Source organism: Gymnoscopelus braueri (assembly GCF_963280865.1).
Source record: "Gymnoscopelus braueri genome assembly, chromosome: 16".
Lineage (NCBI taxonomy): Eukaryota > Metazoa > Chordata > Actinopteri > Myctophiformes > Myctophidae > Gymnoscopelus > Gymnoscopelus braueri.
Genome location: NC_137616.1, coordinates 43016254 through 43141253, shown reverse-complemented (window position 1 = coordinate 43141253; position 125000 = coordinate 43016254). Strand labels below are relative to the sequence as shown.

At 40.4% G+C, this 125000-nt stretch overlaps 8 protein-coding genes across 9 annotated transcripts in view; 5 read left to right on the top strand and 3 right to left on the bottom strand.

Annotated features, from left to right (window-relative positions):
* Positions 1-10166: 10166 nt before the first annotated feature.
* LOC308102985 (tyrosinase-like) lies at positions 10167-15287 on the bottom strand (the record flags this gene model as incomplete). The annotated part of the gene is made up of 7 exons (XM_080452838.1): positions 10167-10290; positions 10889-11009; positions 11840-12034; positions 12349-12530; positions 13559-13706; positions 13996-14206; positions 14463-15287. 7 exons carry the CDS (start codon positions 15285-15287, stop codon positions 10167-10169), a joined length of 1806 nt encoding a protein of 601 aa, XP_080308964.1.
* A 7667-nt stretch (positions 15288-22954) lies between these two features.
* LOC308103614 (C-C motif chemokine 3-like) lies at positions 22955-25095 on the top strand. Its single transcript, XM_080453692.1, has 3 exons — positions 22955-23165; positions 23306-23420; positions 24366-25095. The coding sequence occupies exons 1-3, from the start codon at positions 23078-23080 to the stop codon at positions 24472-24474; spliced, it is 312 nt and encodes a 103-aa protein (XP_080309818.1). The 5' UTR covers positions 22955-23077; the 3' UTR covers positions 24475-25095.
* Positions 25096-26568: 1473 nt separating this feature from the next.
* Positions 26569-45492, bottom strand: LOC308103633 (plasma kallikrein-like). The gene is made up of 8 exons (XM_080453719.1): positions 45361-45492; positions 44039-44278; positions 42724-42886; positions 41673-41794; positions 40206-40338; positions 35993-36099; positions 29296-29455; positions 26569-27185 (listed from the first exon to the last, which is right to left on the bottom strand). The coding sequence occupies exons 1-8, from the start codon at positions 45419-45421 to the stop codon at positions 27080-27082; spliced, it is 1092 nt and encodes a 363-aa protein (XP_080309845.1). The 5' UTR covers positions 45422-45492; the 3' UTR covers positions 26569-27079.
* Positions 45493-45982: 490 nt separating this feature from the next.
* On the bottom strand, positions 45983-46810 carry LOC308103438 (carbonyl reductase [NADPH] 1-like; the record flags this gene model as incomplete). Its single annotated transcript, XM_080453403.1, has 1 exon — positions 45983-46810. One exon carries the CDS (start codon positions 46808-46810, stop codon positions 45983-45985), a length of 828 nt encoding a protein of 275 aa, XP_080309529.1.
* Positions 46811-64669: 17859 nt separating this feature from the next.
* On the top strand, positions 64670-76264 carry LOC308102984 (E3 ubiquitin-protein ligase pellino homolog 1-like; the record flags this gene model as incomplete). The annotated part of the gene is made up of 9 exons (XM_080452837.1): positions 64670-64752; positions 65759-65879; positions 68230-68334; positions 69175-69354; positions 70173-70364; positions 72890-73063; positions 73300-73333; positions 74389-74576; positions 76223-76264. The coding sequence occupies 9 exons, from the start codon at positions 64670-64672 to the stop codon at positions 76262-76264; spliced, it is 1119 nt and encodes a 372-aa protein (XP_080308963.1).
* Positions 76265-102386: 26122 nt separating this feature from the next.
* Positions 102387-104356, top strand: LOC308103613 (C-C motif chemokine 7-like). Its single transcript, XM_080453691.1, has 3 exons — positions 102387-102593; positions 102745-102862; positions 103920-104356. Exons 1-3 carry the CDS (start codon positions 102500-102502, stop codon positions 104041-104043), a joined length of 336 nt encoding a protein of 111 aa, XP_080309817.1. The 5' UTR covers positions 102387-102499; the 3' UTR covers positions 104044-104356.
* Positions 104357-106244: 1888 nt separating this feature from the next.
* Positions 106245-110100, top strand: LOC308103612 (C-C motif chemokine 4-like). The gene is made up of 3 exons (XM_080453690.1): positions 106245-106472; positions 107021-107138; positions 109831-110100. Exons 1-3 carry the CDS (start codon positions 106379-106381, stop codon positions 109967-109969), a joined length of 351 nt encoding a protein of 116 aa, XP_080309816.1. The 5' UTR covers positions 106245-106378; the 3' UTR covers positions 109970-110100.
* A 9728-nt stretch (positions 110101-119828) lies between these two features.
* Positions 119829-125000, top strand: part of stum (stum, mechanosensory transduction mediator homolog) — a 34162-nt gene continuing 28990 nt past the window's right edge. For both annotated transcript variants that reach the window (XM_080453398.1, XM_080453397.1), the window contains exon 1: positions 119829-121044. In XM_080453398.1, coding sequence (XP_080309524.1) covers positions 120825-121044 — 220 coding nt within the window. In that variant the 5' untranslated portion in view covers positions 119829-120824. The remainder of the gene's footprint in view (positions 121045-125000) is intronic.

Below are 125000 nucleotides of genomic sequence, written 5' to 3'. Positions count from 1 at the left end.
TTTTTCCACCACTGATTAGCAGTGATGTTCCTTGAGACATTACGATTTAAATGTGACTCTCTGTCTGTCTGTCTGTCTGTCTGTCTGTCTGCCTGTCTCTCCTCCTCTAGTCTTATGGAACGTTGGCTGAGGAAGCACCTGCCAACGTACGAGGACTACCCAGAGTCCAACGCTCCTATTGGCCACAACTACGGCTACCACATGGTTCCCTTCATGCCCATCTACAGGAACATCGAGTACTTGCTGTCCAAGAATCTGGGCTACGAATACGACTACCTGCAGGACCTCACCAGTCAGTCTAAGAAAAAACTGTTTAATACCCTGAGATATTGTAGTCTTAATCACTTAAACCATAATTTGTTGTACTGTACATAACTATGTTCAGCATTGAAGCATGAGCAGTTAAGAAGCCATGTTTGAATTGTGTTCAATATTTGCCTTTTCGAATAGACATCAAATCAATGCATTACAATGATATCACACTCAGTGTGTACAGTGTGTCAACCACATTTAGCAATTTCTCAGAATGTTCTTGTGTTTATTATATTATAGCACTAAACCCCATGTTTTGTCTCTACCTGTCTCTCTGCCTGTCTCTCTGTCTTTCTGTCCAGTGAATGACCACACGGTTGATGCAGTGTGGTCGGACTTTACGGCGTGGTCAGACTGCTCGCTTCCAGGCATTGACATCAGATGCAAAAAGATTTCAGGAACTCAGACCCGCACCCGTCGTTGTATTCGCAACGCCGCGGCTGAGGCAGGCTGTGTAGGAGCGGCGAAGGAAGAACGAGCCTGTTACAATATAAGGGATTGTTGTAATTGTAAGTCACGCGCACACACACATAATGCAAGCTTATAGATTGGCAATTTTTGGCAAATGTTCGCCTATTTTTGCTGGATCTATTATGACATGCCCAAACTTGACTTTGTGTGGCTAATAAGTAATTGTATTAAGACCTGGAACTGTGTCATTTTTAGATCTGAGCTAAAAAGCATTATTTTACACTTAAGGCTATTCAAAAATAGCAGATATACAAGCTCATAGCGCGGCACCGAGTGCCGCGCTACGAGCTTGTAGATCTGCTATTTTTTAAAAATCGTGAAAATGTGTGCAAATCTTTGAATAGATATATTTTTAAAGCGAACCGTTTTTAACTCAAATCTTTGCTTCTGGGGGTCCCTGGAACAAAATATTTTGATGGGGGTCCGCGGCCAAATACATACAATTTTGGGGGTCCTTGACATGAAAAAGATTGATCACCACTGATATAGAAACATACGTTTTTCAGAATACTGTTGAGATTTAGGAGACATGTAGAATCGGCTTCAGGTCTCAATGGGTTACCCATTGAGACCTGTTGCTACCTATACGTTGTTATACCTTTCAATCCGGATGCCACCTCTGTGTCTCATTAGTTGTTGCTATAATATAGTAACATCCTTTTTTATTTTTTATTTTTAGTAAGAATTTGAACGTTTTCAGAAAACTATGGTTAGGTTTTAGAAGGCGTTTTTAGAATCGGCCTCAGGTCTAAATGGGTTAATAGTTGTATCTTTGTGTCTGCAGTGAAGGGTAACTGGGGCGACTGGAGCGAGTGGTCCAAGTGTTTCCCTGCATGTGGCAGCAGCAACTCAAAGAAATTCAGAGAGAAGATCTGTACCCCTGACTACTCAACCTACAGGTAACTAAGTAACTGATGAAACCTATTACTCAATAGTCCATAGCGTGTTTTTGTTTTTGTTAAAGGGATGTTGTGCAGTGGTGTAAAGTAACTAAGTACATTTACTCAAGTACTTAAGTACTGGAGTATTTCCAATTGTCTATACTTTCACTTCTACTCCTCAGAGGCAAATATTGTACTTTTACTCCACAACAAGTATTTGAAAACTTGAGTTACTAGTTACTTTGCAGATATAAATTATTACACTATAAAACATACATTAACCACTTTATCCATATTTTATACCTGGGCTATTTGAAAATAGCCGATCTACAAGCTCACAACGCGTCGCGAGGTGACACGATGTGAGCTTGTAGATCTGCTATTTTCAAACATTTTAGTACTTTTACTTTTGGTACTTTAAGTACATTTTGATACCAATACTTTTGTACTTTTACTCAAGTGAATTTTGACTTCTGGACTTTTACTTGTAACAGAGTACTTCTACATTTGAGTTATTTTTCCACCACTGATGTTTGTGTGTGTGTGTGCGTGCTTGTGTGTGTGTTTATGTTTCCAGTGAGAAGATAACCTTCCATGGACGTCCATGTGCCGACTGCGGTGTCCTGCCAGAGGGAGAAGCCATGATTGAATCCCTCCCTTGTACGGTTCCGGAATGTCTGCAGGGTCGTCGCTTCGTATAAACGGCATAGACGGATGCATAGGGCGATGGATTTGAGGGCTAATCGATGATGCTACGAAAGCAGCAGATCAATCAGCTCACAGCGTGTGACATGACAATGTTTTTTTTTTACTATTTTATTTGATTGTATTGATTGTAGGATTGGCTAAACTTTAAAAGGCGTCTGTATTACATTTTGTATATTTTGTGATATATTGAGTCTTTTGGGGGGGTGTCTTATACCTAGAATTAGCCAAGGAGAAGTTGCGTGGTTGATTTGATCCCTGTTTGATAGATTTAATAAAGAGCAAAGCAAAGAAAAATACACGTGTGCAAACCTTTCTTTCTGTCTGTCTGAAAACAGTGTATACATGTCATTAAATGGCACTGAATACTTTACTACGCTACCTTTTTCCCGAGGGAAGGTCCTCTTTAACAGTGCCAAGGTCATTTTAATCAAGGATGAGTCATGAAAATAAACCGAATAGAAAGGGCTCTTTGTTCTTTTTACTTCTGCATTTTAGATACAAGTTTTTTTAAACCAAAATACACTAAACCAACCAGCATATAAAACATATAATAAGGGTAATAATAATAATAATAATAATAATGATAATAATAAGGGTAATAATAATAATAATAATAATAATAAGGGTAATAATAAGTGTAATAATAATAAGGGTAATAATAATAATAATAATAATAATAAACTTTATTTGTATAGCACCATTCATGACATGAAATGCAGCTCAAAGTGCTTTACAGAGCAAGAATACAATTACAATTACAGCTAGTTTAACAAAAAAGCAAAACAAGAAAAGCAAAAGCATAAAACAACATGAAAATAATAGCTAAAAGGCAGTGAATCAGGCAAAACAGTGAGGACATGAATAACAACACAGAGATTTAAAAAATCAACCAAAAAATCTACTAAAAGCAGAAGAAGTAGGTCTTGAGCTGTGCTTTAAAGCTATCCACACGGCTGCCTGTCTTAGGTGTAATGGGAGTTTATTCCACGCTGTCGGCCCGTAGAAGCAGAATGCTGCTTCACCGTGTTCTTTATGTCATTGTACCATGAGTACAATGACATAATACCATGAGTTAGGATGGCGTAACAGGAGGAGAAGGAGCACACCAGCATAGAATATGGGCATACTTTGTTATGCCGATCAGTCTCAAGAAGTCATGCCTTTGAACTCTTGTCCTCCTGGCAGGCGCGTATGGTGGGTTCTAACGTGGACCGGGCCAGATTCTCGCGCAACGATGGCTGATAAGTGACAGTCTATTGAGAATTACCATCAGCGTTAATGCAAGAGAGAGAAACGTGAATAAAACACAATATGCAAGTATAATCAATGTATGTTTTTTTATTCTCTTTGTATCCCAGGTATCTTTGTAGTCCTTCTTTATGTCCGTCATGTTCTTCATGTTGTAGAGTAGTAGACTAGTCACAAGTCACAACAATAATGAAATGTAGAGCTATTTCTGGACCCGCTTTATACTGTTTACCTGGCAAGAGAACCGGTTTGACGGGGAAACCGGTTTTTAATGGCCACCCATTAACAATTCGGCCGAATGCAAATAAGCCCGACTTGAAAACAAAGGCAAATTTCTGTGGTTGGCTACAAGAGAATAGGGTGAGGGGGTGCTAATGTTGTTATGTAGATTTTTTCCCCTGGGGGAGCAGAGTTTTCCAGACCGGGCCATGGCCCCATTGGCCTCTATGACGATACGCCCTTGCCTCCAGTGGTACGCCAGCCCTGCAAGGGGATCCCTGTTGCTGCCGCTTAAATGCACTGTCTCCATCTGGATGAATGCCACTTCTGCTCTTTCAATACACCCCACCCTTAGTTAAAATCAAGGAACACCTGGCTGATACTGCTCTAATAACAGGTCCACATATCTATCTATCTGTTAGGGATGTAGCAATGTTGTCGTGATACCGCAATAACAAAAATACCTCAATATCATCGTGGGCCTGTGATGTCATCTACCATGGATATTCCGGCTGTTATGTCATTTCTACAAAATGGTTATTCCATTTATACCAACCACTAGAAACATCTATCATGCTGTTTAACACTCTCTACTTACTTACTTATGCCTGACACCCTTTCCAGGGTATAGGCCGTCGACAAGGGACCTCCAGAGTTCTCGGTCACTGGCATTCTTTTCTATCTGCGACCAGGTGCCTCCCAGCCTCTTGGTGTCTGCCTGGAGATCCCTCCGCCAGGTGTTTTTGGGCCGACCTCTGTTTCTCTTCCCCTGGGGGTTCCATGTCAGAGCCTGTTTGGTCGTATTTGACACTGGCTTGCGTAGTGTGTGCCCGATCCATCTCCATCTTCTTCGTCCGATTTCATCTGCTGCTGGGAGTTGTTTGGTCTTCGTCCATAGGTCTATATTGCTGATCTTGTCTGGCCAGTGTATTTTCAGGATTCTTCTGAGACATTTATTGATGAAGGTTTGCACTTTATTTGTTGTGGCACTATATTTGCAGATACAATACAAATGACTATGACAATGCATAATAAACAGTCTTACATAATGTGACAGCCCCTACTGGGGCCTTTGCCATGGCTCTGCTGTGTAAGGCCGGACTCACACAGTCGCGTGCAGCATGCGACTGTGCTGCACGCCCCTCCACACCCATGGGGCGGAGGGGGAGGGGGAGAGGGGGAAATGAATGGGTGTGTACAGTATGTGTCAGTGGGCAGAAAAAACGTTATTTCCTTTATTTTCCTTTTTTTCTGTGATTATTATTTGCTGTGATATTTGGTGTGTTTTGATATTCTTTGCATTTATTATTTTTGTGCATGGCTTGTGTTTTCTAGTTAGTTAGTTAGGTAGGCATTTTATTATTGTATTTTGGCAATTTTAGATGCCACTGTATCAGGGTTAATTTAAATAAAAGTACAAGTGCTCACCTTTAAATGTTGCCTCCGTTTTAAGTTTTTGCCTTTAATCCAAAGTTGTCATACGAACCTGTGTTGCCTTTTAACGTTTTAACTGTGAGGACCAGACCTCCTAAAGGTGACGTAGTCGGCTTTGTTTGATCATTATTGGTTTTAGCTTTAAGCACCCTGCACTTTACCAACTAACTTATATTTTATTGTTTAATTTATAAGTGCACAAATTTAAGTAATTGGGTGTTTTTTACTGCCTCCCCACAGATAGAGACACAAGGACACAAGGGCGCCTACAATTTCACGCCCACAGTTGAGACAGTGACACCACTCGGTGTAAGGGAGAACGGTGTACTGCAGCTGTCAATGCAATCCATATGAGAGGCATCCTAAAATACCGTAATTTGTGTTCTAATAAAGTGACAGTTTGATTTGCTGTAATGTTTGGTTTGGTGATGGAATTCTGGACCAAAACTCTTCATAAAATGGGGGTCTGCGGTCAAATGTACATTACATTTGTATCTGTGAAATAAAATAAAGAAGTAAAAAAAAAAAAAAAAGGAATACATTTGTGTCTCTCATCGTTTTTATAGGATAATTATTTTGAAAAATTATCACATCTTTCTTCTTCCAAACGGTGTCTTACAAGTCTTATTTTGGATTAAAAACCTGGCGAATTCACTAGGTAGTTGAAAATGATATGTCACTCTTGGCCATTACATTTTAGCTGGGTTATTTTCAACTACATTCAGGCAAGTTAATAAAACCCACACGTATTAATTTCTCATGTACTGTCGGAGCTCCGCGGCAGGTTAGGTAATTAATATAAGCCTGTGACATGTTCAAAATATAGACATGAACAAAGTCAGTCGGGATGGTCGGGATGTAGACTTGACAATTCCCCTCTTCAAAGTCGGCGCTTTGTAAAGACAGTGATGTCACTGAAATGCGACTACTTGTCTGTCTGCCGTCTCCCCTCTGCTCTGTTAACATTATGGGTAACCCATTCAAGTGGCAAATTCAATGTGAAACACATCATCTATTGAGAAAACAAGACAATATGTTGACAAAGACACCCCATACATTTGGATACATATTGTCATTCAAATCAATATCGTCTCCAGTTCATGTAGGATTATTTCAAAAGTAGGCTAAACTAAAGTTGATTACAGTGGCTTTTATGGGCTGGCCTGCAGTACACGTTCTCCCCTACTCTGAGTAGTTGTGCTGTCTCAATTGTGGGTGTGAAATTGTAGGCACCCGTGTGTCTCTATAATCCACAAGTTTCCTGGGGAGTTTACTGGGGAAGAGGGGGTGTGTGGATTATGGGCAACACTTCCTGTTGTCAGTCATTCAATTAATTTGAGTGATCCATGTCAGTAAACAATAACGTGGGGACACAACCTGACAGAAATAAAAAAAGGGTCATATTAGTCTGCCTACTTACCCTACAACACTGGTTCTCAAACTTTTTCATGTCAAGGACCCCCACAATGATATGTATTTGGCCGCGGGCCCCCATCTCAAATGTTGTTATATCTGCTATTTTTTGAATAGCCAAAGTTTAAAATATGGATAAAAGGGGTTGAAAAGATTGCCCGGGGTCCCCGGACCCCACTTTGAGAACCAATGCCCTACAAGATCTCCCTCCACACTGCTGATTAATGATCAATGCGTTATTATACAACAGGTAGTTCCGACCAAGCAATCTGATTGGCTGAAATAGCTTTCTAGCCGTGCTTCAAACCAGCATCATAGCACGGGCCTAATCACATAAAATAAATCACTCCGCACTGCAGTCCGCACCTGATTAGACCATATATCGCACAGCTGTGCTGTGAAGTCACGCTGTCCCACGGTAGGAAAACAAACAGACAGTACCCACCGCCGCCACCGGGGAACAAACAGCTACGCAAAATGGACTATGTTGTTAATTTTGACTTATTTGGTGGACTTACGGTTGATCAATGGTTAGAAGAGAGCACACTAAATCGCCTAACATCCTATAATAAAAGGAATAACTGGAAAAAAGTGTGCTTTATTTCAATGGTAACATCCATACTGTATAAATATCCTCCTGTGTTAAAGTAAAATTACTCCCATTTCGTTAACAGTCCAGTGTATGTTATACTCTATCGTACGAAGGTATGGCACGGCAAAAATAGCCGATCTACAAGTTCACAACGCATCGCCATCTTGACGCGTTGTGAGCTTGTAGATCAGTTATTTTGGCCACGTAACACGATCGTACGACGGAGCATATAGCCTACTGGAATCAGCTGTGTTGATGAGACGATGACTCGGAGTGCTGCGCTGACAGGGACTATTTTGTCTCAGTCAAACAAACTCTTCTCTTTACAGGGACACGGATAAGCGAAATGTTTTTTATTATGAATTGCCCCACAATATGAATACATTTGGATGTGTTTTGTTGGTAACTGTTGTATAATCGCAATATTACACTCGAGGGTGTGCTTTACCTTACATTATTAGCACTTCTGTGATCGCGGCGGAACTCGGCTGACGCCTCGTTCCTGACCGCATCACAGGCGTGCTAATAATGACGGTAAAGCACACCCTCTCGTGTAATATTGCTTAATTATCAAGCGCTGAAATCACTTTACGATGTAATCCCCATGCAGAGCCAGAGATTCAGGCGTGACAGCAGCAACAGCAGCCAGTCAGAATGAAACACGGGACAGGAGTTTGGCTACTGCTAAGAGAAAGTGTCAAGAGCCATTGATTATTAATTTGAATCAGCTTTGTGGAGAGACAGATATTGCAGGGTAAGTAGGCAGACTAATGTGATGTGACCCTTTATGAATTCTGTCAGGTTGTGTTCCCACATTATTATTGATGGCTCACTCAAATGAATTGAATTGAATGACAACAGGAAATGATGTCCATAATTCACTCAAGGCCTCATGGGACACTGGAAACTCAATACTCCAGTCTCTTCATTCCTCCCTGGGCCATAGGAGCGGCCACAGAAGAGCATTTATGTTGTTTAGTTTATTTTCTGTAACAGTAATCCTTTGTTGAGTTGGCCGTTTGTTAGCCATGCCAAAATATGTTGGAAACAGCCTTTCTTGTTTAATTTGTTTTTCTTGATTAATAAAGTCACTCATTGTCTCCGCCAGGCCGAAAGGCATGGCGAGAGAGTATGTTTTGCCCCCTGTCCGTCCGTCCATGTGTCTGTCCGTCCGTCAGAACCTCCTGTTTTGCCCCCTGTCCGTCCGTCCATGTGTCTGTCCGTCCGTCAGAGCCACTGCAGAACCTCTGCCCCACATTTTTCAGATCAGCCTGTCATAGCGCCACCAAGAGGCCAACCTTTGCAAAACACATTTTTGGATATTACTTCTACAGATTTGGTCCAAACAAACGAATCGGTACACAGTATCTCTATCTGTCCGATCTGTCCGATTTTCCATATTCCATCCTGATTGGCTAAGATTGGCATCCAAAGTTTGCAGGATTGTTTCGTTAGAGCGTCACCAGGAGGCTGACTTTTACTCTTACTCCTTCAGATTCTGTCCAAAAAACACGCATATCGGTACACAGTATCTCTATAGTCATGTGATCAAGATGGATGTGTCCGATATTTCATATTCCATCCTACTTGCCTAACATTGCCTTACAAAGTTTGCAGGATAGGTCAGTTTTGAACAAAATTCCTCAAATCATGAACGCAGCGTGCGATTTCCGTGAAATTTTGTAAGCACATTCCCACTAAGCCAAGGAAGAAATGCCCCCCTTTTCACATTGGCCTGTTATAGCGCCACCAGCAGGTCTAATTTAGCAAACCACATTTTTGGAACAAAATCATGAATGCAGTGTCTGATTGCTGTGAAAAGCCTAAGAACAAATGGGAACCCTTTTCACATTGGCCTTTTATAGCGCCACCAGGAGGCCATAATAACCTACCTAACCTGGCGGAGACTTGTGCTCCGAGGAGCACTTTTTCTAGTTTCTTCTGCGTTAACCTCTGTGTTTCGTCGTTGCCTAGAGCCGGGCCATAACACACATGATTCCATTTTGACTATACAATTATGAATTTCACCACTCTACATCTACCCCGACCTCAGAATGTTTTACTTTATTTTTTATTAACATGTGGGCTCAATTTGTGATAATTCAGTGATACGGCTGGATCATTTTGTGTAGGACCATCAGGAGATGCAGTGTAGTGAGTGTCAACTGAAGAACAAATAGAAGATGGGTTTAGCTAGTTATAAAGTTAAAGAAAGTATATGAGAAAAGGATGGAATTCATAATTAATGAGACAGTGGAAGGAATGTAAATACCTAGGCTCATGCTTGAGCTACAGGAATTCAGATGCAGTGTCCTCTCGGATACTTAACACCAGAGATTTGTGAATTAAAGGAAAGAGAGAATGACCGTGTTTGTTTCCCCCTTTTCATGTAAAATTCTCTCTTTGCAGGTTTTAAAGTGAAATTACTTCTACACATCAAGGTGTAGTTCCAAGACTGCTGAGTATGAATGTAAACAAGTAAAACCTCATTGTATAGCTCTTATTCTCTGAATGTTCACCCTAAGATTAGGGACACTAGGGTTCATGTGGTACAAACAGACTGACAGACAGACAGGTCTTTTTCTTTGCTTTGCTCTTTATTTATTTATCAAACATTCAGAATAGGGATCAAATCAACCATGCGACTTCCTTGGCTAATCCTAGGCATAATATAAAGATACAAAAATGCAATATAGACGCCTTTTAAGTTAGCCAAAGTCTACAACAATGGAAATTACACACCCAATCACAATACAATCACAGAAAACAGCCTCAAAAGATCTGCTATTTTCGTGATTTTGGACATTTGTCGAGAATTTTGTCGTTGTTGTTGTTGTTGCAGAAAATAGTCATCAATATCCAACGTCCTATGTGGCCGTCCATGCCACTTAAACGAAGCGCCGGCCCTCCAGACAGTCGGGAACATCACAAGGCTCGGATTGGCTCTTGGTTTGGAACTCTGGGAGCTCGCCACAGTTAACGTCAGGCTTTCCGTAGAAAGTTAAGCTGTCACTGGAAACAGAAACGCACACATAAGCACGCGCACACACAAACAAACAAACAGTGTCCCCTTAACACATAGAAAAAGTGGATATAGGGCTATTAAAACCCATTGAGACCTGAAGCCGATTCTACCTAAATCTCAACAGTATTCTGAAAAACGTATGTTTCTATATCAGTGGTGCTCAATCTTTTTCATGTCAAGGACCCCCAAAATTATATGTTTTTGGCCGCGGACCCCCATCAAAATATTTTGTTCCAGGGACCCCCCAGAAGCAAAGATTTGAGTTAAAAATGTTCGCTTTACAACAATATATATTCAAAGATTTGCACACATTTTCACGATTTTTCAAAAATAGTAGATCTACAAGCTCGTAGCGCGGCACTCGGTGCGCTTGCTTGTATTGTATGAGCTTGTATATCTGCGATTTTTGAATAGCCAAAGTGTAAAATAATGCTTTTTAGCTCAAATCTAAAAATGACACAGTTCCAGGTCTTAATGGGTTAACACATAGAAAAAGTGGATATAGGGCTATTAAGTAAGTCCAAGTTAAGTTCTATTTTGTTGATTGTGAGTCAGTTTAGTTAGTTAGTGAGTGAGTTTCTTTACCTGTAGCCAGATGCTACGTAGTCAGCTTCACAGAATCTCTCCCTGAATCGTTTGGAGTTGAGGCTTCCACATGAAGGTCTACACTTGGACCAGTCTGACCATGAGCCCCATTTACCTTTCACTGCAGACACACAGATGCAACTATGAATAACATGACTTATTAACCCGCATTAATTCTAGTGTGGGACATACCATAACATGGTGAACATTCAGCAAACTTATATGCAAACATTTGGCAAAATAAATTGCCAAACTACGAGTTTGCAACGCGTTGCAACGTGACACGTTGTGAGCATGTAGCGTGGCTATTTTAGGTCGAAAAGATTTGACGCAGGGGGGAAAAGGAGCGGATCAAGTATAGAGCCCTGGTGGACCCCTGCCAATGACGTGTATAGAGTTTAACCACTTGAACACTTGCGTCCCTATTGTGGGGCTAACATGTGGTGAAAAGACAAGAGCAGATCTACATACGCTATGCTTTGTGAGCTTTCAGATTCGGTATAGATACTGAAGTGCGAACAGGAGGGAGCCTAGCATAGAGCCCTTGGGAATCCGGTCAACTAAGGGTTTAAGTGGTGAAGTAAACTATTGTCAATGTCCACATAAGAGCTGTTGCATAGCTGTACAGCTCAGTCATATCGTTGCAGACAGTGGAATTATTGTATTTGGAGCTTACTCAACATTAACAAAATGAATGATTAATACAAATCATAATTAAGGGGCTTTGTCACTGTCGGGGCTCTCACTTCCTCTCTGTAGGTGATGATGTAATCAGAAACTTTATGGAGTTTGAGCAGTTTATGTCCACACAGCCATGAGTAAACAGGGAAAAGGGTGTGTGTGTGTGTGTGTGCGTGTGCGTGTGCGTGTGCGTGTGTGTGTGTGTGTGTGTGTGTGTGTGTGTGTGTGTGTGCGTGCGTGCGTGTGTGTGTTTCTGTGTCTTACAATTACAACAGTTCTTAATATTGTAACAGGCTCGTGTTTCGGTGGTGTCTCCCACACAGGATCCATCATCCCCGTTGCGGATACAGCGGCGATCGCGACTCTGAGTTCCTGGAATTGGTTTGCACGTGATGTCCAGTCCTGGGAGCAGGCATTCTGACCATTCTGACCAGTCTGACCACACAGCGACATCAATCTCAGTGGCTGGACAGGTGGATAGACAGAGAAGTAGAGAGACAAAACGTAAACTTTAGTGTTGTTCATTGTAATATAATAAACACTAGAAAAGGCATTCATTGTCACAGATTGGTCCAAGACAGAGTAATGTTTCTGCAACATAATGACTCAACTTCTGGAGTAGCAAAAAGTGTGTTTTATAGACTACGTTTGGTACATTTAATTTGGGTTGGGAAAAACGTATGGACTATTTTTATTATTAGGTTTTTTTTTTATAGGTTGGTTAATCACTACAATATCTCAGGGTATTAAACTGTTTTGTTTAGTTTTGTTGTACTGACCGGTGAGGTCCTGCAGGTAGTCGTATTCGTATCCCAGATTCTTGGACAGCAAGTACTCGATGTTCCTGTAGATGGGCAGGAAGGGAACCATGTGGTAGCCGTAGTTGTGGCCAATGGGCGCGTTGGACTCGGGGTAGTCTTCGTAGATTGGCAGATGCTTCCTCAGCCAACGTTCCATGAGACTGGAGCAGGGATAGACGGAGAGAGAGAGCGAGAAAGACAGACAGTTTGTCAGAATAGGCTCTATGCACAGCAGCCATATTGTGAAGAAATTCACAGGTGTTGCCAATGATACTAATGAAGGCTCCGTTCCCTTCTGGTCAAACAGAGTCAGGGTGCTGATGTTGTGCACGTTGACTCACTGGAAACATTCTGCAACACCAGTGGGTCTAAAATTGGGGTTCAGGGACCCTCATAGTTCCTTGAGGGGGTTGTGTAACTCTGAGTGTACAAATGGATCCATTTGTACACTCTCAGAGTTATGGTGGTCGTGGAAATTAAAAAGTCTGAGAACCACTGTGCTACACTAAATGGAACAGAGCCTTCATTAGTATCATTGGTAACACCTGTGAAGGAAGTGATAATATGGCTGCTGGGCATAGAGCCTAAAGCAATATCCATAAACCATATTCACACGGCGGCCATGTTCCTATTAAGTCAATGAAGTGCCACCCCGTTTCCACGGCAACGGGGTGGCACTTTCAATGTTAAATTCCAATATGGCCGCCGTGTGAATATGGTCTATAGCATTGCGCGCGCGCGCGTGTGTGTGTGTGTGTGTGTGTGTGTGTGTGTGTGTGTGTGTGTGTGTGTGTGTGTGTGTGTGTGTGTGTGTGTGTGTGTGCATTTCTATGAATGTATATATGTATATATATTGTATATGTTTGTATATATATTGTGTACGTGTGTGTATCAATGTGAAGTGAATTAATTTTGTGGAAGAGAGTCAGCACGTTGGGGCATGAGTGTGTTTAATGCGTGTGCTACTGTATATGTGAATGTGTGCAGAGCCATGTGTTTGTGTGAAATACTCAAGATGCCATGCTTATGTGAGTGTGTACACACATGTAGTAAGTGCTTACTGTAAGTATTCATGTTGCTGTGGTGTGCAAATGTGTGTGTGTGTGTGTGTGTGTGTGTGTGTGTGTGTGTGTGTGTGTGTGTGTGTGTGTGTGTGTGTGTGTGTGTGTGTGTGTGTGCTATACGGCACCTGTCTATGAAGGCGTGGTGCAGGAAGAATAACGGGTCGTTGGCTGTGGCTTCGATGATCGACATGGTGCCGTTCAAGAAGTTGTGCACGAGGTTGTGCATGTAGCCTTGACCGTCGGCCACCTTGCCTGTCTTTGGACTGGTAAAACCTGCAGCAGAATGCAACAAACAGAGTTAGAGGAGATGTCAAGGGGAGAGATAGAGAGCGCGTTCAATGGAACTTACGTAATATATTATATAGTTTATTTTCTGCCAGTATCGCAATGAAAACTCGCTTTAAAGAAAAAGATACCATGATACCAAGTACATAATACATTTTAAAAAAGACATGAATGTCATATTATAATTCAAATCTTAGTGTTTTTCCAACTATTTGTGGGCCCACTTGCAATACCCTCACGGCCCACAGGGGGGCCCCAGCCCACAGGTTGACCGTACCCTCCAGCATGTTCCTGAAGCTCAGCTCAGAGGTGCGGTTGAAGGGAGCCGTGTCGTACTTGGTGAACGCCATCATGAGCTCCACCTCGGCCTCCGACGGCATCCGCTGGTACTTGTCATCGTTGCCCGGGTTACGCAGCAGGAGGCCCTCCCTTTTGCCGTCGCACAACCTCCGATCTTTGATGTAGGTTTCTGGGAGGGTGCAGACTCCCTGTACACACACACACACACACACACACACACACACGCGCACACACACAGATATACAGGGCTTAGGAGCTCATACAGCAGATAAAGAAAAGCACTACAGGATAGAGAGTTGTATTGGCATCAAAATGTACTTAAGGTACCAAAAGTAAAAGTACTAAAATGTTTGAAAATAGCAGATCTACGAGCTCACAACGCGTCGCGTAGTTCTATTAAGAATGGAAAGTACACTATTAGTACACTACTGCTAGTTGTCTTACCTTCCATTTGGAGAAGGGAGAAGCGGGACTGATGAGGTTGGGGTCCTCGGGGTCCTGTCCGCCCATGAGATCATCGGTGCACACGTCACATTCGGTCTTGCCTCTCCAGTCCCAGTAGGGGATGGCGAAGTCGGTATCGTTGGTCAACTTCTTCATCTCATTCTCGAAGAACAGCAGCTCCACGCGATGCCAGATTGGGAAGGCTGAAGCCATGTGGGCAAAGTCAATCTTCTCCCATATCTCCCCTCCCTCGAGGAAGGTGGGGTGGGTCACGTAGTAATGGATCCAGGCGAACAGGTCGATGGTGGTGACGTCGGCAAACATGGGGTTCTCGCCGTTCACGCCCATCTCCTCCCTCGTTCCTGTGGCGATGACATAGTCGGCGTTGACGGTGTTCTTCGCCAGGTCAAAGTAGTCGACCAACTTCTTTTTCTCGTCGGCATCCAGCTTCATGACGTTCTTGCGCATGTGGTTATTGTAAGTGGAGCAGGTAGGGCCATAGTAGCCGAATCTGCACTCGCCGCAGTCGAAGCCGCCAAAGCGTCCAAAACAGCTGCAGGTCCTGTTGAAGAACCCTAGTGGCCATTTCTCTCTGTCATCTTTGCCGCTGTAAGGGTACTGTTTCGAAACGGGCGACTCTGATACCCTCACGTCGGCACATTTGCCACGGCCGGATTTAATACCACAGACCGAGCCGTCGCCTTCCCACACTGGGCAGCACTCTTTGGTCCGCAGCCCCTCTGAGTTGGCACATGGCCGGGGGAACTGGCATAAGCCGGACCCTACTAAAAGCAGCAGGCTTACGGACACACACAGGCTCCTCATGATGAACCTGCAACGATTAGCGAGCTAGAAGCTAATGATCCTGTATCTGTCTCGCTTCCTTTTAAACTGCTCAGGCTCTGTCCCGCCCCATGGGCGGTGATATGAGGAAAAACGGTTCTATAATGATGTTGTGAAATGAGCAAACTGACCTTTTCCCACTACAGAAGTCTTGGTTATTACGGGTCCCCAATCAAAGCTCAACTTTGAGCCCCCCCCCTGCCCAGAGCCAATGAGATAGACAGAGTTGCATCAATGAGGGGTCAGAAACACCACAGTTCATGTGTTTCATCAAGTTATTCGTTTTTTTTAAAAGGTTTTTAGTAAAAGGTTTTTTTTTTTACAGTTATACAGTAGTGTTTTGAACTATACTGTAGTGTTTGGCAATTGGAACTATACAGTAGTGTTTTGAACTATACTGTAGTGTTTGGAAATATTGCTCACCTGGTGGCAAGCGTTACTTCTTGTTCTTGTTGTGCAGTCTGAGCACACAGTAACAGATTCCAAATCACCTGCAATTCTGTTCTGGTAATACATGACAGATTATTGAATATTATATGAATATTCTTTGATTACATGATCCACCATTGCTTTGAAATAATTGGCCCGATGGAGTGAACGGAGAAAAGGAATTAACAATCAGACATTGTGGATTACAGAGAAATTTGAAAGACAGAAATTTGTTCAGATGGTTGTTCGTATGTGAACATCCTGAATCAGTCCTTGGAGCCAAGTTTGAGAACCACTATTCAGATTTATTATCATGCCGAGTTTTAAGATTAATGTTACGATAAAAGCAGAATAAATACACCCTAGTTGACACACCTCCAATGTGTTGTCTTAAAAAAGACAACAGAGTGTATTTATTGCAGCATTAAAGATTTAATCAAATAAAAAACATAACAATAATATGCAATAGGCCTATTAAGCTCTCACATTCAAAACCGTGGGGAAAATAATATAAAGTCAGCATTACTGTGTTAGCATCAGCGAGCCCACAATAAACCATACATAGGCTATAGCAGCAGTTATTAAGAACATACAACACCAGTCATTTTAATCAAATTCCAACTCCTCCTCCTTTCATGACTGATATAACTGGAGATATCCCACTAGACAGTTACCCTGATTCTAACCAGTTCTGCACTATTTGCATGCATGCTACGCTGACACCAGCTACGCACCAAGTAGTTAGGCTCTGTCTGTCTGTCTGTCTGTCTGTCTGTCTGTCTGTCTGTCTGTCTGTCTGTCTGTCTGTCTGTCTGTCTGTCTGTCTGTCTGTCTGTCTGTCTGTCTGTCTGTCTGTCTGTCTCTCACACACACACACTCACTCACTCACTCACTCACTCACTCACTCACTCACTCACTCACTCACTCACTCACTCACTCACTCACTCACTCACTCACTCACTCACTCACTCACTCACTCACTCACTCACTCACTCACTCTCTCACTCTCTCTCTCTCTCTCTCTCTCTCTCTCTCTCTCTCTCTCTCTCTCTCTCTCTCTCAGGATGGTTGACTATTGGTATGGCTATACTTTGCTTTAGATTATTCCTTTCTTGTATTACATAATATTATTAGTAGTAGTACTAATATTTTACCTTTTTATCATATTTTCTCTGATCGTTTATTTTACACTGTCGATGAAGGTTGAAGCTCAATAATTTCACTGCTTACAGTATAATGCAGTTATATGTTTGTGTTAATAAACTCCTTGAACCTTGAAATGGTGCTGTAGGGTCTTTTTTGATCAGCACTTTTTTTTCCTTTTTTGCAAACATAACTGTTTGCAAAAGATTATGAAAGGAAAAGACAAACAGACCTTTAGCCACTCAAAGAAAAAAACAAGTACAAATCTTACTGTACACGAACACGAAGGACCTCAGTGATCCTTTCATGGAAGCTAGACTGTGTGTCTGTGTGTACAGAGAGTTCATGTGGTTTAAACATCATCCGTCCACGTGTGTCACGTAGACAGTAACATGTCCCTCCATGGCTGGGTTATCGGCAGTCAAATGGCTCTAAAAAGCCCTCTATGTTCTAAAGTTGGGGCCTTTTTTTTCTTCGTTCAAGGTTTCTTTAATTTATATTCTCACATACAGGCAGTGGTGGAAAAAGTACTCAAATGTTTTACTTAAGTAAAAGTATCAATACTGCAATGTAGTACTCTGTTACAAGTAAAAGTCCGGAATTCAAAACTTACTTGAGTAAAAGTACAAAAGTAATGGAATCAAAATGTACAAAAATGTTTGAAAATAGCGGAAAATAGCAGATCTACAAGCTCACAACGCGTCCCGATGCGACGCGTTGTGAGCTTGAAGATCGGCTATTTTCAAATAGCCTAGGTATAAAATAAGGCTAAAGTGGTTATGGTATGTAATGTATGTAATAATTTATGTGCAAAGTAACTAGTAACTAAAGTTTTCAAATAATTGTAGTGGAGTAAAAGTACAATATTTGCCTCTGAGTTGTAGTGGAGTAGAAGTAAAACATTTTTCCAAAAAAGTACAGTACTTGAGTAAATGTACTTAGATACTTTACACCACTGCATACAGGTCAATTACATAAAGCATACAAAAACAGTGTATGTTACCCCTCCCCCCCCCAAAGTTCCCGCTCCGAAAGAGCCACAACCCTGGTAACTTAATGTACCATTAACATAAAAGACAATACAAACAAATAAGACACAATTGCAATGAAAATGAAAACAAGGCAAATAATTTAAGTATACACGGTAGAATATATGTCATTAAAAGAAAAATTAAATGTAAATACACAAAAACATTATAATACAAAAACAAATACAGTGGGGTCAGTTTTATGGGTCATTAATGTCAGCAGCATTCATCCTCTCTATATATGCTAAAAAAAAAAGGTTGCCAGATCAAAGTAGGGGCCTTTTGACATGAAGTGCCATGTTTTTATTTTCTTGAGATATCAACATAAAATGTAATTACAGTATGACTCCTATCAAAAGAAAATATTTCCAAAAGATTTAGATTTCCCCATATACATACTCTTTTCTTCTTCTTTTATTAGACTAAGAGCTACAACCGTACCTCCCAGACTCCCTCTCCAGCCAGAGTTTGAATAAATGTAGAATTATGTGCAGGATGTAATTTACATACAGATGTGAGGTGGATATTGCTGATTTAACGTAATGTTTTTCCTTTTTTAGGATCATTTTCTTTTGTCCATGTGGTGAAATGAACGGTGACTAAAGACCCATGAAGGTGGGAGGGTATGGGGAGAATTGAGTGTTGTTTAAAACTGAACCAGCCTTGTACCTTAGTTGTGTGTTAAACGTTATGTTGGGTGTGAATTGTTTCGTATTGCACTGTTTGTCCCTGTATGTAAGAAAAAGAAAAAGGCATGAGTCTTACTGTATCTGCATTTGCTACAACTACCCTACTACTATCTATGCTGAATAACATATAACACATAAATACAAAAAAGATGTGAGGGGACTTACTTTAATTGATTTCATTTAATTTATATCTATGTTTTTAAAGAAGAATCCTCTCCCTCACACTTATGCCAGTGGGCCTGGGTGAAACAAGCGGTTGGGTGTTCATATCCCCCGACAGGTATGGTCTAGTTTATATAAACGTAATAAAATGTACAAACAGTAAATCAGTAGTGTGTGTAGTGTAGTGTATAGTCTTGTGAGAAAAGACCAAATATAAACAAAACCTTGATTATGCTCCCAGAAGTAAATTATTTGCTTTATTTTATGGCTAATTATAAGCTTTTACACAATGTAGATATGTCAAGCTCTGTTTCGGTCACTTTTTACACCTACAAGAGCAGCTGAGTACAAATAACAATGTACAGTCACAGTGGATTGTTCCATGGTCTATATTATTCTTCATGCAATAAATAACACATTAAAGTCTTTTTGTATGATGGAAATATGATCTATTAAATGTGTTTAATGTCTTGATAAAATATAAAATGAGGATAATAAATGTACTGTACGTTCATTGCCTGGTTATCGTCGGTGAAATGGCTTCTAACCTTTGTAGGGGGGAGGTGGAGTGGTTTAAAGTAACTAAGTACATTTACTCAAGTAGCCTACTGTACTTCAATATTGAGGTATTTTTTACTTTATTGGAGTATTTCCAATTTTCAGTACTTTTACTTCTACTCCACTACATCTCAGAGGCAAATATTGTACTTTTACTCCACTACAATCACTTGAAAACTTTAGTTACTGATTACTTTGTATGGATGATTATTACAAAACACACGTTAACCACTTCAGCCCTATATACATTTTGGCCATTTGAAAATAGCCGATCTACAAGCTCACAATGCGTTGCGATGCGACGCATGAGCTTGTATATCTGCCATTTTCCAAATATTTTTATTTAGGAAAACTTGTGAAATGGGACATTCTGCATAGTGATTACTTTTACTTTTGGTACTTTAAGTAAATTTGTATGCCAATACTTTTGTACTTTTACTCAAGCAAATTTTGAATTCCGGACTTTTACTTGTAACAGAGTATTTCTACATTGCAGCACTCATACATTTACTTAAGTACAATATTTGAGTACTTTTTCCACCACTGGGGAGGTGTGTGCTGCTTGATTTATTTATGTAACTGTGCTACAACCAATGCAATAAGGAACAGGCCCCACTATTGAACAGCGGACAGTTTTAACCTCATCTTGCATGTCCAATGAGTCCATTTGTCTAAAAGTATATTTGCCTAGCGAGATTTCAGTACAGACCATATCTTTATTTATTTTAGTTTTTTTTAATACATTTGTCTGTATTTGTAATATACGTTTGCGCATAAGCTATTGGTATTTGAGTATTTTTACTGCTATTTTCGCTTTAAAAAAAATATGTTTGAAAAATATTGTATAGAACATATCAATTCAATGTGCTTTTATATAAAACTAAAATTACAGTGCAGAAGAATAGAATAAAATAAGAAACTCAATGAAAGGCAGTGGCAAAAAGAAAGGTTTTTAGCTGTGATTTAGAGGAACTAATAGTGGCAGAAGACCTGCAGTTTTCTGGGAATTTGTTCCAGACATGATGGTGCATAAAACCTCAATGATGCTTCTCCACGACATGCCCAAAAACAGGGACAGCGGGCGGTGGTGTAAAGTAACTAAGTACATTTACTCAAGTACTGTACTTAGGCAAAGTACAATTTGAGGTACTTTTACTTTACTGGAGTATTTTCAATTGTCTGTACTTTTACTTCTACTCCACTACATCTCAGAGGCAAATATTGTACTTTTACTCCACTACAATTATTAGAAAACTTTAGTTAGCCTACTAGTTACTTTGTAGATTATTATTACAAAACATACATTAACCACTTCAGCCCTATATACATTTCTGCCATTTGAAAACAGAATCTACAAGCCATTTTGATGCCAATACTTTAATTGCAGTATTGATACTTTTACTTAAGTACAAAATGTGAGTAGGCCTACTTTTTCCACCACTGACAGCGGATTCAAAGTGGTTAATGAATGTATGTATGGTTGCAGAGAAGAAAACATGTGTCACATGTCACATGTAGATGGACGGCCGTGGATTGAGATGCACTCAACACTGATGTAAAATCTGGAAGAAAAAACTAAATGCGCAGAATATGTAAATATGTCAGGAATGAGTAGTGGGTGGGGCCAAAAAGCAGACGAGGTAGGCAGAAGTGTTCAAATCAAAGGATTAGTTCAATAAACTGAGGTTTCCAAAAGCAGGTAACAGTAGGCATCAAGGACTAAACATAAACTTAAGTATCACAGGTCTACGGTCTAGCAAGAAGGCAATGTAAACACAGGGGTTAAATAGACAGGGGAATATCAAGACACAGGTGAACTCAACAGACAATCAACACTAGGATAGGCTGGGGGACTAAGAGGACACAGGTGGAACCACAGACAAATCACAAGACTGGCTAGACAAGGCAGGTACAGAATTACAGGGACAGACAGGAAACAATTGGAACGATAATACATAATAAGAGTACAGAAAACCAAGACAAAAAGGCAACAGAGTAACAACAATACAAGACAAATACAGAACATAATGAACAACGGCCTAAACAGGCCTAAAGAACAGCCCTTAAGAGTCCAACACCATATATATGGGCATTCAATGTCCAAGGGCTGTGGGGCGGCGGAGTGTGACAAAATAAAGTCGGTGGCAATTCATGGGACCCCAAATGATGACCCTGATTGTGTTTCCACACGGCTGCTCCCACTGTAAGTCTATGAAGAAGGAGTGTTTCCATCTAATGACATTTAACTCAACCCCAAGAGCAAAGACGCCATCTGCTGGCCGTTCACTGACTACGACAGCAAAGTGAGAGACTTTAGGATTGTGCATCCACCTATGGCATTCACACACACACACACACACACACACACACACACACACACACACACACACACACACACACACACACACACACACACACACACACACACACACACACACACACACACACACACACACACACACACTTTAGATCTGCTTTATAACTCTATCATACATATAACATTATGTTCAGGCAAAGACAATCAATATCACAAGTCGTCTCAGCAAGGCCAGAAACACCTTATAAACAGCCTCTGGAAGGCACAAAAAGCCAAAAATATAACAAAACAAACATTATTAGAAGGTGATTGCATTGGTCTATTTTTGCTAAGACTAGAAACAAAATTGAAATACTGTGGCAGTAGATGGAGCAAGTAGCTGAGGGCAACTGCTATTTTAACATGCTTTAACAATATTATCTAGCCTTTTGGCACTCTAACATTTAAGTATTCCGTTAATTTAAAGGTGTTTAATATTTTCAATTCACTCTTTGGGGCTCTAAAGATCCAACCTGTGGTTGTGCAAACAAACAGAAAATGAAAGGAAAGAAAATATTATGAGGGAGGGGGAAAAAGACAGACTTTATGTTGAATGGTTTTGATTTAAAGGCCTTTTGAGGAGTTCGAGTAGGCCTATAGCTTGAGAGCTAAACATATAAGCTACCAATAGGCTACCCAAACACATTAGTGCTTGGGGCACATTAGTGTAATCAGGGCACCAATGCGCCCAAAGCACATTAGAGCCCAATGTGCTTTTACAGAGGGCATCTCCGTCCCATGCACGCGCACATGCGTACAAGTAATAGGTGTTGCAGTCTCTCTGCTTTCATTTCTGCTTGTGTTGCAGGGCTCGTGCACGAACGTGCACGGCATAAAATGCTGCACACTTATTTCCTATTATATTCCAATAATTAATCAAATATAACGATACACATAAGAATGACTATATAGCATTGAAACATTACAGCATGTGCATTGTGCAAGCAGCATGTGCAGTAATAGCTATAAGTAGATATTTGATAAAGTGCACGTCTATGCATCAGCTCTGCGCATTCTGAAAGCACACACAGTGTAATGACGTGGGTACTAACATCTAGACCTCTGAGCCTTCCGTTCTTGATATGAACATTGACCACAGTTTGTTTCCTTCACACACACGAACACAACCACACGCACACACACACGCACACACACACACGCACACACACACACACCCACACACACGCACACACGCACACTCACACGCACACGCACACGCACACGCACACGCACACACACACACACACACACACACACACACACACACACACACACACACACGTTTCCACCCGTCTAAGCAAATGAGGGCCAATAGAAGAGAGAGACCGTCAGAGATAGAGTGAAGCAGATAACTTTACAAGTTCAGACTGACAGACTACAACCATATTCATAACATTCATAATATTAATGATGACCATGAGGATGAAGAAGGTACCAGTTATTCTAGTGGTCTGCATGCTGCTGTTCTCAGCTCTGGATGTCCTGGCATTAGACAGTAAGACTATTGGCTCGTCCGGTTTTAATGATGATACGATGATCTTTTTGTTGTTATTTGTTTTTCTTGGTATTCCCAAAAACTGCCTGTTAAAACTGCCTGTCTCTGTGTCTCTGTCTCACTCTGTTTCTCTCTTCCAGACAACGCTGCTGGTCCAGCTGAGTGCTGCTTCCAGTATTACCCCCATCGCCTGCCTAAGAACAACGTGGTGACATTCCAGCGCACGCACGTTCACTGTGTTAAGGATGGCGTTGTGTGAGTGTTAAGCTTTTCTGACTATTATATTCTACCTATATTTATATATTGAACACATTGTAAAGGTGCAGTTAACAAAGACTCACACTCAGAGCACTGTTTACACACAAGAGTCAAGATACCAAGATGTCAAACACTGTCAAACTCTCAAGTCAGCTACGAGTTAATGTAGATGATAGGGGGCTTTTAGAGATATGGATTAAAAATGATGCAGATGGATTATATTGGCCATGGATTATTATTATTGATTTATTTTCATTAAAGCTACAGTAAATACGGAAAATTATGCTCCCAGGCTCCTCAACTGTTAAAAGTACATTGACAAATAGAAATATGTCACACACACACACACACACACACACACACACACACACACACACACACACACACACACACACACACACACACACACACACACACACACACACACACACACACACACACACACACACACAAATAAATATAAGCAAATAACTCACAACAGTGACCGTATATATTTTGTGAGTGTATCATAGCAATGGGGTTGTTTTGCACAGTTTGTAGATGATATCACTTTATTTAGAAATAAAGTCTGCACACTGGTCAGAAATGCTCTGCTGTGTTTCATAGCATTCTCAACGTTTTGATCAACAGATCTTCATCCTATATTAAAATTATGACTCAGACATAATTATATAGATTTTACACTGCAGCTAAACCAAATATAGTGTATGTCATGCTGACTGTGACAGCGTGACATCAGACCCCAAAAAAAATACATATCGTTATGACATCAGACTAAAAAATTATATCGTAAAATAGTCAGGTAAAGTTCCTGATGAAGATCTGTTGATCGAAACAACCCGGGCCTGGCAGAGATCTGCACTCCGAGGAGCACACTTTTGTAGTTGACCAAATGAAACACCTCAATGATGAAACTGTTCTCTCTATCTCCGTCTGTTCTAGGTTCACAATGCTGAACGGCCGCAAGATCTGTGCTGACCCAACTGAGGACTGGGTCCAGAAACTCATCACCCATGTGGAGTCCACTGCACCATTTGAGGGTTCTGGGTGAGCCTGGGCTGCCCAATACAAAAAGGCTCCAGACAACCAGTTGGTTTTGTGACAATGCTTTCTCATGCACACGAAGCTTTGCTCTATGACAAAAGGAACGGGTCACCCAGTTGACTTGTTATGGCTTGTGTCTATAATCTCTATAATCTCGCAGGTTTCTAGTTTTAATGTCCGTAACCACCGGGAGTGTGGCGAATAAATAATCTGAAAATGCATCGTGAATATTTCACATCAAACTATTAATTTGGTGATGTTGCATTCATGCTGGATGAAGCATCATCCAGGATGATGCTTTTATTTGAAAAAGAATAATCAACCTTGTAAAGAAAAAATATTACATCACTTTATCGCCACGTAATATTTGCGTTCTATCTGTACAGTACGTACACATAACATAAACAGCAGAATAAAATAATGTAACCACATGACCACATTTATAGTAGGCTACTATACATATAATAAATACAAATCTGTAACTACATGCCCTGAACAATGTGTTTTCAGTTTTCTTGCTGTAGTTTCTATCTAGTCATGCTCTGCAGTGTTTGTATATTGACTGGCTGTGTGTATAATCTCTAAGCATTGTTTCATTTTGAACACAGATTAAATGGTTTTGGGGTGATTGTTTGACTTTGACTGAACTCTCTGGGGTTTTGTGAGTGCAATTTAAAGTTCTGTTTAAAGTTTTGAGAAAGTGAGTTTGTTGCATTTATCATCAAACTACAGATGGGCTAAACCCAGATATACGTGTACCGTAGGCCTACATCATCCTTCCATTCTCTTCTGTCTCGGTGAGATCTCAGTGTTTACATTTTTATCTCGAGATCCAAAATATTTTGGACCCAATCTTGCAAAAATAAATTATGAATGAACCACCTAAAGCCCTATTAGTGGGACGCTGACGTATAAGCTCAGTTGTGAGCTTGTACATCTGCTATTTTCACAATTTCTAAAACATTTTTTTATTTTTTATTTATTGATTTGTTTTCTGAAATTTGTCCCAATGGGGGGGGGGGGATTATAATTTTTGTTGTTAAAAAAGGCATATTTACTCGTGACCCATAAAAAATGGGTCCGCGACCCATCGTTTGGGAAACTCTGCTCTAACTCTCATGTTCTTTCGAAAACAAAATGTGTGAAATATGACAGGAAGTTTATTGCTTCCTGTTCTGCTCTTTAGTCGTCGTGAGAGAGAGAGAGAGAGAGAGGGGCCTCTTCTACAGGGTCAGGTCCCTCTGCTTCACCAACGCAGGAAAGGCAAGTTTATGTTCAGGCCATTCAATGTGCTTTACATAAATACATTAAGCAACGGAAACACATTAGAGGACATTAGAGTACAATACAAAACAAAAGAAGTAAAAAATAAAACAGAAGAAACAAGATTCTTTGAAGAGAGAAATTAAATTAATTGAAATTACAGAGCAGAAGAATAATTCAAAAATCTTAATGAAAAGCAGCGACAAACGTAAAGGTTTTTTGCTGTAAGTTAAAGAACAGAGTTGCTGGCAGTTTGTTCCAGATATGTGGTGAGGAAAAACAAACAAATAAATGTTTCAAGGACATCCAGTTTCATATTATGCATTATGCCACAGAACACCCCTGTGTTATAGAATTTTGTTGAAAAATCTAAGAACAAATATTGGCTTGTAAAAGTCATACCCCCCAACAAAAACAACAAAAACGATTTAATTGGATTTTGTTGACAAGTATTCCAAACACAGCCTGAAGTGCCCCTGTTGTGCAAAGGTTTAATCATTCTTGTGTCTCCATCTAGAGGGAGTAAAGTGTAATCACAAGTCCTACAAAAGCATGGACATCCAAGATGTGTTATTTCTTTGTGTTCGATGTTTTCAAAGTTGTCTCATATGCCATGATGCTGTAGAGACTTTCAACAACTAAGGGACTATCTACTGACGTCTTTGTTGTTTTCTAAAAAGAAGAAAAATGCAGCCACTATGCTAAGTAACCAGACAAGTTATCTTGTCAATGTTATTTCCCCTTTGAATGTGGATGAAGCTGGAAGATGGCAGTTAGGACACCAACAGGGTTATCCTAAAGTTATCCTGCCAGTGATATAAACAAATTATGACCCAGCATTTGTCATTGTTCTCACATCCAACCCCTGGCACAGGCAAATCTCACATATAATCACACGCAAATAATTTAAGAGGAACACATATTTAATATTGACATCTTTGCCTGATTAAACCCATACAGCAAACCTTTAATAACTAAGTCTGACCACATAATCCTACACCCTCGTGCACGTGTGTGTGTGTGTGTGTGTGTGTGTGTGTGTGTGTGTGTGTGTGTGTGTGTGCGCGTGTGTGTGCGTGACGTGTGCGCGTGTGTGTGTGTCAAAGGAGGAAGTCTGTTCTTATAAATGGATAAAATATAAATAAAATTGACATAATGCATCCTGATCGTTTTTCCTGTCTCTCCTTTGTACATAGGCCTATAGTGTTTTGTATTTGTTGTATTATTGTGTAGATTTCTTATGCTGTTGATGTTGATGAATGAATTTTTATTTTTTGTTATCCTTTTAGCCTTTATGTCCTAACTGTACCGGCAGTTTTACATTTCTGACTAAAAAAGTATTCAATCAATCAAAAGAGACAGCTGTGCAGGCTGAAGCCAGACACCACGTGATGCAGCTGGGTCACTTTGGAAGGAGCAGGAGAAGAGATGCAACGTTTCAGGTAGCAGCGACACCTGCTGGACGAAAACAAAATCACATGACAGAACAACATGTACAGCTCAACAGGAATGACTCAATATTTATTAGTACAATTGTGTGTGTGTGTGTGTGTGTGTGTGTGTGTGTGTGTGTGTGTGTGTGTGTGTGTGTGTGTGTGTGTGTGTGTGTGTGTGTGTTTACTGTACTCGTCTTGAATGCCAAAATGGCATTCAAGAAAGTATAGTAGGCTAATAGCCTACAAATGCGTGTGTGCGTGCGTGCGTGCGCATGTGCGTGCGTGCGTGCGTGTGCATAATGTGTGCAGTATGTTGTCGTCTCTTTCCCTTTGTCCGTTACAAGTAAAAGTCCTTTATTCAAGATTTTACTTGAGTAAACGTACAAAAGCATAGCCATCAACATATTTACAGTAATAAAGTAAAAGCACTTTTTAAAAAAACGATTCAATGTTTTTATATATAATAATCTAACTCTGCAACATATCTTTTATTTTCAAATAATGGTAGTGGAGTAAAAAAGTACAATATTGCATAAAATCATAAAACAATGAAAAGTAAAGTAAGAGTACCTCAAACTTAGTACTTAAAGCTGCACTATGTAACTTTTTTTTAATGAATACAATCTAATTTTGTCCAATTTGTATAGTAGAGGATTTTAATACTTTTACAATTGGGGTGGTTGTATTTTGTCTCCCTGCTCGTCTATTGAGACATTTAGATCGTGTCAAAGGTCATGTCTCAGGATCTGACAAGCATTTTGACCTGGCTAACTTCACAGCTAAATTGCCATGGTAACTAAGGTAGGATTGCTTCAATTCTCTTTCGTGAAATCTAGTCATGGATAAACTTAGCCAGGGTGAACTGGCTAAACTAATCTGGCAAGATAATTCAGCTTTCATGAAACCGATTCATCCCTAATCCTGGCTAAATTAAGCCAGGATAGGTGTTAAAGCCAGGCTTAAGCCCTAATTCACCTTTCGTGAAATAGGGCCCTGATGGTCAAAATTCAATTTATCCCCTGAACAAGCAGACAGGCTCCATTAGCTCAATGGTATAAATGTCAGCACAGAAACTGGGTTCAAATCTGGGGTAGAAGAGGAATGTTACATAGTGCAGCTTTAAGCACAGTAATGTACGTAGGGGAGAACGGGATAAGATGAACCACTTTTTACTTATGTTGACCTCTAGGCAAGGAAAAATGAGAAGGAAGTAAAATCTAAACATCTACTAAAACTTCAAGATGTCTTCTATCAATTGAAATAATGAGTGTGCATCTATGACAAATGGTTGTAAAAATATGGGTTCTCAAAAAAATAGTGGTCATGTGGTTCAACTTGCCCCAGGTAAGGGGTAAGTTGATCCTAGTCAAGGGGTAAATTTACCCATATATTTTGCATTTTCAAGTTTAAACTTGAACAAATAATGTATTCACGTATCAACAATAATTTAATAACACATTTCCCTTTTGCAAATAGTCTTATTTATTTTCTTAATGGTATTTAAACAATATAAAACCAATTAAATAATGTTTGTTATTCAGAACCTTTTAATATTTGCAATTGTTAATACAATATTGAAAACTTCTCTTAAATGAGTGTATTCATCCAAATGAAAGGTCATACAGCATAATTTGTGAAGAAAATACATAATAAAAATATGAATGGTGATTAATATTAGGATAATTGGTTCAATTTACCCCAAGGCATTTGGTTCATCTTGCCCCATGGCCACCAATTTAACCTAACCTGGCTAGCTTAATGCTTCTGGTTAATCTTTAGCTAAATGATTCACATGGTTTTACATTGGAATATCACCAACATGCATGATATATAAGTTTCAACCTGGGTACATTTGCTTTAAAATAAAAAGTATTATACCTGAAAAGTAAAAAATTAACTTTGACCAGCAAAAAAAACTTTTTTTGTGTAGAAATATGCTTATCACTTTGCCCATGTGTCTCTCAACTTCACAGCCAGGTGGAAATGATGGATGTGTCCTGATTTTAAGGTCACATGACAACTCATGTGTATAGTTTTAAAGATACAGGGGGTGGTTCAACTTACCCAGAGGTTCATCTTACCCCGTTCTCCCCTAGTTACTTTGCACCACTGTGTCTGTGAAAGCATACCGTTGTACAGGGTCATGGAAGACACTGTAGAAGTAGGTGTAGAACTGACAGTTGGGATCATCAGAGCAGGCTTTCTGGCAGCTCTCCGGGTCTTTCAGCACCACAGAGCGGATGTCAGAACCTCTGAAATGGACCCCTTCATGGACCTGCCTCACCCAGCCTGGAAGAGGAAGAATCACAACGTGTTGTATTTTGTCACATCACAGGTTTGCAGGTTTTGCAGATAAGCTCGATCATTTTTTGCAGTATTCAGTGAGAAGAGAGAGGATAGGGGTGAAGTGAGAGCAAAGGGAAAATTGCTAGAAAAATGGTAGGACAAATAGAGATATAGCCTACAAACAGTATACTGAAAACAAGATGATAATAATAATAATAATAATAATAATAATAATAATAATAATAATAATAATAATAACTAGAAGGTACTGTTCCTGAAGAAACAGTGTGGGATCGCTAAGAATGTTGATGGTATTGAGTATTGATAGTGTTAGTAGAGTTAAAGGTTTGAAAGGTTTAAAGGTTTTAAAGGTTTTAAAGGTTCTAAAGTTTTGAAAGGTTCTAAAGTTTTGAAAGGTTCTAAAGGTTTGAAAGGTTTAAGAGGTTTGAAAGGTTTGAAAGGTTTAAGAGGTTCTAAAGGTTTGAAAGGTTCTAAAGGTTCTAAAGCTTTGAATGGTTCTAAAGGTTTGAAAGGTTTGAAAGGTTTGAAAGGTTTGAAAGGTTTGAAAGGTTTAAGAGGTTCTAAAGGTTTGAAAGGTTTAAGAGGTTCTAAAGGTTTGAAAGGTTTAAGAGGTTCTAAAGGTTTGAAAGGTTCTAAAGGTTTGAAAGGTTTGAAAGGTTTAAGAGGTTCTAAAGGTTTGAAAGGTTCTAAAGGGTATTTACTTTAAATTATTTTTAGTCACTTTATTTACTTTAAAGTATTTTTTACTAATTTTTACAACTTTTAAGTATTTTTACTATTTTTTTCAACTTTTAAGTATTTTTTACTCATTTTGAGTACTTTTAAGTATTTTTACTCAGTATAAGTACTCTTAAGTATTTTTAATCAAGGTACTTACTTTAAAGTATTTTAGTCACTTTATTTACTTTAAAGTAGCTTTTACTAATTTTTACAACTTTTAAGTATTTTTACTCTTTTTATCAACTTTTAAGTATTTTTACTATTTTTTTCAACTTTTAAGTATTTTTACTCATTTTGAGTACTTTTAAGTATTTTTACTCAATATAAGTACTCTTAAGTATTTTTACTCAAGGTATTTACTTTAAAGTATTTTTAGTCACTTTATTTACTTTAAAGTAGCTTTTACAAATTTTTACAACTTTTAAGTATTTTTACTCTTTTTATCAACTTTTAAGTATTTTTACTATTTAAAAAGTGAAATATCTCTAAAAGTACAAATTATTTCAAAAAATTCTAATGGTAGCCAATATGTCCTAAGTAGGCTGAACGTTATAGAGTTGGAACGGAGTTTCTATCTAAAAGTATGAATTTCTCCATTGAAATGAATGGGAGTTTTTTAGAAATAAAAAGTGAAATATCTCTAAAAGTACAAATTATTTCAAAAATTCAAATGGTAGCCGACATGTCCTGAGTAGGCCGAACGTTGAAGAGTTGGAACGGAGTTTGTAGCTAAAAGTATGAAGGACTAGTTAGGGGCCAAAAAACGGTGTTGACAATAACAGTAGTGTGATCGCTTTAGCGATCCCACAATTTAGCGATCCCACAATAATAATAACAATAATAATAATAACTAGAAGGTACTGTTCCTGAAGAAACAGTGTGGGATCGCTAAGAATGTTGCTGGTATTGAGTATTGATAGTGTTAGTAGTGTTATAGGTTTGAAAGGTTTGAAAGGTTTGAACGGTTTGAAGGGTTGAAAGGTTCGAAAGGTTTGAAAGGTTTGAAAGGTTCTAAAGGTTCTAAAGGTTTGAATGGTTTGAAAGGTTCTAAAGGTTCTAAAGGTTTGAAAGGTTCTAAAAGTTCTAAAGGTTTGAAAGGTTCTAAAGTTTCTAAAGGTTTGAATGGTTTGAAAGGTTTGAAAGGTTCTAAAGGTTTGAAAGGTTCTAAAGGTTCTAAAGGTTTGAAAGGTTCTAAAGGTTCTAAAGGTTCTAAAGGTTCTAAAGGTTCTAAAGGTTCTAAAGGTTTGAAGGATTGAAAGGTTTGAAAGGTTTGAAAGGTGTTAAAGTATTTGTATTGTTATTTTGAGTACTTTTAAGTATTTTTACTCAATATAAGTACTCTTAAGTATTTTTACTCAATGTATTTACTTTAAATTATTTTTAGTCACTTTATTTACTTTAAAGTATTTTTTTACTAATTTTTACAACTTTTAAGTATTTTTACTCTTTTTATCAACTTTTAAGTATTTTTACTATTTTTTTCAACTTTTAAGTATTTTTACTCATTTTGAGTACTTTTAAGTATTTTTACTCAATATAAGTACTCTTAAGTATTTTTACTCAAGGTATTTACTTTAAAGTATTTTTAGTCACTTTATTTACTTTAAAGTAGCTTTTACTAATTTTTACAACTTTTAAGTATTTTTACTCTTTTTATCAACTTTTAAGTATTTTTACTATTTAAAAAGTGAAATATCTCTAAAAGTACAAATTATTTCAAAAATTCTAATGGTAGCCAATATGTCCTAAGTAGGCTGAACGTTATAGAGTTGGAACGGAGTTTCTAGCTAAAAGTATGAATTTCTCCATTGAAATGAATGGGAGTTTTTTAGAAGTAAAAAGTGAAATATCTCTAAAAGTACAAATGATTTCAAAAATTCAAATGGTAGCCGATATGTCCTGAGTAGGCCGAACGTTGAAGAGTTGGAACGGAGTTTGTAGCTAAAAGTATGAAGGACTAGTTAGCCGTCAAAAAACGGGCGGAATATAGTATATAAATAGTGGCAATAACATTAGTGTGATCGCTTTAGCGATCCCACAATAATAATAATAACTAGAAGGTACTGTTCCTGAAGAAACAGTGTGGGATCGCTAAGAATGTTGCTGGTGTTGAGTATTGATAGTGTTAGTAGTGTTATAGGTTTGAAAGGTTTGAAAGGTTTGAAGGGTTTGAAGGGTTTGAAAGGTTCGAAAGGTTTAAGGTTTGAAAGGTTTGAAAGGTTTGAAAGGTTTGAAAGGTTCTAAAGGTTTGAAAGGTTCTAAAAGTTCTAAAGGTTCTAAAGGTTCTAAAGGTTTGAAAGGTTCTAAAGGTTTGAAAGGTTCTAAAGGTTCTAAAGGTTCTAAAGGTTCTAAAGGTTCTAAAGGTTCTAAAGGTTTGAAAGGTTCTAAAGGTTCTAAAGGTTTGAAAGGTTCTAAAGGTTCTAAAGGTTTGAAAGGTTGTAAAGGTTCTAAAAGTTCTAAAGGTTTGAAAGGTTCTAAAGGTTCTAAAGGTTTGAAAGGTTTGAAAGGTTTGAAAGGTTTGAAAGGTTTAAGAGGTTCTAAAGGTTTGAAAGGTTTAAGAGGTTCTAAAGGTTTGAAAGGTTCTAAAGGTTTGAAAGGTTTGAAAAGTTTGAAAGGTTTAAGAGGTTCTAAAGGTTTAAGAGGTTCTAAAGGTTTGAAAGGTTCTAAAGGGTATTTACTTTAAATTATTTTTAGTCACTTTATTTACTTTAAAGTATTTTTTACTAATTTTTACAACTTTTAAGTATTTTTACTATTTTTTTCAACTTTTAAGTATTTTTACTCATGTTGAGTACTTTTAAGTATTTTTACTCAGTATAAGTACTCTTAAGTATTTTTAATCAAGGTACTTACTTTAAAGTATTTTTAGTCACTTTATTTACTTTAAAGTAGCTTTTACTAATTTTTACAACTTTTAAGTATTTTTACTCTTTTTATCAACTTTTAAGTATTTTTACTATTTTTTTCAACTTTTAAGTATTTTTACTCATTTTGAGTACTTTTAAGTATTTTTACTCAATATAAGTACTCTTAAGTATTTTTACTCAAGGTATTTACTTTAAAGTATTTTTAGTCACTTTATTTACTTTAAAGTAGCTTTTACTAATTTTTACAACTTTTAAGTATTTTTACTCTTTTTATCAACTTTTAAGTATTTTTACTATTTAAAAAGTGAAATATCTCTAAAAGTAGAAATTATTTCAAAAAAATCTAATGGTAGCCAATATGTCCTAAGTAGGCTGAACGTTATAGAGTTGGAACGGAGTTTCTATCTAAAAGTATGAATTTCTCCATTGAAATGAATGGGAGTTTTTTAGAAGTAAAAAGTGAAATATCTCTAAAAGTACAAATTATTTCAAAAATTCAAATGGTAGCCGACATGTCCTGAGTAGGCCGAACGTTGAAGAGTTGGAACGGAGTTTGTAGCTAAAAGTATGAAGGACTAGTTAGGGGTCAAAAAACGGTGTTGACAATAACAGTAGTGTGATCGCTTTAGCGATCCCACAATAATAATAATAATGGATTTTATTTATAATGCACTTTACATTTGTGAAAATCTCAAAGTGCTACAATAGGCAATTGCATAAAAAAGAATCATCACACCATTAAAAAAATCTAAGAAACTAAAATGATGTTTAGAAAGTTAGCATCATATACAGGTGTGTACAATTATGTTTTTTTTTTTAAACATTAGCATCATATGCGGGTGAAAAAACTAAAGTAGCAGTAGTTGCAATGTTCCTTAAGGCTTAAGGTGCCGTTTCAAAGACCAGTTTGAGCATGGAAAGTAAAAAAAAAAACCTTTCACATAAAACCACCTCATCATGTTCGTGCCTTAAATAGAAGGCGGTGTTCACACCTTGTTCAGGAGTCTGATGTAGTCTTTTTTAGAAGATTCCCTGTTCCGGTTCATGTTTCCATCTCGGCAGCATGGGTTTCATTTGAAATGGAAACCCGAGCCAATCAAACAAATCTATGGGAAAATGAACCGGAACAGGAAAACGGGTATGTCAACCCTTCTGAAAACCTGGGACTAAAGTTAGGCACAGATTCTATTGACACATGTCCATAATCTATTGTACAGAGGTATATACAGTATGCTATTCACAGCCTCATCACAGCACCTTGTTGTGCTGCAGCTTTATTTTTATTGACCTCTGTTTTCATTCTTATCTCATTTCGTTGTCGTTGCTGTCGGGCAGAAACCTTTTATTTGAACTTTTTGTGTTTTTTCGTTGAAAACATACTATTACAGCGTCACACAAAAGCATCAAAAGGTGTTCTGCTACTTATTTGAATCCTGAAAAGTAACAGTTTTGATTGAATGCCTGTTTGTTTTTTTCATGTTGTCAGAGGCGTCGCTAGGTCTCTACTAGGTTGGGGGCTTAGCCCCCCAGGCAACGGACATGTGTCCCCTCCCCCGCGCACGGATTTTGGCGGGTTTGGGTACTTTTTTCCCCGTTTTTTGTTACTTTATTTCGGTTTTAGGGTTAGGGGTAGGGTTAGGTTAGGGTTATATATATATATATATATATATATATATATATATATATATATATATATATATATATATATATATATATATATATTTTTTTTTTTTGGCTTTGGATAAAACATTGGTGGCTATAGCCACCGAAGCGTCCGCGTAACAACGCCTTCAAACCCTTCAAAGGCTGCATGTGAAGGATTAGAGTAAAACCTTCCCTCAGAAGGGAGAACATACAGTAATATCAACATGGGCGAGACTGCCGTGAAACATGATTGCTAAACAATCATAAAATAATTAGTTAATTGCCCTGCTTAGTTGTCTTGTGCTTTTCAAAGCTCCTCACATTATTCTCTGTAGCCACATGCATCTTGACAAAACAATGAAGCCTAAGCTTTATTTATACAGTACATCATACGACAGCGTTATTTTCTTAATAAAGTTGTTTTTATTTGTTTTGTAAAGCAACAGAGTATCTAGAAAAGCTCTATATAAATTGCTTGTTGTATTATTATTATTACATGTTGGTTGCCGAGAAGAACTGATCTCCAAGCCAACACATTCTTAAAAGAGTATAGAGTATACTGTCGTACTATCAACATGGGCGAGACTGCCGTGAAGCGTGATTGTTAAACAATCATAAAATAATGTGTTAATTGCTCTGCTTAGTTGTCCTGTGCATGAGTGGACGCCACTCTGTAAACATTTGCAGAGTGAACTGTACCTGCATTCAGTTTGGCTGGTGGTTCAGTTTGAGGGAGACTATATTGAAAGCGGCATTAATTGAATGCATTTTGTGTTTTTGAGCAATATCACATATAATTAGCCGTTTTGTCCACGTACTGTAGTGTAGACTGCTGTTGTTCTAAGCACGTAAAGGGTTTTGAAGACGTGTGCTCAGCGTTATGTAACCATTTTTAAAAAAAGAAAAAAAACATAACTCTGAGAGCCCTTTTCTCAGCCAGTATCATGTGTACAGCAGAGAAAGGGTTCCCAAACATTTCAGGCCATTACCCCCCCAAAATAATCATATTTGAACTGTGAACCCCCACCCTGACAAGCACTTGGTATTGTAAGCATTTGCAATTTTTTTGACTCGGTTCCAAAGATAATATTCTGAATATAGCCGATCTACAAGCTCACAACGCCTCGCTCTGCGAGGCGTTGTGAGCTTGTAGATCGGCTATTTTCACAATGTTTGGCTCTTTCTGAAGTAGTATTTGAAACTTAGGCAACGTTGCACATTAAGCTATACATTTGGGGACCCCCCTGGGGGTACAGTACAGTTACACAGTGTACAGTAGAGTCCATACCTTCGTCAGGTTGACAGAAGCGTGCAGGCATTCCAGAGATGGCTCCTTGATAAGCATCTGTCTCCATTTCGTGTTCATTGTTCTTCAGGTAGCAATGGAGGTGTTCACTGTATGAGTAAACATGACAAGCAAGTAGAACTAAAGTTATATATAAGTATATATATATACCTCACACGTCCAAAACTGTTAATTTTCAGGATTCAAATTCAAAAGTAGCAAAAGTAGCAGATCTACAAGCTCAAAGCGTGTCGTTTCACGCCGCGTTTCTATATATATATATATATATATATATATATATATATATATATATATATATATAATTTTCTATTATTGTATTATTTTGGCCATTGTCATTGCTGTCAAAATTGTCAAGAGAAAAAGTCAAAAATAGCCGATCCACAAGCTGCGACACGTGTAGTGCAGCGGCTAAAAGCAATATTTTGGGAGAATCGTTCACTTTGTGATACAAGCGTGAAACTTGGTACAGATCATCTTTAGAGGTCATTTATCGATTTTTTTAATCGAGCCACTTGAAAATCAAAGATGGCGGCCATTTTTCAAGATGGCCGACATCTTAGTGGGCAGTTAAGTGATATGATGGTTTATTTGGTGATACAAGCATGAAAATTGGCATGAGCAGTCTCTGTGGGTCACTTGACAATAGGCCACCCACAGCTACTTGAAATTTCAAGATGGCGGCCATTTTTCAAGATGGCCAACACTTTAGTGGAGCAATTAAGTTATATAATGGTTTATTTGGTGATACAAGCATGAACATTGGCATGAGCAGTCTCTGTGGGTCACTTGACAATAGGCCACCCACAGCTACTTGAAATTTCAAGATGGCGGCCATTTTTCAAGATGGCCAACACTTTAGTGGAGCAATTAAGTTATATAATGGTTTATTTGGTGATACAAGCATTAAATTTGGCATGAGCAGTCTCTAAGGGTTGCTTGACAAGAAAACACTCCCAGCCACTTTAAATTTCTATTTTCAAGATGGCCGCCCCCTGGATCCTCAAAAGATACATTTTCTCATAGAAATGTATGTTTTTTTTTCATTAAGGACGATTATACGATTATCATTATTATGCTAAAGAACAACTTTTAACACATCACAATATAGTTGTGTTGATTTGTTGATCATAGATAGATTAGATAAGAGTGAATATCTGCACTACCAGGGCACACTGGTGATATATCACTGCTGTTAAACTCAGAGTGGGGTTCAATGTCAGCTAATTGAAAGTTGGTATCCCAAATGCTGTCTAATTTACCCCAAAACAGTTAGATAGCCGCACCTGAATTGACAGGTTGTGCCAGCACGGGAGAGCCGAGCCAAGGTTAATGGGGTTTTAGTTAACCGGATGGTGTACAGATCGCTCAGGATTTAAATGGCATTGGATGAACGATCGAACTAAGTGTAGGGTTAAGGCACGAACTTAGTTGTATCCCATACATCAAAGTGCTTGGTAAAAGGTGGTAAAAGGATAAACCCTCGGCCTCTGCCTATGCTGCAGACATGGCAGAAGCCATCATAACAGTTGTGAAAACTAACTGGGACAGATGTTTAATTTGTCAGCAGGTCACCAAGGAAAAACTCATTCGGCCGAGTTTATTCAACAGAGAGCACGATCGTACTGGTTATGATACCATTGCAAGAAATGTTCCATTATTTCATAAGATCAATGCTCTGCCTATCTTACTTAGTCCAACCCGACTAGATGAAGGTGATGGCATAGAAAGCACATCGACAAGAAACAGAGCAAAATATAATTCAAGCTGTAAACTTAGGTTCAACAACACAGAGCTGGAAAGGGCCCAAAAGAGAGCATCTACATCTGCTGAAGACACTGAAGATACCAAAGATATCCATGTCAAGAGGCCAAGAAGATCTAATGTATGACCGGTCCAGCGATGTCACAACTGTGAACGAGGCCAGGCTTGATCTCTTTGCCAGAAAGCAAAGACAATATGACTTGATCCCACCAACTCAAGCAGCACTCAAAGAGCATGCCAAACATGCTTCTTATGAGGCTGGATACGTGTGGGGACAGGCATTGAAGCGACATCCACAAATGCCGAGCCCATCTGACTGGGGATGGGTGGAACAGGACGAGAAGTGGAAAGTCTTCTGGACTCCACTTCCACCTATTGCGGAGAGTTGTTGGGAGTTGACCAAATGTGGGTGCTCCAAGGCATGTACTGGAAGGTGTAACTGCTTCAGATATGGACTCAGTTTCACATGCCTATGTAGTTGCCCCTGCTAGAACCTATTTGCATGTTTATTTTGCCAGAGTTATTCCCTGTTGTCCTCTGTGTTTTCAAGTGGAGGCCTATGGCTCGGCTTCCCCTCGTCACATCGACGCATCATGTTTTACTTTTTATCTAGTCTATTACTGTGTAATTTTCAGTTGTTACTTTGTAACATTGCTTCCACTGCCTTCCACTGCCATATCTAACAGTGAAGCACATTTTCAGTTTAGTTCCTTAGTATCGTTTGTCATGGTTCCGTGGCTATTGCCATTCAGTATTAGCCATTACTCATAATTTTGGAGCACTGTCCGTTCAGCACCACAACTGTGCTTATCAGCACCACAACTGTGCTAATTTATTCATCTTATTTTTTGTTTCCCCACCCCTTAGTATTTATTTGACACATGTAATGGCTGTTAGTTTAAAAAAAACAATATATATATATATATATATATATATATATATATATATATATATATATATATATATATATATATATATATATATATATATATATATATATATATATATATATATATATATATATATATATATCCTCCCTTGTGACTGTTACCTTGTCGTGGTAAGGGAGCTTGTTTAGGCCTACCTCAGTGAACCCTGAGAGCTATGCCGGTGGGAGGCAACTCCTGACAGGTCTTACCAAACTGGACAGGTCGTGGGCGAGGAGTCAGACAAAACACAGTCAAACAACCTCTCTTGACAGAGCTTTTTGAGGAACCCAATACATTTCTATGAGAAAAGGTATCATTTAAAGATTGACATCTTGAAATTTCAAGTGGCTGTGGGCGGTTTCTTGTCAAATGACCTTTTGAGACGGCTCATGGCAATTTTCATGCTTGTATCACCAACTAAATGATTTCTTAAGCTTAACTAGTCCACTAAGGTGGTGGCCATCTTGAAAAATGGCCGCCATCTTGACATTTCAAGTAGCTGTGGGTGGCTTATTGTCAAGTGACCCACAGAGACTGCTCATGCCAATTTTCATGCTTGTATCACCAAATGAACCATTATATAACTTAAATGCTCCACTAAAGTGTTGGCCATCTTGAAAAATGGCCGCCATCTTGAAATTTCAAGTAGCTGTGGGTGGCCTATTGTCAAGTGACCCACAGAGACTGCTCATGCCAATTTTCATGCTTGTATCACCAAATAAACCATCATATCACTTAACTGCCCACTAAGGTATCGGCCATCTTGAAAAATGGCCGCCATCTTGGATTTTTGAGTGGCTCGATTAAAAAAGTCAAAGAGTTGACCTAAAGGAATGTTCATGCCAATTTTCACGCTTGTATCACAAAGTGAACGATTGTTCCTACTATCTGCTCTACTAGTGAGGCTATGGCTGTTTGGGGGTCCATGGCAAGGAAATAGTTTGGTAACTCCTGGAATAAATGATGAGATGTAGAGTACACATGTAATGTGTCCACTCCCTATGGGGCGTCATACACACCTGGAGCAGGTGATGTAGAATGTATAGTATAAACATCAGAGCCATATAAGGAGAGTTGCGTCACCTCTGTTCACTTCAGTCTTCTACAGAGCCTTCTATTGCCTGAACCGGAAGTTCACAGAATGCACGCGGAGTCTATGAGCGTTTGTCACTATTTTGAGTTTACGTCAGAGTTAATTTCGACAGCAAATTCCGATTTAGTCGTAGTCTTTTGAATAACACACCAGTCCTATTTTAGTCCTATTTTAGTCTTCTCAAATTGTTTAGTCTTAGTCTAGTCTTAGTCGACTACATATCAAAATATTTTGGTCTTTTGGTCTTTTAGTCTTTTAGTCTTTTAGTCTTAGTCAACAAAATTAACACTGGTTTACATGAACCGCGTGACCGGCGCTGTTGCTGCCCCCTCATTGACGTAACTCTCCAATAGAAGGCTCTGGTAAACATGAAACGTGTCCACTCTGTGTGGTAGGCCTACATCATACACACCTGGAGAAGGTGAAGTAGGTGCAGCGTGGATGAGCAGAGCACAGGCTCAGACAGTGTTCAGCTGAGACAGCAGACAGCGTCTCGATGTCGTGTCCTGGAATGTTGATGTTTTGTAGGATCTTAGCCTTACAAGCTGCACGCACACACACCACGTTTCGCGCACACACACACACACACACACACACACACACACACACACACACACACACACACACACACACACACAGTTCTGTGTGAAAGTATGCATTTTGACCGACACGATCCTTTTAGTTGCTTAATTATATAGTGAAGCCAATACCTAGCCTCGCGTAGCCGGACTATATCACTGCGTGGATATGAGTCTGGTGGTGCTTCTATGAGGAACTTTTTTTCCCAAGGGGGCGGGTTCAAAACGATGGCTCTGGACGCAATTGGTTAGACCTACAACCAACTACCAATTACAGTCTCCCATATTTGAATACTGGACCCTGATTGGTCACCCCAGACTTCGGGAGCAGGAAATGGATTCAAAACAGAGCGGTGTCAGACCCAAATCGCAGAGGGCAATTTTTTTTTTTGCACTGGCAGATTCGTCTGGTCCCAGGCTAGCCAATACCCACTTTGTGTAGTGCAATTCATAACCTTTTTTATGTCAAGGACCCCATCCATCTCATAAGATGTTTTTGATAGACATTATTTGGTCTGATATGATCTGTCATTTGGTCCCAGAATTCCTTTAGTGTCAATCTACTGTATAGGTATAAAGATAATAGCAGTTTAACTCTGATCCAAGCAGACTTTCTTGTACGTTACGAAGATTAACTATCAGTCATTTAGCTGGGGAACCCCTGTAACCTCTTCAAAGGTCATTGTAGCAAGTTGAGGACGGGATGGGTGGTTCCCAGCACGCACGCACACGCGCACACACACACACACACACACACACACACACACACACACACACACACACACACACACACACACACACACACACACACACACACACACACACACACACACACACACACACACACGGTTTAGTCATGTGAATGCATGAATGAATGAATGAATGCATTTTTATTTTCGTGTCTTGTCATAAGACCCATCACTTACGGGATTATAAGACATCAAAAACATAAATAAACAATATCACATTCACTTCCTGGTAACAGAAACTGCACAAGTAAAAAAGAAAATATTTGGTTCCCAAAAACTAAAAATAGATATTCATCACATGTTTTCTTTGTCCGTTTGCCCCATGCTTTTTCTAATCATTATTATTATAAATATTAATATCTTATGTTTAAAAATCCATACAAGTCTCACTTAACCATATCAAATGTAGCTTTTTATACCTATTAAATATTTTTTTGACGTAGCTCATGATATAAGGGGCAGTAGAAAATAAAATGGAACACATTCTCAATATCATTTATGTCACAATAAGTACAAATCCGCTCTTTTTCTATTAGTCCTCTCTGTACCTACCAGTCTCAAGGTGCGTGTGTGTCTGCAGCAGATTGTAGGAGAATCCAGACACCAGATCGGAGGCGTTTTCTACAACAGGAGTCCTGGGTTCTGCCCAGCTGTACTTCAGAACACACTTATATCTACAACCACAGTGTAAACAGTTATGTCAGTAATAAGACACATCTCTTAGAGCAGTGGTTCTCAACCTTTACATGCCGCGACCCCCCAAAATAATCATATTTGAACTGGGGACACCCCCACCCTGACAAGCACTTGGAATGTAGGAGTTGAGGCATTAAATTTGGTTTTACTCGGTTCCACAGATAAAAATGTACAAGTTCACAACACCTTGCAATTGTGAGCTATAGTAGATCTGTTATTTTATTTTATGTTATTTTGTTATTTTCACATGTTTTGTGTCCCCCCCACACCCTACAGATAATACATGTACAGGATCTGAGATAAGTACTGGTTTTATTGGAACTGTCTCTAATGCTTCAGTGTCTCATTCTCCCATACAAGAAATGAACACTAACCCTGTTCTTATGCATGTTAAAGGATGCTCTCGTCTGTCTCTGCGGAACATTTATGAGAGTAGGAACTTTGGCATTATGAAGGACAAACATCATCCAAGCAACAAACTGTTTGTGATGATGCGTAACGGTAAACGCCCAAGATAGCCAAGGCTTCACAGAGGTGTCTTTCTTTTTTGTACGGCCGCTGTTAGAGCACTAAATGTGGACATGGCCATAAAATTAAAACAAAAAAAGTAAAACATAAGGCAATATGTGCCCCCCCCCCCCCCCCCCCGCTTAAGTTACTGTGCCTGTCTAAAACAAGTCCCTAGGTATTAGCATATAGCCCATCACTGTAATTTTTGTATATTATTTTTTATATTTGTGTCATTCTATTCATTTTTTTTCTTGCATGCTTTAATATATTTCCGTTATACGTATGTAGCACAATCCGCGGTGACCCAACAACATTTCGCTGCTTGTCAGTGACAAATGAAAACTTCTCGAATCTTGAATCTTGTTCATAACTCACTGACATGGTGTCCCTTGTTCACCTGATGGTTTGGATGGAGAAGGATTCCGTGATGAAGGTGAAGAAGTGGCAGGTCGAGTCGTGGCTGCAGATTCTCTGACACTCCTCATAGTCGCCTGTGAACAGCGTTCGATAGTCTGTTCCGTGAAACTCCATGTCATGATACACCTTAGATAGACAGGCGTCTGACACAGACAGACAGACAGACAGACAGACAGACAGACAGACAGACAGACAGACAGACAGACAGACAAGGGATTTGTGTTGGACAGACACTTTATTTCCACATGTGGGAAACAATCGAGGAATCAACTCTGGGTCCGGGTACACCCAGGGGTCCATGAGTTCCTGGGGGTCCTCGGTTAAATAATTGATAGTTAGGAACCGAATGGACCCTTGCAGGTCTATAATTGTATAATTCGAACAATGGGAACTTATGGGTCAATTTGGTTCCCTTTGTACTGTGCTCATACTCATTATAGAGGTATACTGTATACCCATCTATATGATATCTGGTAATTTTTCAATTTCACACATATACCCCACACAAATTGACCCCAGTCTATTTTTTAAAATGTGTGAAAGGTTAAAAGTGTAAAAAAAGGAACCCCCCCACAAATGATTATTTTATTTCAATATTTATCTTAAATAATGGATTAAATTGGTTAGTTCAAATAACTGTTGCATGAACAAAAGGAAAGGGTCCGCACACCATCTTTAATATTCCCAACAACATTTTATAAATAAAGCGGTAAAAAAAAAAGAAAAACGTTTCGGCTGCCTTCACTCAGTGATTAGTGAATTCTGCCCTCTCTTGTCTCTTTATATACTTGTCTCCTCACTCAGCTCAGTATACCTGACGAAGGCCACATCGGCCGAAACGTTGTTTTTTTGACCGCTTCATTTAAAATTTTGTTGGGAGCATTAAGACGGTGTGCGTATCCCTTTCCTTTTGTTCATGTTTATTTAGTCGGAGCCAGCACCCGTTGAAATTCTTGGATGTGCGTGCACCACCTAACCGCTTCAAATAACTGTTGCACTTAACTTAAAGGACCACACAGGTCCAGTCAAAGCGGTAATTTCAAATATGTCGCCTCTGTCGGGGTGGAGATGTCCAAATGTTTTACTTTTCAGGACTTAAATTCAAATATAGCAAAAGTAGCAGATCTACAAGCTCAAAATGCGCTGTGTTTCGAGCTTGCAGATCTGCTTCTTTTGATTATTTTGTGCGATGCTGTAGTACGATCAAGTTGGATGTTAATTCACGACACAGCAACGATCTGGTGAATCGTATTCAATAAGCTGAACGTAGCACTGGTTAGTTGTCATGTTCCTACCCGGCGGTAGACGACAGGGTTTCAGAGAGTAGCCAGAGGTGGAACCCACTAGCGGAAGCTGTCTCCTGGGCTTTCCCGACGCAGTGGACTTCAGGGAGCAGGAATAATGCATGAAGGAGAAGAACAGGCAGGACGGATGCTCGGTGCACATTAGCTGACAGTGTTCCACATCAGGAGACGAAACCCACATCACATTGTCTCCCGTGAAGTCAGTGTTCTCCAGCACGCTCTCTATACACTCTGTGGAAACGCAGTGGTGGATTTTTTTTTTACATAAGTAAAAGTATCAATACTGCAATGTTGAAATACTCCCTATGTCCCCTATATGACTATGTCCCATTTCACAAGTTTTCAAATGTATAAAACTCTTTTGAAAGTAGCTGATCTACAAGCTCACAATGCGTCGCAGCGCGACGCATTGTGAGCTTGTAGATCGGCTATTTTCAAATGGCCAAAATGTATATAGGGCTGAAGCGGTTAATGTATGTTTTGTAATAATAATCAAAATCTAGCTAGTAACTAAACTTTTCAAATAATTGTAGTGAAGTTAAAAGTACAATATTTGCCTCTGAGATGTAGTGGAGTCGAAGTAAAAGTACTGAAAATTGGAAATACTCCAGTAAAGTAAAAATTCCTCGAACTTGTACTCAAGTACACTAATGTACTTAGTTACTTTACACCACTGATTACTATACTTTTGGGGACAGCAACATTTTTAGGACGGCGATTTTATGAATACCCTTTTTGCTTTTTTGTTTTGTTTTGCCTTGCCAATTACTTGCTCACAAATGTGTTGGGTAGTGAGCTTGTGCCTTAATTGTAGATCGGCTATATATGGTGCACACCACCCAATCCTAACTCTAAAGGTCCTTACACACCGGGGCGATTTATTTCATGCGAATAATACGTTTTTATTTTAAACCTTATAAAGTCAATGCAAGCTTCCACACCAGTTTCGCGGAGCGAAAAAAGCGTCTTTTAATTATTCGGAACGAGTCCGAATTTTGCGTATATTCGCATATTCGCCGGTGTGTAACCGCCTTAACTCTTATTGAAAGTCGCTTTGGATAAAAGCATCTGCCAAATGACTGTAATGTAATGTAATACCAACCTGAATATTTTCCTAACATAAAATTACAATTTATCTTGCGAGGAGCAGGAAAATTGTCCTCAAAATGTTTATTTCTCAAATCCTACTATAAGCTAATTGTTGTGGGGGACATTTGGCCCTCACAACTTTAACCATATTCCTAGCCTACACACACAGGCACCTGCACAGTATGGCACATTAAAGATTATATATTTGGGAAAAAACAACAGACCTTGACTGAAGGCGAACCCACACCAACCGAGCAGAACCAGTACAAACACATAAACATTCATGTTGATTTCGGCTGGTGTTCCGCTGAACCCATACGACGTTCTTCAAACTCTTCCAGTGTGGTGGTTCAGAGTGAGTGAATGATGCTTTTCAGGGACCGTCCCTGGTCTTTTAAAGTCTTGCTTGTTGATTCAAAGTCAGGACTGGTGAGGTGGCAAACTTGACCAACTTGCTGTGCTTGTTTCAAGTGTTGGCATGGTGGTGTCATGGTGTTGCCACGCTCTGCAGACAGGGTATAGGACCTCTGACCTGAATAAGACCTTTTCTTTTATATATTTTTGATCAACAAGGTTTTCAATTGTTTTGCCAGTGTTCCATATTTAATACAAATCTTTTACCCTTTGAAAAAACTAAAAACATTTCAGGTTATTAAAGGTAAAGCCAGGCAGAACATACAATTGCATTTTTGTCATCGTCATAACATAAGACAGTAAAAGTCTGTTTCATGTATTATACTCTAGAGAGTCTAGCCCAATTGTGTTTCTTTGAATGGAATAACATTTTGGTTCATCCATGCTAAAGGTAAAACATGTTCGTGTACATGCTCATCCCTCTCTATCCTATCACCATGGTTGTACTTTTTTGTCAGAGACAAATTTCCCATGAGGCTGTGTGGCTCCCGGGGGCAGAAGGGCCAGGTAGACCGGAGTCACAGCGCCCTCGTCTGGTGACTTTGGAGCTTTAGGACCGGCCATGTCCGTTCGCACCCAGCCCGGACAACAGGCGTTCAAGAGTATCCGGTCGTCCGGTCTCTCCTTAGACAGCCGACGGGCCAGGACCACCGACAGAGCCGTTAGCCCGGCCTTAGACACTCCATACGCGGTCTGAGGCCAGCCTCCGGCCTTGTGCTCGCCCGTCTTGGTCAGGCCGACAAACCGGCGCATCAGTCCCACCAGCTCGTCCTCCGCCAGGTCCTCGCTGCGGAAGCGCTCCTGGAGGGCGGGGCTACACCGATTCAGGGCGAGAGAGCCCTGGAGGCTGGAGACGTTCACCACGCGACCTCCAGGTTTGACGAGAGGCATGAAGTGAGTCAACACGTCTCGGGTGGCAAAGAAGTTGGTCTTCAGAGTCACCTCGGCCTGGACGTCGAACGGAGCGGTGTCCGCGACTTTAAACGCTATCCCGGCGTTGTTGACGAGGACGTCCACGCCGCCGTATTTTTCCGTGAAGTAATTAGCCGCGGCGGCAATGCTGTTCGGGTCATTGATGTCCAGCTGGTGAAACATTGGTTTGAGTCCCTCTGAGGCCAGAGACTCGACTGCCGCCCGGCCCCGTCCACCGTCTCTGGCAGTGACATAAACATGTCCTTGGAACTGCTGACAGAGGGCTCTGACTATGGCCAGGCCTATCCCTTTGTTACTGCCCGTTACCACAGCCACCCTGACAGACATGGTTTGGAATGGTCTTCTTGTTGTGCTAAAGGTGTTGTGTGGCGTATTTCTGGGTGGAAACCTCGAATAAGACCCTTTCTATATGGGATGCCAGGAGATTTGCTGACATGTGCAGTCACAGTTTGTCATTGAAGTAATCGACTGAATCGATTATCCTATGGGGCTGCAATTACCATGTGGGTAGAGGTGGTTGGACATTGGGTTCGTAATGTTAACAGGCGCAAGAATGTCACATCCGTGACATTTCTTCCCTCCATTCGTAGGTTTACGTTACGTCACGTTACGTCACAGACGTAACATGCCCATAATGTTGAGGCCACTTGACACTGGACTTTCTGAACATCGAGTAAAAAAAACAAACAATTGCTTTTAATGAAATCATCTTTTAGACATTTTTATCCCACGATTTTGCAACCCCATTTTTTTCCACCCAGTGCCAATTGCCTAAGTGATCCTGGGCGCTACTCTCCCTCTGCCAGCCTAGGGAGAGCCCAGTCAGAGCCGAGCTCATGTCTCCTTCAATGCATGAGAGCTAACAAGCCTTCTTATCACCCGACAGGGGGGAGTTTCCCCGGTTGGACGTAGCGTGTGGAAGGAACACGTTATTACAACCAGTTCCTTTAATAAAATAATCAATTAGATTAGAACACGATGTGTATATATATATATACACATAAATAAATATATTTAAAAAACCTCTTCTCGGTTATTATATTAAATGGAAAAGTAATCGCTAAGAATAATAGCTAAGAAGATAATCAATATCCTGGATGGAGGAGAGACGAGTCTTAGGAGCTTGAAGTGAGGATACACAAGGCTTTGTCTTTGGCAACATGGTACAGTAACAGTGTATGCTTTGTATTTTTACAACACAGTATACTACTGTATCTGTTGATGACATATAAGTACTGGTCGTAACTTAATAAAGGTACATATAGAAAGAGCTTGTAGTAACTTAATAAAGGTACAGTGAAAGAGCATATCGTTGCTGTCGGGCAGAAACCTCTTATCTCCATATTTCAACTTTTTGTGTTTTTTCATAAATTCATGCCCTATACTTGATCACTGAAGGGTCACACAAAAAGCATAAAAAGCAGCAGATCTACAAGCTGGAAACGCAGCGCGAAGCGACACGTTTCCAGCTTGTATAGCTTGAACAGTTTCGGACACACAAGGTTTCCAACCGATAAGAGACAATATCCTGAAAAAGACCACATCCAGGATATGAGAACACGTTCCGCACACTCTGTAAACAATGTCTACAATATTTGTACAATATTTGTTCTTGATGAAGGAGGCTTGTCGCACCGAGCAAACGTTCTTGTTTGTTCTCTCCATGTCCCCTCCCTCGGTCAATTAGACTTAATTGATATAATTATTATACGACCTACTGTGTCAAATCTAATAACCTTGGAAGGGTACCAAGTTGTGTGACAGGTAAACAAAGAGGCTCTTTTCCACTTCCATAACCTGAAACTTATCACTGTAAATGTACTAGAGAAAAAGCAAGTACGCAAACAGATGGTGTGGGTGGGCTTAAGCGATAAGGGGGTGCTTCTGGGTCTTTCTCACAGTCCTGAATACTCTGAACAGTCTGTGGAGACTTGCATTCGGCTGAGGGAGTTGGAGCTTGAAATGGAGCATATTGAAGTGCATATTGAGAGAGTCCGAGTGAATGCTAATCTTGAGATGGTACGGATTAAGGAGGCCATTCGCTTGCTTGAATTGGAGCTTGGTGCGGCTCCTCAATCTGGTGACATCGATGTGAGCGGAAAAGTTCAACCGATTGTACACATGACTGCTGCAACTGTGGTGGTCTCCTGTGTTGTCCATTCTGAAGCTGAGAAGCTGGCAAGCTATGATGATGTAATTGACTTGTGTGACAGTTTTCTTGTAGAGCGGGATGAGGGTCGGACTGATGGTGCTGTTGTGGGTGGGACCGACACGGTTTCAGTGGAGTCGCAGCAGGTCAGTGCCCCATGTGAGACAGAGGTGTCCCTGTCCGGTGAGTCAGGACTCGGAGGCGTGGCCCCGTCTAAGGAGAAGCTCATTGCAGAGCAGAGGAACGATGTGGAGGTGGCAGAGCTGTTTGACAGTGCTGCTACTGGGGAGGACGTGGAGTCCATCTCAAAGGGGGACTTTCTAAGTGAAAACCTGCTTTTGCATAAATGTTCTCCACTCAAGGCATCTGGTCAGGATGACTGGAGCCTAGATAGGCAAATTGACGTACCACGTGGTACGTGCCCGTACCACGTACGGCCGTGAGCTGTTCCCTTGGCCGTACACGTACCACGTACGGCCACCCGTACCACGTAAGGCCGTGAGCTGTTCCCTTGGCCGTACCCGTACCACGTACGGCCACCCGTACCACGTACGGCCGTGAGCTGTTCCCTTGGCCGTACACGTACCACGTACGGCCACCCGTACCACGTAAGGCCGTGAGCTGTTCCCTTGGCCGTACCCGTACCACGTACGGCCACCCGTACCACGTACGGCCGTGAGCTGTTCCCTTGGGGACAGAGCGTAATCGTCCTCTCCCCATGGCGAGCATCCGCCCGCCACCTTGAGGTGTCCGTGAGACCCTCGTGGTACCGAGCTCGTGTCCCCTATGTTCTGGTTTTGTCTTGTTTCTTTATTTTTTTACCGTGCCCCTGAAAATCAGGCCGCAGCGGTTTGAAATTTTAGGTAGAAAGGGTTCTCTTTCTAATAATCACTCCGATGTCTCGCTAAGGGAGACATCTCGGTCATAGTATCAGAGAACCGGGGTTACAGTCCTAACCCATTGTTTACATTTACAACAACATTATCCACATAATGTAGTGTGTAAAGTCATTCTCCTTTTCATTGGGCGGTGGAGCCCCCCCCCCCCCCCCCGAAATAAAATAGCATCGCTGGTAGAACATGATCTCTTCCTGACCTCAAGTAAAAATGTCAGAGGCGAGGCTTAGTATGTTTGAGCCACCTACACCAAATCCTCACTCAACAGACCAGACAACAACAAAGGACTGTCCTCGATGCAGCATGAAGCTCATCCTAAATGTAACTCCAGGGTTTGAAAATACCCACTTCACAAACGGGTGACGTGCATCACCGTTCCAATGACCAAAACTCCACTTAGGGATTTCGCAAAGACCCACAAAAGCGTTCAGTAGTCCGTCCGTCCGTGTGTGTGTGTGTGTGTGTGTGTGTGTGTGTGTGTGTGTGTGTGTGTGTGAGAATGGAGCACAGCGTGCAGGGGGAAGCACGTCCACGCATGCGCAGTTTTGTGTTGTATTACAAACAAACTAACCCAAACTAACTGCAGGCAAACTAACTGCAGGCAGTGGCACTCCGTGCATGGGTAGTTATGCCAATTGTATTATAGGATGCATATATTATATTTAATACATGCATTGTATTACGAAGCCAAAACCTTTGTTCTGTTTTTTCTGTATTCTTTTTTTCTTCTCCTTTTAATTTCACTTTTTTGAGAATTAAATTGTTTTTCTTTAATTGTCATGGATGTATTTTATGTTGAAAGGGTAGGCAATATAAGCTTCAGCCTATACCTTTTTTTGGTCACAACTATATCATGTATTATTGCTGCTGTTGTTTTAAGAAAATAGAGCATATTGTTTGCATAGTGTACAAATGACTAAAAATAAAAGTGAAGTGAAGTGGACTTAGCTTGTTTAGCAGAAAGTTTGAGGATCCAATGGAGTTAGCTGGTTTTGTCAGAAGCGCTTTTAAAGGAGAATTCCGGACATTTTAAGTGTTATCTTTGATGTGTCGTTACTCACCTACCGACGTAAAAAGTGCCGTTGTTTTTACCAGAGATTCCTCTGTCGTCATTTTTTCAACCCCCTCCGTTGTCATAATGGGAGCGCGTGGCTTAGGGAAATTCGTCTATTATAACCGATGCAAAGTTATTTTTTTCTCTACTACTACTCATTGTAGAGTCTCATGATAGTCAAACATGCGCTGAAAGTTCCTGAGAGGCTTCCGCTAATGCCGAACGATTTAACACTGGTTGCTTGTTTCTCTCCAGAATCTGGCAACTTGGTGTTGCCAGGTAGAGATGTTTAATAGATGTTTAAATACTTTCAAACAGGCACATTAATTCATCATACAAGACAGCTGTGTCGCGACCAGTGTTGCCAGATTTAGCGAGAGAAATAAGCAACCCGGTCTATGAAAACAAGCCCAAAAGAAGTGGCTATTATAGGCCACATTGAGCACTTTAAACCTATATGCTTTGGCTATTTGAAAATAGCCGATCTACAAGCTCACAACAAATAAAAAGCAACCCGCAAGCAAGCGGCTTTACAGAAAAATTGCTTACAATAAGCAGACATGGCAACACCGGAAATTTTGCGTCTTCTGGCTGCATCTCCTCTTTGCTGGTGTGCTTTCATTGTAGTAGCCTACAATATGAGTGCGAAAGCTACTCCCCATGTGCCCTTTTTATACAGTACCTGCCAGAAGAGTACAGGTGATGGCCCCATGAGACAATGACATACATTTGCATTCCTATAGGTGACGGTCGCTTGACAGTGGTCATTGGCTGTGTGTGGTGGGGGGGGTCTTTTCGGCACAGCAAGCCCTCTCACACGGCACACAAGGGCGCCCTAACCACTCGGCTCTCGCCAAAACTTTCAAATGGATATGATACTTAGATGACAAGAGCTGACCCCAAGTCACAGCAATTAATTATTGGGCGGTGAGTACACACAGAAAATGTATTCCGCATTCTATGTCTGTGTATACGGAATACATGCAATGTATGGAATATCAGCCATTCTATGGCTATTACAGAGCTGTCTATCAAAGGCTTTACTGGCATGAAGCTAGACGAGGTATTGGATCCAACACACCATCTTTGGCACTGTGAGAATAGGGCTACCGGTGGAGCACACTGTCAGGCTTTGGATATCCGAACAATTCAAAGTCCGGCTCGTGCAACTTGTACAGTTCTTTTCTCATCGCCATGGGGATCGTCGAAAACCAATCACTCATCCAGCTGTCGGCTGTGACGTTCTTTTGGCCGGAAGGGAGGCCGAACAAGTGATTGAGACCCAGGAGTTTCAACAGCTGTTCAGAGTCCGCTCTAAGTTTTCCAACCTGCCGATGAAATCATACTGGATCTGGCATGGCATAAACGGTACACCTGCAAAACAACACGCACGCGCGCACGCACGCACGCACGCACGCACGCACACACACACACACACACACACACACACACACACACACACACACACACACACACACACACACACACACACACACACACACACACACACACACACACGGTCCATTACCACATTATCCACATGAATGAACCCTAGCGTAACTACTCATAATATACATGTCATAATAAAGTGAACATTCATAACAAATAGCAGATCTACAAGCTCACATCATGACACATGGTGACGGATTGTGTGCTTGCAGATCTGCTATTTTTGGTGAAGAGGAGAGGACCAGGTATAGAGGGGGGACCCTGGTCAATGAAGTATATAGTTTTAGTGATTAAGATATGTGTACCATGCATGTTTTTCTCCTTACTTATTTTGTTTTGCTGCGTAATTCTATTTCATTTATTAGTTGAGCTGTGAAGTACTTATGAGGCTAATGTAGGGTATTATATATATATATATATATATATATATATATATATATATATATATATATATATATATATAATACCCTATATCTAGCCTAACTACAAGGAGCATTAGGCACTATTAATGCGGTGCAGGGAGATGTTTGGTGTCTTGCTCTGGGAGACTTGGAACTGTGTGGATACAGGTGGTGAACTGGCAACCTCTCTACCAACTCAGCTACGGGCACTCAGTAATGTTGTCAATACCATAACAATTATAGCAGCCAGGACATCTTACCAGCAGCTTTGTGCTGCACTGTCCTCTCTTAATTATCAGGATTGGCATCAGCTGGAGCAAAGGAGAATAAGCATAAAAGCACAGCTTCTCTGTTTCACACCAGATTACCTCCTTCCACTGTCAATGCATCCAACACCCTCCTCTCATAATGATACTATTAGGCCTAGTCTCCCCCTTTTTTGTTATGACTTAAATTAGCGGTCACAACATGCAATCACAGGGGGTATTCAACCACCACCTCACAATAACAGAAAAAACACAAATACACAAAATAACTACACATTAACTAATTAAATGCAGTTTGACCAGGGGTCATGCCTATGTTCCCTCAGCCCTATGTTCCCTCAACCCTATGTTCCCTCAATCCCTAACAAAAAAAGTATAATCCAAATTAGGCCCTATGTTCCCTCAGCCCTATATTCCCTCAGCCCTATATCCCCCCATATCAATTTAGACCCTGTGTTCCCTCAGCCCTATGTTCCCTCAACCCTATATTCCCTCAGCCCTACTGTATGTTCCCTCAGCATCACAGATGGCCCTGCCATAACGTGTTGTTGGTGTCACCTGCTGAGATCCCCTGAAGGAGGGGGGGCTGCCCTAGTTCCACTCGGGGTGTCACCCCAAAGGTCAGTCTGTCTGTGTGTCCTCGGGCACGTCCAACCGAACAACCTCAAACTTTACGAGAAACACAAGTCTCTGTGTGTTTGGCATAGTTCGGCTTCCCTGATTGGCCAACCCAACCCATCGGTTGTGGATCGTCAAAAACACTCAAAACTAGAAAAAGTGCTCCTCGGAGCACAGGTCTCCGCCAGGTCAGGTAAGTTATTGTGGCCTCCTGGTGGCGCTATAATAGGCCAATGTGAAAAGGGTGGCATTTCTTCCTCGACCTAGTGGGAATGTGCGTGCACATTTTCACGGAAATCGCACGCCGCGTTCATGATTTCAGACATTTTGTTCAAAATGGACCAATCCTGCAAACTTTGGAAGTCAACCTTAGCCAATCAGGATGGAATATGAAATATCGGACAGATGCGTCTTGATCACATGACTATAGAGATACTGTGTACCGATTTGTGTGATGTTTGGATAAAATCTGAAGGATTAATATCCAAAAATGTATTTGACATAAGTCGGCCTCCTGGTGGCGCTGTAAAAAGCAGATGTGAAAAATGCAGTGCAGATGTTTTTCCTTGGCCTCTAGGGAGTAGGCGTGAAAAGTTTCACGCAGATCGGTGCAGTTATAGTTAAAAATGCAAATCGGCCTGTTATAGCGCCACCATGAGGCTGATGTGAAAAGTTTTAAGTGCCATTTCTTCCTCGGCCTAGTGGGAATGTGCGTGTGCAATTTTATGCAAATGGCAAGCTGCGTTCATGATTTGAGGCAGTTTGTTCAAAACGGACCAATCCTGCAAACTTTGGATGGTAACCTTAGCCAATGAGGATGGAATATGGGAAATCGGACAGATCAGGGTTGATCACATGACTATAGAGATACTGTGTACCGATTTGCATGAGGTTTGGTTAAAAACTGTAGGAGTAATGGGAAAAAATGGGTTTTGCACAAATCGGCCTCCTGGTGGCGCTATAACAGGCCCATGTGAAAAATTTGAGGCAGAGGTTCTGAATTGGCATCCAGGGAGTGTGTGTGCACAGTTTCGCAGCGACCGGGCCAACGGTGCCGGAGATTTGGTGGTAACACACAGACAGGACACACGGACGGACGGACGGACAGGGGCGAACATACTCTCTCGCCATGCCTTTCGGCCTGGCGGACACAATAAGCTAAAACCGCTGGCAGTGGCGGATGAATTAATTAATTAATACCTGGCAATGAATGTGTTAATACCTTACAGCAAGCCCAAATACGTAAATGTTTAAAACGTGTCCCATCAACTATTAATGTTTTTAGTCAGAAATCCCGGCCGTCAATGACACTTATAATCGGGGTTTCTACACATTTTCCATTTCAAAATTCCATACTTTCCAGATTCAAATTTCCAGAATTCTCTATTGATTCTTTAGACCATATTTGACATACAAGTATAATGGCTACATGTAGATGCTTATTATGTTGCAAAATTGTTTTAAAATCCAACTGTACTGTATGTTACATGTATGACCATGTATAGCCTACTATTATGTTGCCAAATAATTTTAAGATTGTAGCTAGGTACAATAGGCTCATACAATTCAATTAAGCACTGTTTTATTAGAACTAAGTAGTATTTTTTTTTTATGTTTGCCTATAATTACATGACCAAAATAGGGACGCCACACTGAAAGTGGTTAACACTAAACCCAGGCAATGCTAAACCAGAGCAATGTTATTGGGATTTTGTCATTTCAATTTTAACTAACTATAAACCTTCAACCCCTACAGTAACAGAAGGGATGTTCATGTACAATTCACCAGTGAACTAGAAAGGAGAACTAAAGTCTATTTACTTTGCTTTATTGGCTTTTAGATTAGGTAAATCATATCAACACTGTATAATAAATGACACTCCTACACAGAAAGTTTCTGTGTATCTAAGGCTAAAGGATACCTTTATAGCTTCCTTATAGTTTCCTTTATGGCTGTGTTCGTTGTCATTTCAATAGACACTGTGACACATGTGAATAGACTGTGCTGCACAGACACAGAGCTTTTTTACCAATAATTTTCGATTCTTATTTATAAAAGAGACAAAAAATATGGAGGGTACAATATTATATACATATATTTGTATTCAATAGATCATGGGACAATGAGTATACTGTAGGTAGCACTGCGCCGGTTAGTTTGCGTCCTCGTTGGCATAGATGTTTGACAGTGGAAACTCGTCAGACTTTCTGTGTAGGAGTGACTTTATTATTCATTTAGTCATTTATTATACAGTGTTGATAAAGCAATAAAGCAAAGTCAATAGACTTTAGTTCTCCTTTCTAGTTCTCTGGTGAATTGTACATGAACATCCCTTCTGTTACTGTAGGGGTAATATAATAATAATAATAATAATAATAATAATAATAATAATAATAATAATAATAATAAAACACGGGCCTTAAACACGGAACTCCAAACACTATTTGGGGAAGTGTCCAAGGATGGCTGTCATAGATTGTCATAATCAATAAAATAAATGTATGACAGTCTTGATCCAAGGCCAGGTTTCCTTTTGCAGAAAAGATAGCCTGTTCACTTTTCTCATAATTACATGACTGCATGAATGTTCAAACACGTTTTTGATTATTTTGTGATGCTATGTATATGCAATTCTGCAACGGCAGGAAATGTATATTTTAATAAAGGATTAGTTAACCTTAATAAGAAGTTGTTCCCACTTTATACCAGGTAGATGCAAAAAAAGGTTTCCTGTCATATCCATTTCCTGTTTTGGTAAATTTCCCCATAGCTTAATATGATTGGCTCGAATGCTATCAATCAAATATGAAATCAGCCAATCAAATGAAAGCTATGGGAAAATTAACCGGAACAGGAAATAGGTATGCCACCTTCCAGAAACCCGGGACTGCAGTTATGCACAGAGACTATTAAAGGATTTATTAACCTTAATAAGGCATTGTTCCCGCTTAAGACCTGGTAGATGCAAAACCTAAAGTTAAACTGTTAATAAGTGCATAGTTAACCGTTAATAAATGCATGATAAACTATGTTATAAAGTAAGAACACAGCTTAATAAAGGTTGAACACTGACATGATAGGTAAGTTAAAAAGACTGAATAAATGTGTTTGTAAGGCTATTATAAACAACTTCAAGAGACTTACAGTAAGGCTTATATTTAAGTTGCTTGATTCAATATAGATATTTGATATTCATTTTTATCATAACATAAACCAATTGTAACTCCATTTTAACCATGTTAGACTCAATTAAAACATGATATTTCCTGCTAATGCGTGAGGAGCCCTGTTTTTTCAATTACTTTTTTCATTTATTTTTATCTATAATTTACATTTTGAAAAAAGAGATATATATATATACGGAGAAAACATGTCCCTCTCACGCATCAGGACAATATCAGTCACCAGAACCAAGGATGTGTTTTCAATGAATTTAACAGGGTTAAAATGTAGTTTGAAGTTACAATGGATTTGTATATAGGGGGCATGTCTGATAAAATAAATATCAAATATCTAAATGCTGAATAAAGCAACATAAAAACTGGCACCTGGGGTGCACACGAAATCCAGAGTAGACTTTAAAATCACCCCAAACGTGTCTAATAACTAACAATATACATGCTTACCACTGCTTACAATGTTATTATTAAGACATGTATCGACTTATTAACACATAAGGTTAATAAACATCTCAAAATAAGGAATTAAAAAAATCCCAAAAAGGGTAGCACATCCAAAGTTTCAATTAAATGGAGGACAAAGTACTCACATTTCCACTTTGGATGTGTATACTGGATTTTGGGTCTAGCGCTCCACTGAGAAAACCCATTGTTGATGCGCAACCTCTTTTTCTTATTTGGTTAATAAACATCTTATATGGACTTAGTAAGTGCCTTGTTAACTAAGCATTAATGCTTATTATGACCTTTTAATTTAACAATACATGTGTTTACAATGCTATTATTAACACTTAGAGATTCACAATCTGTGATCACTTTTAAGAGAGCACTAAAAACCTACCATTTTAACAAAGCATTTGGTTAGCTTTTTAAGCCGGTTTTAATAACCCTGTCTCTCCTTTTTAAACTTGTTTTAAACATGTTTAATATTGTTTTAGACATTTTGATTTTTTGATTCTCTTGCAAATGGTTTTCTTTATCTGTTTTATTATGTACTGTAGCACTTTGAGGTTTGTTTCAAATGTGTGCAAGTGCAATACAAATAAAATGTATTATTATTATTATTATTATTACTTATAGAGCCTTATTAAATAAGGTTAATAAACATCTTATAAGTGCCTTATTAAGTCACCATGCTAACTTTTACTATGTCACACACAATAGTAAGCACACTCACCTTCCTGTCCGTCCCTCTGACTCCAACAGAGTAGCAGTGTATCTAGACTGTTCTGCAGGGTCTCTGTCTTTTTACAGAGTGTTAGAGGACACTCTGACACACCTTTACACCTTTCAGAACACATTCACTGAACCTCTCTATGCTGGGTTTGTGTATGACCGTGCCTCCTCTGTGTCTCTGTGTGAGGACTGACAGGGTGATGTATCATAATGTAATAATCAGGAACAGGTGTGGTGGTGGGGGTGGGCTCTGTGTGTCTAACACATTTAAACATGAATATTGTATAGATGTATAGATCCATGAATTCAGTGGTTCTCAATGTGGGGTCTGGGGACCCCCAGGGGTCCTTGAGGGGGTTCCAGGGGGTCCTCAGGGACATTCATGTATATAGCATCAAAATCAGTGGAACCACCTTAACCATAATTATATACATTGAACTCTTTGAAAATAGCAGATCTACAAGCTCACAACGGGTCGTATCGTGCAGCGTTGTGAGCTTGTAGATCTGCTATTTTTTTTTTAAAGGAATCCTGTATAAAATGGGGTCTCTGGTACAAAGTCTTTTCAGATGGGGGTCCTTGACATGAAAACCTTTGAGAACCACTGGTCTAGCACAGTGGTTCTCAACCTGTGGGTCTGGACCCCCAAGGGGGTCCCACATGATTTTTTGGGGGGTCCCCAGATGACAGTGAAATGACAATTTAAGGACTTTTAAGACCTTTTTAATACCTAAAAACAGATAATTACTGCATCAATAGTAATCAACAAACTATAAACTGGTCAAACGGACAAATTGTCAAATTATATAAGAAAGAGAAACTATTGTGAAAATAGCAGATCTACAAGCTCACAACGCCTCGTAAAGTGGAACTGAGTCAAACTAAATGTAATGCCTCAACGCCTAAAATTCAAAGCTTGTCAGGGTGGGGGGTCCCCAGTTCAAATATGATTATTTTGGGGGTCTCCAGTTCAAATATAATTATTTTGGGGGGTCCACAGTTCAAATATGATTATTTTGGGGGGTCCCCAGTTCAAATATGATTATTTTGGGGGGTCCACAGTTCAAATATGATTATTTTGGGGGGTCTCCACCTATAAAGAGTGAGAAGCTCTGGTCTAGAACATTTAAACATGAATATTGTAAAGTTGTATTAAAAATGGAAAAATTTACATTTATTCCAATGAAGGGTTTTGTAAATCATTGTATTTTACCTTTAAAATGTAATTTCACATTTATTTTGAACCTTTCATGTATATTTACTCATATCTTCAATAAAATGAAACCAATGCTATTGTATCTACATTGAGCTGATGTTACATTCATTAATACTATTGTTTTAATAAAAACTACAAGAAAGAAAAACATTAGGATGTCATTTATTTACAGTGTACTGAGATCACACACACACACACACACACACACACACACACACACACACACACACACACACACACACACACACACACACACACACACACACACACACACACACACACACACACACACACACACACAGTCTGTAATAGTCCATGAGCCAGAGCCCCAAAATTGAGCAATTATTATCGAAAGAGTGGGCAAAACCAAACCTATATTAAATTGTTCAGAGGGTCAATACGAGTAAATAAATATATGATAACCTCACCACAGGAGCAGCTTTTTCATGGTTATCACACATTTTGTAATTTTCCCCATACGTACATGACAGGTCAAAAAATGACAAAATTTAAAAAAGAGTTATCATAATGAAACTTCCTGAGTTGATTACTTACATGAAGACAATGATTTATCGTATTACAAGTTTTCTGAAATTGTATATTTAGATATGCAAATTAGGCATTTAGTCCATGAGCCACAGCCCCAAAATTGAGCCAGATATTGAATATTCCCTCGTTAAAAACCTTTGACTCCAACATCTTAACAAAATTAAATAAGTATGTTGACTCTGGCTTTGTCCAATGTTCCAATGTTGATTCTGGAAAGTTATGCAAATTTGGGCATATTTTCCTAATGCCTAATTTTCATATTTAAATATACAATTTCAGAAAACTTGTAATACGATAAATCATCGTCTTCATGTAAGTAATCAACTCAGGAAGTTTCATTATGATAACTCTTTTTTAAATTTTGTCATTTTTTGACCTGTCATGTACGTATGGGGAAAATTACAAAATGTGTGATAACCATGAAAAAGCTGCTCCTGTGGTGAGGTTATCATACATTTATTTACTCGTATTGACCCTCTGAACAATTTAATATAGGTTTGGTTTTGCCCACTCTTTCGATAATAATTGCTCAATTTTGGGGCTCTGGCTCATGGACTATAAAGGATGGACACTCTCTTATGTTAGTGGGTAGATTGTTCCAAATTGTGCTTCCTTGAACTGAAACAAGAATAAATATGACTTGACAGTCATATTATTAGCAGCTGTATTGTGTGTGTGTGTGTGTGTGTGTGTGTGTGTGTGTGTGTGTGTGTGAGAGACCACACAGGTCTTCATAACAATAGCGAAGATTAAAGTAACGGTGAACATGGCCAAATAATAACTTAATAGGCCAACTAGGTCTGAGGAAGCACGCTAGCATTTAGGCTAACTCTATAGCCTGACTTCTCGCCAAACCTGGCAACATTGAATGTGCGCCGTTAAACACTAATTATGTTTTTTTATATAAGTGTTGGCAACCTTCTTAGACAACACACGGGTCTTCCCAACAATAGCGAAGATTAAAGTCAGGGTGAACATGGCCAAATAATAACTTAATAGTCCAAGTAGGTCTGAGGAAGCACTCTAGCATTTAAGCTAACCCTGTAGTCTGCACCGTCTGAAGCTACGTTGCACTTGCAGAATACTGTTGTTGAAGAAACTAAGGAGCCTTGATTTCCTCAGGGAGGGGAGGGGAGGGGTGGTACTGCTGAGTACGGGCCGTCTCCCCATTGGCTTAAACGGGGAAGTGTCCCCATTGGCTTAAAGTAGTGAAGGACAGCCAGGACACTCACACTAAACCTGACCAAAACTCAGAGAGAGACTTCGACTTCGGGAATTCTCCAATACCCAATGAATGGAAAGAGCGAATAACTAAGACATTGAACTCCATGCCAGATGTCTTCGCACAGCACGACCTCGACTTTGGTCGCACTGACAAGCTAAAACATCACATAAAGCTCAGTGATGAAACAACCTTTAAGCACAAATCGAGACCGATACACCCACAGGATGTTGAAGCTGTGCGCAAGCATCTCCAAGAACTCCTTAAATTAAATGGTCTCATCATGTCTTGTTTTTTCTTGTGATCTTATTTGAAGTTTTGCCATAACATCATACAGTATACACAGTAGATACCATTAACAAGCATTAGCCTTATTTAATTCACATTTTCAAAATAGCCTTTTCATTTTAATAGTGTCCATTATTTAGCGAGGCATTTAAAAAAAAAGTTAAATCAAATGACCTTTTATGTATTACTTTAATTCTGTCATAGAATGAGCACACCTGAAGATTATATGTAAATGCTAATTCATTCTATATTCATTTCTGTCTAAAAAAAATGTTCATGTGCAGATACACTTCTCGACATTTTTAACTCCACATGTACTACTATTTTAGATTCCATTGAAAAAAAAAAAAAAAAGTGGGTTGGCACAAGTCTCTTGTATAGTGCGATCAACCCAATGTTGCACAATGTATAATCTATATACTGTTGATGTTACACTGTTGTTACTGCTGATATACAGTATATGTAGATAAAAGGACACATACTTTCATGCACATACCTTCATGTTGATTTGACTACTACTGTGACTCATGAACTGCTTTATTATAAAATGCTACTAATGAACACATACTTAAAACGAGTCTATGTTGTAACTGACTATAGTCTGATTAGTTTCGCATTAAAACTGCTTGTTTAATATAAGGCTGAAAATCTGTCCCTCAGAATGAAATAATATGGGTAAATTATACATTTCCTGAATCCTTAGGGTCATGTCAGCATTCCAGATTTTGTGTTTTGTGCCACTGATGTTTCTTGATGGCACAGGACTAAAAGAAAAAATATGATTTAGGCAAATATTGTGTAAAACATGTTTTATTCAAAGTTTGAAGAGCCCCAGTAACCATTGTACTTGTCCCACATATACACAAAAGGTCTTGAATGAAAGCTTAAAGTGTCCCCTTAAAAATGATACCAAACACTATAGTGAAAGATATTGAAATATGTACTCAACAGGAGCGAATACCAAGATATGCATCTGCATCTAAAATGGCTTTTTTCAATGGGGGAGGGTAACTTCAGCAGCTGATAACACCAATTTAGCTGTGACTCAGGAAGGGTTATCATACCAAAATGTTATCTACAGACATAGAGCTTCTCAAAAATGATAAGTAACCTTTGCCACCTTTCGGTGTACCGACATCTCGTCTGGCCCATGGACTATAACCCTTGATAGCGCATTCAAATTTACTCAACATATCAGCTCTGTGGTTAAAACTAGCTTTTTTCAGCTAAGGCTTCTGGCCAAGATTAAGCCTTATCTCCCTCGCCACCAACTGGAACAACTATCCATGCCTTCATCTCATCTAGATTAGACTACTGCAACTCTCTATATACCGGCATAGACCATACATCACTCAGACTTTCTTCAACTCGTACAAAATGCTGCTGCCCGCCTCCTCACAGGTACAAGAAGACGCGAGCACATTACCCCTGTCCTTGCCTCTCTACACTGGCTCCCCGTAAATTTTAGCTTTGGCTTGAGGTTCCAACCCAAAAATTCAAAAAAGACCAGGGGGTGACTGCTCTTTCACGGCCACGGCCCCGCGACTCTGGAGTAGCCTGCCCCTCCACATCCGATCCCCCCAATCGATCGGGGCAAAACTAAAAACCCATCTCTTTTCCCTTGCTTTTAATAGCATTTAATTGCATCTTTTGCTCTTAGCTTTCTTAATCATGTTTTTTTTTTTACGTTGTTATTTAAAGTGTCTTCCTTTGTTGTTCTGAAATGTTTTGTGAACTTGCACTGTCGTTTTTGCATTGATGTTTTTGAATCGCCTGTACAGCACTTTGGTTCAGCTTGCCTGTTTGTAAATGTGCTACAGTATATAAATACAGTTTGATTTGATTTTGATTTGATTCATTATCTGAAGATTGCCTTTCTCTTATTTCATTTTAATTTACAAAATTGCATTTTCATTGTAATTTTATCCACTATTTAGCGGGCATTTTTAGAAAATTGAAAATCAAATAATCTTTTATTTATCGTTTTAATCATAAAATGAGCACACCTGTAGATTAAATATAAACACTATTGCATTTTACATGTATTTTTGTCTAAAAAAATGTTTAAAAAGCATTTCTCTTATTTCAATTGAATTTTTAAATTTGCCATTTAATTTGAATTATGGCATCTATTAGCTTCCATAGACCTGTGAGTGCAGTTTGGATATTGCGGTCTAGGAAAAACATTTTCCATATTTATAGCCAGATATTGTTTTGCATTTTAGCAATGCTGGCATCTCGTTCTGCGTGTGTGTGTGTGTGTGTGTGTGTGTGTGTGTGTGTGTGTGTGTGTGTGTGTGTGTGTGTGTATGTGTGTGTGTGTGTGTGTGTGTGTGTGTGTGTGTGTGTGTGTGTGTGTGTGTGTGTGTGTGTGTGTGTGTGTGTGTGTGTGTGTGTGTGTGTGTGTGTGTGTGTGTGTGTCAATGAAGACCCATTGAATTTATTTGAATTGAGAGACAGAGACAGAGACCCTTTGATCAAGCTGATTGTCAGAGAACTGCAACTGATTGAATCAGAGAGAAAGAGAGAGCAGTAGGCTAAATAGCATGTCATGAACCTCAGTTCATACATTGAGGCTTGAGGAACGGATGAGCTGTTAGTTACTACAAAACTTACTTTTGAGAAGCTGTTAGTTTCTTCTACCCAGCCGCTGTTGGATATCCTACTCAAGATAAGCCAAGTAAGTGGAATTGTCTTGGGTTTTTCCTTTTGTCATTTAAGTGATTATTTTCTTAGAGTAAATGTGGAGCATCACTGTAGGCTTTGCTTGTGATGTTTTTGTCTGAAATACAAACTAAACATTGTTGCTAGTGTGTCTATAGGCTATAATAGCTCACACAATCGACATGTCTCTTGTGTGTCATGCCGGTTTGGCAATATTGTACTTTTTACTCATTTATTTGAAAACTTTATTTAAAAGTGACTTTGTAGATCTAGATTTATTATTACAGATCTTCAAGCTCAGTACAACTGATGTGACGCATTGTGGGCTTGTAGATCTGCTACTTTTGAAAGATTGTACCAAGTACAATTTTGACAACAGGTCTTTTACTTGTAACAGAGTATTTCTACATTGTGGTTTTGCTACTTAAACAATCAGAGTACTTCCACTGAAACCAACAGATAAGTATCGGTCCGCATCTGCTACATTGCTTTGCTTGTTTAGTCTGCCTGCGGTTTATATACTTCATTCTAATCGTTCTATGTTTGTGGGGGTGAATTATATGAAAATATTGTGAAGATATTACTGAATGCTTTTTGCTGAATAATTATTGCTGAAAAAACTGTTGCTATTATTTAAGTATCAACCACAATAACTGCAATATTATCTACAGGTGTTTTTTTTTAGATCGACCTACTGTACATCAGAATGTTATAAAAGTGACACTTGTATTAACCACTTTAAATGTGACGTCCCTATTTGTAGAGGGACATTTTCAAACATTTTCATTATCTTCAAAAAATTCCAAAATGTTTAAAAATATTTAGACAGGTTTTGAAACGTTGTGGGCGTGAAGATCGCTTATTTTTGCCGTACATTGAAGTAGAGGGCTTAAGTGGTTAAAGGGAGAATGAAACCTAACATGTGTTTTTCTTGTGATGTCTGCAGGCTAAGTGGGGCGTAAAAGGACAGCAACAACCACTAGACTTTGAAACAGGTGACAGAGGAGTGTTTCGCTATCGGAGAGCCCTGCACCGCCCTCCCACTGAAGGAAGCACCGATGTCGCAGGACCAAGAAAAGATCTCCTCCTCACCGGCCCCTATCAAAGTCCCAGTCAAATATGGGGAGCTCAGTGTCCTGGGGTATGAAACATTCATTTGTTGATATTCATTGAATAGGCTCTATGCACAGCAGCCATATTGGAAAGGGATTGGGCCTCCTCCTTACTTCCATTCCGTTCAAATAGTGTCAGGGTGCTGATTACTCTGAAAGTTATGGGGGGTTTTGAAATGTAAAAGTTTGACATCCACCATGCTACACTAAATGGAACGGAGCATTCATTAGAATCATTGGTAACACCTATGAAGGAAGTAAGGAAGCCGCCCAATTTCTTTCCAATACAGTTGCTGTGCATAGAGCAGTGGTGGAAAAAGTACAAACATGTTTTACTTAAGTAAAAGTATCCGTCCCTTAAGTAACCGTCCCTTACATCAATGAAGCCGTCGATATTCTTATTTTGTCAGTTGTTGGCTTCAAATAGAATAGAGATAGAGAGAATAGAGAGTTTTGAATAAAACGTAACGTGAACTTTGCAGGTGACAGTGGTGTTGCTTTGATCAAAGTTTGACTACTCAAACAAAGACATGCAGTGTGTTGGGTTTACATGCATTACTGTCGGGCAGAAACCTTCCAAGTTTCATTTTTATTATTTTTTGTACATTAATGCCCTACTACGTTATCATACAAAAGTGTCACACAAAAGTAAAGAAAATAGCCAATCTACAAGCTCACAGGGTGTCACAATGTGACGCATTGTGAACTTGTTGATCGGCTGTTTTCGCTATTTTGTAAGATGTTTGAAAGTGAAAGTGGTTAAGTTTGTCTGTTGGTTACTGACAAGTGCTTATGACTTCATAATAACTATAGATATGTTTTACTGAGAAAATAGTGTTTCAGACATGTCAGGTTTGCACCCGACAGTGACGATATTGTAGTTTGAGTGTGAATTATGAGCTTGTAAATCGGCTACTTTCAAAAGATTTTGTATACATTTTGAACGTTCCAAAGATCTGAACCGAAACTAAACGTGTCACAAGCTTGCTTTATTAACCACAGCGCTCCCACCACGGTTTCATTTTGTCTTCACAGGTACAATGGCCTCCTGCCCAACGGGGACGAGGACAAGACGCAAAGCCACTTTGCTTTGTGCCAGAGACCCAAGGCCAACGGTGTGAAACCAAGCACTGTACGCAATCCACAGGCAGATAAGGTACAATCAGTGGTGGAAGAAGTACTCAGATTTGGGACTTTAGTAAAAGTAACAAAACCATACTTTCTAACTTGAGTCAAAGTTCAAAGGTATTGGCATCAAAACTATACGTATTTAGTATCAAGATGCGAAATGGCTACTTCAGAATCATACACCATGTTATAGGACAATAATTATTGGTCATTAAACGCCTCACAAGCTCATTCAAGCTAGTAGATCTTACATGATTAACACTCCCCCAGGCCTTAACTATGCTGTCGAGTCTTAAGTCTTAAAGGAGTAGTTCACCCAAAAAGTTGCTTATTTTCTATCAATTATGAAACATTGAATTCATGGAGATTTGTTTGTTTTTGTCACATTCCTAAGCCAATAATTTGATGACCGGTTGTCTCTCTGGTAGGAGACTCAAAGGGTCATCAAATTATTGGCTTATAGCCTCTACACACTGTACGATATTTGACCCGATTTGTCTCTCGGGATATTTTTTGGTGATCGCCGAGAAAACCACCGATCTCAGTTCAGATCGGGCGTTCCTCGGCGAGGTGTTGATCGCGCAGTGTGTAAGGTTCTCCGAGAAGAAACACCCCGATAAATTGCGCTCGGCGAGCGGTTCCCGATAATTTTTACAGTTGGATATTTGGGCTTGTCGGATCCGATGAGAGCTGTGCTACACCCAATCAGAGTTATTGATAGAGTGAGCGAGCCTGCTCAACAATAGAGGAATAGGGGCTTGCAGACAGAGAGAGAGAGAGAGAGCCGTGTGTGTGTGTGCGTGTGTGTGTGTGTGTGTGTGTATGTGTGTGTGTGTGTGTGTGTGTGTGTGTGTGTGTGTGTGTGTGTGTGTGTGTGTGTGTGTGTGTGTGTGTGTGTGTGTGTGTGTGTGTGTGTGTGTGTGTGTGTGTGTGTGTGTATCTCTGAACAGTATTGCCAGGTTTTGCGCGAGAAATAAGCAACCAGGTCTATGAAAACAAGGCTGCATGAGCACTTTAAACCTATATACAAATAAAATAGCCGATCTACAAGCTCACAAAGCGTCGCAACTATTTTCAAAGAAAAAAAGCAACATTAAGAAATAAAGCCAAATAAGCAACTACACTTTGGAAATAAGCTAAAAAGAAACGCAACCACCAATATTTTTTACAAGCAACTCGCTTATAATAAGCAGACACGGCAACACTGGTTGACTTTTGAAACGTTCGTTTCAGAGAGGGAGAGAGAGAGAGAAATACAGAGAAATTGAGAATGATTTAATGTCAATCATTAGCGTCCTGTCTCGGTCTCGCGCATATATCACGGGAGCCTTTCACGTTTTCGTGAGACGTTTGGAATAAAAACAAATGTATGTATTGGGTCGGGATCACATCATGGCGAAATATCTTGGAATCAGTGAACCCCTGTCGCCGACCAATCAATCGTGCGAGAATCACAACAATATATTTAGCCCGATTTCAAGAGAGAAACTCGTGCAATGTGAAATACTTAACGATCTGTTCACTCGCCGACCATTTCAAATGTCGGGCAGTGTGTAGAGGTCTTTAGGAATGCGACAAAATCAAAAAGATTTCCATGAATTCAATGCTTCATGGTTGTGTAATTGATAGATTTTTTTTGGGTGAACTACTCCTTTAAGTGTTTGAGTTCAGTGCGACTGCACGATTGCGCATAAGATGGTGGCGTTATTACTTGATTTCCACCTAAGACCTGGAAATATGACGCACACAATATGGCCCTCAGAGTCATAAGGGTTCATTTGGAATTCCTGGAACCCCCTCAAGGACTCCTGGGAAAGTGCTAAAGTACCACGTGACATTCAAAAATACCATGTGGTTTCTCCAGTGACAGCAGTACCGAAGTACATTGACAAGAGTAGTACTGTACTTTTTCTGTCCCTGTACCTTACTCAAGTATTTATTTGTATTTGTGTATACTTGACTCCACTGCAAGACAAATATTGTACTTTTATCTCCACTCCACTCCTACGATAAATTAACCAGAGCCCTATTTCATATATATATTGAAAATAGCTGATCTACAAGCTCACTCTTGTGAGCTTGTACATCTGCTATTTTAACTATTATATTGACTTTTAAATTTTTGGAAAACATTTCAATTGTTTGGAAAAAGTCTAAATTGCAGTGAGTGTTCTTCTTTTCATTTTTTTTATACTTAAGCAATTTTTAAAAGCAAGTGTTCCATTACTTTAACTCAAGTACAAATTTGACAGAACAACTTAGCCTGCTTGTAGTTGAGTAATATTTGAGGAGAATCTATGCTCTGACTCAAGCACTGAGGTTGAGTCCTTTGTCCAGAAGTGGATGTTTCTAACAGTGAACTTCTCTGTGTTCCATAGGCTTCCATCAGCACCATGAACCTGCACAGCATATGCTTCAAACTCTCCCAACTCTCCATGGTCGTGATGGAGTACACTCCTGACAGCAATACGGACATGTTTCAGGTCTGTAGGATCCATTATGCATACATTATGTTTTGCACTATATAAACCAGCGATTCACAACCTGTTGGCTGTGAGGATATTGCAAGTGGGCCCCCAAATAATTGCCACTAAGATTGTATCGATAATATAACCAATAAATACAACAATAAATATATCCACTGATTCAAGGTGGAACACAATCGATTGATTGATCATTCAAATTAACATGCTCTGCTGTGAACATGCATGATATATTCTGATAGTTATAGAGTGTTTGTTCAGTAAGAACCCTGACTCTCTAACTCTTTAGTAAAAACAACATATATTTTCACCAGAAAATTAGCAGACATAATTGGAACTGCTGATGAATGCTCTTCTCTCCTGATTGGAGGATATAAGGGGGGTTAAGTGTCTTGCCAGGAATCAAACCTGGCACCTTTGTTTCCCAGGTGGCCTCTCTACCCATTCAGCTAAATCCTATAATGATTAAAGGGATAGTTTTTCCCCATCGATTAGTCACCCCATGGAGACTTGAACTCATGGATATTTTTTAGTTTTGGTCGCATTCCTAAGCCAATAATTTGATAACCGGCAGCGGTTCCAGTAGGGGACACCACTGCCTACCGGTCCGCTGGTCATCAAATTATTGGTCTTAGGAATGCGACCAAAAAAAAACAAAAAAACATCCATGAATTCAATCCATGGGGTGACTAATCGATAGAAACAAAGTTATTTTTGGGTGAACTATCCCTTTAACTATAATGACATGCCCAAAATAGGGACACTAGGGTGAAAGTGGTTAATACTGTGTATGTAAACAAGCAAATAATGTGCAACCCCTTGTGTGTTTGTCTATAACAGATCGGGCGTTTCACGCAGAGTCCCATTGACTTTGTGGTGACGGAAACAGTGCCCGACGGCCAGTCGGTTCAGGACACCATCTCGCGCTTCGCCTGCCGCATCATCTGCCAGAGGAGCCCGCCCTATGCCGCGCGCATCTACGCCGGCGGCTTCGACTACTCCAAGAACATCTTCCTGGGTGTAGGTTATGAAATGTCAGATGAAATGTCTCATACACAATTGTGTCTGTGTGTGATGAATCCATTATGAACAAATGCATTCAAAATTAATACCTGGGAAATAGGCAATCACAGCGCGTTGCAATGCGATGTGTTGTGAGCTTTTAGATTTGCTACTTTTGAAAACGTTTTAAATACTGGACTTTTACTTGTAACATAGTATTTTGTAACTTGTATACAGTATTGTACTTGTATTGAGTATATTGCTGCTTTTACTTAAAGGAGAATTTTGGACTAAGTTTTTCTTTCCTTTTCTATGATGTTATGATGTCTTAGGATGAATGGTACAGTAGAAATTTTTCATAACTCCATCCTGGGTCCGCCACAGCTTAAAACGTACGCGGATAGGCCTTGCGTTAGATCAAATATTGTAATAGCTTTTTTTTTTTTTTTTTTTTAGATCTGACGTTCATAGTGACAGAACACTGTCAAAAAAAAACAAAAAAAAAAACAGAAGTCTCGCTAGACAAGATTGAAATCTCGAGATTTCATTCTCGTCTAGCGAGACTTAGGTTTTTTTTTGTTTGTTTTTTTTTGACAGTGTTCTGTCACTATGAACGTCAGATCTAAAAAAATATATATATATGTGATCTAACGCAAGACCTATCCGCGCACGTTTTAAGCTGTGGCGGACCCAGGATGGAGTTATGAAAAATTTCTACTGTACCATTCATCCTAAGATATCATAACATCATAGAAAAGGTAAGAAAATCTTAGTCCAAAATTCTCCTTTAAGTAAAAAGAAAATTGGATTCTTTCACCACCTTCCTCCCCCTGCAGGAGAAGGCAGTTAAATGGAAGACGCCCGATGGACAGATGGACGGACTGACCACCAACGGCGTGCTGGTGAGGCACCCGCTCCATGGCTTCACTCAGGGCTCCATGAAGCCCGGCCTGTGGAGGGAGATCTCGGTGTGCGGCAACGTCTTCATCCCCCGGGAGCCCTCCTCGGCTCAGCAACAGGGGAAGATGGTGAGGATTATACAGTACTAAACCATACCCGTGGGGGAATATGCGCACATGAATTGGCAACCCAGGAGCCAGCGAACAGAAAAAATGCTAATAAACAGCTGAAATTTGGGGCAAGCGAAAAACGGGCTTCGCTGTTCCGTGCACGTGGTAATGGTGAATGGCTGTGTGCAAATTCAGATCAGTTGCTCCAGCCACTGAGGAGAACCGGGCAGAACAGATTTTGGGCTCACCGCACAGAGCTTTGTCGAATTATAGGAGGATACATACAGTACATGTTCACAACAAACAGTACACATGCACAGACACATGATCAAAACTAAATAAATCTAGATAATAGTTGGCAGTGCACATTTTGTGTGAAATCAAAGTGTAAAATATGCTACGGAAATCAGAGAGTCACACAAACGACGATTTAGTGCACCTGCATGTCTCCCTTTGTTTCATACATAAATAAAGTACACAAACAATAAAGCACGCACATCCACTCACTAATAACCAGGTGCTGGGCTGAGTTCAGAATCCAAAGAGAATAAAAAAGCAGAGTCCCATTGACTTTGTGGTGACGGAAACAGTGCCCGACGGCCAGTCGGTTCAGGACACCATCTCGCGCTTCGCCTGCCGCATCATCTGCCAGAGGAGCCCGCCCTATGCCGCGCACATCTACGCCGCCGGCTTCGACTACTCCAAGAACATCTTCCTGGGTGTAGGTTATGAAATGTCAGATGAAATGTCTCATACACAATTGTGTCTGTGTGTGATGAACTTTATTGCAAAGAAGTTTGCAATAAAGTCTGCGTTGGAGCATGACCCAGTGTGCAGACTTCATTCTCATACATAAACACACGACCCTTGTAGAAGATCACATAATGATAAAAGTGTTGCTCTGCAGTGCTGATTTGCGTAAACATGCGAAGTGTGTTGCTTGGTGGGTGCCGTGTGCCTGAATCACTGTTCCATTTGAAAATTGTAATAATAATAATTATAATAATTATAATAATAATTATAATTATAATAATAATAATAATAACTAAAAAAAAGTGCTCCTCGGAGCACAGGTCTCCGCCATCAGGTACGTTATTGTGGCATCCTGGTGGCGCCATAATAGGCCAATGTGAAAAGGGTGTCATTTCTTCTTAGGCCTTTCACGGCAATCGGACACTGCATTCATGATTTGACGCATTTTGTTCCAAAAATTTGTTTTGCTAAATTAGACCTGCTGGTGGCGCTATAACAGGCCAATGTGAAAAGGGTGCCATTTCTTCCTCGGCCTAGTGGGAATGTGCGTGTGAAATTTTACGGAAATCGCAAGCTGCGTTCATGATTTGAGGCATTTTGTTCAAAACGGACCAATCCTGCAAACTTTGGAAGCCAACCTTAGCCAATGAGGATGGAATATGGAAAATCGGACAGACCCGTGTTGATCACATGACTATAGAGATACTGTGTACAGATTTGCATGACGTTTGGATAAAATCTGTAGGAGTACATGGGTTTTGCACAAAGCGGCCTCCTGGTGGCGCTATAACAGGCATATGGACACACGGACACACACACACACACGGACGGACGGACAGGGGGTAAAACATACTCTCACCATGCCTGTCGGCCTGGCGGAGACAATAATAACAACAATATTAACATTAATGATGATAAGGGTAATAATTATAATTATAATTATAATAATAATTACAATTATAATAATAATAATAATTATAATTATTATTATAATGTGCACGACACTTTAGAAGACATCGGAAAGGGACATTTCAACAGATTTATTGGCATGAAAATAATCTTTTTGGTGTAGAGTAGTGTAAATATTTTGCATATATTTCATATTTTTGTTTGTGTGGGGGTCAGGGGGTTAGGTCAGGGGGTCCAAGAGACCCTTATTACATTCTCTGTAGGTACATTTTATATTTGCATGTTGATTTAATTTATATCCTATATTGAATTCCTCCACGGGTCTATACTTTCTCCCCTCCCTTTTTCCCTCTACACCAAATCCAATATGAATGCTGGGGTTCATGGGGTCATTATCAGCTAGGCCTAACCATGAATTTATTGAGTTGTAACCCATGTAGCCCATGTTGGGTTTTGCCATTTTAGTTGTATCGTAGAAATTGTATTATATATATTATTGATTGATTTATGTATTTTTATTTCTATGTATGTATTTGCCCTCCCCCAAACACATTTGCACAAGCACTCAAAGTACCACGATATGGAAATAAGCTCTCAAGCTTCTTCTGTTTAGTTTGATCCTTTTGACAAATTATGAACAAATATATGTTCATCATATATCTCTGCTGTCGGGCAGAAACCAGTTAACAACAAAATGAAAAAAAATCAGGAAATGGGTTAGGGTTGAGACGTGAAGGGTGTTCAATAGCACTGATTCATCAAAATAATTATAATTATTGATTATTAAATAGCTGAAAAAATGAGAAATGGGTTTCTGCCAGGCAGCGACGATGCATTCTCGTCTACAAAAACATCAACCAAATCTTATGTTCTCCGTCCAGGTGGAGAGTGAGTCTCAGGAACTGGTGGACGGCTCGCTGATCGACCTGTGTGGTGTGACCCTCCTGTGGCGCACGCCCAAGGGCCTGGCGCTCATGCCCACCATCGACCACCTGGAGGTCCAGCCCCAGGAGCTTTACGCCAGGCGGACCTGTTTTGTTTACAAAGCCCAAAAGGTAAATTTGTTTATATGTTCTCGCAATAATTTGAACAACTACTAATCATCAGCTATAAGGATGGTGACAAGCCCCTAGGTGGAAGCGGATGGCCAGGAGCACGAGTGTCACATGTGCCGGGTGCGGGCCCCTACACGCATAATGACATAGACATAATGTTGTGCAATAGAGCTCATACTGTACTATACCATACTTTGCATGTTGTTGAAATGAAATAATATGACTGTGTTCAACAGGATGGTGCTGGCATCTTGAAGGATCCACAAAGAGGTGAGACATCACATTTCTCTATTTGTAAATGGTTTGTGATCCGAGTAGTGTTATTGAAACAGGGGCTTGGTTCATGACAGAAGGCAAGAGTTTATGCTAATCAACAGACATCAGAAGGGTGGCCAGAGCTCTAGCTCAATTAGAAGTGTGGCATCCTGTGAGTCCGAAGGCCAAGGGTTCCATTCCGGGTAGAGGTGTCCGTGAGTGGGGTTCTTAACCCCTAATTGCTAAATATGACCACCTCAGCTGGGTCAAGCTGAGGTTATTATTATACAGCACCATGACCTCCAATATTGACCATGAAAGCAAAATGGCGGCGCTGCATAGCTTATTTCATATTTAAAGTAGTGTTAGTGAAACGGGTACTGTGAACGTGTGGATCAACTATATAAAAGGGAAAATAAATAGCCGATCTACAAGCTCACAACAACATATTTTTGGTTGAGGACGATGATAATGAGGATGATTCCTGTCTGGATTACAACACTCTCTCCCTCTGGGTGTGTGTGTGTGTGTGTGTGTGTGTCTGTGTCTGTGTCTGTGTCTGTGTGTGAGTGTGTGTGTGTGTGTGTGTGTGTGTGTGTGTGTGTGTGTGTGTGTGTGTGTGTGTGTGTGTGTGTGTGTGTGTGTGTGTGTGTGTGTGTGTGTGTGTGTGTGTGTGAGTGAGAGAGAGAGTCACTCAGTGAATGATATTTAGTGAATGATGTTTTACTGTCTTGTTCTCTCATCAGATGTGTGTGAACTCACACTGGATCCAGACACAGCACACAGAGAGCTCTCTCTGTCTGAGAACAACCGAAAGGTGACACATGTGAGAGAGGATCAGAAGTATCCTGATAACCCTGACAGATTTAAAGACTATTTACAGGTGATGTGTAGAGAGAGTCTGACTGCAAGCTGTTACTGGGAGGTAGAGTGGAGTGGACAGGTTGAGATAGCAGTCACATACAAAGGAATCAACAGACAGGGTGATGACAGTGAGATGGGATACAATGACAAGTCCTGGTCTCTGTCATGTAATGGTGATGACCCGCACATTGTGTGGCACAATACAGAGTTCATTGACCTCCCAGTCAGTCCCTCCTCTTGTTCTGGTAGAGTAGCAGTGTATGTTGACTGGCCTGCTGGCACTGTGTCCTTCTATACAGTATCCTCTGACACACCGACTCACCTGCACACCTTCCAGTCCACATTCACTGAACCTCTCTATGCTGGGTTCAAAGTGTGGGGGTCTGACTCCTCAGTGAGTGTGTGTCAGAGAGAGGAGGTACAGTAGCATCCTGTGTCTTAGAGGAACACCCACACTCACAAAACATGCAGTAATCCTGGTCTCTATACTGCCTCCCCCTGGTCAGCCGGGGTGCCTGATGGAGGGGAAAGAAACTGGTTGGAATAACGTGTTCCTTCCACACGCTACGTCCTACCCGGGAAACTCCCCCCTGTCAGTGAAAATAATGGGTTACAACATTTGTGGGATAAAAATGTAGAAGAAAAAAAATCATGCATAGAGTCAATAAGACATTTATTATCTGGCATGTTTTTTTTTTAAACTCTGTCATATGAACTCCATCATATATGATATAAAGATGCTCTGATTCTCCTCATTCATGTGGGAGAGTCTTGGTTTTGGACGTCTTCTTACTTGTAGAAAATGTCATGATTGATTGATTAAATATTGTTTTGATGCAACACTCACTATGCTCATATTTGTATTACTATGTCAAGTTGAGTTGGACAAGAATGTCATGACTGCTAATGATGTACAGTACATGGTTATGACAATAAACTTCAACTTGTTTCATTCTCTTTGAAAAGCTCATCTGTTCATTATTTATATTTTTAATATATAACTAAGAATTGTGATTAATCACCTCATGATTGTGTAAGATTTATGCAGATTTTGACTTCAATACCCCAAGGTTCAACATTATTTTATTTGTCCCTTATTGCAGTGGTTTTAAAACTGTTTCATGTCAAGGACCCCCAAATGAATATGTATTTGGTCGCGGACCCTGATCAAAATCAATTTAGTCTGAAATACTCAGTTAAAGTTACCGTGACATACAGGAGTGAAGCCTGCGGCTTAATTTGACTCAACGCGGGAAGCTCACCCGGCCCGGACATGGAAAGGATTGACAGATTGATAGCTTCAATAATATATTAACCAAATATGAGAAGAGAATACGGAATTCAATAAATTGGTTTATTCAGAGAATGCATTCTGAGACATACAGAGTAAAGCAACAGTTTGCATACGGTCAGTAAAAAGTCACTCCCCTCAGGGGAGGGAGAGAGTAGCCTGGTAAAGCCCCTCCCTCCGGAAAATCTCATTTACAAATTAGATTTCCGGAGGGAGGGTTTACCAGGCTAGGGAGAGAGAGCTTGGTACATCATTATAGAGAAAAGAGCCTGTTCTCTGACCATATCTTTCTGTACCAGGCACCTGGCCAGCACAGGGTTACAATAATATGACATCATCTTTTAGTAGGTTGATAAACACAGTTTCAGTTTAAGGTCAAAGTAGTAACTAGGGTAAACGTACAATATTTTCCCCTGAGATGTAGTGGAGTAGAAGTAAAAGTATTGACAATTGGAAATACTCCAGTAAAGTAAAATTACCTCAAAATTGTACTTAAGTACAGTACTGGAGTAAATGTACTTAGTTACTTTACACCACTGCGAGAGAGAGGGGCTCGAGTTGCAAAGCGAGTGTGGTTAATTCAGCCAAAATCTGTCATACGCGTTTCAAATGGTATTATCGTGTATCGGCTGGTGGCATAACTTAACAGTCACAAGGAATTTCTAAACATACTTGTGTGGATTACGGAGACATTTGAATGAAGTCTTGATCAGGGACGTGCTGCGCACTTCTGGATGTATTTGTGTCAGACCGTCAGACCGGAGCGGCTTGGAGTGGCAGGCGGTCCTTGAGTAAATGTACTTTACACCTCTGTCGATTGGTCTATCCAGTTGAAGTCTGTATCACGTCATTAACCGCGTGGAAGGTAAATTTCTATTATAACAAACCCTCCAGCCGCCACAAATAAAATATGCAAACAAAGACAATATAAATAGCTTTATGAGGTTCAAACGAATGAACAAAAATGCATATTTTTGCGCTGCAAATGAACATATTTATTTCAGCCTGTAACAGACAGCAACACACAGTGGTGTTAAGTAACCAAGTACATTTACTCAAGTACTGTACTTAAGTACAATGTTGAGGTATTTTTACTTTACAGGAATATTTCCAATTTTCAGTAAGCTACTTTTACTTCTACTCCACTACATCTCAGAGGCAAATATTGTAAGCCTACTTTTACTCCGCTACAATTATTTGAAAACTTCAGTTACTACTTTGTAGATATAGATTATTATCACAAAACCACATTAACCACTTCAGCCCTATACTTTTCGGCCATTCAAAAATAGTAGATCTATAAGCTCACAGATCCTGTAGATCTGCTATTTTCAAATATTTGTATTCATGTCATACATGTGATAACTTGTGAAATGGGACATTCTGCATAATGAGTAGCCTAGCCTACTTTCTAGTTTTGGTACTTTATTTTGATACCAATATTTTTGTACTTTTACTCAAGTACATGAGTACATTTCCAACCACGAGATCAGTCCCAGGGACCACCATATAATATTTCTGGTGTTAAAATGTTCCAAGTTGTTAACATTTTGTCAAAAGTTTTTGAAAATAGCAGATCTACAAGCTCAAAACGCGTTGTGAGCTATATAGGGTTAAACTGCTGGGGACCCACTGGAACACTCCCAAGGACCTCTGGTAGTGAGTCCCACGGGCCGCTTAATGGCGTTTGTGGAGGACAGTATGTTGCACAAAGACTCTGGGATTAGTCACATGGGAGAAGTTGTGACAGAAGATGAGGAGCTGTCACCATCACTTGAGAACTTTATTGTGCTTACATGGCTCCGCCTCCTGCATGATGACCTACCCAGACTTGTGAAGCAGCGGTATGGCACAGAGCTACGTTCACGGACGCTCGCATCCATTAAGCCAGAGATTTCACAAGCCCTTGATTCCCTATTAAATGAACTACAGGCTTCAGAGGAGGCAAGGGCTATGCGCACAGCTGTTTCCGGATTCTCCAGGTCTAATTCTAGATTTTCTAGCTCTAGATTTTCCAAGCCAAAACAGATGAATCATGTTCCGAGGAGGAGCGTGTGCCCTGGTGTGTAAGGAGGCCAGAAGGCCTGATGAACATTTCTTGAGCAAATGCCCATTTCTGCCCCCTGAGGACAAAAGGTTCATGGCAAGGACACGGCGGGTTACAGGGGAGCAGAGTGAGTCTGAGGACGAATCAGACAACTTCGCTGGTGGAGAGATGACTGCAGCCAGCGTTGTTCAGCGGGTGGTCATCAAGTCATCACCGTATCTTGACACCTTTCATGGACATCGAGCTGTAAGACTCACTATTGACAGTGGCGCAACAGGAAATATGATGAAGGCATCATGTGCCACAAGACTGGGCGTCACCGTCACAAAGACCACACAATTGGCCCATCAGGCAGACGGCTCGTCCCCGTTGAAGGTATTGGGAGAGATAAGAACATGCTTTCAAAGGGCCGGGCACAACCTCTACTTTGAAGGCCTTGTCGTGGCGAACCTTGATTCAGACATCTTGGCTGGGATCCCGTTCATGGTGAAGAACGACGTGTCGATCAGGCCAGCCAAACATCAGGTGTGTGTGGGTGAAAACACCTATTATTATGGCACCCAGCACAAAAGCGATAGACATGTGGTGCGGCGTGCACATGTACTCAGTGCACCTGACAAGTCTACAGTGTGGCCTGGGAAGTACATCGAGCTTGATCTGCCAGCCGACCTCTGTGACGTGGATGGCGAGTTGGCTGTTGAGCCGCATGTTGATCAGGTTGACCAGGGAACCGCAGTTGATCCAGAGACATGACCATGTATGCCGTGTTAGAGCTACGTTTGCCCCATCATGTGAAAATGTTCCAGTAGTAGTCGAATCTCCGAAGTCTGGCCTTGTGTCCAAATCTGCCCCCTTTTCTGACCTTGTAGCTTTGGATCCAGACAACATTATGCCCCCGGTCATCAGAGACAAGTTCTGTGTGTTGCACAGAGAGTTTGACACTGTGTTTGACCCACAATTCAAAGGATACAATGGTGCTGTGGGACCCTTCCAGGCCAAAGTGAATATGGGGCCTGTTCAACCCCCACAGCGTAAGGGCAGGGTCCCGCAGTATTCCAGGGGTCAGTTGCAGGAGCTTCAGGCTCAGTTTGACACTTTGGAGCAGATGGGTGTCTTCAGAAAGCCTGAGGATGTTGGCGCTGCAGTTGAGTACGTGTGTGGTTGTCATGGTAACATGGTGTCATGGTTACTTAGGTACCTGGAGATCCAGGTGCCCGTGATTATTGTACCGTCATTTCCTCCAGTAAATGTTTGCACTGCAAAACCTCTCGTGTCTGTGACTCTCCTTGAATGTATCCCTTTACCTAAACTGGCGTAGCCCAAATTGTAAAATAATGCTTTTTAGCTCAAATCTAAAAATGACACAGTTCCAGGTCTTAATGGGTTAAAGCGTCTATTTATAGACCGGCTATATTATAGCCGTTGAAAACTTTCACTGTTAGACCAATTATAACCCCGTTTTAGACTGAGGTCTAATAGCCGACTATCTGGCTCACTGGGGTGTGCAACAACTGAACATTGTGTGTATTGTTTGGACAACAAGGTGATAATGTAATTGACATCAGAGTGTAAAGAAGGAAAGTCAGAGTCTAATGCAGATAAGGGAGTGTGAAGTAGTGCCAAATTGGGTCGAGCAATTAGTACATGAAGTGAAGTGTGTGCAAATTGTGCTTTTTGTGTGTTAACAACTGTGAAAAACTGTATATTATGATATCATTATAAAAATAATAATAATATATATGTAACCAAATGGACTTTTGAAACGGTTACTAAAAACATAAACTACTGACTACGCCAGTTGGAATTTCACCAACAACCAATTAAGGTTTTAACTTTAGAAAAGGAGGTTCGTAACAGAGCTTAACGAACTGGGTAGGGAGGCTCAGGAAAGACACCAAGTTAGCAAACATGACATTTTATTCACATTACATTTTAATCATGTAACACTTTAGGCCACTGTAATAGATTAGTTCCGGTCTTCCTCAATATGTTACCATTACATTTTTAACTCAATAACCAGAAAATAAATGAATACATAGCACACAAAACACACAGCACTACAAAAAGGGTTTACTGAAATCTCAATAAGGCTTAGAAGAGGGAGGACCAAACATTCCAATAAATCAGTGGGTCTAAAACACCAGATCAAATAAATACATCTTTTCAATAAGTTAACATTACGTGCACGTAATATACCTAAAATCACTTACCACGGGGCGAGCAGAGTGCAGCGTGCCTTTGCAGAATGCTGCCTCACTTAAACATCTACATTTTAACTATAAAAGCATTGCAACGCACTTATAAATTGACCTCATATACCATAAATAGAACCATACTCTTGCCGGTCACACTGGGTCCCACTCTGCTCGCTCCATGTTCAGTCCGGCTCTGTGCCAAAACACTGTTTTTTAAAGAGCACTGGCACCACACCCACAAACACCTGCAATCAATGACACAAGCAATTAGTTGGCATCAATGACACACCCACATAGACACCAGTAGGAATACAATAAATGACAGATTAATACTTCACCCGGTTACATCCACCCCAACTTTTACACAGCCATGTCCTCATGCCTCACAAAAATAATAAAAGGCTACAGGATGGTCCTGCTCTCTGGAGGGGCCTCCATTGCTTCTGGTCAGAGACAGTCACTTCACACCGACAGTTGGTCAGACTTGTAAGGGGTCGCCTGGATTCCAATACCAGTCCCAGCAGCACACCTTCCTAAAGGACCAGACAGACAGCAAAAGCAGGACCTACCAGCAATTTACGCTCCCACCAGACCACACAACATTGAATTCCTGCCCACATCATTTATATATATCAAATGTATATTGCCCAACACCATCCCCTCAGTCATACCACTCACACCATCCGTGGGGAAGCTCCACGTCATCTGCACTCCTACCATGCGTCCCCCCCCCCTTATGGGGTGGTTGCTCCTCATGGGCGCTTCGACTCAATTTGGGCAGGGACAGGTCCACCGGGTGCCGTATAGGCATGCCCATCGCCCATAGCACCTGAACCTCAGTCCCCCTCACAGCCCAGCCACAGAGGCATTGCAGAAAGGAGTGGCTCCAGGGAAGTGGTCCCTTTGGACCACCTCCAACTTCCTTTAAGGAACCAACCCGATCAAGCCTCTTAACGCCCAGTCCCTTGACGGGAAAGCCTGGACCCACACTGGAGCTGCAGAGGCCAACCGCCTCAACGGCTCTCTCCCCCTAGATTACACATCTCACACACACAGGGGTAATGGGGCAAACAATTAATACACATTACTTTGATATAATCAATTAATAACATTGCTGGTCTAACAAAAGAGCAAATTCCACCTTCAGTCTCACCATGATGTTCCTCACCTAGCTCCCACCCAGTGCTCTGTCCTGCCGACTTACAGCAAATGTAACCAAATGGACTTTTGAGGTTACTAAAAACTACTGACGACGCCAGTTGGAATTTCACCAACAACCAATTAAGGCTTTAACTTTAGAAAAGGAGGTTAGTAACAGAGCTTAAAGAACTGGGTAGGGAGGCTCAGGAAAGACACCAAGTTAGCAAACATGACATTTTATTCACATTAAATTTAAATCATGTAACAATTTAGGCCACTTTAATAGATTACTTCCGGTCTTCCTCAATAAGTTACCATTCCATTTTTAACTCAATAACCAGAAAATAAATGAATACACAGCACACAAAACACACAGCATTACATAAAGGGTTTACTGAAATCTCAATAAGAGGTGGCATAAAAGAGGGAGGACCAAACATTCCAATAAATCAGTGGGTCTAAAACACCAGATCAAATAAATACATCTTTTCAATAAGTTAACATTACATGCACGTAATATACCTAAAATCACTTACCACGGGGCGAGCAGAGTGCAGCGTGCCTTTGCAGAATGCTGCCTCACTTGAACATCTACATTTTAACTATAAAAGCATTGCACCGCACTTATAAATTGACCTCTCCAATTCAATGCATTGATAGCATACATTGACCATACAACCAGGGTTTTTCATTGTGTTTGAGCAGGCAGCCCAAATGTGTATCACTGTGTGCACAGACAACGTGTCACTTTGTGATGCATCGGGCAATTCCAGTTCATATATGGGCATATTGTATGCACATTTTTGCCTAAATATCTGCCGATCCACCATTCGATTATTAGACAGTGTTTAAAAGCATGTTTTACTCAATCTACAAGCTACAACAAGTAAAGTCAATACATTTAAGTTCTCTTTTCAACTTATTTGGTGAATTGTGCATGAATGGGCTGTTCATGTACAATTGTTTTGTTGACAATAATATTATTTCAATGTACATGACAAAGACAACTAATAACATTGCACTATGGCTCTTTAAATCTGTTTTCCCAATTGTGGGCATGTCATTACAGGTCATTCAGATATTTAAAAAAATGTCAAAAAATAAGCTGTGAGCTTGTAGATCGGCTATCTTTGCTACAATTTTCTAAATTGAATGTGTAAGAACCCTGAGCTACCATTTACATTTCCATGTCTCCTTGGCCCATTGCATACATATTTATACTTTGATGAACATAAGTTACTTCAGTGAGAAACAAATTGTCCCTCTATAAATACTATTGTCTTTGTCTACGGTCTTTACTATTATCAGGCACAAATAGACCGCCGAAGTCTGACGTCATTTACACATCCTTTGTTTGTCTACCTGGTTTGCAGTTTTCCACCCCCGTTCTGAATCCCATAGACGTATTTAATATTGCGTCAAATAAGAACTGTGTTCCAAAAATAAACACATGACCCCGGCGTGTTGACTCTTATGGATATGAAGCATCAACTGACGGTGAGAAAACGCTAATGTTACTTCCGCCGAATTAGTTACATTTTCGCCAGATGGTACCTATGTGTTCTTTTATCAAATACCTTATGGCTCTCTTAAAGACGGGGTGCCGTGATTTTCTGTGATTACCCCCCCCCCCCTAAAACATAATCATCAGGTATTATGGTTATACTAGGAGGAAGATTTTTTTCAAAAAAGTGTACAGAAATTGTTAAAATTATGTTTTATGTGGACACGCCTCCAGTTCATTAAGTATACCTGGTTCTCACCTTAGCACCTCCTCCACCACCTTAGCACCACCCACCTGTCCTAGTCCCTCCTCCTCCTCATGCCCACACCTGTTGCGTTATGATAATGAGGGGGAGGGTATGTTTTTACTATGTCACTAAAGCACTGTTTCTCTATTGGCACGTTTGACCCTCAAGGTTCCAGCCTCCAGGTAGAAACTCAAAATAGTCAGAGAAGACATAAAACACCATAAAAACACCACCAGGGGGCTTAATGAAGTTCTATCAACCTCATAGACACACGAAAAACAGTTCAAAAGTGCAAAACCATGGCACCACCTCTTTAAGTAACTGTTCTAGGGGCTTGAGTGTCGTTAGCCCCTACGGAACCTCTCCCTCCGCTAAGTAGCTCCGAGATGAGGTCCCTCTTTAATTCCTGCCGGCTGCGGTACCCATTTTCGCACATTTTCCACTTTTACATGTTTCTTACCCCTTTCTGCACATCGTATCCAAAAAGCAAAGCAATTGCGCCACTCTCTCAGATGTTTTAAGTTCTAGCGGAACATAACAGCTTCCAACGTGTTGAAGAAAGTATTTAATTTGCATCGGATTTCATCCGGTTCCATAATATTTTGCATTAGAAGATGCAATTCAACATTTGACCAGTAGGGTAATCAGTAATGTTATCTCTACGGGCGCAACTCTTGCGCAATGTCTTAAAAACATGGAACCGGATGAAATCCGATGCAAATTAAATACTTTCTTCAACACGTTGGAAGCTGTTATGTTCCGCTTGAACTTAAAACATCTGAGAGACTGGCGCAATTGCTTTGCTTTTTGGATACGATGTGCAGAAAGGGGTAAGAAACATGTAAAAGTGGAAAATGTGCGAAAATGGGTACCGCAGCCGGCAGGAATTAAAGAGGGACCTCATCTCGGAGCTACTTAGCGGAGGGAGAGGTTCCGTAGGGGCTAGAGTGTCGTCAGACTCGTCACACCTGTGCTGTTATTTCTGGCTACTGAGCTGATTTATTGATGTGGCTTAATTTTCTCATTCAGCCTAGTGGCTTTTGGTGGAACTTCTATCATTTATGTTTGAGGTTATCGGTGCACGTAGCCTACTACCACTAATATTTTAAATCAAGCACCACATTTCTTATTGTTTTAACCAGACAACATTAGCAGAAACTATACAAATTATAACAAGGCTGAAAACAAGAGACTATACTAATATATCACCACTATATGAATCTTGCATTCTAGAATTTTCCAAGAACATAGTTATGGGTTAGAACAGTGGTTCTCAAAGTGGAGACCGGGGGCCCCCGGGGGTCTATGATAGGGTTCCATCTATAGTACACATAAATATGAAAACTGTAGTGTAGTGCAAAGGCACACTTCATCAGTCAAACTATGAAAAAGGAATGATAATTGTGTACTTAACCTACATCAGTGGTTATAAAAGTGGGGTCCAGGGACCCTCAGGCCAGGGTTCATTGAGAGGGATCCAAATGGACCCTTACATGTATGTAACTCTAATGGGGGTCCTTGTCTTGAAATTAAAAAGGTTTGAGAACCACTGGCCTACATCATCCATCATGGAGACACACATTTACATGTGTTAATTAGCCAATATCCTCCCTGATATGTTCCAATGTACCCTTTATTATCAATCATAGATGTGGTGTTTTGTGAATAAATGTATGAGTGAATAAGTGTACAGTAGGTCCTGGTGAGTTGTAGGCTAACAACAGTCATGGTAGTACTAGTGGAACATCCAGTGTTGCCAGGTTTTGAGCGCGAAACAAGCAACCAGGTCTATGAAAACAAGCCCAAAAGAAGTGCCCTTTGTCCTTTTTAAACATCTACATTGGCTATTTGAAAATAGCCGAGTTGTGTAGAAAATGTTTAAACAAATCTTAGCCCAAAGTCGCTTATAATAAGTCGTCATGGGTGATGGCAAAAGCTCTTTTTACAGTCTATGGTACAGACCACATAGAATAATTCCATTCAAGACATTCCATCCAACAACAAACATTAGGACTAGCGTTAGCGGCTATGCTAGCACACTATGCTAACTAGTTCTCTTAAAAGTGCGTTCTGTTCTGACCCCCAAAATATCCACTGGAAGCTCGGATCCGTGTTTAATTGGCACCTTTCTCCATACATTATGTGTTTATAAATGTAAAATATAAAGTGTTTTACCTTCAAGACAAGAGATGTAACCCGTCGACGTGAAACCGCGTTGGAGAATGAATGAATGGTGTTGTTGTTGTTCTTCTTCTTCTTTGATTTAATGGCGGGTCGCAACCGTTTGGTTTTAGGTGCATACCGCCACCTACTGTACCGGAGTATGTAGTCTGACTCCCTACACTTCTCTATTCCATTCATCCATTTTCCTACGTTATAATATTACGTTATTCTAAGTTATATTATTACTATCTTTTTTTGTGATAGCACTGCACCCTGCCTATACCCTGTGAAACACCCCTATCTCTTTCAAAAACTCCACTACTGCTTTTTGTGTATCCTTCACCCCGTCTCCTGTTGTGCCCAGTAAACCTAATAGGCTCCACTGTCTCCCTGCCTCAGCTACCCTATTCACGAGTCTCGTCCTCTCTTCTCTATATTTCCTACATTGCATTAAAATATGTTCTGCGTTTTCTGTCTCATGGCATTCTGAGCATTCATCATTTATACTTTTCCCTATAGACGGGTTTCCTGTTTGTAAACATGAGAGGATATGCGCGCGCAGTGGAGGGGTGAGCCTATAGAGGGCGCTATTACCCGCAGCAGCTCTGGTCTAATCTACATTCATTCATTTTAAATTAATAGCATCTCATCCATACATTTCCTACTATGTAGTGCATGAATATATGTTTCACAGTTTCTGTAATTTGACATTAAGAGCATTCATCTACTTTTTCCTATCATAAATAATGTTGTATTTAACCTTGCATGGTTGAAGCTTCATCTGGTTACAACTCTCTCCTCCCTTTGGTTTCTCAACGCACCCTGTGTATGGTTTTATGTATGCTGTAATATATAACATTGTTATCCCTGTCCCAGCTATCCTGCTATTTCTTCATGATGTCTTTCTTCAGCAAAATCTTAACTTCCCTTTTACCTATCTATGACCTGTCATTTTCTCCGCCAGGCCGAAAGGCATGGCGAGAGTATGTTTTACCCCCTGTCCGTCCGTCCGTCCGTGTGTCCGTCTGTCTGCGAGCAGCTAATCTCCGGCACCGTTGGCCCGGTCGCTCCGAAACTGTGCACACACACTCACAAATGTTTCACATGGGCCTGTTATAGCGCCACCAGGAGGCCGATTTGTGCAAACCCATTTACTCCCACAGATTTTATCCAAACGTCATGCAAATCGGTACATAGTATCTCTATAGTCATGTGATCAACACGGATCTGTCCGATTTCCCAGATTCCATCCTCATTGGCTAAGGTTGGCTTCCAAAGTTTGCTGGATTGGTCAGTTTTCAACAAAATGCCTCAAATCATGAACGCAGCTTGCGATTTGTGTGACATTTCACACGCACATTCCCACTAGGCCGAGGAAGAAATGGCACCCTTTTCACATTGGCCTGTGATAGCGCCACCAGGAGGCCACAATAACCTGACTTGGCGGAGACCTGTGCTCCGAGGAGCACTTTTTCTAGTTTAAGTTGCTTTTGTTTGTGTGGCTGTTTAATCTGCTTTGTCTTACCCTTCTAGTCTACATGAGCAGGTATCCAGCAGTGTAGAGTGCTCTCCCTCCTGAAAAAAAATTGCATTGGAATTTTGCCTCCTTGGGAACTGTAGGCATGATGAGTGTATTAACATAAGTAACACCTATCAGCTTCATGCTCTCAAAAGAAAACATTGACCACAGTTTGTTTACTTAATTCTAGTTACTCCACCTTATATGTCTAAAACCGTTACTTAATAGGAAATAGAAAAAAAAGTCTTCCAATGAATCCAACATAATAATTGGCTCAGGTTGTAGAGCAGCTGCTTGGGAATCGGAAGGTTCCCGGTTCGATCCCTGGCTCCCTCTGGGTTAGTGTCGATGTGTCCTTGAGCAAGACACTGAACCCCTAGCTGTTCCCGATGAGCAGGTTGGTGCCCTCTGACCTTGCATGTTAATGCACATTATGTAAAGTGCTTTGGATAAAGGTGCTATATTAATGCACTATTTAACATTATTTAGTCACTAGCTCTTGTTAATACTTATTGGTCAAATATATTATAAAACAAATAGGCTACCACACCATTTTCAACCTGGTGTCCCTATTTTAGGCATGTCATAATGGGTGACATTTCTCACAATTCTTTTAGTATTTTCTACACAGTATAGTGTAGAAAATATAAATAGGGCATTCATTCACAAACGAAAATATAAAAAGATGAAATATGGGGATAAAATGTTTCTGCCCAACAGCAACAATATGGTAGTCAAGACTAACTCGGTGAGGTAGGTCAGAAGTGCAACATGACAGCAAAACAAGTTAGCTGTGTGAAGCAGTGGTGGAAAAGGTATTCACATGTTTTACTTACTTCATTGGAAACAAGGCCGTAAGGACTTTCATGAACGGACCTGTTAAAGGAATTATCCTTATCCTTTACACTGTCTAACCGCAAGTCTGTAGGTCCCTGGTTCAAACCCCAATTTAACCAGTCCAAATATAATTTACTGAACAAAAATCATGACTTTGTTAATTAATGCATGTTCACTTCTGCTCACTCTGTCACTGCCTCTCTCTCACTCTGTCACTGCCTCTCTCTCACTCTGTCACTGTCTGTCTGTCTGCCTCTCTCTCACTCTGTCACTGTCTGTCTGTCTGTCTGTCTCTCTCTCACTCTGTCACTGTCTGTCTGTCTGTCTGTCTGTCTGTCTGTCTGTCTGTCTCTCTCACTCTGTCACTGTCTGTCTGTCTGTCTGTCTGTCTGCCTCTCTCTCACTCTGTCACTGTCTGTCTGTCTGTCTGTCTGTCTGTCTGCCTCTCACTGTCTGTCTGTCTGCCTCTCTCTCACTCTGTCTGTCTGTCTCTCTCTCATTGTCTGTCTGTCTGTCTGTCTGCCTGCCTGCCTGTCTCTCTCACTGTCTGCCTGTCTGTCTGTATGTCTCTCTCTCACTGTCTGTCTGTCTGTCTGCCTGTCTGTCTGTCTGTATGCCAGTCTGTCTCTCTCTCACTGTCTGCCTGTCTGTCTCTCTCACTGTCTGCCTGTCTGCCTGCCTCTTCCTGTCTCTGCCTTATTCCTCGAAACCGCTTATTGCTGCTTGCAGCTATATTTTACCTTTTTTATTTTCCATTTTTTTAATACATTTTTGTTGGTATATGTAATTTCAAAAAAATAAAAAAATGATGCAGGATGAATTAAACAAGTAAAGAACTTAGTAAAGAAGTAAAGAATAACATGTAATGTAATGTACGAACCTGCAATAAAGTATTAAAAAAAAAGTGAACTTGTGGAGCGCCCTATTTGTGTAGACCTATTCTTGAATCATAATGGCTCTAAACCATTCACGCCAAAGGAAAATACACTCATGACTGCAATTCTAATCATTTGTACTTTATTGTGACACAATCTCTGTCTCTCCGAAGCATTCCGCAAAAAGAAAATGGTAAAAATGGATGAACACTAAATACAAATGGATAAACACTTGACAATAACAGCTCAACAATCATCAAAAACACGCAAACATTTGGTGAAAATATTTACGCAAATGGACAATAAAGCATTGAACGTTCAAAGAAATGTAGGTGTACTGCACACATAACATTTCCACAGCTGACATCAGTGCATTAATAGTGGATGCACTGATGAGACTTTAAAAGCATCATATTGGTTAAAACCTTTCTTACACTATTCACAACTGAAAGGCTTCATTCCAGTGTGAATTGTTTGAATGTGTCCATTTAGACCTGGAGCACCTATACGTTGTTATACCTTTCAAGCCAGGAACACCTCTGTGTAGTAGTTGCTATATAGTATATATATAGCAATAAGAATAATAAAAAAAAACATTTAATCAAAATTTAAATAACATTTAGGTCAGCATTTAGACACTAAATCTCAGGTCTGAAAGGATTAAAAGACTGATGTCTGAATGCTTTGTTGTAAGGTTTGTCTAAAGTATGAGTTCTCTGGTGAATGTTCAGAGTACCTCTCATGCTGAACCCTTTCCCACACTGATTTCAGTGGTAGGATTTCTCTCCTGTATGAATTATCTGGTGACATCGGAGATTACCCCTCATACTGAACCCTTTCCCACACTGAACACAGTGATAGGGGGCTTCTCTCCTCTGTGAATTCTCTGGTGTCGTGTGAGGTCACCGCTTCTGCTGAATGATGTCCCACACTGGTGACAGTGGTAGGGCTTCTCTCCTGTATGAATTCTCTGGTGTATTTTGAGATCACTGCTACTTCTGAATCTTTTTTCAAACTGGTCACAGTGGTAGGGCTTCTCTCCAGTATGAATTCTCTGGTGAACTTGGAGATTACTGCTTGCGCTGAACATTGCCCCGCATTGGTCACAGTGGTAGGGCCTCTCTCCTGTATGTGATCTCTGGTGTATTTTGAGCAAGGCGTTTGTGAAGAAGTTATTCCCACACTGGTCACAGTGGTAGGGCTTTTCTCCTGTATGAATTCTCTGGTGCATTTTGAGATGACCGCTATTTCTGAATCTTTTTTCACACTGGTCACAATGGTATGGCTTTTCTCCTGTATGAGTTATCTGGTGAAGTTTGAGTCCACTGTTTGTAGAGAACCCTTTCCCACACTGTTTGCAGTGGTAGGGCTTCTGGCCTGTATGAATTATTTGGTGACGTTTAAGGTGACTGCTTGTGCTGAACCTTTTCCCACACTGGTCACAGTGGTGGGGCTTCCCTCCTGTATGAATTCTCTGGTGCCTTGTGAGCTCACTGCTTCTGCTGAATGATGTCCCACACTGGTCACAGTGGTAGGGCTTCTCCCTTGTATGAATTAACTGATGTTGTTTGAGATTATCGCTTTGGTTGAACCTTTTCCCACACTGGTCACAGTTGTAGGGCTTCTCCCCTTTATGGATCATCTGGTGACGTTGGAGATTACCTCTTATACTGAATGATGTCCCACACTGGTCACAGTGGTAGGGCTTCTCCCCTGTATGAATTCTCTGGTGTTGTTTGAGCTCACTGCCTGTGCTGAATGATGTCCCACACTGGTCACAGTGGTGGGGCTTCTCTCCTGTATGCCTTCTTTGGTGTATTTTGAGAGCAGTGTTACATATGAATCTTTTCCCACACTGCTCACAGTGGTAGGGCTTCTCTCCTGTATGAATTATCTGGTGACGTTTGAGATAACTGCTTGTGATGAACCTTTTCCCACACTGGTCACAGTGATAGGGCTTCAGTCCTGTGTGTATTCTCTGGTGACTTGTGAGAGCACCTCTTGTGCTGAATGCTGTTCCACACTGGTCACAGTTGTAGGGCTTCTCCCCTTTATGAATTATCTGGTGTTGTTTGAGAGCACCTCTTGTGCTGAATGCTGTTCCACACTGGTCACAGTTGTAGGGCTTCTCCCCTTTATGGATCATCAGGTGACGTTGGAGATTCTGTCTTATACTGAATGATGTCCCACACTGGTCACAGTGGTAGGGCTTCTCCCCTGTATGAATTAGTTGGTGTCGTTTGAGCCCACCGCTTGTGCTGAATGATGTCCCACACTGGTCACAGTGGTAGGACTTCTCTCCTGTATGAATTCTCTGGTGACATTTAAGAGTACCTCTTGTGCTGAATGATGCCCCACACTGGTCACAGTGGTAGGGCTTCTCTCCAGTATGAAGTATTTGGTGTCTTTTGAGAATTTTGCTCGTGCTGAACCCTTTACCACACTGGTCACAGTGGTGGGGCTTCTCTCCTGTATGAATTATCTGGTGACGTTTGAGATTAACCATTGAGTTGAATGTTGCCCCGCACTCGTCACAGTGGGTATGTGCCTTTACTGGTAGTTGGGCAGCAAAGACATCTGTAATGGAGAATGAGGGGAGATAAAGGAAAGTAAATAGTAAATAAAATGTTTTGAAATAACGTGAAAGATAATGGTCTAATTTTAAAAGCATCTCACACTTCTTCTTTCTCTAAATTGATCTAGACCTAGAGTCTGTTTCATGCACCATTTAACTAGTTAACTCTTGTCCTGCCACCGATGAGATTTCTCGTCAGATTCTGCCAAGGTGCCAAGATTTGTGTTTTCAGTGGTTTTCCACCAGATGGTGCTGTTCGCTAGCATAGGAATGATGCTTTCACTGCCAGATGACGACAAACCCGGAAAAAATCGTTTACTTCCTGTTTTCCTGTGGGAAAATGGCTTTATCTCCGTTCACATTCAACTGGCCACAGCTATGGAACAGATTACTGTTGACTCCTCCTCCCGCGAGGACGGCGATCACGGATAATATTCCATGATTTTTAAAAGGTCAGTAAAATCGCTGGCAGTAGCGTCCCGCTATTACACTATTACTCTGGCAGTTAAAGAGTTCATACAATACAGTGTATTTGCTATACAGGGACGGCCAGCAGGCCCAGATTGGCTACTGGGAGATTCGGGCCGATTCCTGGCCTGCCTGTTGAGTGATTTGTCCTGCAGAAGATTGTGATTCAAATTCAAGAGAAATTATGCTCTTATAACTAGTACAGATATGCATGTTGCTCAAACAAACTAAATATTCTCTATAATGTGTATAATGTGTGTGTGTGTGTGTGTGTGTGTGTGTGTGTGTGTGTGTGTGTGTGTGTGTGTGTGTGTGTGTGTGTGTGTGTGTGTGTGTGTGTGTGTGTGTGTGTGTGTGTGTGTGTGTGCGTGCGTGCGTGCGTGCGTGCGTGCGTGCGTGCGTGCGTGCGTGCGTGTGTGTGTGTCTGTCTTCCGGTGGGCCTTTAAGATGCAAGTGTTCATCTAGTCTTAGAAAATTAAGTGTGAAACCAGTAGCAATGAGGTGTGAGCAATTCTAAAATGCATCGCGATGTGGACGATTCTGCATTGATGCAGCAAGATACGTTCATTGTTGATTTTCCAAATACTTTCAAAGGCAACATCACATTGAACTATGACGATACATTAAGCTATAGGCTAAATCTACTGACGCTCCCTCTGACGTACTGAGGAAGACTGAGATCAACAACAAGTCATAGAAAGTCACCCAGTATTTTTAAAGTGGACAAATTCGGCCCCCTAAGGGTTTAATCTGGCCCGACATGATTTTCAGAAAAATAAAAACATACAACCTTTTATGACTCCGCTGAACATAGTGACTATACAGTCAAATAATCTGTGACTTTAACGCTGCGTTAAGTTACGCGCACTCATACGCATGTCCCAATTGCTCACTCGGGCCAGTTAAAATCAGCACCATAGAGCAGCGTTTCTTTGATGCTGTGAATGTGATGCATGCTTTTTCAGATTTGTAAGATAAGTAGGTCAAGTATTATCGCTATAGGGTAATTTCACAGCAGAACAGTGTATGATAACTTTACATGCTTAATTTATACTCTGTCGTACGACAGTTAATCACCAAATATAGCCAATCTACAAGCTCGCAATGCGACGCATTGTAAACTTGTAGATCGGGTACTTCTAGAATAGGAATTGTCAATTAAACACTTTAAATAAAGCTTATCATTTTTCAAATATCAGGACTATGATGGCAATAATGAACATGATGGTGATAGTTAATTGGGGGAAAAAATATCTACATACCTATCCTGTACAGCTTCACTATGGGTTGCAGCCTGGCACCAAGCAGTCCGTGTCCCAGGTTCATCTCTCGCCGGTCCTCTGACATCGTTGGATATCTTTTGGCGGCCATCACTTGATACTCTGATCTCTCCCTGTGGTGGTCTGTGGAAATAGCCATGACAAGAAACGTAGTTATCATTCAGCAACCTGACATGATGATGAAATGTTCAATCATTTGAATCAAATAAAACGTGTTCGAAATGCCCTCATTTAAATGGACAATGAAGTCACATCCAGTGCAGGTGTGATTATTAGCACAGGTGCTCTTGATGAGAGCTTTCTTTTCAGTTCAGAATAAGGACAGAAGAGTAAACTGCAGTAACAGTCGAGCTTAACTTTTTCATTTTATTTTGTTCTTTATTAAGATACCAGTTCACCAACTGTCAAATATTTAAGGTGTGTGCGTCACTGACCCAAAAACCACACATACACACAAATGCAGAATAGTGTATGTGTCTTGCCATACTGTGCTGTGTAACTGTGCTGTGCTAAACCATAAACAAAGACTCTGCCTTAGTGCAACACTCCATCCCGCCTCCCTGTGGATTCTTGCCGATTCCCTGTGGCGAAAACTACGGCCCTACCCTACCCGCCTAATACAGTCCTGAGCCTCTCAAACAAAACTATTGCAGAGTGTAGTGAACTGCTGTGTACGTTTTAATCCACTATAATGGATTCATATAAAGCTGCAGCCTGCAGAATGATTCTACAGGTAGTTGAACATCCAAATATGGAAGGTTGATGAGCTGGTTGGGTTCTAGAAAAAACCTCACCTCAAAGCGTGTTTTTTGCCCAGACTTACGTATTCCTGCATGTGAGGGAAGATGGTAGATGTTTCCCAGTAAGCCCAATACATGATATTCCATTTGAACCGTCAACATTAATTCAATAATTGTTACCTCAACTTAATTATGAATCTTAAACAGCCTGCAGAGAAGTGGAAGCACACACGCACGCACATACGCACACACACTATCTAAGCTAGTGAGCTATGGCTTGGTAATAAGGGTTTTTTCATCAGTTATAGTGGCCTGCTATTGTTATATTATTACAGCAATATCTATTTATATATACGTTTATTTGGACGGGACAGCGCATATTAATGAACACCACACATAGAATGCTGTGTAAAATACACCGGAGTTAGCAAGAATGCCAATTTCCATCCGTAGTCCCCGTACAGAAAACAAGCAAACATTAAAAAGAGCGCATATTAGAGATGCGCGGATAGGGTTTATCGTCAACTGAATCTGCATATACATGTTCATTATCCACCCGCGGTTAATTATACCATCCTATTTCTAGATCCGCACCAACCGATTATTATTTTCCTGACGTTAGTTTTCTTACTCGTCACCACTGTCTGTCGCGATGTAGGGACTGTATACAATCCATATCTATGGTAACAACAAGACGGAGCTTGAAGCTTCATTTATTTTACTTTCGCTTTCCACTTGCTTTCAACGCGTTTTATAAGCGACTTTTGGGGTCATTTGGCGCTTGTTTTGGGCTTGTTTTCATAGACCTTACTGCTTATTTCTCTCGCAAAATCTGGCAACACTGGCTGCAGCCGGTACAAAGACCCCTTGCCGGCAAAGCACATGGTAAAGCAACGTGAAGTAGGCGGCTAATTTGTGCCTGATGTAAAATTACGTAATATTAAAATACTACAAATGCACGCACGGCGAGATTTCGTGCTTTTTAAAAGCTATAATAGGCCTATAGATTGATATCATTAATGTAATTCCCGAATTTTTTCACCCGCGGTTTATCCAATATTAATTCATTATTATATTTGATTGACCCAAATCCACCCAAACTGCGGTTAACTGCGGCAACCACAGCTAAAACCGCGATCCACGCATCTCTAGCGCATATAAACATTACTAAAAGGGTACAAACAGAAGAGAAAAACAACAGTAAAAAAGGCCAAGTTTTTACCTAAAATACAAGACACTCAAGAAAACAAACAAAAAACTACATTTTAGCCTATTTAAAAATGTTCACACGTTTGATTGTCCATGATCCATCCTTTTAGTTGGACCTTAAAAGATGTAAAGGATGGACACTCTCTTATGTTAGTGGGTAGATTGTTCCAAATTGTGCTTCCTTGAACTGAAAAAATATTGTGCATAAAGGCTGTGCGTCTAGACCAGGGGTCTTCAACGTTTTCAGGCCAAGGACCCCCTAGCTGAGAGAGAGATGAAGCAGGGACCCCCTACTCCATATTGTATAAAATTGTGTTTCAGATGAAAGTTTTTTTTTTTACTTAGTCTGCTCTTTTTTCCCTCTACACCAATAGCCTCTTTGCAAAAAATAGCCGATCTACAAGCTCTCAACGCCTCGCAGCGCGAGGCGTTGAGAGCTTGTAGATCGGCTATTTTTGGCTAAAGTTCTACTCACAACTGTTAGAGTTCAAGTGGTTAAGGTAAAAAAAAGAAATCATATCACACAAAGATTTGGCGGACCCCCTGTAGTAACTCTGAGGACCCCCTAGGGGTCCCGGACCCCCTGTTGAAGACCCCTGGTCTAGACGGCACCTCACAATCCCCTCTGGTGACGGCCCTTGTGCTGATGGTGTGTCAGGCTTCCGTTTAAAAAATCCCCCCATAGGAGGCTGGCATAAACCATGTACAGTGTTATACAAGGCACACGCCTGTATTAAGAGCTTCCAGTTATCAAAGGTAAAAAAAACGTATTGATTTTTTAAGGATGCTGCAGTGATGGTACCTATGTGTTCTTTTATCAAATACCTTATGGCTCTCTTAAAGACGGGGTGCCGTAATTTTCTGTGATTACCCCCCCCCCTAAAACATAATCATCAGGTATTATGGTTATACTAGGAGGAAGATTTTTTTCAAAAAAGTGTACAGAAATTGTTAAAATTATGTTTTATGTGGACACGCCTCCAGTTCATTAAGTATACCTGGTTCTCACCTTAGCACCTCCTCCACCACCTTAGCACCACCCACCTGTCCTAGTCCCTCCTCCTCCTCATGCCCACACCTGTTGCGTTATGATAATGAGGGGGAGGGTATGTTTTTACTATGTCACTAAAGCACTGTTTCTCTATTGGCACGTTTGACCCTCAAGGTTTCAGCCTCCAGGTAGAAACTCAAAATAGTCAGAGAAGACATAAAACACCATAAAAACACCACCAGGGGGCTTAATGAAGTTCTATCAACCTCATAGACACATGAAAAACAGAAAAAGTGCAAAAACATGGCACCACCTCTTTAAGTAACTGTTCTAGGGGCTTGAGACTATACTAATATATCACCACTATGAATCTTGCATTCTAGAATTTTCCAAGAACATAGTTATGGGTTAGAACAGTGGTTCTCAAAGTGGAGACCGGGGGCCCCCGGGGGTCTATGAGAGGGTTCCATCTATAGTACACATAAATATGAAAACTGTAGTGCAAAGGCACACTTCATCAGTCAAACTATGAAAAAGGAATGATAATTGTGTACTTAACCTACATCCGTGGTTATAAAAGTGGGGTCCAGGGACCCTCAGGCCAGGGTTCATTGAGAGGGATCCAAATGGACCACTGGCCTACATCATCCATCATGGAGACAGACACACATGTAAATGTGTGTCTTTGTTAATTAGCCAATATCCTCCCTGATATGTTCCAATGTACCATTATTATCAATCATAGATGTGGTGTTTTGTGAATAAATGTATGAGTGAATAAGTGTACAGTAGGTCCTGGTGAGTTGTAGGCTAACAACAGTAATGGTAGTACTAGTGGAACATCCAGTGTTGCCAGGTTTTGAGCAAGAAACAAGCAACCAGGTCTATGAAAACAAGCCCAAAAGAAGTGAGCCCTTTGTCCTTTTTAAACATCTACATTGGCTATTTGAAAATAGCCGAGTTGTGTAGAAAATGTTTAAACAAATCTTGTTTGGGGGTCCCTGGCATAAAACATTGTTAGATGGGGGGGAGCCCAAATAAGCAACTACACTTTAGAAACAAGTCCAAAACACTGCAACCTGCAACTAACCAATATTTACAAGCAACTTCACAGAAAAATAAGCCCAAAGTCGCTTATAATAAGTCGTCATGGCAAAAGCTCTTTTTACAGTCTATTGTACAAAGAACACATAGAATAATTCCATTCAAGACATTCCATCCAACAACAAACAATAGGACTAGCGTTAGCAGCTATGCTAGCACACTATGCTAACTAGTTCTCTTAAAAGTGCGTTCTGTTCTGACCCCCAAAATATCCACTGGAAGCTCGGATCCGTGTTTAATTGGCACTTTTCTCCATACATTATGTGTTTATAAATGTAAAATATGAAGTGTTTTACCTTCAAGACAAGAGATGTAACCATAGAGTTAGGATGTAACACGTCGACGTGAAACCGCGTTGGAGAATGAATGAATGTATGGTGGTGTTGTTGTTGTTCGTGTAGTTTTATAGAGGGTTGCAACCATTGCTTTTAGGTGCATATACCGCCACCTACTGTCCTGGAGTTTGAGACCCCAGGGTAAGACCAATTTGGTAGAGGTTTGGGTTGTGTAGTTACCTTGCCATGATGTAACTCCAAAGGTGGACAAGAAATCAAAAATAATTGCTCCATTGATTAGAAATTGATAATTCAAAATATGCTCCTCATTGACTTACATTGTACGGTAATTGGTAAAACAGCTCTCGAAGTCACTCTTTTAGCCCATAAATGAACCCAAACATAGCTGATTCAGACAATATAGAGCATCACCAAACCCAGTACTGTTTGTTTTTTTAATAAAAATGTGAACTTCCTGTTGATTTGACTATTTGAAGATCTGGATCCGGATCTGCCGATCCAGTCCGGGTTTTCTACTCTGCAAAATAAACAAGTTGACATTTTTATTTAAGAAAAAAACAGTACTGGGTTTGGTGATGTTCTATATTGTCTGAATCAACTTTGTTTGCGTTCGTTTTTGTGCTAAAAGAGTGACTTTGAGAGCAGTTTTACCGTACAATGTAAGTCAATGAGGAGCATATTTTGAATTATCAATTTCTAATCAATGGAGCAATTATTTTTTATTTCTTGCCCACCTTTGGAGTTACATCATGGCAAGGTAACTACACAACCCAAACCTCTACCAAAGTGGTCTTGCCCTTTAACAGACGACGTCACACTGGTTGCAAGCGTCATACTGGTTGCAAATGAAACCCATTATGTCAGGTTTCGCTAGGACTCGCAGCACTAGCCAACACACAAGAGGGGGTACCAGCCCCCGAAACAACAGGTTGAGAATTGATTGCATGAAACAATCACCTGTGCATCCAGTCTCAATGTTAGTAAACATATAATTGGTCTGGGCCTACTTCACATATAATAAATATGTGAAGGAAAGCATATAGGAAATAATCCTATATGCTGATAATGCTAATAATCCTATATTATAGGATATTATTATATTATATTATTATATATTATAGGCTAAACAATACAGTTGTAGTAAAGATTATGATGAAGATAATAATAATAATTAAGTCAGTAATTAAAGAGGAAGGAAAGAGAAAACACAAAGTTCAGTTATATAATCTTATCTCCTTATTCCACTAGTGCTTTCTGTGCTTTTGTTCCCAGAATACCCAACAGGCTCCATTCTCGTCCTGCCTTACCTAGCTTTTAAATTAATAGCATCTCATCCATACATTTCCTACTATGTAGTGCATGAATATATGTTTCACAGTTTCTGTAATTTGACATTAAGAGCATTCATCTACTTTTTCCTATCATAAATAATGTTTTATTTAACCTTGCATGGTTGAAGCTTCATCTGGTTACAACTCTCTCCTCCCTTTGGTTTCTCAACGCACCCTGTGTATGGTTTTATGTATGCTGTAATATATAACATTGTTATCCCTGTCCCAGCTATCCTGCTATTTCTTCATGATGTCTTTCTTCAGCAAAATCTTAACTTCCCTTTTACCTATCTATGACCTGTCATTGTCTCTGCCAGGCCGAAAGGCATGGCGAGAGTATGTTTTACCCCCTGTCCGTCCGTCCGTCCGTGTGTCCGTCTGTCTGCGAGCAGCTAATCTCCGGCACCGTTGGCCCGGTCGCTCCGAAACTGTGCACACACACTCACAAATGTTTCACATGGGCCTGTTATAGCGCCACCAGGAGGCCGTTTTGTGCAAAACCCATTTACTCCCACAGATTTTATCCAAACGTCATGCAAATCGGTACCTAGTATCTCTATAGTCATGTGATCAACACAGATCTGTCCGGTTTCCCAGATTCCATCCTCATTGGCTAAGGTTGGCTTCCAAAGTTTGCAGGATTGGTCCGTTTTCAACAAAATGTACGTACAAATCATGAACGCAGCTTGCGATTTGTGTGACATTTCACACGCACATTCCCACTAGGCCGAGGAAGAAATGGCACCCTTTTCACATTGGCCTGTTATAGCGCCACCAGGAGGCCACAATAACGTACCTGACCTGGCGGAGACAGGCATGCAAACAGCCCGAGGTGAAAAAGGTGACAACATGTTGTTTTCTTTCGGGTCAGGTGTCACACAATTGCCCTATTTGGGTTCAAAAAGGTGACTGTAGCTGAAAAGTGACACTTTTGCATGTCTGGGAGACCTGTGCTCCGAGGAGCACTTTTTCTAGTTTAAGTTGCTTTTGTTTATGTGTTCATCTGCTTTGTCTTACCCTTCTAGTCTACATGAGCAGGTATCCAGCAGTGTAGGCTACAGTGCTCTCCCTCCTGAAAAAAAATTGCATTGTAATTTTGCCTCCTTGGGAACTGTAGGACTCTGCACTTTTTTGTGTGGCATGATGAGTGTATTAAGATAAGTAACACCTATCAGCTTCTGCTCTCAAAAGAAAACATTGACCACAGTTTGTTTACTTAATTCTAGTTACTCCACCTTATATGTCTAAAACCGTTACTTAATAGGAAATAGAAAAAAAGTCTTCCAATGAATCCAACATAATAATTGGCTCAGGTTGTAGAGCAGCTGCTTGGGAATCGGAAGGTTCCCGGTTCGATCCCTGGCTCCCTCTGTGTTAGTGTCGAAGTGTCCTTGAGCAAGACACTGAACCCCTAGCTGTTCCTGATGAGCAGGTTGGTGCCCTCTGACCTTGCATGGTTAATGCACATTATGTAAAGTGCTTTGGATAAAGGTGCTATATTAATGCACTATTTAACATTATTTAGTAGACCCTCCAGAAAAATAATAATCAGCAAAATGGCGCATAATTGTGCGGGGGTATATATTTCGCAACTTTTAACATATTTCGCATTTTTCGCAACTTTTCGCATATCGCATATTTTGCATATTTTGCCGCATATTGCCGCATATTTCACAACTTTCCGCATATTTCACAACTTCCCGCAATTTCACCGCATAAAATTGCAAAAAAAACCAGCATATTTCGTCGCAAAATCAAGGATTTTAGCACGCATAATCAAGGATTTTTGCCCGCATTTTTCTGGAGGGTTTAAAATTTTTGTCACAAGCTCTTGTTAATAATTATTGGTCAAATATATTATAAAACATATAGGCTACCATACCATTTTCAACCTGGTGTCCCTATTTTAGGCATGTCATAATGGGTGACATTTCTCACACATTTTATAGTATTTTCTACACAGTATAGTGTAGAAAATATAAATAGGGCATTAATTCACGAACGAAAATATAAAAAGATGAAATATGGGGGATAAAATGTTTCTGCCCAACAGCAACAATATGGTAGTCAAGCCTAAAGGTCCTTACACACCGGGGCGATTTTTTCGTGCGAATAATATGCTTTTTTTTAAAACCTTATAAAGTCAATGCAAGCGTACATGGCGCGAAAAAGCGGAAAAGCGAAGCGAAAAAGCGTCTTTTAATTATTCGGAACGAGTCCGAATTTTGCGTATATTCGCACATTCGCCGGTGTGTAACCGCCTTAACTCTGTGAGGTAGGTCAGAAGTGCAACATGACAGCAAAACAAGTTAGCTGTGTGAAGCAGTGGTGGAAAAGGTATTCACATTTTTTACTTAGGTATTGAAAGTATCAATACTGCAATGTAGTAAACTCTTACAAGTAAGAGTCTGGAATTCAAAATATACTTGACTTAAAAGTACAAAAGTATTGGTATCAAAATGTATTTAAAGTAGAAAGTACTCATTATGCAGAATTTCCCATATCACTTTTGTATAAAAATCTTTTGAAAATTGCATATCTACAAGCTCACAATGTGTCGCATCGCGACGCATTGTGAGCTTGTAGATCGGCTTGTAGATCGGCTTGTAGATCTTCAAATGGACAAAATGTATATAGGGTCGAAGTGGTTAATGTATGTTTTGTAATAATAATCAAAATCTACAAAGTAACTAGTAACTAAAGTTTTCAAATAATTGTAGGGGAGTAAAGGTACAATATTTACCTCTGAGATGTAGTAAAAGTAAAAGTGCTGAAAATTGGAAATACTCCAGTAAAGCCACAGAGGAATTCATCGGTGTAAATTGTGTACTTTCCATGGCCATTGAGGCACAACATCCTTCCTTCTGCAGGATTTGTCTTCCTTTGTTCCTTGTATCCTTAAAGTGGAAAAAGGTTATTTTTAGCAGGAGTTTTGTCCCCTCAGCCATCGCAGCATTAAACCAACTGCCCCGTCCATAGGAGGGTTTTCTGTGTACAGTGGGGACCTCATGTCTTTGTCTTTGTGATATGTTGTTTTTGTTGTTATGTTTTTTTTTTTTTTTTTTTTGTAACGAACAGACCTTGTGAAGACAATTTTCCCCTTGGGGACAATAAACATTATTATTATTATCAACATCATGGCGTGGCCGCTGTGTTCATAGAAATATTGAATTTTTTAGATATCTTATAAATGTCCATCAGAATCAGCTTTATTTTCACATCACAGGTTTACAGGTGTAAAACAGTGGGTGATTTTCCATCGAAGTTCCATCGTTTGTGATTAAAGAAGAGGGGGGGGCAAGAAAAGGGAATAAAGGATGGAATCAAAAAAGAGACAACAAAGTATCTACATATTCACACATAGCATATCCATCCAAACATTATGTGCATGAGGTATAGAATTAAGGTGCATGAGCATAGCACCTGGTATATTATTCATGACATAGACATTAGTGCAAGAAGAGTATCAGTGCATTGTAGGCCTACATGAGATTAAAGGGATAGTTCAGCCAAAAAAGTACTTATTTTCTATCAATTACACACCCCATGAAGCCTTGAATTCATGGAGATTTTGGGTTTTTTGTCACATTCCGAAACCAATAATTTAATGTCTCCGGTAGAGGAGACTCAAAGTTGACACTTTGAGTCTCCTACCGTAGCCGCCAGTCATCAAATTTTTGGCTTAGGAATGCAACAAAAATAAAACAAAATCCATGAATTCAAGTCTCTATGGGGTGAGTAATCGATAGAAAAAAGTCATTTTTGGGGGTGAACTATATCCCTGTAAGGTGCAAAGTATCGGCAAGTGTCAAGTTTAACTACATAGTCGGGTTGCTTTACTGGTATAAGAACTTGTAATTTCTGCTAAGCATCTTGCTACAGTAGCTATGGAAAATGTGGTTTCTAATAAGTGTTATTATGTTCGTGACTGCACAGGGGGAAACAGAAGTGGGGAAGGACTTTTAAGGATGATGCTCCTTCCTTTGGGAGGATGTTGCCTCTTCCTTTGAGCCTTCTTTTGTGTGATAATTGCAGAGAGAAGCCACGCAATGACCTTGTGCGTTAGGATGAAATAGGCCGTTGCAAGCCCGCACATATTATGTGCGTGCTACTGTTTGAAGCCAGCCCGTGGCTATCGCGGGCGTTTACCGGTCGGTCACGCATCATCACAAACTTGTTGCTTGGGTGATGTTTGTCCTTCATAAACCTTTCCTGTTCTCAAAATAAACGTTGACCACAGTCGCCCCCCCCCCCCACACACACACACACACACACACACACACACACACACACACACACACACACACACACACACACACACACAGTTTAATCCCACCTACATTAATATGTGCCAAAAAGACAGCCAGATAGACGGAGTGAGAGACAGAAACACAGAGAGAGACAAACAGATAAACTCTCAGAGAGAGTCAAACAGATAGATACAACTTGGCGGGTACAGACAGATCAGATTGAAAAACTACAACCATACAATAATCATAACCATAATGATGATGACTATGGGGATGAAGAAGATACCAGTTATTCTAGTGGTCTGCATGCTGCTGCTCTCAACTCTGGATGTCCTGGCACAACGACCGAGTAAGTGTATTGGTTTAGTGTGGTTTTAATCCTGACGGAGGCAATTGTTTATAACGTTCAAAGTATTTGTGTTCTTATCTGTTTTTCTTATTTAACCATAAGCTGCCTGTGTGTGTTTGTGTCTCTTTCTCACTCTGCCTTGCTCTCCCAGACAGCTTTCACATAACTGAGTGCTGCTTTGAGTATTACCCCAAACGGCTGCCTAGGAACAACGTGGTGAAATTCCACCGCACCGTGACTGGACCCCACTGTGCTAAGGCTGGTGTTGTGTGAGTATTATGTTATACTTACAATTGTATGTACATATGAACATACAAACTATACACACACACACACACACACACACACACACACACACACACACACACACACACACACACACACGCGCACGCGCACGCACACGCACACACACATACTATGAGCATGCAGAGTAGTGTGTAAACACAGATTCTTAACTTGTGGATTTGTTCATTTGTGGGAGAAAACTTGCAAGCTGAGAATGTAGCCTCTGTTTTAATGTGTCACATAATGCATAGTGGATAAGTGGATGAAGAGCCATATAGAGAGAGATGCCTATTTATTTAATAATGTTTATATTGTGGCTAAACTATTTGCTCACAATAGAACACATTTATGAATTCCATGATGTTACAGTACCATCATTGGACTCTTACCCCACACCACATTAGTATGCACATTTATCACATCCATTTCTTCTGCTACTTACAAAGGGAGTTAAATGCTAATAGTGGATTATAATGTAACAAGGAGGTTACAATATCATAGAGTCCTGGTTCTCCCTTTCCACTGTCTTCTGCTCACTTTATTTTTGTTTTACTTTGTATCATCCTGATAGAGGTCCATCGTTTTGTGTTAAAGGTAGTGCAAGTGAAATATTTTGGTTTAAAAAAGGTTAAAACGTTAAATTGCTATATTCTGATAGTAATCATTGCTTTAAAGTGTTTGTTCAGTCACAGGGTCTTTCCGTCTCTCTTTAATGAACAGAAAATATATGGGTTGGTAATGCCAGCCAATCAGGAGAGGCCACATTTTTTAGCTTTAGTTTTATAGTTTTCCAATTGTGTCTGCTCATTTTGGCGTGTGTGTGTGTGTGTGTGTGTGTGTGTGTGTGTGTGTGTGTGTGTGTGTGTGTGTGTGTGTGTGTGTGTGTGTGTGTGTGTGTGTGTGTGTGTGTGTGTGTGTGTGTGTGTGTGTGTGTGTGTGTGTGTGTGTGTGTGTGTGAATCTTAGCAACTACAGTATGAATGCAAAATAAAATGAAACACCTTAATGATGGAAATTTTCTCTTTATGTCTGTCTGTTCTAGGTTCAAAATGAAGAATGGTGCCAAGCTCTGTGTTGACCCAACTAAAAAATGGGTCCAGAATACCATCAACCACGTGAAGACCACAACACAGGGCAAACAAACCAAGAAGAGGGTTCTGGGTTGAGCTGTCTATTAGACAACCAATCGGTTTAGTTATGCTTTGACATGAACACCGATCTTTACTTCATGAGAAACGGACCAGGTCACCCCATTAACTAGTGGTAACTAATTCATCTCACAGGTTTCTCTAGTTTGGTTTGTTTTATCTCTCTTATCCTGACAATTATGTTCTTTCAACTGTTAGAAATCAGTGGTATTCTATTTTCAATTAATTGTTTTCAGTTTTTGTTTTCATTCATTGGTGCAGATTTTGAATGAGGATGAGATGTTTTCTGATGCAATAAAACAAATGCAATAAATTCTTATTTCCTAATTAATCCATAGTTTGGTCGTGTTTGCATACCCTCCAAAATAATCATATTTGATTATTTTGGCAAGCACTTGTAGGAATTGGAGGAATTGTAGGCATGATATTTATTTTGACTCGGTTCCACAGATACATATTGTGAAAATATCTACAACTACAAGCACACAAACGCCTCGCGTTGTGAGCTTGTAGATCGGCTATTCTCACAATGTTTGCCTCTTTCTTTTGTAATATTTGACAATTTGGCCAGTTTGGTATTAAAAAGTTCTTAAAAGTCCTTAAATTCTAACTGTAGAAATGTGCAGATACCCTGTATACACTTATACTGAATGTGTTTGTTCACTGTTGAGCGAGTGAAAAAAAAATCATGTGGGGGCTTTCTTCCACCATGGAACAGAAGTATTATAGATATGCACACAGATTTATACAAGTTCCATGTGTGTGAATTCTGTGAAAATATAATATTGTCACTGTCGGGCAGAAACCAGCTCAATCTTTCAACCTTTTTAATAAAATAAAATAAAATCTGTGCTATTGAACACCCTTTAGGTCTGTGTGTGGGTTTTACAAATATTGAAACAATGAAAAGTATTAAAAAGTGCTTCTGACGAAACCTCCTAACTCCATTGGATCCTCAAAACTGTCGGTCAAACGTCATAACTCCAACTATGGAGATAGCTATTTTTTCCATCATTGATTAGAATGACGAAGTCAGACGGGAAACAAATCTATCTCCACATTAATGGTCAAAAACCTCCTAACTCCACTGTATTTAGGTAAATTGATGATAATGTAAGGACACATTCAAGTATCTGACAATGTATAAAGTCATGTACCAACTTTGATGAGGCAGTAATATTGTGGTGTCCAAAAACATGTTTTTGTTTTTTCCTGCAAAGTTAATATTTTGGACGTAGCTGGTTTCTGCCCGACAGCAGAGATATCTACTGTTATGATACGTGTTTTACATAACTTTCTGTTCTCAATATAACATTGACCACAGTTTAATAATAAGGCTAATAATAATAATAATAATAATAATACCTGGAATTTATATAGCTGTGTGTGTGTGAGGGCCAGGGGGAGAGGAAGATTTTAAGAAAAAAAAACGTATTAGGGCACGGTCACACCGCACTTTTATTTTACCTCTGGGGCGGATGCAAATGCGTGGATTCATGGTCTTGTGCATTTTTCCCAAGAATCCACACATTTGCATTGACAAAGCATTGGCAGAGTCTGCCACATTGGTAAAATAAAAGTGCGATGTGACCGTGCCCTTAGGGGGGAAAAAAACTCAGACAAGGCAAATAAGATAAGAATTAAAAACAATAAACACAAAAAACAAGAGTTGAAAACAAAGTCAACCTGGAAAGGCAAGTCTGAACAGGTGGGTTTTCAGGGCAGTTTTGAAGGTCAGAGAGGTCAGGGGGGAGCCAGGTTGTGGAGTGCCTTATAGGTGGTGATAAGAATTTTAAAGTGGATTCTTTGCTTGACAGGCAGCCAGTGGAGGTCGCGGAGGACTGGCGTGATATGGTCTCTGGAGCGGGTATACTGGTGAGCAGAAGGGCAGCTGAGTTTTGAACATATTTTGGAGTTTATCGAGGGCTTTGGAGGTGATGCCATGGGGGATGCTGTTGCAGACAGCAGTATACTGTAACCGGGATGTAATGAAGGCGTGAATGAGTGTTTTAGGCAGCAGAGGATGTCAGGGAAGGCCAGAGGGAGGCAAAAATGTTCCTAAGTTGGTTTCCTTAATTCTAGTTACCCTCCCCCCTCCCCCTCCCACACAGATACACGCAAGTTTAATCCCACCTACACTAATATGAGCCAATTTTATTTATCTTTAAGTAGAGAGTGCGAGATAGACAGAGAGACAGAGAGACAGAGAGACAGAGACAGAGACAGAGAGACAGAGACAGCGGCAGAGGCACAGAGACAAGCTGTCAGAGAGACTCAAACAGATAGATACAACTTGGCGGGTACAGATAGAGCAGACTGGAAAAACTACAACCATATAATAATCATAATCATAATGATGATGACTATGGGGATGAAGAAGACACCAGTTATTCTAGTGGTCTGCATGCTGCTGTTCTCGTCCCTGGATGTCCTGGCACAACATCAGAGTAAGTTTATTGGCTCCTCTGGTTTTAATCATGATGGAGGCTATTTTGTTTTGTAACAATCAAAGTATTTTTGTTGATATCTGTTTTTCTTATTATTCCACAACCTGACGTCACCTTGTTAAAGTAGTACGTTTTTCAGAAAAAAAGAAAAAACTGATCCAATACAAACTATATGATTAATATTTCTTCACCCACAATGTTTATAACAATATATGACTATTGACATACAAATAACGCTGTTTGTCTGTTATGTAACTGAGGATTAAATTGCTTGGGCCAACATTAAGCCAAATTACTTATGACTTACTCCAGATTTGGGCCAATTATTTTTGCCTAAGTCACATTGTCTTTGACTAAAATGGCCTATGTCACACTCTTGAACAAAATGATCTTTTCAATAAGGATAAAGGCGATGAAGAGCTGATTTAGGCAAAACATAATTTTCCACAAAAAATGACGTATGGCATTATTTTAGGAAGGTGACGCTGTGTGTGTGTGTGTGTGTGTGTGTGTGTGTGTGTCTTTCTCACTCTGCCTTTCTCTCGCAGGCGGCTTTCACGCAACTGAGTGCTGCTTCAAGTATCGCACCAAACGCCTGCCTAAGAACAACGTGGTGAAATTCCACCTCACCATGACCAGACACCTCTGTCCTAAGGATGGTGTTGTGTGAGTATTATGCTTTTAACTCTATGGCATTATGTCACACTTACAATATTGTACCTGTACATAAACATAGACACTGGCCCGCCACTGTTTTCACATAAGAGTCGAGACACCAAGATGTCAAACACTGTCAAACTGGAATGTAAGCTACCAGTTAATTTAATTTAATGTAATTTATTTTTTACCTTTATTTAACCAGGCTTAAAATCTAATCGAGATTAACAAAGAAAAAATAAAATGTGTAGATGATAAATAAAATTTTACTATCTACCCATAGATTATGACACACAGCTCTCTATGACTCATGATAATTTCCAGCGGTGGAAAAAGTATTAAAATGTTTTACTAAAAGTATCAATACTGCAATGTAATGCTTTATAACCAGCAGGCTTGACTATTGTAATGCTCTCCTGTCTGGTCTCCCAAAAAAAAGCAGTCAGTAGTACTAGGCTGCAGTTTGTTCAGAACGCAGCTACACGTGTGCTGACAAAGACCAGACGAAGAGCACACATTACACCTATTTTAAAGTCCCTGCACTGGCTGCCTGTTAGTTTTAGAATCGATTTTAAGATCCTCTTATTGGTTTTTAAAATCAATTAATGGAAATGCTCCATGATTTCCTGGTATGTTCCCAACAGGACCCTTATGTCCTCTCCTCTGGCACCAGTCTCCTAAATGTTCCAGAGGCTTGCAAAAAAAAGCAGTGGTGGAAGTAAAAGGCCTGTGTTTAAAATGTTTAGTACAAAAGTATTGACATCAAAATATACTTAAAGTACCAAAAGTAAAAGTACTAATGTTTGAAAATATCAGATCTTCACGCGTTGTGAGCTTGTAGATCGGCTATTTTCAAATAGCCTATGTATAAAAAAGGGCTAAAGTGGTTAATGTATGTTTTATAATATAGTAATTTATATCTGCAATGTAACTAGTAACTAAAGTTTTCAAATGATTGTAGTGGAGTAAAAGTACAATATTTGCTTCTGAGATGTAGTGGAGTAGAAGTAAAACTATTGCAAATTGGAAAGTAAAGTAAAAAGTAACTCAGAGTTGTAGTTAAGTAAGGGGAATTTTGGACTGAGGTTTTCATACCTTTTCTATGACGTTATGATATATTAGGATGAATGGTAGGCTACAGTAGAAAAATGTCATAACTCTATCCCGGGGCCGCCACAGCTTAAAACGTGCATCAATAGGCCTTGTGCTAGATCGCGTATTTTAATAGCTTTTTTAACGTTTTTTTTTTGGGTGAGATCATAGTGACAGAACACTGTAAAAAAATAAAAAAAACAGAAGTCTCGTTAGACGAGATCAAAATCTCGAGATTTCAATCTTGTCTAGCGAGACTTTTTTATTTTTTTTTGGTTGCATAGTGTTCTGTCACTATGAACGTCAGATCTCACAAAAGAAAAACGTTAAAAAAGCTATTAAAATTTGCGATCTAGCGCAAGGCCTATTGGCGCAAGTTTTAAGCTGTGGCGGACCCGGGATGGAGTTATGACATTTTTCGACTGTAACATTCATCCTCCCAAGATATCATAACGTCATAGAAAAGGTAAGAAAACCTTAGTCCAAAATTCTCCTTTAAGTACATGTACCTACTACCTAGTTACTTTCCACCACTGACAAAAAGGCATGGGGAAGCGGCCCTTTAGCTATTATGGTCCTAGCCTTAGGAACAGCCTGCCGGAGGCTCTGTGGGTCACTGAATCAGTTGACTTTTTCAAAAGAAACCTTAAGACACATGCATACACCTTTTTAGCATTGCTTTTACCTAGGTTTCTGCATTACTCTAGTTTTTTATTTTTAATTGTTGTATTTGTCCTATTTTATTATTTCCCAATGTTTCTTGTCTTTCATTTTTTTTCACATGCTTTCTATTATTTGTTGTTATCCTCCTGTTTTCTAATCTTTATGTTAAACCTATTCTGTGAAGCACATTGAACGGCACTTGATGTATGAAACGTGCTATATAAATAAACTTTGATTGACTGATCATATGAGCATGTGCAATGGCATGTAAACACAAATTCATAGCTTGTGGATTTGTTAGTTTTGGGGAGAAAACCTCCAAGCCAGGGCATTTCTGCTTGTTTTCAGTTGAGAATGTAGGCTATGTTTTACTGTGTCACAGCATAGTTCAAGGGTTCCCATACTTTTCAGGCTGTGACCCCCCAAAATAATCATATTTGAACTGGGATCCACCTTTATAAGCATTTGGAATGTAGGAGTTGAGGCATTACGTTTTGTTTGACTCGGTTCCACAGATGTTGTAAAAATAGCCATACTGCAATGCAAGGCATTGTGAGCTTGTGAGCTCTTTCTTAGGTAATATTTGACAATTTGGCCAATAGTATAGTTTGTTGGTAATTTTTTTCATTTTAGAGGTATGAAAAAGGTCTTAAAAGTCATTAAATTGTCACTTTAGAAATGTGCAGATACCCTGTAGGTAGGCCTATACACTTACAGCTGTATGTTGGTTTGTTTACTGTTGAGTGAAAAAACTGACTATATTTCTATCGTTTACCTACCCGGTGTTGTCTTTGACTCGCACAGAGTTTTAGTTTGTAAAAGTTCCTTGAATGTAAAAAACAAATGAAGAAAAAACTTGATGAATTGAATTAATCAGAGACAGCAAAACAGAATCCATCCCTTAAAGTAAAAAAAAAAAAAGTCATGTTCTCTCTGTCTGTTCTAGGTTCACTATGAAGAGCGGTGCCAGGATCTGTGCTGACCCAGCTCACACCTGGGTCAAGGCTATCATCACTCATGTGAAGTCCAGAACACAGGGCAAAACAAGACAAGAAGAGGGGTCTGGGTTACTCTGGGCTGTCTAAAACCTGGTACAAAACCAGTGGTGGAAAAAGTTCTCAAATTCTTTACTTAAGTAAAAGTATCAATACTGCAGTTTAGAAATACTCTGTTAGGGCACGGCCACACCGCACTTTTATTTTACCTATGGGGCGGAATCTGCTAATGCTTTGTCAATGAGAATGCGTGGATTCTTGAATCATCAGACCATGAATCCACGCATTTGCATTGACAAAGCATTGGCAGATTCCGCCCCATAGGTCAAATAAAAGTGCGGTGTGGCCGTGCCCTTACAAGTAAAAAGTCCGGTAATCAATATTTACTTGAGTAAAAGTACAAAAGTATTGTCATCAAAATATACTTAAAGTAGCAAAAGTAGAAAGTATACCCATTACTCAGAATGTCCCATTTCACAACTTTTCAAATGAATAAAATGTATAAAAATATTTTGAAAATCTAAAAGCTCACAATGCGTTGCGATGCGACGCATTGTGAGCTTGTAGATCTGCTATTTTCAAATGGACAAAATGTATATAGTGGTACATCGAAGTGGTTAATGTATGTTTTGTAATAATAATCAAAATCTACAAAGTAACTAGTAACTCAAGTTTTCAAATAAATGTAGTGAAGTAAAAGTACAATATTTGGATCCGAGATGTAGTGGAGTAGAAGTAAAAGTATTGGATATTGGAAATACTCAAGTAAAGTAAAAATACCTCAAAATTGTACCCAAGTACAGTACTTAAGTAAATGTACTTTACTTTCCACCACTGCTAATACCAGTTAGAAAACATTCCAGACCACCACTCGGTTTGGTGATGCTTTAGAACACCAATCTTTACTTTATGACAAATGTAACAGGTCACCCAACTAACTAACTAGTTTTATCTCAGTTGATCTCTCTATCCAGACAATATGTTAGAAATCTGTTTATTTTTTCATGTATTGATGCAGATTTTAAATGAGGTAGCCTATAACACACTTTATGTTTTCTGATGGAATAAAACAAAACATATTATGTTCTAATTAATCTATAGCCTACTTTGGTTGTGTTTGCATAATGGCTTAAGTGATTTTCTTCCCCATGGAACGGAAGTAGCATAAATAAATGCACACAGATATACATTCCATGTGTGTGAATTTCTACTGTTAAATATGATATAGTGCGAGTCTCTCACAAATCAGTGCACCGCAACGACCAGCAGATGGCGCCATTACACAAAGGGTTGAGTCATTGACTGAGAATTACTCTCTTTCCTTCATCACAGACCATGGTGTGTGTGTGCCTGTGTGTGCATGTGCGTGTGCGTACACACACACACACACACACACACACACACACACACACACACACACACACACACACACACACACACACACACACACACACACACACACACATATTTACCAAAAAATAAATTGGCTAATAGAATAATCACTAAGAAAATAATTGATAGTTGTCACAATAGATTCCACAGACTATTAGCCTACTTCAGGACAACATGGATCAATAAAAACACATGTTTTGCTGTTGGGCAGAATCCTCATATTTCAATGTTCTTCTTTTGTAAATGAAGGGCCTACTCAAAGAGTGTCGCACAAAAAGCATTCTCTTTCTACAAGCTCACAACGCCCCACGATGCAACGTGTTGTGAGCTTGTAGATCTGAATTGATTTATTGATTTGCACAACAGGAATCATATTCATATACACAGTATAGGCCTACTAAAAACACAATAAACAGAATATTGTTGTGCAGGTAATTAGGTAAGATAAGAGAACCAGGAGAAAGGACACATTTATCAGCTTCAGTTTTATAGTGTTCCAATTCCAATGTTGTCTGCTGCTGCATGCGTGAGAACCTAAGAGAACCTCACCCTTTACATTACATATTATATTACATATTAGCAGTGGTGGGAAAAGTACAAAAGAATTTAAAACAGACGATCTACAAGCTCACAATGCGTTGCATCGCAACGCATTGTGAGCTTGTACAGTAGATTGGCTATTTTCAAAAGGCCGAAATGTATATAGTGGTTAATGTATGTTTTGTAATAATAATCTAAATCTGCAAAGTTATTATAGTAACTAAAGTTTCCACTGTAGTACAATATTTGCCTCTGAGATGTGGTGGAGTAGCGTGAAGTAGTCAAGTAAAAGTACAGAAAATTGGAAATATACCAGTAAAGTAAAAAATACCTCAAAATTGTACTGAAGTACAGTACTTTGTTACTTTACACCACTACATATTAGAATTGTACTAGTATTTAAAAAACGAAAATGAAAGTATAAGAAGTAAAAAAAAAGATCAAAGAGCACACTGAGCAAAAGAGACAAAAAAAACACAAAACAATTCATAGGCTCTTTATAATGATAAAAACCGAACGTTTTGGATAGCAAGTTTCTTTCCACCCGAACTGTGACGACATGACAGTGCAGTGGTGTAAAGTAACATTTACTAAAGTACTGTACGTAAGTACACTTTTAAGGTATTTTTTACTTTAGTGGAGTATTTCCAATTTTCAGCACTTTTTCTTCTACTCCACTACATCTCAGAGGCAAATTGTATTGTACTTTTACTCCACTACAAATATTTGAAAACTTTAGTTACTAGTTACTTTTTAGATTTAGATTCTAAACATACATCAACCACTTAAGCTCTATATAGAGTTTGGCTAATTGAAAATAGCCGATCTACAAGCTCACAACTTGTGAGCTTGTAGATCTGCTTTTTTTTAAAAAGATATTTATACATTTCGAAAACTTGAAACGGGACATTCCGCATAACAAGTACTTTCTACTTTTGGTACTTTAAGCACATTTTGATGACAATACTTTTGTACTTTTACTCAAGTAAATTTTGAATTCCAGACGTTCACTTGTAACAGAGTATTTCTACATTGCAGTATTGATACTTTTACTTAAGTAAAGAAAATGTGAGTACTTTTTCCACCACTGTGACAGTGGGATAAATAAATTGCATGTCTCATTAAAAGTTAGAGACAGAGGTATATACAGGCAGAGAGATGCAGAGGAGGAACATTAAAGGCTGGAAGCTGCAGCAGGAATCAACCCACAGCCTGAGGATGAAAGGATGGAGAGAAGGATACAGAGAGGAAGAGGGAAGGATGGAGAGAAGGATACAGAGGGATGGGCACAGGGAGGAAGAGGGAAGGATGAGAGCGAAGAGTCAATGGTGCGGTAACCGTGGTAACCGTGGTCCACTATTAGGGCGAGGCACTCAGTGGGTGGTCCTCACACACACACACGCACACACACGCGCACACACACACAAACACACGCACGTGCACACACGCACACAGTGGAAAGCAACTATTTACTCAAGTACCGTACTTCAGTAAATTATGGGGTACTTATTCTGTACAAGAGTATTTCCTTTTTTTTTCTTCTACTCCACTACAGCTCAGAGGAAAATATAGTAGTTTGTAGTTTTTAATTTTTTTCCACGACAATTAATAGCAAATTTAGATTATTAATACAAAACACACATCAACTGTTAAATGATGATGCATTATTAAAGGTTAAGCGACCCAGCAGCATATATTACTACTTCTTACAACACTGCATGCATATCGCCCACACACGCACGTGGCGCACACACAGGCACGGACGCACACGCACACACGCACGCACGCACACACGCACACACACACACACACAAAGGCAGCTATAAGTAACCTGTGTGTCACGTCAGCTTTTCATGACAGATGGGATCAACATAAATTAACAGCTCGGGGGGGGGGGGAGCGAGAGAGAAAGACGCAGAAAAGTAGGAAGAGAGAGAGAGAGCAGTTGCCAGATAGAAGATGGGGAAAGAGAGATACAGGCCAAAAAAAAAGAAACCCCATCTGAAAATAGAACGTTGAAATTGTGACGTTGAAATCGTCCCAATGACACGCTCATAGACCAGAGGTGACCTCCGAGCCTTTTCAGTAGTAGACCCCCAAATGATGGAATGAGCTCCCCTCCCATATCAACGTGGGCATGGCCCCCACCATCTAGACTTTAAAATCTCGCCTTAAGTCCCACTTTTATACCTTGGCCTTTGATCCCGTTTGAGAGTTCTTCTATAGTGATGTGTCTCTTTTTGTTGTTGTTTATTTTTGTTTCTTATTTTGCTGTGTTTTTTTGCTGTTGTTTTTGTGTCTTAGCCTATGTAGTGTATTTAGCTTTTTTACATTTTCTGTACAGCACCTTGGTAACTTTGCGTTGTAAAATGTGCTATATAAATAGAGTGAATTGGAAATAAAGTGGATTGGAAATAAAGTGGATTGTGCGTGCGCGCGTGCCCGCGCGCGCGTGCGCAGTTTATCTCACGAAATTGTGAGATCGGTCCATGTTTCTTGTGCACGTTGTCCGCAGGCCAAGAACTTCTATTACTGAATATTTTTCAAATCTGTCAGTTAATAATAATCTGGATTAACAATCATAGAGCAATATTCCCTCCGGGCAATAAGATACAGTATATGTGTTCTGTACTATGTGGGATCTATAAAAACTGTGAAAAATATGGATTACGTTTAAAACATTTTAACAACACAAATCTTGTATGGAGGAGGTCCCCATGGAACCAAATATTTCCAAACGCTTATTAATGTGGGGGTCCTTGACATAAAAAAAGACTTGAGAACCATTGAGCTACAGTGGATAAAAGTGTTCAACATGACATTAGTGACACTGGTACTCAGTCACTCACAGCATTAGTGATCTACATTTAGAAGTCAACTGAAATTGAGAGAGAGAGAGAGAGAGAGAGAGAGAGAGAGAGAGAGAGAGAGAGAGAGAGAGAGAGAGAGGGGGGGGGTAAAAGCAGGAGGGAGGAACGGTAGAGTAAAGACCTTGCGATCAATATCTCTGGCATGGTTACCTATGTGGCTTCCCTGGTTGCTAGGAGACCAAACACTGAAGGAGAGGGAGCAAGAAGGGGAGGAGAGACTGGAGAGAGAGGGGAGGAGGAGAGGGAGGGAGACAAACAAAGAGAGAACCATCCCATCCCAGTGTCAAGAAGGGACTGAATTATTCTCACTTTGTGTTCGAATGTCTGCGTTGGCTAAACACACACACACACACACACACAGACAGACAGACAGACAGACAGACAGACAGACAGACAGACAGACAGACAGACAGACAGACAGACAGACAGACAGACAGACAGACAGACAGACAGACAGACAGACAGACAGACAGACAGACAGACAGACAGACAGACAGACAGACAGACAGACAGACAGACAGACAGACAGACAGACACACACACACACACACACACACACACACACACACACACACACACACACACACAGAGAGAGAGAGAGAGAGAGAGAGAGAGAGAGAGACAGAGAGAGAGACAGAGAGAGAGAGAGAGGGAGAGAGAGAGGGAGAGACAGGAGTGGAGAAGCCAAGGATGGTCCAGAACAAATGAAAGCTAGAGAAAGAGAGGATGAAATGGAAAGGAAAGAAGGAGAGAGAGTAAGGAATATGAATAATTAGTGAGTTATTGATATCGGTGCACCCCTTATCTTTTTCCTTTTATTCCCATCTGTCTTCTCATATCTCTCCCCCCCCTCTCTCTCTCTCTCTCTCTTCCTCTCCTGTTTCTCATCTCTTCTCCTTTCCTTTCATCCCTCGCTCCTCTGTCCTGTTTGCTTTAATCATTTAAAAAATGATCAAAATCATTTCTCCATCCTGTCCTCCTTTTATGCGTTCATATCTCTCTCCATTTCCCGTTTATTCCTCCCTTGCTCTCTCTCTCACACACACACACACACACACACACACACACACACACACACACACACACACACACACACACACACACACACACACACACACACACACACACACACACACACACACACACACACACACACACACACACACACACACTAACACTCCTGGTTTCTTTCAATCACTTTCCTTCTCCCCCCCTCTCTTCCAAAATCACATGCTCTTGTTTTGTCTTTATTCCTAATAAGAATAAGAATAATAACAATAAAACAGTTTGAATACACTTGGGGTGTATACTTGAAGATTCTTTTCTAACCAGAATTATAGGTACGACCCGCGGGGCTCAACCCGCCCCACGAGCCATATAGTAGGGGGTACTAAGTGAAAAATCGTTACGCGGCGGATAAAAGCATGAAATTTGATACAGATGTCCCTTGGGTCATCCTAAAACATCCTAGAAGGGGTGCCCAAAAAAACCTTAAACAGGAAGTGAGTTATGGACAAAATCCAAAATGGCCACCTAAACTGTTGACCGTTGACTCAAAAGACACCAAAATAATCTCCAAAAAGCATAAAATGTGGCACACATGTCCTTTGGGTCATCCTAAGACATCCTAGAAGGGGAGCCCAAAAAAATCTGAAACAGGAAGTGAGTTATTGACCAAATTGAAAATGGCCGCCTAGTGTTGTCGATTGACTCAAAAGACAACTAAAGAATCTCCAAAAAGTATAAAATGTGTCACACATGTCCCTTGGGTCATCCTAAGACATCCTAGAAGGGGTGCCCAAAAAAGTCTTCAACAGGAAGTGAGTTATTGACTAAATTGAAAATGGCCGCCTACAGTGTTGGCGATTGACTCAAAAAGCCTATAGAATCTCCAAAAAGTATACAATTTGGCACATATGTCCCTTGGGTCATCCTAACACATCCTAGAAGGGGTGCCAAAAATAATCTGAAACAGGAAGTGAGTTATTGACTAAATTGAAAATGGCCACCTACAGTGTTGAAAGATGATGCAAGATACCTACAGAATCTCATAAAAGCATGAAATGTGGTACAAATGTCCCTTGGGTGATCTGAACGCATCCTACAAGGGGTGCCCAAAAAGGTTTTAAACAGGAAGTGACCGCCTAAAAGCAGTTGACACAAAAGAAAACATAAGGGGACGTCATAAAAGTGTATAATTTGGTACGTACATTGAGTGCTTCTTAATATATCCTAGAAGGGGTTATTTATTTGTTTACTTGTTTATTAAACTTTTTAGGAAGGGACCATGTTGAAGAAATTCTAAATGGCTGTTTAAACAGTTGACCATGGCAGTCTGCATATTATGCAGACTCAATACGACAGGTTATGCAGTGCATAACTTGCCGTATTTTGTAGTCTACCTTCTGTTTTCATTTCTACATCACTTATTTATTTTACTTTCTGCATAATTTTTTTATTGTACTCTTTGAATCTTCTTTATTTATCTAACTCTCTGCATATTCTCATTTATTTTACTCTGCATCTTATCTTACTCTGCATATTCTTATTTTACTCTCTGCATCTTATTTATTTTGCACTCTACATCTTCTTGCTTGTTTTACACTCTATCTTCTCATGTATTTTCTTCTTGATCATTACTGTTTTTTTGTGATTAGTGTTTAGTAACTACATGTATTCATGTGTGCCATTTCGCAATTACCAGCACATTGGCATAATGCTCTGCAAGGTAACCCAGCATCCCGGCATCTACACTTTCTCGAACAGAAGGGCTCAGCTTTGCAGCCACACTTGAGTTCTCTACAAACTTAAGCAGCCTCTGGCAAGAGTGTCCATAAAGGTGTCCACGAATCAGCGACTTTAATTTATTTGTCAGGAGATGGTAGAGATTGCATAGCTTTCAGGCTTCTGGACCAAATGCTAGATTGGCTGCTCGATTTGAATATTGTAGCAGTGCAGCCCGTGTGGGAGGAGTGTTTTCCATTGAGAGACTATTCAAACTTTTTTTGGCACCCCTTAGGATGCATTCAGATCACCCAAGGGACATTTGTACCAAATTTCATGCTTTTATGAGATTATTTTTTATGAGTGTCTTTTGCATCATCTGTCAAGACTGTACACAGCCATTTTCAATTTAGTCAATAACTCACTTCCTGTTTCAGATAATTTCAGGCACCCCTTCTAGGATGTCTTAGGATGACCCAAGGGACATGTATGCCATTATGAGATTCTTTAGTTGTCTTTTGAGTCAATCGACAACACTGTAGGCGGTCATTTTCAATTTTGTCAATGACTCACTTCCTGTTTAAGATTTTTTTGGGCACCCCTTCTGGGATGTCTTGGGATGACCCAAGGGACATGTATGCCAAATTGTATGCTTTTATGAGATTCTTTAGTTGTCTTTTGAGTCAATAGATAACACTGTAGGCGGCCATTTTCAATTTTGTCAATAACTCAGTTCCTGCTTAAGATTTCTTTGGGCACCCCTTCTAGGATGTCTTAGGATGACCAAAAAGACATGTGTGCCAAATTGTATGCTTTTATGAGATTCTTTAGTTGTCTTTTGAGTCAATCGACAACACTAGGCGGCCATTTTCAATTTAGTCAATAACTCACTTCCTGTTTCAGATTCCTTTGGGCACCCCTTCTAGGATGTCTTAGGATGACCCAAGGGACATATGTGCCAAATTTTATGCTTTTTGGAGATTCTTTTGGTGTCTTTTGAGTCAACGGTCAACAGTTTAGGTGGCCATTTTGAATTTTGTCCATAAGTCACTTCCTGTTTAAGATTTTTTTGGGCACCCCTTCTAGGATGTTTTAGGATGACCCAAGGGACATCTGTATCAAATTTCATGCTTTTATCCGCCGCGTAACGATTTGGCCATTTTTTGTGCTTAGTACCCCCTACTAATAGCCATATATGGGTTCACGGGGCAGGTTGAGGCGGGTTGGGTTCCGTGGCGGGGCGGGGCAGGGCGGGTCATGAAAAAAACCAACCCGCACATCACTAGCATGCACGATGTGTGTGCTCAGCAGCACATGTATAAACAAAACACCAAGGGGCGTCATTTGGGCTTCCAGGGGATGACTGCCACACCCTGGCTTTTGCATTTAACCTCAAACTTAACCTCAAAAGGTCTTTTATTCATACCAGAGGTTCGGGTCGCTACGCGGCCCTCACACCTACGTCGGTTTGTTTGGGTCTGATGTCACGCTGTCACAGTCAGCGTGACACACGCCATATTTGGGTGTAGCTGCGGTGGGAACGAATACAAGAACGGTCGCCCCCCAAAACACGCTCGCCCCGTGTCAAATCTGGTCGACGTCGGAATGGTCGGACCCACGTATGTCTGGCCACAATGACCACTCGCCCCAGTCAAATCTGGCGACGAGCTCGGAGTAGTCGGACCCTGCAAATCCGGCAACTTCGCAACGTTCGGCACGGCGACTCGCTAGGCGGTGCCTCTCGTGGCTCAACAAGTTCAACATTTTTTTTGCCTAACTACGTCCTAACTTAATATTAGGGGCTGTAGTCTGTTCTCACCAAGCCGGGCGAGCGTTCCGCACCGGCGGGGCGAGTGGTCCGCCGCTGGAGGCGAGAGTACCGTTCAAGAGGGGCGACCGGTCGGCCCTATAAAATGGGGTCGAGTGTGATTTGGGGCGTGTGTTCCGGTTACCATGGGAACTCTAAATATGGTTATGTGTGTCTAGGTCATAGTGACATAGTGACTAGTGAGGGACGGTGGCCAATTTTAATAATGGATTTCCTCCACTTATGGACGACACCTATAAGAACATGCCCAAAATATGGACGCCAGGTTGAAAGTGTTTAACATTGGAATAGGTGTACTTTCCCTTTAAATGGAAGCAGAGATGGGGCGCGGGGAGCATGGAGGAGTGTGTGTGTGTGTGTGTGTGTGTGTGTGTGTGTGTGTGTGTGTGCATGCGTGCGTGTGAGAGAGGGGAGCAGTGAGAGTATAGAGAAGGAAACTGAGAAAGAAAGAGAGCAGGGGCTCTCAAATTTCTGACAGAAACACACACACACACACACACACACACACACACACACACACACACACACACACACACACACACACAGAGGCAAGCATGGTAGTGAGATAGGAGGGCAGTTCAAGCTCTGTTCTGTACCAGAGTGGTCGACTCAGACCAAATACAAAGAATAGAAGCAAATAAAGAAAGAAAGAAAGAAAGAAAGAAAGAAAGAGGGAAAAGTGTTAGAAACACTTTTAAGGACCGTTGCAGAATTGAAGTGAACCTGTATGTGAGAGCAACAGTGCTGGAGATGAATCAGAACCCTGGGTGATGATGATGATACAACATGCTGATACGAGAGCTCTGAAGATTGCAACAAATCAACTCCACTGAGACCACAAGGTCTCCTTTGAAGGCGGAGGAGGAGATACTGGAGATAAACAGGATTCAGGACATTGTGCACATCCGCTCTGACACTATAGTGGACTCAGAGTTAAAAAATAAGGAGCGGACTGCTCTCACTAATGGACGGCTCTGAGTCTGACTGAATGGTGGACTGTTGATCGCGTGGGCTTGGACAAACAAAACAAAATATTTTTTTACACAAAGAAAACTACTTCAGCACGCTTTGAAGAGATTGTGTTATTTCAGAAAAAAAGGTTGGACTCTTTGTACTTGAGTGTTACCCACAGGACGACTATACTTTCTGTTAGTGCCGCAGTCTTTTCTGTTACCAAATGTTTTAAAGTCTTTAAGAGGCTATTTCTTCATTGAAATTCTGCATCGAAAGTGGAAAGGATAGCGTTTCACTTTGTTTTCTTTTTGCCAATTGTTTGCGAATGCGACCAAAGTAGAAGAGGGCAAACTTTGGAGCGATAGAAAAAATATATGAATTGCAATTTCTAAGTACTTTTCAGTTGAATTACAGTAACCTATTCTTGCAGATCGGAGAGAGAGAGAGAGAGAGAGAGAGAGAGAGAGAGAGAGAGAGAGAGAGAGAGAGAGAGAGAGAGAGAGAGAGAGAGAGGGGTGCAGATTTGATCACTTATATTGACAGGGCACTAGTGTGAGATATCATTGACTTCCATTCAGGGTTATTGTAGTATTTATTTCTTCTTTTTTAAACCACAAACAAAGACCAAGCCAGAAGCATGGAGGAGAAAACATACGGACTGGGCATGAGTAAACATGTCACAAAGACCGGGGGGGATAAAGCCGGGGCCAAAGTGGCGGTCGGGAGCCCAGTGGCGGGCGGCGGAGTGGTGGTCGAGGTCCGAGAGAAGAAGGGACCGCTGAGAGCCGCCATACCCACAATGCCTTTCCCTCTGGCCGTCATCTGCCTGTTCCTCAACACCTTCATACCTGGACTAGGTGCGTTGAGCGTTTAAAAAAATAATGATTTTACTTTACTTTATTTATCTTCATCTCTGTCGATGTGGAAACCTCATTATGTCCAAAACTGTTACTTTTCAGGGTTCAAATTCTAAAATAGAAAAAGTAGCAGATCGACAAGTTCGCTTGTGGTCTTGTGGATCTGCTACTTTTGATGCTTTTGTGTGACACACCGCGTGATCAAGTGGGTCGTTAATTTACGGGGGGGAAAAAAACACAAAAAGTTTAAATATGGAGATAAGCGGTTTCTGCCTGATGGCAACGTTTTGTTACATTTGCACCTATTTGTTTCCTGATGATAAATTCAACACAATCTGTAACTGTGCCACAATTGTCTCTTGTCTTTGTTACAGAGACATGTGATATGTGTGCAGGGGGAGGAGGGGGGTGGGGTCTCCTTATTTGTCCTGTACAGGGCATAGCAGTGGCGGCCATTTTCTGGTTCCACTTCAAAATACTCAATGCATTTTTCCCATTGACATTTCCAAAAATATTTATATCAATTCATTTAAGCCTAGAATCAAGCCATCCAGGGTCCTGGTGAATCATGACCATAATTTTTTTTTTCTGTGATTTGTTTTAATTTTAGATTTAATTATATGATATACTATATTTAATAAATACCCTTTGTTTTGCCGTTTTCAAAAAAGTTTTTTCACATAATCAAACGTTTTATGGTCAAGATTCACCAGGACCCTGGATGGCTTGATTCTAGGCTTTTGGAAATGTCAATGGGAAAAATGCATTGAGTATTTTGAAGTGGAACCAGAAAATGGCCGCCACTGCTATGCCCTATAGAGTAGTGGGTCACATACAGTACTGTAGGTTGCAGGTGTGAAACAGGAGCAGACAGGAGGAGTCATGAGGATGGATGGAGGGATTTGACAGACGGATGGATGCGTGGATGGATGAATGGATGGAGGGATGGATGGAGGGATGGATGGATGGATGGATGAATGGATGGAGGGATGGATGGAGGGATGGATGGATCCACTTATACCAGCCGTTCCGCCCGGTCCTCGGACTAAGGAAGGACTAATGACCAATCCCACTGAGCATTTTTGGGGCTATTAGACGTCTAAAATACGTCTAAGGGCTAGGCTAAAACCGGGTTATAATTGGTCTAAAAGTGAACGTTTTTTCAACGTCTATTCTTAGCCTAGACGTTGATTGGCTGTTTTTTAAGCCGTTGAAATGACGTCTATAATATAAACGGTCTAAATATAGACGCTTAAAAAACAGCTAATCAACGTATAGGCTAAGAAAAGACGTTGAAAAAACTTTCACTTTTAGATCAATTATAACCCAGTTTTAGATGGAGGTCTAATAGACGACTATGGCTCGCTGGGATGTAGACTGAAAGAACGAGTCGAATCGATGGTCTTGAAAGGCGGATCCAAACCCAGGCGCCGCTTCCTATTGCTTCACCAATCTATGTCCCCGCCTCCCCTCCCCCGGCCTGTGCACGGAACACGCTGACGTCACCAAATTTAGAGCGACGCCCCTCTGCACTCTGATTGGTTAGGAGATAACAAGGTTCACTCCCGCTCCGAGACCACAGCTCCTGGGATCTTCCCCCAGCCTTTTTTCTTTTGTAACAAAAAAAAAGGCATGGGTTTCCGAGGCTACTGGGATGTGACTCTTGCTTACACTTTGACTCTCTTATCTGTTCTTGTGTTGTCACGACTACTGTAACTGCCATGGCGACTGAATGTCCCTTGTGGGATCAATACATTAAAGTTCTATCTATTCATGGATGGATGGATGGATGGATAGATGGATTAGCAATGCTGCTAATAAGATGCAATTGGACACAATTTGCGGAACAAGTCGCGACAACATTTCACACTGCTTGTACATTGTATATCGTTGCTGTCGGGCAGAAACCTCTTATCTCCATATTCAAGTTATTTTTTTCCTAACGCCTTACTTGATTAAACTAAAGTGCCACACAAAAGCATCAAAAGTGGCAGATCCACAAGCTTGTTTTGAGCTTGTAGATCTGCTATTTTTGATGTTTTTGAATTTGAATCCTGAAAAGTAACAGTTGTGGACATATGAGGTTTCCACCTGACAGAGACGATATAAGTTACTGACAAATTAAAACCTTCTTGATTCTTGAGACACACGATCAGTCCAGGTTTCATTTGTTTTCCTTAATTCCTTAACAGTCCAGTGTTTTTCAGTACAGCAGTGAGTGTAGTTTGGGACGGTAAACATTGTTGTGTTACAGTTTAGCAGAATGTGTGTGCAGGTAAGAAAAAGAGCACGTTGAAGCTATTGTGTATGTGGTTTCCTGTGTGTGTGTGTGTGTGTGTGTGTGTGTGTGTGTGTGTGTGCGCATTTGCGTACGCATAAATTCAGGCCACACAGAGTATTCTGTTCCAATTTCCTGTCTATTATTACACGTGCACGTGCACGCACACGCACACACACACACACACACACACACACACACACACACACACACACACACACACACGCGTATGGCAGAAAATGATTAATTGACTACAGTTGTAGAGTTATATTGAATTCCCAGTAGACTCTCTAATTGCCCCACTGGTCTGATGTCTGCTGTCATTCGGGAACTCCCTCTATCTCCCTCTTTAAATCACCTTGTTCCGTATGGTTGTATGAATGTGCACGCGCGCACGCACGCGCACGCACACGCACGCACGCACGCGCACGCACGCGCACTCACAAATGGGCATCTGGGCAGCAGGCGAGGAAGAAAGAGAGAGAAAGAGAGAGAGAGAGAGAGAGAGAGACAGAGAGAGACAGAGAGAGAGAGAGACGTACAGAAGATGACAAAAGAGGAACCTCTTCCAGGTCTACACAACAATCAATCAATCAAAATGATTGACTCAGAGAGTAATTGATTCCAATACTCTCCGAGGTGGCCTCACTGTTTTGTACTCTCTCTCTCGTGTAGAGTACGTGTACAGTACGTGCGAGCGTGTTCCAGTTCAGAGGGCTCACTTTTTCATTCATTAATATTCCGTTTCTTTCATGCTCTCTCATTCAGTTAATAGAGCAGCTGCCTCCAATCTTTCTACACGATTGAGTACTGATTGGCCTCTCTCACGCACACGCACACACACACACAGACACAGACACACACACACACACACACACACACACACACACACACACACACACACACACACACACACACACACACACACACACACACACACACACACACACACACACACACACACGCACACACATCCACACACGCACAGGGTCTTAAACACTGTCACCGTGATTACATGCTAATGTCTACTGCGCAGATAAATGATATTAAACCCTGTATCTCTCACATTAATTTCCCTGGTGTCAAATCATCCATAACATGGCCAGATAGCTCACTATTATTCCACATGTCACCCTGAAGCGGTAAGAACGAGATCACATAAAACGTTATGAGGGGAAGTTGTGTCATTAAGTCGTCATTGTGCACGGTAAAACGCCTCGGTGTGAATTTAAAGCTGCTATCCGTAACTTTTCACCTCCTACCCGTGAGGATACGAACCTTGTTGCCTTGTGTGAGCGAGCGCCCCAAAGTTTCTGCTGTCAAGTGAGCTCAGTGGCTCTGGACAACCTTATCTCCATTCAGTATGTGTCTATATATGGGAGTATCAGATTTGTTTATGTCTGAGTCATACATGGCCGTGGTCCTGCCCATATGTGGGCCTATCGGGTTTGTTTATGGTTATATCTGAGTCAGAGTGACATGGCTGTGGTCCTGCCTACATATATATGGGCTTATTGGGTGTGTTTATGGTTATGTCTGAGTAGCCTGCCCCAGCCGGCGGATTCAAAATCTCCGGTGAAAACAATTGGTTCACCGATCTGTGTGCTCTGCACTCTGGTTGGTTGGGGAAATGAAAGGTTGACTCCCACTTCCTATGCCAGAAATGTCAACAGCTTGG

Coding starts and splice junctions, on each gene's coding strand:
- LOC308103614 (XM_080453692.1), top strand. CDS start 23,078: ATGATGACCATGAGGATGAAGAAGGTACCAGTTATTCTAGTGGTCTGC. Junction 23,166..23,305: donor GGATGTCCTGGCATTAGACA/GTAAGACTATTG, acceptor TCTCTCTTCCAG/ACAACGCTGCTGGTCCAGCT. Junction 23,421..24,365: donor TGTGTTAAGGATGGCGTTGT/GTGAGTGTTAAG, acceptor CGTCTGTTCTAG/GTTCACAATGCTGAACGGCC.
- LOC308103613 (XM_080453691.1), top strand. CDS start 102,500: ATGATGATGACTATGGGGATGAAGAAGATACCAGTTATTCTAGTGGTC. Junction 102,594..102,744: donor TGTCCTGGCACAACGACCGA/GTAAGTGTATTG, acceptor TTGCTCTCCCAG/ACAGCTTTCACATAACTGAG. Junction 102,863..103,919: donor TGTGCTAAGGCTGGTGTTGT/GTGAGTATTATG, acceptor TGTCTGTTCTAG/GTTCAAAATGAAGAATGGTG.
- LOC308103633 (XM_080453719.1), bottom strand. CDS start 45,421: ATGAATGTTTATGTGTTTGTACTGGTTCTGCTCGGTTGGTGTGGGTTC. Junction 44,279..45,360: donor TGGGTTCGCCTTCAGTCAAG/GTCTGTTGTTTT, acceptor GCGTTTCCACAG/AGTGTATAGAGAGCGTGCTG. Junction 42,887..44,038: donor ACCCTGTCGTCTACCGCCGG/GTAGGAACATGA, acceptor TGTCTGTGTCAG/ACGCCTGTCTATCTAAGGTG.
- LOC308103612 (XM_080453690.1), top strand. CDS start 106,379: ATGATGATGACTATGGGGATGAAGAAGACACCAGTTATTCTAGTGGTC. Junction 106,473..107,020: donor TGTCCTGGCACAACATCAGA/GTAAGTTTATTG, acceptor TTTCTCTCGCAG/GCGGCTTTCACGCAACTGAG. Junction 107,139..109,830: donor TGTCCTAAGGATGGTGTTGT/GTGAGTATTATG, acceptor TGTCTGTTCTAG/GTTCACTATGAAGAGCGGTG.